Raw genomic sequence first — 144179 nt, 5'->3', positions numbered from 1 at the left:
TATCCATTGGCTGTTTTATCATGACTGCCTTACATGCTGTCCTTGAAAGGGAGATGCCTTTTTTTATTTTTATTTTTTTAATATACGAAATTTATTGTCAAATTGGTTTCCATACAACACCCAGTGCTCATCCCAAAAGATGCCCTCTTCAATACCCATCACCTACCCTACCCTCCCTCCCACCCCTCATCAACCCTCAGTTTGTTCTCAATTTTTTAGAGTCTCTTATGCTTTGCGGAGATGCCTTTTAGACTCAACCATATGTTAAGGTGCGGATTCTATTCACTGACATACATTTCAAATACTATAAGAAGAGCCCATGGCAGAAGCTAGAATATAAAACAGAGTTCCTAATTTGTTTTTTTAAAAAATGAAAAATCTGGGGTGCCTGGGTGGCGCAGTCGGTTAAGCGTCTGACTTCAGCCAGGTCACGATCTCACGGTCCGTGAGTTCGAGCCCCGCGTCAGGCTCTGGGCTGATGGCTCAGAGCCTGGAGCCTGTTTCCGATTCTGTGTCTCCCTCTCTCTCTGCCCCTCCCCGTTCATGCTCTGTCTCTCTCTGTCCCAAAAATAAATAAACGTTGAAAAAAAATTTAAAAAAATGAAAAATCTACCATAAGTGCTAAAATGGACAGGACACCACAACAGGCACACCATAGTGCTTGGTTATCCAACTTACAATCTTTTCCCACTAAAGCCAGAGTGATGTTTCTGAAATGCAAATTTGACCTAGTCTCTCCCCTTATGTCCTTCCTTTCAATGGCTCCTTATAAGACAATGTTCAAACATCTTGGGATAGCCCACAATGTTTTTCAGGGTATGCGTCTCCTTCATTCCTCACCATCACCATGTTACACGGAGTCCATCTGCTTGGAATAAGGAAAAAGGAAGAGGTACTCTATTTATTACTTCAATAAAGAACCCTGCCATGATTTCCTTGCAAGAACTAAGATCTCTCACCTATGGGCCTCACTGAGTCTTGCCCTTCCTTCAGGTAACAGTTTAAATATCACTTCCACAGGAAGACTTCCCCTTCTGAATCCTAAGTCTGGATAAGGAGTTCTTCCTGTCTGCTTTCATTGTGCACTGAGCTTCCCACATGTTACACTTTCTGCATCCTGTTATAACCACCTGTTTTCTCCTCGGATACCCCCCTTGAACTACAATGGCTAAGGAGATAGAACAGTAAAGAAGACCTGTGCCTTTCTCTAACATCAGATAGAATACACGGAGTTAGCTTTTAAAAATATTATTTAAATAAACATAACAAAATACAGTGTATAATCAGTGCCAAATTAGTAGTATAGAGTAACAATAACTTCCCAGAGTACAAAGGAGTAAGAGTACTCTTTAGATGCATTAGACATCACTAAAGATATATTTGCTCTAAGTCCCAAAGAACTCCAATAGGAAGAGTCAATGTCAGGATTAGAATCAAAGTTAGGGTTAGATTAACAACAGGATGGGGCTCAGAAATACATAATGATTGGAGAAGTTTCCCTGCACAGTGTATGTAAGGACTTGGAACAGAATTGAAAAGACTAGGGTGGGGACCATATTATAGGTCTTTGGTTCCAGTCTAGGGCATATTTACTTTATCCTGTAGGCACTGGGAAGCCATTAAAAAGTTTTAAGCCAGAGCATATGATAATACAGGTAACCAGCCAAGTAAGTTTTGTTAAAGAACAAACTCTGGGAATCCTTAAACTCAATATTTCCAACTTCTTTAATGTAGACTCAAAACTAGACTTGTCTTCCATAGCCACAATCACAAACCCACAGAATAAAAATAAGACAGACAATACATTTCTGGTACTTGTCCCAGATTGGGTTTATCCCAATTCAGAATTGAAGTATAACATCTAGGTCCCCCAAAATAAAATGCACCCAGTGTTAGCATTTCGGTAATTGGGAAGGGAATTACAATCATTCCCGTAATAATAGTTTAATCTACCTCATTTTTACAGTATCATTCAGGCTAGTTTTTCAAATATGAATTTGAGAACTCTTGTTATATAGGTGTACACAAGATATTCTCATCTATTTGTTCCTTATTCTTAAGGTTACCTTACTCTGTCAGAAACACCTCTTGCCAGTTGAATGGGAGCCACTGTAGAAATATAGTCAGTCTCATACTCCATCTACCCCCAACCCATCTCTACCTCCCTGTCTTCACCACCCCCCCAGCACACACACCCTAGAACCAACTGAGACTCAAAAAAGAATTATTGACTTACAACCAACCTGTCACCAGCTGTGTTATTAAATATAGTGCTCTCGTAATGACGGCCCCACTCCCTGTGTCTTTGTCCCACCCCCCACTGACCTAGCTGCCTTTCATTTTGAATTGAAGTACCCATTAAAGAAATCAAGAATGACTCTTTCTCCATTTATACAGGCAACATTTTATCATATACTATCTGGTTGGTTGCCCATATATATCTATCTTTCTAGCCATAACACAAAAGCACATGTGGCACATATGTCCTTGCTAAGTACCAATGCACATGACAATTTGGGTGGAGTTCATTTTGTCAATTCAAATGTCAAAGAGGATAAAAACGGTAAATTTCACAGTTCAGCAGTAAAATAATAGTAACCTGTTATTTAACTGACATGGCCAACGATTCTGTCTTGAAAATATGCATCTGACAATTTTCTCTTACTCCCAAGAACTTTCACCTTCCAGAGACGCAACCAATAATTTTGCTCATCCAGAGACAGAGCTGACAATTTTTTCTTCCATAGTTTAGATTGACAATTTGTTCTTGAAGAAACAAAGCTGACACAATTGTCCCCATCAGTCACCACCAAAACTCAACGCAGCTAAGATAATGTAAATTTTTTTCTACTTTTAAGATAGCAGCCTTTCCCCTTAGTGTGTGTGTGTGTGTGTGTGTGTGTGTGTGTGTGTGTGTGCGCTGTATTTCAATAAAAGAAAAATGAGTCTAGAAAGGTTTGCTTTCGACAACAGAGACAAATAATTTCTCATAGCTTACTTGTGCATACCACCTTGTTTTCATCAGCTTTCCTCTATTCCCACTGTCAGGAACTTGGATACTAGTTTATTTTAATGCAGAAGATGTGTTGACTGCATTACAGAAATTATTCCCATGCAGATTCACTAAGAAAGCCTAACTATTTCTTTTGAGTAGGACAAAAATATTTAGGACTCAGGCATTGAGAAGATCTCTTTCACCACAAAAACTCAAAATCTAGAGAATTAGCCAAAACTGGAAACATTTAATAAAAATCTAATCATAGACACTACTAGATTTTGTCTATCAAATTCCTAAGGTAACAGATCTACCCATCCACTGTACTTCAGGAGACTGAACCCATTGGCAGCCCATCTTGGACTCTGAGTCTCCTACTGTCCCTATCCAACCCCAACTTCTTGACATTATTGCCTATTGTTCTTCTCTTGCTATGTTTCATTCCAGACTAAGGAAGAAGATTGGGGAAATAAGAGAAAACTAAATCTTTTCTTGATAGAGTAACATGGTTCCCTTTTATCATATACCCATGGTACTTATACTTCATTCTCTATACATGGAGTCTCTCTATGTGAAACCAAAAAATAATAATAATCAAAATAACTCAATGTGTGGTAGGTAAGACACATATGAAACTGCCCAAAGAGCTCTGATAATTTTTTTTTTCTTTTTTGGCAGATGGCTTCAATTCTAACAGCCATAATGCCTATGTCCTAAGTAATTTATTTGATCCAGAGCACTTTATTAACCATTTTCAATTTTTGCATGCACAAGGAAGGTAGATGACCTTAAGAATATGGACTTCATAGGAAGTCTTCTGACAACTCCTCCTTTACACTCCTCCATACTCTCTGGCTCACTCTTTTACCCATGTCTTCCTGCTCTCCTCCTTCCTAGGGGAAAGTTCAGTTTTCAATAAACAAATCTGTTTATTATCAACGCAGGAAATGAAGGGTTTATAGCCCTTGCTTTTCTTTCTCAGAGCATCTTCAGGCAAGAACAGCTGCTCAGCATATGTAGGAAATGGTTTTATTAAAGGGATGGGGGAGAATTGATTTGACCTAGTGGACAGAGGAAATCAAAATTACAGAGAGCCATATTCGTTCTCTCGCTGTTCCAGACTGGAAAAGAATCATGAGGCTCCTCACTCAGAGGCTGCATGAAGGCAATAAAAGAAACCACAATTACTTCCCTAAAGATCCTCTTGCCAGGCCTGTAATTGGGCATCCCCACAATATTCAGTTTTAGCCACAATGATGAACAACCAGCTTCTGTCACTGCATGTACAGAATGCATCTTGGAGCTAAAGTTCTAGGTGACTTTTGAATTGATTTTTCATAATGTAATCAATAAAGTGCTTCATTGTGACCCACCAAATCCTGCACACATTACTAGGAGATATGAATGATGACTTGCATTAGGTTCCCAGATCTTTACAAAAGAGCAGATGGAATTCTATGATTTCACCACTTATCTAAATCTATGGATAAGAAAAAGAAGAAAATCCACCCTTATCCCCAATCTGCCCACTACAACCCAATTTTATTTAATCTCTCAAATTGATTTTTATTTTTGGTTGTGCCACCATATCAAACATGTATTTCTTTTTTTTTTTTTAATTTTTAAAAAAATTTTTTTCAACGTTTTTATTTATTTTTTGGGACAGAGAGAGACAGAGCATGAACGGGAGAGGGGCAGAGAGAGAGGGAGACACAGAATCGGAAGCAGGCTCCAGGCTCTGAGCCATCAGCCCAGAGCCTGACGCGGGGCTCGAACTCACGGACCGCGAGATCGTGACCTGGCTGAAGTCGGACGCCTAACCGACTGCGCCACCCAGGCGCCCTCAAACATGTATTTCTTTAAAAACCTACCCTGTTTTTGTTTTAAATTTAGGCCATGTGAAAGAATCAGGAACAGAGAGAAAACTGTACTCCATTGTAATTATTGACATTCACAGCTTAAGGAAACAAAGCGCCACATTTCCCATGCCTTTAACTTTTTCTTACCTTCCCTTATGAGATCTTAAATCCTAATTCAAAACTTCGTAAATGTTCTCTAAGAAAACTTGAATCTCAGACCAAAAGACCACTGAAAAATGTGTAATGAAAACTGCGATTTATTTGTTCTTCAAAACTATAAGCTTGAAAAAAATAATTTATATCACAGGGCCAAGCATATGGGCTTTCTCTAAAAACAGAAAACCATATTACCTTGCTGAAGAAAGGGGCGTTCATCACTCCTTAATCTCTATCCTTAGTTGAGTTGGCCAAAAGTGGACATTTTTCAGAAGAAAAACAAGATGTAAGCTGAGCACATTGAACTAGATTCTCTCTCAAGAATTTGAGCTATGAGCAGACACATCTTGCCCAATCCACTTGGCCCAGGGGCACCCCTTCAAAGCAGCTCCCACTGCACCATGCCCAGCAGGAAGTCTCAGCTCAGACCAGTACTCCCACCCAGAGCAGGCACACAGGGATAGCCCTGTTCACCAGTATGCCTGTAGCAGTCATGGCCTGGCCACAACAGGAGAGTTCACACAACTCGCACAGCTGACATCTGTGGAATGACTAGTTCTAGTGACTAGGGGTGGGAGATTAAGCCTTTCTACATAAGACCACTCCTTCAAGACCAGAAGATATAGCTGTTCTATTTAATACATAGAAACAAGCAAACAGACTCAGGTAAAATGAGAAGACAGAGGAATATGTTCCAAACCAAAGAAGACAAAATATAAGAAAAAAAAACTAAATGGAGATTATCAATCTACCTGCTCAAATTTTCACAAAAATGTCTAACAAACTTGGAAGAATGGACAACCAAAGTTAACATGTCACCAAAGAGAAAATATAAAAAAGAACCACTTAGGGCTGAATAATTCAATAACTGAAATAAAAAGTACACTAGAGGGAATTAGATTAGATGATGCAAAAGAATAGATCAGCAATCTGAAAGGGTAGTGGAAATCACCCAATCTGAGTAGCAAACAGAAAACAGAATTTTAAAAAATAAGGATAGTTTAAGGGACCTCTGGGACAACATCAAGCACACCAGTATTCATAGTGCAAGAGTTCCCAGAAGGAGGAGAGAGAGAGAGAGAGAGAGAGAGAGAGAGAAAGTGGCAAAAAAATTTGAAGAAATAATATAGCAGTAAACTTCCCTAACCTGAGAAAGGAAAGAGACATTAGGTCCAGGATGCAAAGAGAGCCCCAAACACGATGAACACAAAGATGTCCACACCAATACATGTAATAATTAAAATGTCAAAATTTAAGTATGATACAATCTTAAAACCAGCAAGAGAAAAGAAATTGGTTACATAAGGGAATACCCATAAGGCAATCAGCTGTTTTTTTCAGCAGAAACTGCAGGCCAAAAGGGAGAGCACAATATATTCAAAGCACTAAGAGGAAAAAAGTCTACAACCAAGAATACTCTACCCAGCAAGGGTATCATTCAGAAATGAAGAAGAGTAAAAATCCTATGGCACTATAGGCCTACCTCAAACAAACAAACAAACAAACAAACAAACAAAAAACCAAGAAAATCTCAATCTAATCTTATACCTAAAGGAAATTAAAAATAAATAAATAAATACATAAATAAACAAAGCCCCAAATTAGTAAAAAAGGAAATAATAAAAATCAGAGTGGAAATAAAATAAAGGTTAAAAAAGAAAAAAGAATAATATTAAGGATAAAAGAATAACATTAATAAAATGAATAGCTGTTTCTTCGAAAAGGTAAGCAAGAGTGCCTGTATGGCTCAGTTGTTAAGCATCTGACATTGGCTCAGGTCATGATCTCACAGTTCATGAGTTCAATTCCCACTTCTCTTTCTTTCTCTCTCTGCCCTTCCTGGAATTCTCTCTCTCTCTCTTTCTCTCTCTCTCTCTCTCTCTCTCTCTCTCTCTCTGCCTCTTGCTCACTTGTGCCCACTCTCTCTCTTTAAAAAAAAAAAAAAAAAGCAAAACTGATGCATCTTTAGCTAGACCCATCAAGAAGAGAGAAAACAAATAAAATCAGAAATGAAAGAGAAGTCACAACTGACACCACAGAAATACAAAGGATTACAAGAGATTACTATAATCAATTATATACCAATAAATGGCATAACTTAGAAGAAATGGATAATTTCCTGGAAACATACAATCTTCTAAGCGTAAATCAAGAAGAAACAGAAAATCTGCACAGACTGCTTACAGGTCATGAAATTGAATCTACAATAAAAATTCCCAACAAACAAAAGTCCGGGACCAGATGGCTTCACTGGATTCTACCAAACATTTAAAAAATAATTAATACCTATCCTTTTCAAACCATTTCAAAACATTGAAGAGGAAGAAATGGTTCCAAATTCATTCTATGAAGCCAGCATTATCCTGAACCCAAGCCAGCCAAAAACACTACAAAAATAAAATTACAGACTCATATCTGTGAGGAACATAGATACAAAAATCCTCAACAAAATAACAAACCAAATTCAAAAACACATTAAAAGGATCATACAACATGATCAAGTGGGATTTAATCAGATATGCAAAAATAGTTCAATATTTACTAGTCAATAATTTGATATAACAAATTAACAAAATGAAGGGTAAGAAATCATATGATCATCTCAATAGATTCAGAAAAAAACATTTGACAAAATGCCATCTCCATATTGTGAAAACTTTCAACAAAGTAGGTACAGAGTGAACAAAAGTGACTATAAGGTAAACATACCTCAATATAGTAAAGACCGTATGTGATAAATCCACAGCTAACATCATATTCAATGATGAAAACTTCAACTTTTCCTCTAAGATCTGGAACAAGACAAGAATGCCACTCTTACCACTTTTGTTCAACAGAGTACTGGAAGTCCTAGCCACAGCAATCAAAGAAAAATAAATAAAAAGCATCCAAATTGGTAACAAAGAAGTAAAACTGTCACTGTTTGCTAATGACATGATACTATATATAGAAAACCCTAAACACTCCACCAAAAAATTATTAAAACATTTAAATTAATTCAGTGAAGCTGAAGAATACAACATTAACATATAGAAATCAGTTGCATTTCTATATATTAATTACAAGCTATCTGAAAGAGAAATTAAGAAAACAGTCCCGTTTACAATTATATCAAAAAATACCTAGAAAAATATTTAACCAAGAAGGAAAAGAGCTGTACTCTAAAAACTGTAAGAAATTGATGAAAGAAATTGAGGAGGACACAAATAAACAGAAAGATATACAGTAAAACCTTGGTTTGTGAGCATAATTCATTCTGTAAACATGCTTATAATCAAAGTGAATTTCAAGAACCATTGGCTCAGTTGTGATCATGTGACATTTAGCATCACGTACGACTTGTAAGACATTTCTTGTTTATCATGTTAACATTTATTAGAAATGTTGGCTTGTCTTGCAGAACACTCACAGAGTAAGTTACTCATAATCCAAGGTTTCATGTATCGTGCTCATGAATCAGAAAAAATGATATTGTTAAAAATGGCCAAACTATTTAAAGCAATATACAGATTCAAGGCAATCTCTATCAAAATACCAATGGCATTTTTTTTCATAGAACTAGAACAAATAATCCTAAAATTTGTATGGAACCACAAAAGACCTAGAATAGCCAATAGGGAAAGAACAAAGCTAAATGTATCATGCTCCCAGATTTCAAACCACACTATGGCACCAGTACAAAACATACACATATATTAATATAACAGAATAGAGAGCCAGAAACAAACATATATACTATATATATAATATACTATATATATAATACTATATATATTATATATATAGTATATAAACATATATACCATATATATAATATATACTATATATATATTATATATATAGTCAATCTACAATAGAGGAGGCAAGAATAGACAATGGGGAAAAGACAGTCTCTTCAATAAAAAGTGTTGGGAAAACTGGACAACTACATACAAAAGAATGAAAAGGACCACTTTCTTACACTATACACAAAAAGAAACTCAAAACAGATTTAAGACCTAGATGTAAGACCTGAAGTTATAAAACTTCTAGAAGAAAATATAGGCAGTAATCTTTGGGGATCAGTCTTAATGATATTTTTATGGATCTGTCTCCCCAGACAAGGAAAATAAAAGCAGAAACAAACAACTGGGACTATATCAAATTAAAAAGTTTTTGCACCAGAGTGCCTAGGTGGCTCAGTCAGTTAAGTGTCCTACTCTTGATTTCACCCCATGGTTTGGGGGATTGAACTCCACCCTAGCAGTGAGGAGCCTGCCTGGGATATTCCCTCTCTCTCTCTCTCTCTCTGTCCCTCTCTCTGTCCCTCTCCCTCTCCTCTCCCACTCTTGTGCATGCTCTCTCTCAAAAATAAGCTTTATAAAAATAAATATAAGAAGTTTTTCACGGTGAAGAAAACCATCAACAAAACAAAAAAGCAATCTACTAAATGGGAAAAGATATTTGCAAATGATACATCCAATAGGGGTTAATATCCAAAATATATAAAGAAACTATATGGCTCAAAACAAACAAACAAACAAACTCTACAAACAATCCAATTTTCAAAAATGGGCAGAGGACCTGAATAGACATTTTTCACAAAAAGATACATAGATGCCATAACAGATACATGAAAAGATGCTCAACATCGCTAATCACCAGGGAAATGCAAATTAAAACCTCACAAAAAGGTTTTGAGATATCACAGTGAGATACAACCTCACAGTCAGAATACCTAGAATCAAAAAGGCAAGAAGCAACAAGTGTTGGTGAGGATGGAGAAGATGGAACCCTCATGCACCATTGATGGGGATATAAATTGGTGCAGTTACTTTGGAAAATGGTATAGATGTTCTTCAAAAAAATCAAAAATAGAAATGTCACTTCTGGGTATCTATCCAAATAGAAACACTTATCTAAAAAGATACATGCACCTCTACGTTCACTGCAAAACTATCTAGAATAGCCAAAATACAAAAGCAATTAAGTGTCCATCAATAGATAAATGGATAAAGAAATATGGTATATACACAGTGGAAAATTTAATTAGCCATAAAAAAGGAATGAAATCTGTCATTGATGACAACATAGATGGACCCAGAGGGTATTATAGTCAGTGAGATGAATCAGAGAAAGACAAATCCCACATTATCTCACTTATATTGGCATCTAAAAAAAAATGAACAAAACAGAAAGACATATAAATACAAAAATCAAACTAGTGGTAGGAGAGTAGGTGGGTGGGTGAAATAGGTGAAGGGGTTTAAGAGGCATAAACTTCTAGCTGTAAAATAAATAAGTCACAGGGATATAAAGTACAGCATAGGAAATATAGTCAGTAATATTGTAATAACTTTGAATGCTGACAGTTGGGACCTAGAGTTCTTGTGGTGAGCATTTTATAAGGTAAATAAGTGTCAAATCACTGTGTTGTACACCAGAAACTAGTATTGTATGTCAACTATACTTCAATAAAAAAATAAATTTGAGCTATGAAACACAAGTAATGATCAATGGATCATGGATACAAGAATGATCATATAGAATGATTAAGAATCATCAGGTAGAATTCAGCCAGGGAAATTGCATTGGGCCAGGTGTTGATAAAACCATGTAAGTATTCAAAGAGATGTTCAAAAGCAGGAATAAAAAGAAAATGCACACTTAAATGACAGAGGAAGCACCTTGCTTGTTGAATTTCCAGTTCTAGTTTCTGCATGGCCTTGCTCTACTTGGTTTTCTACTCTTAAATGTTTATGTTCTACTTAAATGTTATGTTCTACTCTACTGCTTATATATTTATGTTCTAGCGTAAGTGGGTGTTTAGTTTTGTACACAGTAAACTTTTAAAAATTAGGGTTATAACTGGCCCAGTTTACCAATTTACATGCAAGGTCAAAGTGTATACTGATTGAGAATGAAAATACTACACAACAGAGAGGTACAGGAAAAGCATTCCTTAGCATAATGGTGCTTCCCTTTTCAATGCACTTGGGAACCAACAAGTCTTCAGCAGTACTTTTAAAAAAATTTTTATTTATATTTGAGAGAGAGAGAAAGCGAGCACGAGTGGGGAAGGGGCAGCGAGAAAGAAAGACACAGAATCCGAAGCAGCCTCCAGGCTCTGAGCTGTCAGCATAGAGCCCGACACAGGGCTTGAACTCATCAGCTGTGAGATCATGACCTGAGCCGAAGTCGGATGCTCAACTGACTGAGCCACCCAAGCATGCCCAGCAGTATTTCTATCCTCTCCCTATCACCACTTGCAAGCAGTCTGGTGTTGTGTAGCTTCTGGACCATAGAAACCATGCATCTGTGTCTAAGGTTCTTCGGTTAACACAGTCGCGTTTAATTTTACTATTTGGAGCTATTCAGTCTACTTTAGTGATCCCAACAAATCTTTTGAGAAAGAGAAGAGTTTCTTTTCCTTTTTAAAACATCATTCAGTTTATTTTCTCAACCCTTGAGAATCCCACAAAGATGGACTGATTTTTCAAAAATTTACTAACTCCTACTCTGCCCACATAAAAAAAAGTGACATCAGAGGAAATTTTCGGTACAATCAGACAGTCTGAATAAATGATAGGAAATATCAGCAAGTTTCAGGAAGCACTGGTTTTACATTTCTCTCTTCTTTTCCTACCTACTAATGTATCTTAACCTACCTACTAATGTTTGTTTGTTTAAACATGTACCTATATTCATTCCTTTTTCTTTAAAGTTTATTTATGTGTTTTTAGAGTAAAGCATAAGTGGGGGAGGGGCAGAGAGAGAGGGAGAGAGACAGAATCCCAAGCAGGGTCTGGGGCTTGAACCCACTCCAATGTGGGGCTTGAACCCATGAGCCTGGAGATGATGACCTAAGCCAAAGTCACTCCCTTTTCAACACACCTCACTTTGCTGGTGAACCACTTCTATTCAAATGAGCCCAGTGCTACCTGTGGCTTGACATATCCTCTCTCACTTTTTCTCATCATGAGGCCCAGCTTGTGTCATTTCTTTTTTCCCTATACACCTCTTACATTTTCCCCCTTGGTGTTTCTCCAACACACCTCACCTATATATTCTCACTTGGTCAAAATCCCCCATAATCCAAGATGTCCAGGACAAAGAACTACACCAACAGACAGAAGACACAGCTACCAGTCCTAGTTTTGTCATCAACGAGTTACACACTCTTATTCCTTAGTTTTCCAACCTGTGTAAGGATATAGTTCAAACAGGTGACCACCAAGCACCTTCCTAGTTGTAAAGTTCCATAACTTTCTAATAAATTCCTGTTTATTGAATGAGGGTATCACCCCTGCCACTTATTTGTGATGTGTCAGCAACATTACATTTTCATGGCATCATTATAGTAAAATAGAAAAAATGAAATCTAATGAAATAAAAAAAGTGTACTTTCCATAATTCCAGGTGTCAGAGGTAGGCAGAATAAACTAAAGAGAATGTTCCCCATTAAAGAAGGAGTCAAACTGATAGGAATAGTTTATGTTTTTCAGAGATCTAAAAATCATGAGAAAGGTCTTTTGTCAGGGGCATGGACATTTAGAAGGAGGCAGAGCCTGACAAGTGAGGTAAGAAAACTGATCAGAGTATGTGATGTGATCTCTCCTAGTAGCCCTTCAAGTTTTCAATAGTGCTACTTAATCCACAAAATCATAACATATAGGATATTTTTCATGGACAATAAAATGAAATGATGAAGATCTTCCTATTGACTTGTGTAGGCTAGACTATTATGGCATACATATGCTAGGATTGGTGATAAATAGGAGTGACCATTAGAAATAAATATGGGAAGTAACAGAAATTTTGTGGAAAAGTCTGTATATAGAATAGCAGATATTGAGGGTTTGGATCAAACTTACCTAATTCTTCAGGAACCAGAGCCCTAACTGACATCTGGGTTATACATTAATTTCATTTTCCAAATGGGTACAAATGCATCGCTGGTTCTCTATTTAAAAATGTGATGACTTATAAGGAGCTAATATATCAAAAATATATACAAAAGGCATGATGTTGTAATTCTACCAACACCAATTACAATGGAAACATTTCTATTGAGTAAGGCAGAGTTCCTAATGACAAGCCTCCTCTATCCACTGACTAAAAAAGATGTTGCCTTACCTTGGTAAGTGAGACAGCATTTGCTTTTATACCTACCCCAAAATACTAACTAAAATTTTTTAAAAAATCAACTCTGGATCTCCGCCTTTTAAATTTTTATCATACCAATAACAACTGAACCAAAGCTGTCAATAAGAGGAAACCATAAAAGAACCGCTTACACAGGTCATCATTATTTTGAGGAGTGGAGAGATTGAAGCAAAAGATGTTCACCCGTCTAATTACTGGGCAGTTTCCAACTTGTACAAGTTCACATTCAAAAGGAGATCTAACATAATTCCCTTTGGTATTAGCCCTGTCTCATACTTCTAACCACTCTTTTTTATCAGGAGCCACTTATCAGAACATCTAAGATTGTCCATCTCAGGATGCACTTGACTTCTCAGTGAAATCACCACTTGAACAAAGGGTAAAATCATAGAAGTGGCTGGGAGGTGACAAGCCAGAATTTTTTTTTAACTGACTTATGAGGACATTAGCTTTTAAAACTTTTTTCCCCCTGGAATATAAAAGACAACACATTTACTGTAGAAAGCTAAGCAATGTAGAGGAATGAGTAAGAAGGCTTAAATGTCAACCCAAACATACCAGAGATAACCATTGTTGGTATCAGTAAGTGAATACCCTTTTAAGCATCTCTTTATGCAAAGACATAATTGTAAAATTATATATAAATAAGTTCAAATTCATGCGAGCTACTTTCTCCCTTTATTGGTCTGCTCAGGCTACTATGACAAAATATGGCAGACTGGGTGGCTCAAACAACAGAAATTTATTTTCTCACAGGCATGGAGGCTAGTAGAAGTCCAAGATCAAGGGGAGAGCAAGGCTGGCTTCAGGGGAGATCTCGCTTTCTGGATTGTAGCCTACTGCCTTCTCACTGTGCCCTCACATGGCTTTTCCTCTATGCATGCCAAGAGAGCTCTGGTGTGTGTTCCACTTCCTAAAGAACACTAGTCCTATCAGGTTAGGGACCAACCCTAATTACCTCGTTTAATTTTAATTATCCCCATAAAGGCCCTGTCTCCAAATACAGTCACATCAGGGGTTAAGGCTTCAACATATGAATTTTGGGAAGACACTATTCAGTCTATAACATCCCCATAGTAATTTTAAAAACATTTAAATTCACATCAATAAATATAGATTTATATGATCATTTTAATGGTTTCCTAATATTCCCTTTTTTGGATGCACTATCATTTAAACAATTACATATTTGTGTTTGTTCTTTTTGTCGATGTTGTAAAAACTGCTGCAATGAAAACACGTGTATGTGGATGTATGTTTGCACCCTTCCAACAATTATCTTACAATAAATTTCAGGTAAAAGTCCCATGGTGGAAATTGAGGCTTAGGAAATTGGTACCGAAGATGCTGCTATTCTGGCTATTGTCATTGGTGTGAATAATACAGTCTTCTGTTTCTGACCCAGGCATTTGTGAAATGTGACAGCCTAACTTGTTGGTTTTGCCAATAATATAAGATCTCAGATGCTTGCCCACTCTTGACCCATTGTTACCACAAGTTTTGAGAGCACCCATTATCCTTGCCAAGGTAGGGTGTTCTCTACCTCAAAAACCTCATATGGGTAATAGTTTTAAAACAATAGAATCTTGTTTTATTTCTAATTTTTATGGGTTTATTGGGCATTCCTATCACTTTTGGTAAATACTCATTTTTCTATTATGTGTCCTGTGTTTGTATAAAATTGAAAGAATTCCTCGCCCATGAGGAATATTGGCATTTTGTCTGAGAGGCTGAGAGAAACTAGTGTATACATATTTAAATGTGTGGTTTTTTTTTTCAACATTTATTTATTTTTGGGACAGAGAGAGACAGAGCATGAACGGGGGAGGGTCAGAGAGAGAGGGAGACACAGAATGGGAAACAGGCTCCAGGCTCTGAGCCATCAGCCCAGAGCCCGACGCGGGGCTCGAACTCACGGACCGTGAGATCGTGACCTGGCTGAAGTCGGACGCCCAACCGACTGCGCCACCCAGGCGCCCCTGTGTTTTATTTTTAAATCAAATCTAAACATCTTTTGTTTGGGGGGTTTTCATCTGTGTCACGTCCTCCCCTCTTCCAAATACGTGAACATTGACTTCTGCCTGTGTAGAAATTCAAGTGAGCCACAGATTAGCAAGGAGTGTGCCCGACACACACACAGACACACACACACTTCCTGATTTATTCATCAAATTTGGTGAAAGTGAGGTGGCTGTACAAAGCAGAAGCAAAGGTTTCATATCTCAATTATAGTTCGTTGGCCCACACCCCAATATGTTAATGATAGGGAGCCCAGTGACACTATTCTGTCTATGCTGGGGCTACCACGCTATGCCACAGTCCTTTTATACTTGGAACTTACATCCCGATTCAGGAAGACTTACTAAACAACTCCTGAACTTAATTAAATTTACCAAGACCCAGCTCTCTTGCACCAAAATTCAGTTTAGCCACATTTTCATTCATTCTAATCCTCTTTCACAGACTTAAACTAGCCTCATACTTTTACTTGTCCAGGAAATTTTAATTATTTTAAATGCTTATTTATTTTGAGAGTGAGAATGTGGGGTAGGAACAGAGAGAGAGAGGGAGAGAGAGAATCCCAAGCATACTTCACACAGCCAGAGCAGAGCCCAATGTGGGGCTTGAACTCACGAACTGTGAGATCATGACCTGAACCAAAATCAAGAGTCAGACACTTAACCAAAGGAGCCACCCAACCACTCACATCCAGAAAATTTTAGATTCATTTTTCAAACTTCTCCATTTCACTCCCAACCCCTAATGCCACGAAGGTTTTAATTATGATTGCATTAAATATACTATTTTAAGAAAAAAATAGCATCTGAATCAATTGTGTATGGCTATGCATATTTTTTCAAGAATCCTTTCATGCCCCTTACATTTTACAATTTTCTCCATATTATCCTATACATGTCTGGATAACTTTGATCTTTATTTATTTTTTTATTGTTGACTCCTAATTTAAGTGGTTCTGGGTCAAGATGGTAACATAGGAAGCTCCTGAACTTACCTCCTCCCATGAACACACCAAATCTACAGCTATATATAGAACAAATACCTGTAAAAGAAATCTAGAAACTAAATGAAAGACTCCTACATATTGGTAAATAAGCAAACACTCACATTAAAATAGGTTAGGAGAGTGACACACAATCTCTTCATAAACCTCACCTCTAGTGCAGCAACACACATCCAGGAGGAAGGTCACTACTCCCAGCTTCTCCCTGAGGAGTGAAGTGTTTGGACCTCACATCTGGTACCCAGTGTTTCAGACTTTGCATTGAGAGAAGGACCCCCAAAATATCTAGCTTTGAAAGTCAGTGGGACTTGAGTCAATGAGGTCCACAAGGTTACTGTAAAGTAGTCCTTAACAAGCTCACATGGACTCACTCTGGCTATCTCCCCAGGGCACAAGGCAGAGGCAAGAGTCTAAAGTGGGCCTAGTCATTCTATGAAAGAGGCCTATTTGCTTATCTCATAAGCTTTAGTCTGAGGGGCAGGCTTCCACTTTAGCACACATTAGGGGCAGCTTTAATAATCTCCACAGACCATGGAGGTTGGCAGTTGCCATTTTCATGCTCTCCCTCTACCTGGTTGCCAGTATCTCCTGAAAATGAACTTGTACACATGACTGGCACCCTGATTTTTGTGGCTGCCACCAAGAGGATGCATCCCTTGTTGCCTGGATCTGATGGCCAGCAGGGTTTAAGTTCAAAGTTTTAACAGGACAGTAGCAAATAAATAAACCAACAAAGTTTTTAACAGACTATCTCCCCCCCCCCCTCCCCAGGGCTCAGTGCAGAAGGAACAGATGGAAACACTCATTCTCCCAGTCTCCCCTGAAAGAGGTATACTTGCTTATTTTAAAAGTCCTGCCTGTGAGTCTGGCTTCCAATCAGCATGAATCTAGGCACTAATCGAGATCCCCCACCTTGGGACACTGACAGGTCTTGGCACACCCTCAGCTACTGGGAGCCACTAAAAACAAAGAAGCCTAGGGGCACCTGGGTGGCTCAGTCAGTTAAGCGTCCAGCTTCAGCAGTCATGATCTCACGGTTTGTGAGTTCAAGGCTTGCATTGGGCTCTGTGCTGGCAGCTCAGGCCTGGAGCCTGCTTCAGATTCTGTCTCCCTCTCGCTCTGCCCGTCCCCTGAGCATGCTCTCTCTCTGTCTCTCAAAGATAGATAAATATTAAAAAAAAAATTTTAAACAAAGAAGCCTGCTTGGACACTCAAAATATTTGAGGGACAACTAAGAGCTCGGGCTGGGTTGAACAGTAAGATTCATCTCCTACACAAAATAACTTTTTGAAGACTAGGAGAGGTGATTGCTTTATGAAATGCATAGAGACCAACACAAAGAGTCAAAGAACATGAAGAGATTAGAGAAGTATGTTCCAAATAAATGAGCAAGATAAAACTACAGAAAAAGACCTTAATAAAATGGAGAGGAGTGATTTTTCTAAAAAAGCGTTCAAAACAATGTTCACAATGAAGTCAAGAGAACAATGTGTGAACAAAGTGAGAGTTTCAACAAAGAAAACATGAGAAAGTACTAAACAAAAATCACAGATCTAAGAATGTAAAGACAACTGAAAAATTCAATAGAGGGGTTCAATAACAGACTAGATGAAGCAGAAGAAAAGACTGGTGAACTCAAAGAAAGGGTAGTGGAATTCATCCAATCAGAGAAGCAAAAAGGAAAAATAATGAAGAAACAAATGAAGATAGCTTAAGAGACTCATGGGATACCATCAAATCAGACCAATATTCACATTATAGAGCTCCCAGAAAAAGAAGAAAGAGTAAAAAACTCCTTTGAAGGAAAAATAGAAGAAAACTTCCCTAACCTGTAGGAGGCAGTGACCTCAGGTCTGGGAAACCTAGAGTTCCAAATAACCCAAACCTAAAGAGATCCACACCAAGACACATTTTAATTAAATTGTCAAAAGTTAAAGACAACAAGATAATCTTAAAAGTGGCAAGGGAAAATCAACTTGTTATGTACAAGGAAACCCTCATAGGACTATCAGCAGATTTTTCTAGCAGAAAAATTATTCAGCAGAACCAAAGTACGGAGAGAAAACAATTACCAACCAAGAATGGTCTACCTGGAAATTTGTTCAGTAGAATTGGATAAAGAGTTTTTCATACAAATAGAAGCTGAGAGAATTCATCACCAGTAGACCAGTCTTACAAGAAATATTAAAGGGATCTCTACAAGATGAAACGATAGGGTACCAATTAATAACAGGAAAATATCTGAAAGTATAAATCTTAACAATAGAGGTAAATATATACTTAAATTTAGAATACTCTAGGGGCACCTGGGTGGCGCAGTCGGTTAAGCATCCGACTTCAGCCAGGTCACGATCTCGCGGTCTGTGAGTTCAAGCCCTGCGTCAGGCTCTGGGCTGATGGCTCAGAGCCTGGAGCCTGTTTCCGATTCTGTGTCTCCCTCTCTCTCTGCCCCTCCCCCATTCATGTTCTGTCTCTCTCTGTCCCAAAAATAAATAAACGTTGAAAAAAAAAATTAAAAAAAAAAAAGAATACTCTAATGTAATGGTGGTGAGTTAATTACTTATAAATTTAGTATGAAGGGTAAAATACAGAAGTAGTAAGAATAACAATTTTTTTAATGCATAAACAAGATAAAAAGGTAATGGTAAAATCAAAAACATAAAAAGATGGGAAAGGAGAGAAAAATGTAGAAATTTAGAATGTATTCAAACTTAAGCTGTTATCAACTTCAAATAGACATATAAATATGTTTTATGTAAGCTTCATGATAACCACAAAGCAAAAACTTATGATAGATACACAAAAGATAACAAGTAAGGGATCTAAGCATACCACTAGAGAAAAATCATCAAATCACCAAGGAAGAGAGCGAGAGAAAAAAATGAATTACAAGAAACAAACTGGCAATACTTACATACTTATTAATAATTATGTTAAATGTACATACACTAAATTCCCCAATCAAAACAGAGTGAATGAATGGGTTAAAAAGCAGGACCCAACTATTTGCTGCCTACAAGAGACATTTCAGCTCAAAGGACACAGACTGGAAGTGAAAGGATGAAAAAACACTTTCCATGCAAATGGAAGCCAAAAGAAAGCAGGCAGGGGGTGGTTATGCCTATATCAGGCAATAGAGGCCTTAAACACTGTAATAAGAGAGAAAAAATAGTATTATATAATGATAAAGGGGTCAATCCCACAATAGAATCAATCCCAGGAGAGGATATAAAAATGTAAATATGTATTTGCCCACCAGAGGAGCACCTATATACATATAAAAAAAAATATCAACAGACCTAAAGGAAGAAATAGATAGTAATACAATAATATAGGGGACTTCAACACACCACTTTCATCAATGGATAGATCATCCAGACTGAAAAGCAATAAGGAAACATCAGACTTAAATGCTACATTAGACAGATGGACTTAACAGACATTTCCAGAACATTCCATCCAAAAGCAGATGAATATACATTCTTCTCAAGTGCACATGGAACATTCTCTAAGATTATATCTTCGGCTCAAAACAAGTCTCAATAAATAAGAATACTAAAACCATACCAACCATCTTTTCTAATCATGATGGTATAAAACTAGAAATCAATTACAAAGGGAAAAAAAAGGAAAATTCTCACAAATAAATGAACAATACAAAGCATGTTCCTGAACAACCAATGGAGCAAAGAAACCAAAAGAGAAATTAAAAATATATATATATCTTGAGATACTCGGAAATATACCAAAATTTGTGGGATTCAGCAAAAGCAGCTCTAAGAGGAAAGTTCATAATAATAAATACCTACACTAAGAAAGAAAAAAAAAAGATCTCAAATGAACAATCTAACTTTATACCACAAGGAGGTAGAAGCCCAAAGTTAATAGAAAGGAAATATCAAATAACAGATGGAAAATAAACAAAGTAGAGATTTAAAAGGACAATAGACAAGATGAAACTAAGAGCTGATTTTTGAAAAACTAAATAAAATGGACAAACCTTTAATTAGACTCACCAAGGAAAAATGACTCAAATACATATATTACAAAAGGAAAGAGATTACAACTGATACCACAACAAGGGATTGATTGTAAGAGACTACTATAAACAATTTTATGCCAAAAATTGGACAACCTAGAAGTAGATAAATTTCTAGAAACATACCCCTACAAAAACAGAATCATAAAGAAATAGAAAATCTGAACAGACCAATTACTAGTAAAGAGATTGAATACGTAATGAAAAAACCCAACAAATAAAAGTCCAAGAACAGATGCCTTCACAGGTGAATTCTACCAAACATGAAGAATTAACACCAATTGTTCCCAAAATCTTAAGGAAAAAAAAAAATAGAAAGTCATTTTACAAGGCATTATTCGGATTCCAAAAACAGACAAGGACACTACAAGAAAAGAAAACTGCAGGCCCAAACACTTGAGGCAAAAATCCTCAACAATGTATTAGCTAGCTGAATTCAATAATATATTGAAAAGATCACACAAGCATGACCACGTGGGATTTCTTCCAGGGATGCAAATTAATCAAGGTGTAGCACAATGTGTATTAACAAATGAAAGATGGTCTCTTCAACAAATGGTGCTGAGAAAACTAGAAAGCTACATATAAAATAATAAAATTGGACCCCTTTCTTACACTATACACCAAAATAAATTCAATATGGATTAAAGACATATATGTGAGACCTGAAATAATGAAATTCCTAGAAGAAAATATAGGCAACAATTTGATATTGGTTATAGAAACATTTTTATAGATGTCTCCTCAACTAGGGGAAACAAAAGCAAAATTAAACTATTGGGACTACACCAAAATGAAAAACTTTTGTATAGTTGAATCCTTCAACAAAACCAAAAGGCAACCCACTGAATAGAAGATATTTGCAAATAATATATCTGATAAGGGCTTAATATTCAAAATATATGTGGAATTGTACTACTTAACACACAAACATACACACACACAACCCCAAATAATCCAATTAAAAATGGGCAAAAGACCTTAATAGACATTTTCCCAAAGAAGATATACAATGGCAGACACATGAGAAGATTCTCAACATCATTAATCAACAAGGAAATGTAAATCAAAATCACAATGAGATATCACTTCACATCTGTCAGAATGGCTAAAATAAAAAAAGACAAGAGATAAGTGTTGGTGAAGATGTTAAAAAAAAAAAAGGAACACTCATGCACTGTTGGTGGGAATGCAAATTGGTACAGCCACTGTGGAAAACAGTATGGAGGTTCCTCAAAAAATTAAAGACATACCATATCATCCAGTAATTCCACTACTGGATATAAACCCAAAGAAAATGAACAAACTAATTTGAAAAGATATATGCCCCTCTATATTTATTGCATCATTACTTACAATAGCTAAGATATAGAAACAACCCAGTGTCCATTCATAAATGAATGGTTAAGGAAGGCATGGTAAATATATACAATGGAATATTACTCAGCCATAGAAAAGATTGAGATCTTGCCATTTGCAATAACATAGATAAACCTGGAGGGCATAATTCTAAGTGACATAAGTCAGACAAAGAAAAGCAAATAGCATATGATTTCACTTATATGTTGAATTTAAGAAAGAAAACAAAGAAAAACAGATTCTTAAATACAGAGAACAAACTGATGATTGCCAAAGGGAAGGTATGCTGGGGGGATGGATAAAATAGATAAAAGGGATTAAGAATACACTCATTGTGAGGTGCCTGGGTGGCTCAGTTGGTTGAGTGTCTGGCTTCGGATCAGGTCATGATCTCGGGGTTGGTGAGTTCGAGCCCTGCATCAGGCTCTGTGCTGGCAGCTCAGAGCCTGGAGCCTGCTTCGGATTCTGTGTCTGCCCCTTCCCACTCATGCTCTGTCTCTGTTTCTCAAAAGTAAATAAACATTAAATAAATAGTTTTTTTTAAAAAGAGTACATTCATTGTGATGAGCACTGAGTAACATATAGAATTACTGAATCATTATATTATATATCTGAAACTAATACACCATTGCATGTTAATTGTACTTTGATTAAAAAACTCAGGCAACTGTCAATCGATGCAGAAAAGGCCTTTGACAAAATCCAGCACCATTTCTTAATAAAAACCCTTGAGAAAGTCGGGATAGAAGGAACACACTTAAACATCATAAAAGCCATTTATGAAAAGCCCACAGCTAACATCATCCTCAATGGGGAAAAACTGACAGCTTTTTCCCTGAGATCAGGAACACGACAGGGATGCCCACTCTCACCGCTGCTGTTTAACATAGTGCTGGAAGTTCTAGCATCAGCAATCAGACAACAAAAGGAAATCAAAGGCATCCAAATTGGCAAAGATGAAGTCAAGCTTTCGCTTTTTGCAGATGACATGATATTATACATGGAAAATCCGATAGACTTCACCAAAAGTCTGCTAGAACTGATACATGAATTCAGCAAAGTTGCAGGATACAAAATCAATGTACAGAAATCAGTTGCATTCTTATACACTAACAATGAAGCAACAGAAAAACAAATAAAGAAACTGATCCCATTCACAATTGCACCAAGAAGCATAAAATACCTAGGAATAAATCTAACCAAAGATGTAAAAGATCTGTATGCTGAAAACAATAGAAAGCTTATGAAGGTAATTGAAGAAGATATAAAGAAATGGAAAGACATTCCCTGCTCATGGATTGGAAGAATAAATATTGTCAAAATGTCAACACTACCCAAAGCTATCTACACATTCAATGCAATCCCAATCAAAATTGCACCAGCATTCTTCTCGAAACTAGAACAAGCAATCCTAAAATTCATATGGAACCACAAAAGGCCCTGAATAGCCAAAGGAATTTTGAAGAAGAAGACCAAAGCAGGAGGCATTACAATCCCAGACTTCAGCCTCTACTACAAAGCTGTCATCATCAAGACAGCATGGTATTGGCACCAAAACAGACACATAGACCAATGGAATAGAAACCCCAGAACTAGACCCACAAACGTATGGCCAACTCATCTTTGACAAAACAGGAAAGAACATCCAATGGAAAAAAGACAGCCTCTTTAACAAATGGTGCTGGGAGAACTGGACAGCAACATGCAGAAGGTTGAAACTAGACCACTTTCTCACACCATTCACAAAAATAAACTCAAAATGGATAAAGGACCTGAATGTGAGACAGGAAACCATCCAAACCCTAGAGGAGAAAGCAGGAAAAGACCTCTCTGACCTCAGCCGTAGCAATCTCTTACTCGACACATCCCCAAAGGCAAGGGAATTAAAAGCAAAAATGAATTACTGGGACCTTATGAAGATTAAAAGCTTCTGCACAGCAAAGGAAACAACCAACAAAACTAAAAGGCAATCAACAGAATGGGAAAAGATATTTGCAAATGACATATCAGACAAAGGGCTAGTATCCAAAATCTATAAAGAACTCACCAAACTCCACACCCGAAAAACAAATAACCCAGTGAAGAAATGAGCAGAAAACATGAATAGACACTTCTCTAAAGAAGACATCTGGATGGCCAACAGGCACATGAAAAGATGCTCAACGTCGCTCCTTATCAGGGAAATACAAATCAAAACCACACTCAGGGGGTGCATGGGTGGTGCAGTCGGTTGAGCGTCCGACTTCAACCAGGTCACGATCTTGCGGTCCATGGGTTCGAGCCCCGCGTCGGGCTCTGGGCTGATGGCTCGGAGCCTGGAGCCTGTTTCCGATTCTGTGTCTCCCTCTCTCTCTGCCCCTCCCCCGTTCATGCTCTGTCTCTCTCTGTCCCAAAAATAAATAAACGTTGAAAAAAAAAAATAAAACAAAACAAAACAAAACAACAAAAAAAAAACAAAAAAAACACACTCAGATATCACCTCACGCCAGTCAGAGTGGCCAAAATGAACAAATCAGGAGACTATAGATGCTGGAGAGGATGTGGAGAAACGGGAACCCTCTTGCACTGTTGGTGGGAATGCAAACTGGTGCAGCCACTCTGGAAAACAGTGTGGAGGTTCCTCAGAAAATTAAAAATAGACCTACCCTATGACCCAGCAATAGCACTGCTAGGAATTTACCCAAGGGATACAGGAGTACTGATGCATAGGGGCACTTGTACCCCAATGTTTATAGCAGCACTCTCAACAATAGCCAAATTATGGAAAGAGCCTAAATGTCCATCAACTGATGAATGGATAAAGAAATTGTGGTTTATATACATAATGGAGTACTCCATGGCAATGAGAAAGAACAAAATATGGCCCTTTGTAGCAACGTGGATGGAACTGGAGAGTGTGATGCTAAGTGAAATAAGCCATACAGAGAAAGACAGATACCATATGTTTTCACTCTTATGTGGATCCTGAGAAACTTAACAGAAACCCATGGGGGAGGGGAAGGAAAAAAAAAAAAGAGGTTAGAGTGGGAGAGAGCCAAAGCATAAGAGACTCTTAAAAACTGAGAACAAACTGAGGGTTGCTGGGTGGTGGGAGGGAGGGGAAGGTGGGTGATGGGTATTGAGGAGGGCACCTTTTGGGATGAGCACTGGGTGCTGTATGGAAACCAATTTGACAATAAATTTCATATATTGGAAAAAAAAGTAAAAAAATACAAATAAAAAAATAAAAAAATAAATGTCATGGACAGAATGAAAAAAAAAAAAACTCAGGCAACAACAGATGTTGGCGAGGATGTGGAGAAAGAGGATCTCTTTTGCATTGTTGGTGGGAATGAGCCCTACATCAGGCTCTGTGCTGACAGCACGGAGCCTGGAGCCTGCTTCAGATTCTCTGTCTCCCTCTCTGTCTGCCCCTCCCCTGCTCATCCTCTATCTCACTCTCTCAAAAATAAATAAAACATTAAAAAATTAAAAGTTAAAAAAAAAAGTTGCCAAGAGAGTAGATCTTAAACGTTCTCATCACAAGAAAATAATTGTAACTATGTGTGGTGATGGATGTTAATTAAACTTATTATGGTAATCCTATCATAATATATACATACATCAAATCATTATGTTGTATACCTCAAACTAATACAGTGTAATGTGCCAATTATATCTCAATTTAACAAATAAGTTAAAAAACGATTATTCATTACATTTTCCAATTATGGTTGATGTAGACAAAAGCTGTTGACTTCTATATATTTTATAGCCAGTCTTTTAACTTATCTTCTATTGGTACTAATAGTTTTTCAGTTGATTAGTTTCAAATAATAGTCTTACATCTTTAGTCTTCTTACATAACTGCAGTTAGGGCAACCAGATAAAATAAAGGACTAAAAATCATTTGCTCAGTTAAACAACAGATAGCTCTCAATTATCTCCCATCCAATATTTTAGAAATATCAATACTAAAAAATTATCTTTGTTTTTCTAAAATTCACATTTAACTGGATACTCTTTACTTTCATTTGCTACATCTAACCAATATAGTTGCATTGCTAGCACAAGAATCATGCCAATCATAATGATTATAGCATTGATGCACTTTTTCTGATTTTCCCAGGAATACTCTATAGTATTTCTCTAAGTACTTTAATGATTGCTGATTTTATAAACTCAGCACGGGTAGGGACCACTCACAAATCTGTAAACTCAGTCCCAGGACAAAGCCTGCCATGTAGTAGCTGTTCAATAGATTCTCGCTCAATGAATGCTACGCCTTATTATGTTAGCAAAGTTTGATAAAGACAAAATTAAATAGCTTAAACTTTATTCCTTTGTAAAACTATGTAGGAATGCTTAACTTGAGTGGTAAACAAGATATAAATGCAAATCAGATGTGAAGAAATATAAGAAATCAATAACAATTAGGAGTTTAGGCTCCACAGTCAAACTGTCTATGTTTACATATCACCTCCATTTTTTACTGACTGCCTGATTCTGGGCAAGTTTCCTCTGAACCTCAATTGGCATGTCTATAAAATAAGAACAATGACAGCATCTACGTCATAGAGTTAATAGGAGGACAGGTCAGGCACATTCATAGTAAATAATTAGTACAATGCCTGGCAAAGAGCATTGTAGTAAACGCTACCTACTCACGTAAGCTGTTATCATAGCTACTCATTATTGAATACTCAGCAGGGGCTAACACTCTTCTAATTTTTTTACATGTTATTTCATTTTAAATAACAAAAATAGCAACTTTTCTTTAGTAATTCATTCTCCGAAAAAAAAAAGGGGGGGGGGGGGAATGTTTAAACTTTTTCAGAAGTCTGTAAGTTGGTAATAAGACTTACAAAAGAGAAGCCCAGTGATTTTCCAATTGTGTTTCTGGAACCAGCAGCATCAGTATTACCCTGTGTATCTATTTTCTACTCGATTGCCATTATAACAAATTATCACAAATTTAATGGTCAAAATAACAGAAATTTATTATCTCACAGTTTCTGAAGGTCTGATGTCGACATAGTGTGGCTCAGCTGGTTCTCTGTTTAGTCTCACAAGGCCAAAATCAAGGTGTCATCAGGACGGAACTTCTTTCTAGAAGTTCTGGGAATGAATCCACTTTCCAGCTCATTCAAGTCATTGCCAGAATTCAGTTCCATGTAAGATGGAAGTCTCTGTTTCCTTAGGTGTTTGGGGCTGTTCTCCGTTTCCAGAAGCCAACCACATCCTTGGCTTGCAGCCCCCTTCCTTCTTCCTCAAAGCAAGTAAGGATGGTGCGAATGTTTCTCATGCTTGAACTTTCTCTGACCTCCCCTTTCACTTTTAAGGGCTCATGTGATTACCTTGGGTCCGCCCAGATAAACCAAGATAATCTCCTATTTTACAGTCAGTTGATTAGCAACCTGGATCCCATTTGCAAAGACCATTCCCAGCAGTTCCCAGACTGGTATTTGATTGAATAACCAGGGGATGGGATTCCTGGTGGGACATCTTTAGAGTTGTGCCACCCCACCTGGGAACTTTTAGAAATTCAAATTCTCTGGCTCCAACCCAGCCTTACTGAATCAGGAACTCTCAGAGTGGGATCCACCAATCTGGGTTTTAACAAGCCCTTCAGCTGCTTCTGATTCATGCACACCAACATTTGAGAACTATTGAGATAAGTGGAAGGGTTAAAGCACATGGTTTGATTTCAAATCTTAAAGCCAAGAAAATCTGTTCTCAATTTTAAAGTGAATCTCTGGAACTTTAATAAATTATTTTAGAATACATGGCCATATTAATTATATCACCTACTACTGATTCCAGTTTTATTCAATAGTGGTGGATCTCAATTTAAGTTTTAATGGATACAAATGAAATTTTTATTTCCCCAAACAAAAAAAAATTGTTTGCGTATACCTGCTTATAAGAGTGTGATTTATGGAGGAAAGTCCTTAAGCATGAGGATAATACGTAATTAAGAACACATGAGGAACCCCATACAGGAGCCTAGCAACCCCTTTACTATTTCTTCTTAACTTCTTCTGAAATATCAGTTCCAATTCTCAGACGAAATGAGATTGATGCAGAAGAAATGGGGTGCAAGGGGCAACAGGAGGAAAAAACACAAAATGCCCTCTCTAGAAAAATGAGTCTCCAAGTTGGTTTCTCAATTGGCCAGATTGCACTTACAATTTGCAAATGTAGGCCAAAGAGGAATTACTTCCTAGAATATGCTAAACAAACCCTTTTATCCAATATAACTATATTAAAGTTATATGAAATGCTGTAAAGACATTTTTAAATGAAAGAAGAATGTGGCATAAAACATCTTTGCAAATGAAATGGCAAAAGATTGACTCGCTGCTCTAGCCTATAATATAATACACTTGCCTAAATTTTAATGACTCATCTTCACTTAAATTTGCTTATTGTCTATAATATTTGGGGTGTGCAGTCACAGTATGTATTAAACTTGACATATAAATCATTATAGAATGTTTCCTTGAACTTCTTTCTGTACACCTTGAAAAATCTACCAAAACTTCAGTGGACTCTAAACATAAAATTGTTTTCTTTTACCATATCTCACACCATAGGTCCAGGTTCTGAATCAAGGTCAAAAGCCACCACATTAGCCTTCTAAGTCCATGATTGTAGTTGAGCTACTCTGTTATACTTGCCGGAGACTGAAGGTTTGTTTAACCCCAAGATTTGTAATATTAATCCCTAATGCCCAATATCATGGTCTTAGAAGGTGGAGACTTTGGGAAGTACTAGGTCACAAGGGTAGAGCCCTCATGAATTGGATTTTTATCCTCATAAAAGAGACCCCCAAACGTGAAAGCACTGAGAAGACAGTCATCTACGAAACAGGACTCTGGCTCTCATCAGACACTGAATTTGCTGGTACCTTGATCTCAGCCTTCCCAGCCTCCAGGTCTCTGAAATAAATTTCTGTTGTTTACAGGCACCCCGTCTGTGGCATTCTGTTAGAACACCCTGAATGGACTAAGACAAAATGTTTTGTTTTGCTCATGTTTCAGTTTCTTAAATGCCCAAGACAATTCTCCACCACCAGCTCCCAAATCTCAAGAAAGCATTCATGTAAAACTCCCCGCAGAATCAACTCTGAGGGCATACATAGTGAGGGCTTTGGGAATGAGGGGTCAGAAATATTATGAAATTGTTTAAACACACAATGGAACTTTTAAAAATATCCCCACTAAAAGCAATCTTCCAGCTGAACTTGTCACTTGGAGGGGGAGATTAGTTAAAATTATATAAAATGGTCGTTCCTGCTAACCTTTTTCTCTCCCTTGTGTGTTTCTGAAGCAGAAACAGTTACAATTCTATTTCAAGCTTAAAAAACTAAAAAGGCTCAACCTCATCCTCCTGGCATTGGACCTGGTTTATCACGTCCCCCCGCAGGCGTTTACGCGGGAGTATTGCCGTTAATGTGGCATGTCAGTAAATTGAGACTCTCAGAGTTAAGGGTTAATCAAAATAATTGAGGTGATAGCAGTTAACTCTCAGGAGAATCTGAGTCCTCCTCAGGAACTGGCTGTACATGAGAGGGGAAGAAGAAAAAAAAAAATGTGAAAGCCACGGCTCTTTGAGTAGAAACCTCCAGGTCCCAGCTGGCGCACGGGCTCAATTATCGGCTTTTAGCTTAGTGGAAAGTCAAGCCTCCCCAAGCCCACTGGTGCTCCAGGCATTTTATTGGCTCATTAAATATAGGATTTTGCTTCTCAGCTCCAGCCGAATGCGATGTGCTATCCAAACAGAAAGTATGAAGACAACTGCAGTAGCTGCCATGTGCCCCTCCTTTTCACTTCCCTGCGCTTCTTTTTTTTCCACCCACCTCCCATACACATTATTTGATTTATTTTTTTGGTCATTACTTTTTTAAGTTTATTTATTTATTTATTTTGAGAGAGAGAGAGAGCCAGTGAGGAAGCCAGGGACAGGTAGAGAGAAAGGAGAGAATCCCAAGCAGACTCATTGCTGTCAGCACAGAGCCCCAGGCGGGGTTCCAACTCACGAACCTTGAGATAATGACCTGAGCTGGAAACCAAGAATCAGACATGTAAGGGACTGAGCCACCCAAGCGCCCCCGAATCACTTTATTACCGTCCCAGGATTCGTATACATGTAAACAGCAAGAGGGCTCCACTGCAGATTCTGTTCGTAAAGATGCAAACCTCATTCAGTCACTCAGTTGGTATGCTGTCAAGGTGCATGTGCGATTAAGTCACTCAAATATATTCCCTACCCCAAATGGTTCACAAAGTTGAAAAGGACAGTGAGGAAAATAGACACTGGGGACTTCAATGTTACTAAATAAATATCACTGAAGCAAACTCAAATGTCTAAAAGTCAGAAATCATCCATGAACATGAGAAAACTATGGAGAGCTGCTTCATGAGATTTGGAAAAGTCAAAAAAGAGGTTTGCCTCAATTACTCATCCTAATAAAGAATGACATATTCTCTAGATTAATCTCATATATAATGAAAGTTTGGCTCATTTTGGAGTGGTGACCTGTTCTACGCATGCCTAGGGTTGGACTTTTAACGCTCAAAATAAGTCAATATAATGGAAGTGGGGAACACTGAAGAAAGACGTACTGAAATTCCTGGAGACGATCCCAGCCGACCCTGGAGGGTCCTTCTTTGCACACTTCCAGATTCTTCCTTTCTCTTTTTGAAGTAAGCAGCTTAGAAAAACTGAAGAAATATATCTAAAAACAATCTGCCACACCATTTGCCACGCACATAATCCTCCCAGATTATTTTGAAAACTAATAAATATTAAAACCATCCAACGGATATAAATGAAGTTGTGGTAACATTGAATGCATTCATATGGTATGGCTGGCATCCTAAAGTAGTGAAACACTTAACTGATGACACCCCGAGAGCAATCTGGTAACATGTATTAAGAACCAAAAATATGTTTATACCTTTTGGCCGAGGGATCCCACCTCGAAGAATTTATGAAAATGAATAAATAAATAGAAGAAAGAGGCATATACTGAAATTTATGTAAAAAAACAAACTACCGAGCCCTGTCTGGCTCTGTGCGAAATACTTACCCCACAGAGATGAATGGGAAATTGCCTTCAGTTGCAAACATCAACCCCTTCAGGGTCTAGTGGGGGAAGACAGGGACATAAAAACTTGCAATATGATGGAAAAAATAACCTGAGATATGTTCTAGGTATAGTAGTTACACAGAGGAGGTAGGAGAAGAAATAAAGGGGCGTTTATTCCACACATATTGTGTTGTGCTAATTCTGAGAATAGGCAGTAAGTGAAACAGATAGTCCTTGCAGTTTTAAAGGTGATTTGGTCACTAGTGTGGAACATGAGTTGGGTCAGACCAGGTGTGGGCAGTGAGACCAAATGAGAGTTTACTGTAATAGCTCAGATGAGAAATAAAAACTTGAACCAGGTGAGTGTCAGAGGAGACAGAGAGAAGACCAATTCAAAAGGTCTAGTACAGGGGCGCTTGGGTGGCTCAGTCAGTTAAGTGTCCGACTTTGGCTCAGGTCATGATCTCGTGGTTAGTGAGTTCAAGCCCCCTGTTGGGCTCTATGCTGACAGCTCGGAGCCTGGAGCCTTTTTAGGATTCTGTGTCTCTCTCTCTCTCTGCCCTTCTCCAGCTCACACTCCCTACCTCTCTGTCAAAAATAAATGAACATTAAAAAAAATTTTTTTAAAGGTCTGGTACAGTAGGCCTTTGACATTCACAAGGGATTTGTCCTTATAAATCCCCGATCTGATGATCATGTCAGTGTCTATAGAAGTGCCTGGCTTTCTCCCAAATAACTTTCCATTTCCATTTAGAGCTTCCTATGCTGTACCTGTCTAAAGACCATAAATTTAATAATTTTAATTTTTCATTAAATCTTTCTTTTCCACTTGAGTAGTTTTGCACTTAAACTGGAAAGCCCATTGAAATTCTTTCACAATGATAAAGTTGGTTATGGTGCTGATCTGAACCACTGCCAAATATGACATGCCACTAATTAATCTATCCAAATGATTTTCTTACATTGTCTGTCTTCTCTTCATTTCTGTCATTAGCAATAAGTAGTTAAGTATTAAGTTCTACGTGGAATAATATTTCACTGGAAGTAAAGTTTTGTTTTTGTCACTGTAAATGCTGGGACAAATGACAACCACAAGCAAGAGGCAGGATGGTTTGGGGGAACAGCTCAGAGCAGTGGTTTGCTTCTACATTTTAGCCTGACATTAAATTCGGCTTCAGGATGTAAGGAAATAATGCTTGTGAAGCACTTGGTAGAGTATCTGGTATAGAGGAAGCATTCAGAAAGTGTCAGCAATATAATGTAATTCAAGTCATGCACTTGATTAATTTTTCAGCTAATGAATATGAACCCTCCACCTCAGGCCAAAAGGACTTTAAGTACAATTTCAGAATACATAGAAATCTACAAAATAAAGGGTTACTCAAGTATCAAAAAGCATATGCTAAAAACTACATATACCGGTACACTAGGATGCCAAGATCATCACTAAGTGAAAAAAAGTGCAAGCTGGAGATACATGTATGGCACGATCTTATCTATGTAACATAAATACATATTTATATATATAATATATATTGTATGTATATATATGTAATATAAATATATATATATATATTCAGGAAAATATCAAATTCTACAACTCTTAAAGTATTTCTTTTTATTTTCTTTTTTTTTTTTAATTTTTTTTTTTTCAACGTTTATTTATTTTTGGGACAGAGAGAGACAGAGCATGAACGGGGGAGGGGCAGAGAGAGAGGGAGACACAGAATCAGAAACAGGCTCCAGGCTCTGAGCCATCCGCCCAGAGCCCGACGCGGGGCTCGAACTCACGGACCGCGAGATCGTGACCTGGCTGAAGTCGGACGCTTAACCGACTGCGCCACCCAGGCGCCCCTCTTTTTATTTTCAAAATAAAGTGATGAAAAACTTCGCAATTGTTATAGGGAAAATACTCATGTGTTACTTCCAGGATAACATGGTTTATATTGCCTGACAACATTTTTGGAGTCTTTTGCTGGCAACAGAAGCTCTCACACTGAGAGTGGCTAAGGACGATGGAAAGTCTCAGTTGTTGAGGGGTTTTACGTTCATATGCCATGAATACATGTATTCTCAGTGTTGTTTTTCTTCTTTTTTAATCTTTTAAGAGTTTACATGTCTGTAAAATGTCATTTAATGCCACTGAGATTCATGCAAATTGAAGTTTTTACCTCCGGTGTAAAAAATAGAGGTTATCACCTACCATGAAAAAATCTGAATGGGTCATCTCTCTGAGGGACTTCTTCACCAGAGGGAAAGTATCAGCACAGCATCACCAATCTGTAACAGCCAAGTCTGACCCCCCCACCCCAGTAAGATGGAGATGATTTGGGGCAAGAATGCCTTGAAATGCAAGTGAATATAACTCAGCGTTGACAGACTAAGGTCCTGCTACTGTAAGTGGCTTCTAATCAGCAACACAAGCTTCACTGTGGAGCTCAGACTCAGGCTCTATCCCACCAACTAGATCAGAATCTACATTTCATCAAGATCACCGGAGGACTTTAAATGCATTAGAGTTTGAGGATAATGAAGCTTGATTTGGTGGCTTGTTGGGGCACTGTCATTAACATTTTTCATTAAAAAAATACTTGATACATTAATTTTTTATTATTTACATTACTACAATATGGCTAGTCTAACTACTTGAATATATACCTCTGATGCTCCTGATTTCCTGACAGAAAATTCATTTATTTGTATTTTTTAAAAATGACTCACTAACCATCACTTAATTGAGGGAAGAGATTACTCTAAATGATTTACTTAAAAAAGAGCCCAAGAATAGTGCAAACCACGAGATCACAGATTTCCTGGGAGGCAGAATCGATCTAATTGGGTGAAACTAGATATGGAGGCAAATGGAAGAGGAATTACTAGGAGTAACTCCTGGGTTTCTGGCTTAAGCATGTGGGTAGAGGCTGAAACCCAGTCACGAATGGAAGGTGTAAGTTTGGAAGGAAGAAACCATGAGTTCAATTTTGGGATATGCTGATGCCTGTGGATCTTCCAACTGGAGATGCCTACAAAGCAGCTAGATACACAGGTCAGGCTCAGGGAAGAAGTTGGAGTTGACAAGATAGTGGCCCACTGGTGCAAGGCCTAGGGCAGTCTTGTCCAGCATCAGGATTAAGGTCTGGTTCCTTCCCTCCATCTATTCTCAACCCTAGCCATTTAGTAACAAGGGCACCTCTGATGTTCTCTACAACGTCCATGCAATCCTGAACATGTCGGTGAGATGTGATGTACCCACCATGAAACCCTATGTCTTTACTCCCCAGCGGTGGGTGAGGGTCTTCTAAGTCCACCTGATCAAGGCCATTGAGGCAGGTTTCAGGAAGTCTGCACCAGAGGTGGCCTGGGTCCAAGAAGGACAAATATAGGTTCCCGATATTATCCAGACTGAAGACTGGACTCCTACCCCAAGTTCTCCAGCCTAAACCCAGAGGTAGCCATAGCCACTTCAGTGACATGCTCAAGATGTGCATTCCTTTTCATAACTTGTGGGCCATGGTTTTCTATGAGATGCCCCCTGACAACTGCACTGGCACCCTTGCTTCTAAAATAAATATTGACCTTAGTGGAACCTAAAGTGACCTAAAGTGGAACTTAGCCTCGTGGGGTCAAGTCTGGAAAGTTGCAAGTGAGAACAGACAGAAATGTATTAGGTAATGTCTCCTGCTATGTACTCATTAAAAAATCTTTCAGAGAAAAATTAACTTTTTGCCTTTACTTACATTTTTTTTTTTTTTTTTTTTTTTTTTTGGTTTTTAAAATCTGACAGTCCAGCAAGTGAAGGCATTTCTTTAATTTGGTACAACAATACACTCAAATCATCTCAAAGAGAAACTACCCAGAGTGTTTGGGTATTGAATTTTTCAAAAAGTTACCTGCTATAACAGTACCAATTATGGCCACAAGTTTGTTGGGATACTATTTCTTTTATAGACAGCACCACCTTGAAATAACCCAACTGCTGCATGTGCAGGAGAAAAAGTGCATTCATACCTATTTCATAATGTTTCTTTAATTAAGGGATATTTAAATTCTAAAAATAGACAGTCGATTTAAGCAGGAATGAAACAGCACATCTTGGGTCCTAGTTTGTGTTTGGTTCAGCTGAGCTTGGCTTTTTTTTTTTTTTTTTTTAATTTTTTTTTCTCCGTTTTTTATTTAATTTTGGGACAGAGAGAGACAGAGCATGAACGGGGGAGGGGCAGAGAGAGAGGGAGACACAGAATCGGAAACAGGCTCCAGGCTCTGAGCCATCAGCCCAGAGCCTGACTCCGGGCTCGAACTCACAGACCGTGAGATCGTGACCTGGCTGAAGTCGGACGCTTAACCGACTGCGCCACCCAGGCGCCCCATGAGCTTGGCTTTTTAGGGGACTGACTGCTTCTTTCTCCTTGGATGATACTTTCTCATAGCCCAAGAAGAGGGGCTTGTAAAGAGTAAATACTATTTCAATGTTAAAACAAGGCGCTTGCATTTGGACCCAATGTCTTCCTTCTGGTATTCTATAATCTCATCAAAATCAATGAAGAAAGAAAATGCTATTTAACAAAAAAACTTAGTCAAGAGTCACATGTCTTTAATATAAATGTGAGGAAAATGTCCATATAATTTAGTCATTCTGATTGGTAGCTTTTCAAATAGCTATCTACTATCAGTAAACATATATGGGAAGTTCAAGTGAGACACAGATGAACGGCAGGATGTGAGTGTTTGCTGGGTTGGCAGAACTTGATCGGAGAAACATCAGCTACTGAGGTAGCTCCTCCTCGTAGTGGCCACTTTGTTCAAGAAAGACATTTTTCATAGACATCACACGACAATGTTTCTGTGAGCTTCCTTCTCTGATGACAAGTACAGGAAAATATGATTTCAAAGATTAAGTGGATGAGATTTTACGGTGCTTGCCTGTCAGCAGTTATCTCATGGGCTCCATTTATTAAGCTATGTGCCAGGCACTATTTTTGATACTTCACTACATTATCTCATTGGATCCTTATATTGTCCCTAGAAAGTTAAGTTTCAGTTATAGAGAAGCCTATCATTTTCTCTTTGCTTCCACACCTTTATTATTATGTTCCAGGAAGGGGTTGACCTTCATATGACAAGATCCTGATCCACCAGGTCGCAATTGACTAGACCAGAGGTGGACACCTGACATCAGGTGATCTGTGCCAATCAAATGCATATTGGTAGGAATTTGCAGTTGTATATGGATAAAACCAGCTTAATCTCTGCTGAACATTAGAACCAATAAATGTCCTACCAGAGAGGCCATGTTGAGTACATTTGCAAGTCTTTGGGGGAAATGAAGAATGATACAAAGACCATTTGGTCTTAATTGACTCAGAAGTCACATTGGTGCCAGACTGCATTTAAGTTCCTAGATTCATTTGCTTAAGCCCGCCAACTTCCTATCCTTGGGGGTTCATAAGACACCCCATATCCTTACAATTATTTCTCCTTTCTTCTTAAATTACCTTGAGTAGATTTCATTCAACGCAACACAGTGGTCTCAAAGAGAGTATTCCTACCCCACTTTGATGATGAGGAAAAAGACTCAGAGAGTTTAAGCATATTGCCCACAATCGTGCAGATGGCAACAAGCAGAATTCAAGCCCAAGTCTGTAGGATTCTTAAGTCTGTGCTTTTCACCACTAGATTAATTCAGATCTCAAAATTTCAGCATACACTGAGGACTGTTAAAGCCGTCTAAATCTACTAAACTAGAGCCTTTGTGATTTTCAGAAGTTATTGCTGTGTCTTCTTGAAGTTTAATATGCAAAACAAATGTTCATTGGAAACAGACAGGCATAGAGTGTCCGTATTTTTATCTACATCATTAAGTCAAGGGAAGTGAAACTTCCTGCTTTCTAGCTGAGTTGGCGTTCTTTCAAGGACCCCAATTCTAATTGCTTTTGCAGAATGTGCATACCTCCAGTAAGTTAGACCCATCTTCTCCCATGAACAAATTTCATTTTCTTCTGGTCAATTTTCTATGCACAATTTATCATCACTAGACCATCCTTATTGTTTATCTTCATGGATTGTTTCCCTAAAGAAACTGGCATATATATTTTTTCTCTTTGTAACTAGCCATGAACCCAGTTACTCATATAACTTCTGAACAGCCCAGCTTCAGAATCTAGCTATTAGCTCTCCTTTATGGAGAAAGAAAGCTCACTTAAGTGATCCTATTACCCTTTCTGAGCTCTCTTGGCTCTTATCCTAGGATGTGAGGCCTCCCCAATCTATCACCCCATATAACTGCTTGACTCACAAGAATCTGGATGTGGGCCACTCTGATTCAGTGATTTTGTACATGGTTTAGGTTAAGATGTTTTTATTGTAGTTCAAGCAAAAAACCATCACTTGCTATAAATCCATCAACTTTCGTTACTTTAAATTTGTTACACTCATAATACTATAGCATCAACAAGAATTTTAAAAAAGTATCCAGATGCCCACCATGCTAATAAATCACCTTCCTCAGTTCGTCGACATTCTTTTGTGTTCTGTTTGCATAAATATACACTTTTTGCCCACTTTTAACCATAACAGATGCTTCTTTGTATTTATCTTCCCTTCACCCAACTTGTCAGGAAGCACTTTTCTGTACTGCTAATATTTAAAATTATCATTTGAATGGCCACATCCACCAATGTTAGATGTAAAACACTTCATGCTTCCAGTTACTTCTTTAAATAATTCTAAATCTGGTAACTACCTAACTTTTTAGGTGACAGGTTCACCGTCATTCTCCTTACCATGAGCATTGTCAGGCATTGACCATATGCAAACAGAAGCCAAAATGGCAACAGGGGAGTTGATCCCAGGATACTCAGTTAATCATTTGCCTGGAAGGGGGTAAATATAGGACTATCACTTTGTTGGCAGTAATCTTGGCAGAAGATTTTGAGAGTTTCCTTCATAATTAACTTAGAGTCCAAAAGCAACAGAAAAAGAAGCTGGGGGATCATGGCACTGATGCCTTTTGTCCTAAGGGCAACGCAGTTCAGGAGTGGGTATGCATTTCTAATTGAAATTCATATTTTCCATGAGCATTTAAAGTTGTGTGCCTCCACCTTCTGTCCAAATAGGTCCCAAATATGTTACAGAGAAATCTAGGAAGGTTTCTCCCTTCTGATCACAGCTAAGACTCAGAAGGACTTGAGGTGTCTCTAGTACTATTAGTGGACATTTTAATTTTTTTCATCTAGACCCTCAGTCAGTGCTTCTAGAAAGCCTGTGTGCCTCTTTTGGCTAGTAGAAAAGACACAGTGATTTAGGCCTAGAGAAATGTAAATCTAGGCAAGAAAAAAACCCTAGTGTTTATCCTAAAGTACACACACACACACACACACACACACACTTTTCAAAACAAATCAATTCATTTCCTTATCAAACACAAATACTTGGATCCACGCAATAATAACAAAAAGGGGTAGGGCAGGGAATAAGAAGTATCCTCTGTTTCTTAATGTGTGTTTGCTGATCATCACTCAGCTTTACCTCTATAAGGGGATTCACTCTTATTTTACATCAAGACTCAGTGTTTAAAAAGCTAAACAATTTGCTACTTTGTTAGTCTGTTGCTGCAAGCTGCAATGTGCTCAATTAACCTGTTCTGTCTTTCTTCATCTTCAGAGAGGCTTGTCTCTGATCAGCTCCAGTCTTCTGAGTCATACTTCTTTCTGACCTGGAGCCACTACATTCACTGAAGGTCTCCATTCTTGTCTTCCTGAAGCAGCCTGAAATGCCCCTCTTTCCCTGCCTTTTGGTAGTGGCCACGATGATGTCCCTTCCAGCTGTTTCTGAGCTGGTTCCTAAGCTCAAGACTAAGTGACTCAGCCTGGATCAGTAACCTTGCAATTAAAAGATCAGACTATTTGAGCCATAACCAATGTGGATTTAATGCAGTCAATCCCTTTACCCAACAATTCTAATTTAATATAGACACACAGAACATGTGTGCTAAGAAGTCATAAAGGAGGAGACACTATTTGCCAAGTTCCAAAAAGTTTTAGAAAGACATCTCATTACAAGTGATCTGTTGACAATGGTAGATATGTTTAAAGTTACCAGTGGCAACATCAAAAAGGTTAATTTTAATAAAGAGCTTTAATTAAAAGTAAAAACTAAGTTCAGTGGGCTCTCCCCCACCTCATTCTCCCTGACGACTCCGGCATTCACACGGCTGGCCACCTACCCCTCCAGCCTGGCCATGGGCCCCATGGCACCCACCACACTGGCTTAGTTTTGCTCTCATTCTCACACACGTCTTCTGTTCCCTTCCCGGTTTCTTCCCATTCCTTCAGGAGGTTCAACACTCCAAATACTTGCAATTATCACCTACACATGGCTTCTTGGTATTAGTTGGGAGTTGCAAGTAATCTAACCTGAACCAGCATAAAAATTTTAAAGATATTTAACTAAAGGATACAAACTGAGCGAACAAGAACGAACTGGGCCTTAGGAACACCTCGGATCAGGGACTTAAAACACCTAGCCTTTATTACCTATTTTGTCTTCTTTCTCTGTATGTCATTTTCATTTTCCACCATGCAGTCTGGATTTACATTTCTTTTGTTACACAGAACAGGAAGACTGGGCTGTAATGTCTTAGTCTCAATTCCAAATCTCTAAGGAAAGATAATGATTGGCTCAGCTTGAGGATAGGTCTTGAATAAATCTATTTTAGCAGGGATTCCATCATAGAAAGGCCTGGGTGCTTGCTTGGATGGGTCAACTATGACTGAGTGGTCATAAGAACATGGTATCTCTAACCGTCACCTCCGGACTTAAGCTCCTACCTGAACACATAAAGAATTGCTGGATATTGTCACGTGCTAACACTTCAGATTTCACAAGCCCGAAAGGGACCTCATCATTCCTCACCCAAACAATATGCCACCCTTGCCCCCACCCTCTCTCTTCATCAGTGAAGAGCACCAGTATTCTTCCCACGTCCATGGCCAAAACCTTGAATCATCCTGTCCCATCTCTGTCTCTTTCCTCTCTGGTACAGACATCTGTCCACATAATAGTAATAGCTAATATTGAGTGGACATTTACTGTGTGCATACATTATTGCATTTAATTCTCAAAGCAAACCCACAAGATAGATACTATTGATAAAACTATTTTACAAAGAAAGGAGACTGAGGCTCAAAAGAAAAAAAAATTAAACAACTTGCCCAAGATCAGACAGCTACTAAGTAATGGTGCTAACAAGCACATTTAAATTAGTTAGACTTCAGAACCAAAGCTTTTAACAACCATGCCATACTATCTCATTGCTTCTGAAACATGCTTGTTACTTAATATTTCTGATATCTCATACCCTACAGATCCCTCTCCAATCACCTTGTGCATCTACACAAATAGCCTTGGCACTTCCATTCCCCTACACCTGGGAGCATGGAGTCAAATATGAGATGCCCAGACCATCAGCAGTTACAGTGTTATGTTCCTTGACAGTTGCATGTTAAAATCTCTAATAGCTGTCCAAAGTTTGTTTTAATTTTTTTTAAGCAGTTAAATGTATTACTTGTTCTATCTTCCCTTTAAACCATTTATTCCTTGTATCCTCCGTGTTTTTCATGACTTACCAGGAACCTTACAAAAATCCCAAAGCATAAAATGCTTTAGTTGGACATTATTGATTGCTGACCTATGTGACAGATTTTACCTTTTCCTTGACTGGCTGTCCCTCACTTTGAGACTCCTACTACTATTTCTAAGAAAATCTTTTCCCACAATGTGCCTTAATTTTCGAGAATAATACTTTTCTGGAAATTCAACTCAGGCAAACCTCACAAATTCTTTGCCGGAGTCCATTGTCTCTTGGGACGTGGCGGTATTGAACTCCTGTCATGCACAACCTTCTGTGGGCCTATGTTGAACTTCCACTGGTTATGGTCAGTGGTTGTAGTGGTTATGGTAGGCAGACTTTAAAATGGTGCCCAATGATCCTTGCCTCCTAGTATCTACTCTCTTGTTTAATCCTCTTCCTCAAGTGTAGGCTGAACCCAGTGACTTGCTTCTAACCAATAGGATACGGCATGGTGATGTGACGTCACTTCCATGATTAGGTTACAAAAGACTGTGACAACCAGCTTGCTGGAGCACTATGTCCTTCCTGGTTTGTACATGGAAGAAGCAAGCTGCCATGTTGGAGAGGCCCCCATGGCAGGGGACTGAACGTGGCCTCCAAACAATAGCCAGCAAGCACCTCCTAACAATCACGTGAGCTTAGAAGCAAATCCTTCTCCAGTCAATCCTTAAGATGACCCTGAACTAGAGGGCCCAGTTAAGCCCTGCCTGTGTTCCTGACCCACAGAAGCTGTGAGATGCGTGTTGTTACAGTCTACTAAATGTTGTGATAGTTTATTATGCAGAAACAGATCAGTAAGGTAACAACAGGGCTATTTTTGTTCATTCTCAGAGTGTTTGCAGCCAACGGCTCTCAGTTTGCTTTGCCAGAAACAGAGGAAGAATCAAAATGCAAATCTGAGGCTGTTTTTCCCCTGTCATGCTCCACCATTCAGGAAATGGGAGAAGGCACACCCCGAACACAGTCACGGGACACCTCAATCTAAAAGTAATCTCATGATTGTTATCTCATGTGAGTCTTTCAATATGACTTCTTGCCATGGTCACTCAGCTAACATTCTTTCTCCACCAACTTTTTTTTTTTTTTAATTTTTTTTTTCAACGTTTATTTATTTTTGGGACAGAGAGACAGAGCATGAACGGGGGAGGGACAGAGAGAGAGGGAGACACAGAATCGGAAACAGGCTCCAGGCTCTGAGCCATCAGCCCAGAGCCCGACGCGGGGCTCGAACTCACGGACCGCGAGATTGTGACCTGGCTGAAGTCGGACGCTTAACCGACTGCGCCACCCAGGCGCCCCTCTCCACCAACTTTTTGATGTAATATTCTTTTGCCGAAGTCCCACACACTGACAATTTACATTTCAAAGTGTAAAAATAGAGCATTTACTTCAGAGGTCTTGAATAAGTAAGAGTAGCAGGAAAGATTCTTTTTAAAATATGAAATGATTCTAATAGTAAGCCCAGAGTTAGTGCAAATCAGGCTGCCACATCACCAAATTACCAGTTGCAGTGAAGAAATTAAAGTTATCAACCCCTTCTTATGATGTTGTCACAGCATTGGTGTTAACGACCATGTTCTCTGTGACAGTAAAGAGCAAAAAAGGGTAGCCCCTCCCTCAGGTAGGGGCTGAACGTGAAGTTATTGTACTCCTCTTTGCACCAAGTACAGGAAGATAATTGTTTTTGTGAATTATTTTCCTGAGAGCAGAATTTTTACGCTGATCCTGTCATCAAAGGTTTATGTCCTATTAAAGCAACAGTCAGATTTCTGTTTGTGGAGAAAATAAACACAGATTCATTGTTTCTCCCTTTTTTAGTCCAAGAGGTACCTACACCACACGTATGGGTACACACACCAAAACAGTCAAATACAAGTTGTAATAACATAATAATATGTTATAATAACATATAGTAATATATGTTATAATAATGTTTGCCCATTCAAGTGGAGGAAAGGGGGGGGGGGGTAAGAAGCCAAATTCCATTTGCATGTACAAAGTATCTCTTTTCTCAAAGAAATTGGTACTCATCTAAACTGAAATTGCATTCTAAGCCGGCCACTTTTATATGCATGTCAGTATCAGCAAATAATTTTTTGTCACAGCCCTCTAACTGTCCAACCCTGAGGCTAGCCCTTCACATTCCTCACATAATATGTTTCTTGTAATAAATTGCAAAGAGCTTTCATGGGATGGACAATTGGTTAGAAAGGATGAATCTGCACCAGAGAGTATTTGGCCAACATCAATTCCAGCTCCCACGCCACCTGTTTTCTCTGGAATTCTGTCTGTTTTAAATCTTTCATTCAACGCACACTGGAAAAAAGCAGGAAGGAGTGGCAAACCCGATTTGTTGCACTTTTTGTTTTATGCCATGGGAAAACATCCACCCAAACAGATGCTAATATAAAGACAGTATTTTTGGTGGCGCGGCCGGTTACTCTTCCTGCCATTTGCTCAAAGTACTGACACATTGTGAAAAACCGAAGATGGGCCCACAGTTTCATGGCCCAGTGTAAACGTTAAGGGGAAAATAGCCATAGATTTGCATTCACCTCTTTCCTGTTCCTAGTATGGGATACTGGGAGCCACTGGCCAGAAACATGCCAAAGATGAGCAAAGAGCTTATTGTCAGACTCCTACAGAAAAACTAAACATAATTTTGCCTGAAAAAGTGGCTGTGAGTCAATCACAAGTGCTATTTTCCAATTTTCAGTAACAATTTGGGCTGTGCTAAAAATCAAATTAGGGTTTGAGAGCCAACCAGGAAGTTCTTATTACAAAAAAGAAATCGCCATATGAAGAATAATGGTTTGTATTAAAACCACAAACATTTTAAATAACCATTAGCTGGGAACAGATTTACAGCCAAGAGTGGCAAAATGTTGCATATGTTCATTTCCACAGTCATGACGATTATTTTTAAACACATACCTCGTGAAGGGGTAAGTGAATACCTTTCTACTTTAAAGGTGGCAAAGTTCACCGGAAACTATGACAAATACTAAAAGCTAAATCAAAACACCAGCTTGGATGCAGAAGTCTAGTTTCGGGTCAGTCTCCCCACCTGGCCAGCTAGATGGCTGCAGGCAACTAACCCCTCTGGACTCTACTTACCTCATCTTACATGCAAGATTCTCTCCAGTTCCAAACTTTCCATGTTGTAAATCCTCCTTTGGATTCAGAAAAGCAACCTAGAGCCAATAGCTGTCATGCTTTTGGCAGATTGCCGAATTACATGAAATCTATTTGTGAGTCGTTAAGTATATTCTAGAGACAATACTAATACTACTGAAACCTCCATGCATAGTACTTGTTTTGAGGGCCAGGAGGATAGAGGCTGGGGTGGGTGTTGAGAAAATCAAATTGTAGTCTGAGAACCTACCAGGATCTTCTAAAATCTTCATGAATAAATTAGCAATTTTAAACTGCTTTAAAAAAGTAAAGGAGATATTAGAGGAGCAACATTTGATATCGGAGAAAGAAAAGGGAAAGCTAAATCTTCTGTGAGAAAATCACTCCCTGAAATACGGTTTAGGGTAAGTGGAGTTTTAAGTGTGACAGATGCCCTTTAAAACCATTTTTCATGAGAGTTCCTCAGTGAAACTATTTATATTAGACCCACATGGATTGCATTTTTCTAATTTCTCACTATATAGTTTTCTCATTTGTTCTATCCCTCTCAAGATTATTCAGATCTTCAACCACTGTATTCCTCATAACACTTCTATTTTGAAAATCAAAATGTGTTACTTCTACTTTCAAGTTTGGGATGTTTCAAACATGGATGCTATTATCAACAATTACACTGAAACCCATGTAGAAAGGAACAAGAAGTTTGGCCTTGGGGCCCTGAGCCTATTTTTATTTTTAAGTGTTTTATGTTTATTTTTGTCTACTCCACAAAAAGAGCAGCAGTAAACATGTGATGATCAGCCTTTAGTATTTCCACAATTAACGTATTGTTTTTATGTAAGTTAAACTTTTTTTCCCAGAGTATTAGAGGAATCTTATGTAAAAATTCTCAAAATGACTTAAAAAGTAATAATAGGTAAGATCCCTTTCAGAGAATCTTTCTTTCTGGATATCATTTATTCATTTGGGAGGGAAAAAAATAAGTAACACCAATCGTTGCTTCTGAAACCACAAAATATTCTAGGCTGCATTAAAAATGTATATAGCACCTCACATCAATCAGAATGGCTAAAATTAACAACTCAGGCAACAACAGACGTTGGCGAGGATGCAGAAAAAGAGGATTTCTTTTGCACTGCTGGTGGGAATGCAAACTGGTGCAGCCACTCTGGAAAACAGTATGGAGGTTCCTCAAAAATTTTAATACAGAGCTATCCTACAACCCAGCAATTGCACTACAAGGTTTTTATCCAATACAGGTGTGCTCTTTCAGAGGGGCACATGCAACCCAATGGTTATAGCAGCGCAATTGACAACAGCCAAAGTATGGAAAGAGTCCAAATGTCCATCGACTGATGAATGGATAAAGAAGATGTGGTATATATGTACAATGGATTATACTTGGCAATCAAAAAGAATGAAATCTTGCCATCTGCAACAACATGGATGGAACTAGAGGGTATTACGCTAAGCAAAATTAATCAGAGAAAGACAAATATCACATGACTTCACTCGTATGTGGAATTTAAGATACAAAACAGATGAACATAGGGGAAGGGAAGCAAAAATAATATAAAAACAGGGAGGGGTACAAAACATAAGAGACTTAAATATAGAGAACAAACCGCGGGTTGCTGGAGGGGTTGTGGGTTGGGGGATGGCTAAATGGGCAGGGGCATTGAGGAAAACACTTGGGATGAGCACTAGGTATTATACGTAGGGGATGAATCACTGGATTGTATTCCTGAAATCATTATTGCACTATATGCTAGCTAACTTGGATATAACTTTTTAAAAATTCAGTAAAAAAAAAAGTATATGGAATGCATAAAAAATGAAGGATCCATTTTTTTGTTTTTCTTTTCTTTTCTTTTTGTTTTTTACACTAGGCAGATGTTCACTATATTCATTTGGGGGCTCCACAGCCAAAAATAAAAAATAAAAAAATATATAATTTGGAAAGAATTTCGAGAAAACTCTCAATGAAGAGTACAAATTTAGGAACCAAGAATTGTACAACTTGGAAAAAAAGAAATTTAATACTTAACTTCATACCTGAGATTTATGAGGACTTCTCAAAGTACAGTGATCAGGATCATATCTATCAAAAGTAAAACAAGCTGGGGCACCTGGGTGACTCGGTTAAGCGTCCGACTTTGACTCAGGTCATGATTTTGCAGTTTTTGAATTCAAGCCCCAAATGGGTCCAGCTCAGAGCCTGGACCCAGTTTTGGATTCTGTGTGTCCCCCCTCCCTCCCCTCCTCTGCTCATTCTCTGTGTGTGTGTCTCTCTCTCAAAAATAAATAAACATTAAAAAAACCTTTTTTAATAAAAAAAATAAATCAAGCTAAATCAAAAGCACTGTTAGGGTAGATATGTTAAATCTCCTCTTTTGGAGATCCCTCAAAGGAATAGATTCTTATATTTCAAAGATATTACGTGGGGTTTCAGAACACAGCAGATATATCTCTCAAAATGCTTTCAACTGCAGTAATGGAACACTGAGTGCAGATGCTAAAGGCCTGTGATTTCCAGGCATCCACTTAACCTCTAAATTTACTTAGTGTAATAAGTATAATGGAAAGATGCTGTGTCAAAATAATACAACAGACATGAATTGTTAATGTGCAAAACAAAAATGCCAAAATTGTCATGATACAATCTCTGCCCTGAGTTTGTAATCCAGTAGTAGAGACAGTATGAACAATTCTGATAGAAGCTGGAATGACCCAAATACTGGGAAGGAGGAATAAATCAATAGTGCTAGTCTCCCCTCACAGAGGAGAAAATGATTGATTTCAACACGAGGGTTGGGGAAGGTTTCACAGGAAAGGCAGCATTTAAGCTGGGCTGAGAGGGTAAGAGTGGGCTCAAGAAGCATCGCAATATGACGGAAAGGACATCACGCTGTCTCAGAGCCAAGAGCCCAAGCCCTGTTGCACTTGCGCCTGCCCTGGCACCGGAAGCTTGCGGGAATCTCCCGCACAGATGGGGCCCTGAGCAGGTGCCTTTGCCCACGTCCCTGCTGGTGGGGACAGGAGGGAACAGCAAAGTCTACTTTCTGATTTAACTGTGGACTCTGTGATTTTTATCCACCCGTACATAGCAAGGCTCCTGATGTATGAGATTCTGCCCTGATTCCTAGTACTTACGTTCTCCTCCCCAGGTGGGGAGAACGCTTACCGAAGGATGGTAATCCCGATCTTGCCAACTGCTAAATTCTGGTGGAGGACCGCAGAGGCACGTCTGCCATCAGGTGTTAGCTGCTTTGAGTGGATGAGTCTCACTGGCACTTTTTCATGATTTCTTTTAAAACTGTACTGGTCCTACTAGATTTTATCCATTTTTAATGTAGAGTGTTAGTCTTAAAACATTTATTTTACCGGGGTGCCTGGGTGGTTCAGTTGGTTAAGCGGCGGGCTCTTTATTTTGGCTCAAGTCATGATCTCACGGGTTCATGGGTTTGAGCCTTGCATTGGGCTCTGCAGAGAGTGCGGAGCCTGCTTGGGATTCTCTCTCTCCCTGTCTGTGCCTCCCCCCACCCCCCGCCCCCGGTTGCTCACCTTCTCTCTCAAAATAAATAAGTAAGTTAAAAAAAAAACCAAATATTTATCTTACTTTTCATTTTTAACTTTGGGTAACAGAGATCAAGAAGCAATAACATAATGAAGATAGTCCGATAGTCCTATAGTTAGTCCTGCTTGAAACAATGAAAGTTAGATTTCACCCCTGCTTCCCCAGTTCACTCAGCATAAATATTTTTAGGGCCCAGGTTTAGATGTTTTTATCTCTTTAAACTTGGATGCAGTATTCAGGATCCAATTTTTGCGCCTAAGACTAAAGATATCATATAAGTTGATAAAAACATTAAGATCCAGTAGATAAAATAGGTAAAGAAAATAAACAGAACATCGATGACACTATTACTAGTAAATATGTAGGAAAAAATTTAAACCTATTTTGAATAACAACAAATACAACAACAACAAAATATCCTATCACAGGAAGGTAGGAAAAAAGAAATTAGAAATCTCATATATTGCCGGTGGTGATATAACGTGGAACAACACTTATGAAAATCTATCTGGTCCCAAAATGTTGTTATTCTGCGATTCTATCTTATGGAACTCATACGAAGAAAATGATCTCAAACAGGGACAATCTGCTTGCCAGTTTACTGGATTACTGTAGAAACCTAAGTGATCTTCCTGTTTCTATCCTTGCCCTGCACTGCCCCCGCCCCCTCACTTCCAGCACAGTCTACTTTCAACACAGTGAGTAGTGACCCACTTCTCTGGAGGACCCTTCATGGCTCCTGATTTTATCAGAGTATGAGGCCAAGTCCTTACATTGACGTACAAGAGCCTGTATACTCTGTCACCTCTGGGTCCTCATCTCTGCTACTCGTGCTGTCCCTCCTGCAAGCCTGCTGTGCACCTGCACAAGGGCTTTTGTTCTTGGTATTCCCTCTGCCTCAGTGCTCTTCCCCCAGACCCCACGTGGGCCCACTTCTGCTTCTCTTCAACCTTTTGCCAGGCTGCCACCTTCCCAGTGTGGCCTGCCCTGACCTACTCAATTTAATAGTTCAATTCACCCTCCTACCCCCGAACACAAGCTGGATTGCCAATTCCCCTTACCCTGTTCTTTCTCTTCTACATATGATATAAATTACTACAATGTTCCTGATCTGTCTTCCCCACATAAATGCAAGGCCCACAGGGGCAGGGATTTCTGTATTTATGTTTTGCACTGACATATCCTGAGAACTTGGGACAGTATCTGGCCCATATACAGGTAGTCAATAAATAATGGTTGAATTTTAAAATAGCAAAAAATGAGGAAGCATTTCTAGAAACAGAGGGTTGGCTAATTAAAAATCATTGTAGTGGGACGCGCTCAGGACTGGAGTAATTAACCCCCCTCTAATCTTTCTGTGCGATTCAACCCTTAGGAACCAGGTATTTTACAAGGGGAAAGAGCCCTTGGTGTATTGGGCATTCTGAAGAGAGAAGAGACGCTCTGACAGCTTTCCTCTCGGGGTGTACCAAGATACCTTTAGAGTCACGGCACTCAGGGTCTGACTGATGGATGCATTGTTGGTCCTGACACAAAGAGAGCTCAATAAATATTTTTTGACTGAAGGAAAGAACAGTTAAGCCTTCCTCTCTAGCTGCCCTGGGCTGCTAGCTCCTTTTAAGTTGGGGAATAACCTGAGAAGTGGAGTCTGTTCTCAACAGGTCATCCAAATATCAGGTCAGCTGCAGCAGCCCTGACCTCGGCTGGGGCTCACACGTTTTATAAAGCTCTTGTGTCTTGATGCCACCATGGTCTTCTGCTGCTCCTGTCAGAGCACAGCCACCTGTTGATGGTTTCAACTCCTCAGAGGCCGTCCCATCAGAAGCAGTGGCTCATCTCTCACTGTGCCTCAGGAAGACAGACGGCAGGTGTGGGGCTGGTGGGGTGTCCAAGTCTTAGGGCATTGGGCTCTCTGCTGTCAGCACAGAGGCTGCTTGGATCCTCTGTTCCCCCTTTTTCTGCCCCTCCCCTGTTCACACTCACTCTCACTAAAAAATAAACAAACATTAAAAAAAAAAAGTACAAAGATGATGAAAAAAGATTCTACTCAGAAATTATAGGTGTGATCCACTGTATAAGATGGTAATAAGTAATAAAGATAAATGAGCAGTCACAAGACATACCTTTATCAGGATGCCTGGGTAGCTCAGTCGGTTAAGCATCTGACTTCAGCTCAGGTCATGATCTCAGTTTGTGGGTTCAAGCCCCATGTTGGGCTCTGTTCTGACAGCTGAGAGCCTGGAGCCTGCTTCAGATTCTGTGTCTCCCTGTCTCTCTGCCCCTCTTCCACTTGCACTCTCTCTCTCTCAAAAATAAATAAACATTAAAAAAAGACATATCTTTACCTATGACAATGCAATGAGCCCTCTTCCGGGGGCTATTAATGAGTACACAAACTGCTAAAAATACATGTAGTTCTTGATGGAGAAATGGATTTTATGAAATTCAATGCACTCCTTCTGTAGAACAGTGGTGTGATATTAAATATACCATGTATAAAATAATTCTGTATTTAAAAAAAAACCTCATAAAAATTTCAATTTTAGGCATTTGTAATAACAGTAAGTTTGAGAACAATGAATCGATAGTCTACCCACTTTTTCATAGCCACGGGAACTGGTTGTGGGTGTTACCTAACCCATCCATGGATCACTTTTGGTTTCCTAATTAGTTTTAGGCAATTTTAACAATGATTCACTCTATTTTTTCCCAGGAGTTTTCCTTTGTAACTATACAGTATAACATCTATTCAATTTAGTTGTTCTCTGGGAAAGGGCTGGCGAAGATCAGATTAGCTCATTTGGGAGACACTATGAAATAGCCATTCAATTAAATATAACTGTCACCATTATAATGATGACCACGTAGCAATGCAGACATTTATAAGAAAAATTAAAATTTAACATTATGTATTTTTTTTTTAAGTTTTTTAACGTTTATTTATTTTTGAGTGAGAAAGAGAGAGAGAACATGAAGGAGGGGCAGAGAGAGGGAGACACAGAATCAGAAGCAGGCTCCAGGCTCTGAGCTATCAGCACAGAGCCCGACGCGGGGCTTGAACTCATGGATCGTGAGATCACGACCCGAGCCGAAGTCAGACGCCCAACTGACTGAGTCACCCAGACGCCCCTAACATTATGTATTTTTTAAGACCATAACTATGCAAAATCATACACTATGAAGACAATTTTGATCAACCATACTGCAGTGAGCCAGGCTCACTAGTCCGGCATCATCTAAGAGTCATGGACTTCCAGGAGGAGAGGAGTAAAGCAGGTGTGAGCTACCCCACCAGACATGGCCTCTCTCTTCCAACTCTTGGGAGATTAATATGCCGTATGCCAAGAGCCCAGTAATTTATCCTTTGATAATTTGGCTTATTGTTTACAACTACTGCAGTAATAGTTGCTCCTTATTTTCCCTTTTGGTGTTTTATTATTTCCACAACATAGAAAATCAATGTGTCAATAAATAAAATTAAAAACAACAGATTCCCTCACATTTTTTGATGTCCTTCGAAGGAGTTTACACAGTCCCAAAGATGTCTCAGGTGAACATTACTATGTCACCTGGGCTAATCACTTAAACTGCCCACACCTGTTTCCTCATCTGTGACAGGCGTACTCTGGGCTTCGCCTACATCCCACGGTGGCTGTATGTGAGAAGCAGCATGCACGCAGGGTGGGAAAACAGGATTTAATTTTTTAACGTTTATTTATTTTTGAGAAGAGAGAGAAGAAGAGAGAGCATGAGCAGGGGAGGAGAGAGAAAGAGGGAGCCACAGAATCCGAAGCAGGCTCCAGGCTCTGAGCTGTTAGCACAGAGCCCGACGTGGGGCTCGAACTCACGGACCCCGAGATCATGACCTGAGCCGAAGTCGGCCGCTTAACCGACTGAGCCACCCAGGTGCCCCGGGAAAACACAGGATTTAGAGCCATGTAGTCAAGAGTTCTAATTCTGGCTGTGAACCTTACTGTGTGACCTCAAGCAAGTTATAGAACTTCTCAGAGCCTCAGTATGAAGTGAGCACTCTCCACCGTACAAGGGCATACGCACACAGGGCCCCTAAAACAGCACCTGATACACAACAGACGCTCAAGAAATGGTAGCTATTAGAACAGTGCTTTGTAAACCTCAAAGCACATTGTGCAAATACAGCATGCTCATAATGATAACAGGAAGGGGGAGAAAAGATGTGACCAGGATCAGCAAGGGAAGTACAGAACAGGGAGTGTGTGAACACAGTAGATGTGCTTGGGGAGGAGTGAGTGGCATGGCGTGGTTGGAGGGTGGGACTCCTGAGGAAGTCAGTCTGGTTTTTATTCTCCAGAACATGGAGACCCCATTGAAGGCATTCCGAGAAAAATATAACTGGGCAAGACCTATGCTTTAGGAAAATAACTGGAAATGTGGAGGATGGTATGAAAAGGAGAAAAGCCAGAGGCAGAACAACATGTTGAGGAGACAACAGGGCATGAAGTGGAGCTAGGCCAGTGAGGCCGAGGCAGAGGGCTCGGTCTGGGATGCATGGAGAAGAGCCGGGAAGCTGGTAAATGGAGCCAAGTGACCTGATAGGAAATCCAGCACAGTGTGGGTACAAAGGAATGGAGAGGGAAAAGCAACATTTAGATGATCTTTATCAACAAAGACAGGAGAAGGGAGGTTCAATATGATTCCAAGGGTTTGAGTGGGGGGCTAGGAGAATGTTAATTCCACTGCTGAAGGCCCCGGGAAGATAAGAGTACAGTTCCGGACCAGAGGGGTTGAAGGAATTTGAGGAGACATCCAACAGAGACCCCAGACGACAGACCTGGGCTTCTTTTGTAGATTTGGGTGTCATCACCAGAGGGATGAGAATTGAAACTAAGGGGCCTGAGATTCAGAGAGTTTAGGCCCTCCAAAATATTAAGTTACAGGAAAGAGCTTTCATAAATGTAAACACGTACACAGGACTAGTAAGAGGACACAGGTTGGCTAAAGAAAGGTTCCACCAGCAACTTGCAAAAAGATAATATGGTGTGAAAATGAGAATAATATCTATACAAATCTATTAACTTACTAAATTTATAAATTCTACATTAACCCATAGAAATAAAGCTAATAAAATGGTTGGGTTCCTTTGGAACCCAGAAATTAGTATAGTCAAAACTCACTGCTTCTAAATTTCTGCTATGAAATTAAACAAAATCTTCTTTTCATACCAATAAATATCCCAAATAATTCAAAAATTTCAGTTTATTTACATATTGTATATCTCAAAAGAAGTTGAGGAAAAAAATGAAGTTTTAACAGGAAGTCAGTGAATTCTCATAGCTCTGCTGGTCTCTAGCATTTGGGGAGAGGGAGTCGTGGAGTCCTCGGAGATTGGAATCTTGATGACAGAACTTCAAATGTTCCAGTCACTTGCCAAGGAAGTGCCATACTTGCTCTGTGTCTGAAATGGTGGAAGGGGGTGTCAGGGAAGGGGTAAACAGCAAGGGAGAGAGGGAGAGATGGAGGGAAGAGAGATTTCAGTTACACCTTGAGGAAGTATTTAGGCAGATAAAAACAATCATGAGCTTGCTATGACACACTTCCCTATTTAAAGTTACTCCCCTTTAAATCCCAAGTTCTCTCATTTGGCTCAAGCCTTATATAAAACTGGGCTAAACACTCCGGAGCCTTCCCATTTTATTTCCTACATTTTCCTGGATCATTTTAGTCTCTACTGAATAACACAGAAGTTAGTGCCCTAGCGTCAGCATGAAAGGTCTAGGGAAAAAACCCTGTATGGTAAAATTTGACTGCTTGTCAAATATCCAAAAAATGGAATAGTATTGCAGAGAAACAATCTGTTAGTTTCCCATATAAGGAATATAGCTTGCTTTCCCATGAAATGTCTATGGACTTGTTCTTTTCTAAACACCATAGAACTTGACAGAGTAAACAGTTCTCATTTTTCCTCCAATTTTGCGAGCTGAATGCTCTTCTAATGTTTTATATTAAAACAAAGGGCCAAAAATTTTGCAAAGTTTCAAAGACAAATGATATGTGTCTATGCTTGTATTTTGAAATTTTTACTACAGAACATTTTTACTTGTTTCTCAAAACAGCTTCAGATAATGGCAAGAAAAAATAGTTATTTTCCATCCTACGATAAACTGTGATTTTAAGATATTTATTTAAAATGAATGATTCATGGGGCGCCTGGGTGGCGCAGTCGGTTAAGCATCCGACTTCAGCCAGGTCACGATCTCGCGGTCCGTGAGTTCGAGCCCCGCGTCGGGCTCTGGGCTGATGGCTCGGAGCCTGGAGCCTGTTTCCGATTCTGTGTCTCCCTCTCTCTCTGCCCCTCCCCCGTTCATGCTCTATCTCTCTCTGTCCCAAAAATAAATAAACGTTGAAAAAAAAAATTAAAAAAAAAAATAAATAAAATGAATGATTCATTAAGGTGACAAGATAATTAAAAGAATCTTCCAAATTCAGATTACCTGGAGTCTCATTAAATTTATCAGAATTACCTGAAAACTTTCAGTACTTCACCAAAAGTCGCTAACATAATCAAACTACTGTCTAGCCTAAAAGCAGTAAATGTGCTCCTTTTCATTTTTTTAAATTACAAAATAAATGATTTCATTTGAAAATTTTAGTGACTATTTAAAAAAGTTATTTTACTTGGCTTATATAACTTTAATTAATCTATTGTGCTTTTTTGTCTGGTTTCCACCACTATAAACACATCTAGCTCAAGAACCAAAATATACCATACCTTCTTCATTACTTTCCTTATTCAGTGACGAGGACACCTGAAAGATAAAGACAGAGATGAATCCCTGTTATGAATATTTAGATGTGGAAACTACGCCCAGAACGTTTGTTTTGTTTTGTATTTTTATGGAACTATACAACAAAGTTTACAAGCAACGGTTCTCTAACCTGAAAAAAGGCAGTACTTCTCTTTGCCTTTAATTATCACTGCTTCTTCTTTTGGATAAACAAACCACAAACTCAGAGTCAAACAGAAAAAGCATGCTCGAAAATATTTTTCTCATTAACCCATGGGAACTACTGAGAATGTGAAGAGAAGAGAGAGAGGTTTCCTTTCAGTTGTTTCTTTGGCCGAGGACTAGGGGACGCAAACCCAACACACACATTCATGGATACGTCAGGCACACAAACACACATTGTGGAATTTATTTAGCTGTCTTCCAGAGCATTTAAATTAATTTTTCTGTTCATTTCCATGACTGGGCCAAGATTTTTAGAACAGATGCAGTATAATCTGTGATAGACAAGTTTGAAAGAAAAGCTTTTCTGAGATACCAGATTTTTTTCATAATTAAGAACAATACATTTTTTAGTTTTTTTTTTTCTTTCATCTTGTTTTATTGAGAGATTCCCTCATCCACACAGAGGAATGCACAAAGCCCAAGGATAAACATCTATGCAGTCACCACCCAAGTCGAGAAATGGAATAGGCCAGGCCCTTCCCCAGTCATAACCTCTTTTCCCCTAGGGATAATCACTACCCAAATTTTGTAACACATTTCAGATTTCAAATTTAACAATCAACTTCTAATTCTAATTCTCTGAATTTGCTCATCCTAAGTAGGAAAGATCTGCCTCTAACACTTGAGGTCTGGGGCAAAGGTACGAATGGAAGACCACATACCACACATGGTAATACTTAAAAGTTCTAAATCAAGCTAACAAAATGATAAATTGAACATAAAGTATGTTCCATTCTATTATCTTGATAAATATACTTTTGTGATGACTTGGAAGCCTTGCTTGGCATTCTAGACACCTCAGAGACTGCCTGAACATAGCCGAGTAAGGAAGAGAGGCACAGGGCCCTCAGCCTACCCCACTTCTCTCTTTCCTCAGGCTCCAGTCTGTATTGAGGGCCTCATTTGTGCAAGGACAGAAACTCCAGGCCACAAACCTACACACTCCCTTCCTCCAAACAGCCACCCACTGGCCCCTGCAGAAATGATGCAAGCAAATGATTCACAAAGGAATGAGCACAGACCTGGGGAAATGCCCACAGAGGCTGTAGGAACAGGCTTGTAGCAACCTGGGCAAAGAATTCCAGGGTCTTGAGTAGCTAGAGGGTGGTACGGAACGGGGGCGCTTGGCTCCTGGTGAATGCACAACTATGGTCCCCTGGTCTTGTGGGGAGGGATGTAACTGGATGAAGGCCAAAGCAGGACCCTCTACAAAGCAGAATGCAAAGTAGGGCTCTCCTTGCTTAGGTATAAGGGTACTACTAAGATCAAGTCAGTAAGGAAGAAAAACTTAAATTTCAGCAATATTAAAATAGTCCCTGTAATGATTAATGTGTTACCTTGGAGGGTGTTTTTAGCTGAGATTAACATTTAAATTGGTAAACTCTCAGTGAAGCAGACTGCCCTCTGTAATGTGGGTGGGCCTCAACTAATCAGTTGAAGGTGTGAAGAGAACAAAAAGACCAGCCTCCCAAGCAAGAGGAAATTTTCCAGCGAACTGCCTTTGGACTTCCCCTGCATCACTGGCTCCCCTCTTGTCTCCAGCTTGCTGGCCTACTCAGATTTTGGACTTGTTAAGCCTCCATACTCACTTTTTACATGTATCTACATATCCTATTGTTTCTTTGGAGAACCTTAATATATTCTCCTGAATCATAAATGGTTTCAAGTTATTTTTCTCTCTACTCTTTACGAAAAAGGCCAATCAAATATGCTTTATTTTCGGTCACAGAAAAATCAGGTAACAATGTAAATAAAGAAAGAAGACCTCTGTATAATGTCATGTAAAACCTCCTTGAGATTCCCAAGTACTTCAAAAAAACAAAAATTCTATTCACCTTCCTAGCACAGAGAAAATGCTTAATCATGGTTGGTTTTGAGGATGATAGAACTTATGTAAAAACTTATGTAAAAACCACCACAGTATAAAAATTATACTGAGAGTAGGCCCTTGGGATTTGATGGCTCTGTTTTACTACACAGATTATAAAACAGAGTAACCTGTTTATTTCTTGGAAATTGGAATGCTCAATCAACAGTGCAGGACATCTATCACAAAGTTTGTTGGAAAGTTAGCTGTTTAGATTTCCTGTTTAGAATGGGCAGCTGTTTCTTGCTGGAGCTGCCAAACATTTCAGGGGAAGAAAACGTATGATATACATATGTACATCAGAGACATGGAGAGTTTGGTTCCAAACCACTGTAATAAAGCAAATACTGCAGTGAAGTGAGTCAAATGAATTTTCTGATTTCCTAGTACGTAAGAAAGTATGTTTGCACTATAGTCTATTAAAATACAGTGTGCAATAGCGTATCTAAAATAACAATGTACATACCTTAATTTAAAAATTACTGAGAAAAAATGCTAACTATCACCTAGGCTTTCAGCGAGTCAGTCTTTTTGTTGGTGGAAGGACCTGCCCTCACATTGCTGGCTGCTGACTGATCATGGTGGTGGTTGCTGCAGGTTTGGGTGGCTGTAGCAATTTTTAAAACTAAGACAACAACGAAGTTTGCCACATTGATTGACTCCTCCGTTCATGAATAAGTTCTCTGTAGCATGTGATGCTGTTTGGATAGCATATTACCTACAGTAGAACTTCTTTCAAAACAGGAGTCAGTATTCTCAAACCCTGCCCCTGGCTTTACCAACTGAATATATGTAATATTCTAAATCCTTTACTGTCATTTCAACCATCTTTAAAGCATCTTCAGCAGGAACAGATTCCATTTCAAGAAAACACTTTCTTGGCTCATCCATAAAAAGCAACTCATCCATTCAACTTTTATCATGAGATTGTAGCAATTCAGTCACATCTTCAAACTCCACTTATAATTCTAGCTCTCTTGCTATTTCTACCACATCTGTAGTTACTTCCTCCACTGAAGTCTTGAGCCCTCAAAGTCATCCATGAGGGTTGGAATCGACTTCTTCCAAATTATGACTTCTTCCTATGAATCATAATGTATTTAATGATGTCTAGAAGGGTGAATCCTTTCCAGGTTTTCAATTTACTTTGCCCAGATCCGTCAGAGGAACCACTTATCTATGGCAGCTACAGCCTTATGAAATTTTTTTTTTAAGTTTTATTTTTATTTTGAGAGAGAGACAGCCTGAGTGGAGGAGGGGCAGAAAGACAGAATCCCAAGCAGTTCCCGGGCTGCCAGTGCAGAGCCAGATGTGGGGCTCAAACTCATGAAACTGTGAAATCATGACCCAAGCCGAAACCAAGAGTCGGACACTTAACTGACTGAGCCACCCAGGTCCCGTGAAATGTACTTCTTAAATTTTAAGACTTGAAAGTCGAAATTACTCCTTTGATCCATGCACTGCAGAGTGCATGTTGTGTCAGCAGACACGAAAACAACATGAATCTCACTGTATAGCTGTTGGCACTCTTGGGGGACCAGGTGTATTGTCAATGAGTGATAATATTTTGAAAAGTCTTTTTCTAAACAGGTCTCAACAGTGGGCTTAAAATATTCAGCAAACCATATTGTACACAGACGTGCTGTCATTCAGGCTTTGTTGTCCCATTTACAGAACACAGACAGAGTAGATTTAGCCTAATTCTTAAGGGCCGAAAGATGTGGGGGATGGCAATAAAGTCACCAGCTCCATTAGCCTATTCTTTGAAACTCTGAAAGCCAGGCACTGACTTCTCCTCTTTGGCTATGACAGTTTTAGATGGCAGGACCTTCCAAAAGAAGGCTGTTTAATCCACACTGAAAATCCGTTGTTTAGTGTAGCCATTCTCATGTTTTAGCTAGACTTTCTGGGTAACATGTTGCAGCTGCCTTTACCTTTAACTTCTGTGTTATGGAGAGGCTTCTTTCCTAAAACCTCATGAAGCCACCTCTGCTAGCTTCCAACTTTTTTTCTGCAGCTTCCTCAGCTCTGAATTTACAAAATTCAGAAAAGTTAGGGCCTTGCCCTGGTTCACGCTTTAGCTTAAGGGAATGTTGTGGCTGGTTTGATCTTCTATCCAGACCCCTCAAACTTTCTGTTTCATCAATAAGGCTGTTTTGCTTTATCATTTGGTTGTTCACGGGAGTAGCCTTCAAGAACTTTTCCTTTGTGCTCGCAATTAGGTTAATTTTATGAAGCAAGAGGCCTACCTTTCGGCCTGTCTTGGCTTTCAACATGTGCATTCTCCATGAAGCTTTATCGTTTTTAACTTCTGATTTAAAATGGAAGATGTGAGACTCTTCCTTTCACTGGAACACTTGGAGGCCACTGTAGGGTTATTAATTGGCCTAATTTCAATATTGTGTTTCAGGCAATAGAAAAGCCTCTCTATGGGCCAGATGGGAACAGCCAGACAGTGGAACAGTCAGAACACATATAACATTTATCCATTAAGTTCACCATTTCATATGAGTGTGGTTTGTGGCACCCCAAAACAATTACAAGAGTAATATCAGAGTTCACTAATCACAGATCACCATAACAAATGTAATAATAAAAAAAAGTCTGAGATATTGTGAGAATTACCAAAATATGACACAGACACAAAGTGAGCAAATGCTTTTAGAAAAACGGCACCAATACACTTGCTCAACACAGTTACCACAAACCTCAATATGAGTATGATGTAGTATCTGTGAAGCACAATAAAGTGAACTGCAATAAAAGGAGGTATGCCTGTACAAAATAGAACACTTAGGTAACTCCTCATTAGACTCAGGAAAGAAATGGACAAACTACTCTAGCAGAAACATCATCCCATTTTATTTTAAAAATAATTTCTGGAATGTTCTTATAACTTCATTCTTTTCAAAAGATCATTTCTACTTTTAAGTAATCTCCACACCCAACATGGGGCTTGAAATCACAAACCCAAGATCAAGAGCCGCATGCTCTACCGACTGAGCCAGCCAGGTGCCCTCTTATTTCTTCATTCTTAAAATATATTTCTTGGTCCGTAAAAATATTCAGTATGCACAAAGCTTTGTATAAAAGAAAATGAACATCCCAAGTCTAGAACTCAGAGATAAGAACTATTATAGTTTCAAGGTCATTTTTTTAACCTTTTTCCATTGTTAACTCATGCCAAAAGAGAGATGGATATTTAAGTTTGAAAACAACAAGGGATGCATGACACACAGCCACTACTATTTAATTCTTCACCTAGTCAATGGCCTCCTGATTCATAAACATGACAACAAACTACACCTTCTTACAGGAAGTGGAGTAACTAAGAGAAGCACCTAAAACTGACCCAATCCCAATTCTGTCAGGTGTCCCCATCACTACATTTTCATGGTTAGAAACATACAAAGGATTTTCAGTTACTTACTGGAAAAATGTGGGCACCCTCTAATAATCCAGTACAAATTCTCCACAAAAGAGTATTATTTTATACTCTTATTTCAAAATACTATCTTCTCCCCTTTTCCCACTCCAAAAATACTTCCTCATGAATATTAGTATATTTGATTTCTTTCCAACTAATCTACAGTTTGCATTACCAAAGTATGTCTTTTTCTTTGACCCATCAAAGAAAGCTCACTCTAGCCTCTATCCCTATTCACGCATAAACTATATTTTGGGTTGATACGAACCATTAATAAAACTGCTCTGTACTTAGTGTTTCTCCTTCTAAAAAGCCCACTAGGTCCCTACGAGCATCTTTCATTCCAGGTTACATTTGTTCAAACTGACTAACACGATACACTGATTGAAACAATATAAAATTGTGCTTTTACTGTATGAGTTGATATTCTTTCACTTTATTATTATAAGGGTTCAAAATTAAAGGGAAAAAAAGTGCCTGGTTTTTCATTCAGGTAGAACAGGGTTTTTGGTTGAATTATGTTTCCAAAGTTCATAGGGCAGTTGCTCTACATTAATTTTACTTTTATATTCCTTTTGTGATTTTTGCTTTAGAAATCCAGCAAAATATGACCAATTCTTAGTTATCCAGAGACAAAATGTAGAAGTATTTTAAGTCGTGTAAGTTTAATCTACTGCCTCTCCCTTTCAATAATGTATGTAATTGGCTAGAATCTAACAAAATGGTTGATTTTATTTTAACTTCTCTTGTCCAGGAGCACCTAGGTGGCTCAGTCAGTTGAGCATCCAACCTTGGGATTATGACCTGAGCCGGAATCAAGAGCTGAACACTCAACTGACTGAGCCATCCAAGTGCCCCACTTTTATTTTTTAGAGAGAATATATTTTTAATTTTTTTTCAACGTTTTTTATTTATTTTGGGACAGAGAGAGACAGAGCATGAACGGGGGAGGGGCAGAGAGAGAGGGAGACACAGAATCGGAAACAGGCTCCAGGCTCTGAGCCATCAGCCCAGAGCCCGACGCGGGGCTCGAACTCACGGACCGCGAGATCGTGACCTGGCTGAAGTCGAATGCTTAACCGACTGCGCCACCCAGGCGCCCCTAGAGAGAATATATTTTTAAGTAAAATAGAAAAATCCCCTTTCTCCTTCTCCTTCCAAGTACTACTCATTGTGCATCCATGAACCATCACCACTGCCATCTCTAAGCTTTGTGTGCTCCAGCTTTACCTGAGACTGCTTTTAGGGGGAACCTGGCCATGTGAAAGCAAAAACAAACACTGCAGCTGCTAAGACTTCTCTGAGAGGCACTCTCTCGTCCCAGTTCCAGAAGTTTCTAGTGCTTTCCATCACTCCTATGAGCTAAAGATTCACAGTCTCATGAGACTGGGCCCCTGCAACTGAGCAGGAGTGTGCTTATTCTCCTTGCCCTGAATCCTAGATTCTAAGAATTTTAATCCCCATGGCTACCAGGGTGTAGAGGGTCTGAGGCAGGTCTAGGAATTTCTTTAACAATGAGTGTGGTTCTTTGTCGCCCTACATGTACTGAGTTTGCGTGTGCCACCTCACAAAGTTCTTTTATTCCCCCAGTAAAATGACTACTGTCACCAAATATTTAAAAACCTTACAAATTACCCAATTCAGACATTCCCCAATCCATTTCCTCAGAGAGCAGATTACAAGGAAAGTGCTTAAATAAAAGCATGTGGGAGAATTCTGGGTAAAAATTCCCAGATGGGAAAAGTAGTTAAGTATTAGAATAAGTTGTTATATTGTGGAAACTAATTTCTTCTCTTTCCCCCTCCTCTTCTTCCTGTTTAAGTCTCTGAATATAAGACTAATTCTCACTGAATAATTTATATTAGTCACAATGACCTTTACAATACCCAACAATGGAATGGGCTATCCCATGAGGGAGTATAACACTGGAAATACTCAAGAGGCTGGAATAGAAGGGATTTTTCTCTATGTGGTCAATTTAACTCAACAACATTAATGCCAAGTAACAGTGAAATCAACGTTTATTGAATACTTTCTGTTTCACATTTTACCCGGATTATCTCATTCAGTTCTCTACACTAACTCTTGTAAGAAAGATATTATTAGCAGCTCCATTTTATAAATAAAGAAACCAGGCATAAACAAGTTAAATAATTTGCTTTAAGTTATAAGTGAAAGACCTGGGATTTGGACCTAGACAGCCTGACTCCAGAACAAACCTTTTTTTTTTCCTGTTAAAAATTTCCTTGGACTAACTCTGACATGAAACAACCTGTGCATACTATATTTATAGCATGTAGTTCTGACACATGTACACACTCATAAAGTCATTATCACAATCAAGATAATAAATATATTCACCATCATCCCCAATTTCTTCCTGTCCCTGTAAGAGAAATTGTAACATCTTTCCTTCCTGGCTCTCTCCCAAACTCTCCAACCAATGATGTTTTGTGTCATCATACATTAGCATTTACATTTCCTAAAATTGTATATAAATGGTATGATATAATATATATATATATGTATGTCTGCCTTTTTTCACTCAACATTTTTTTTGAAACTCAGCCATGTTATAGCACAGATCAAATATTCATTTCTTTTTATTGCTGAGCAGTATTCCCATGCTTAACATACACTCTGAAAATACCACAATTCATCCATCCATTCATCTGTTGATGGACATTTGGGCTGTTTCCAGGAGTTTTTGTCTATTACAAATAAAGCTGATATAAACATTTGTGTATAAGTGTTTTTGTATGGACATACACTTCCATTTCTCTTGGGTAAATATCTAAAAGTGGAATGGCTAGATCATATGGTAGGTAGATATTTAACTTCTCAAGAAAATGCCAAACTGTTTTCCACAGTGGTTGTATCATTTTTCATTCCAACCAGCAGACTATGAAGTACCTCCACATTCATGCCAACAACTGGGATGGCCAATCTCTTAAATTTTTAGCTATTCTAAAAAGTGTGCATAAGCATGTCACTGTGGTTTTTAATTTGCATTTTCTTAATGATTAGTCAAGTTAAGCATCATCTCATGTGTTTTCAGTATGTCTTCTTTGGTAAAGTGACCATTTGCACATTTCCTTTGGAGGTGAAGGGATGGTTTATTTTCTTATTAATGAATTGTGAGAGTTCTTTATTCTAATACAAGTCCCTTTATCAGGTATATGATTTTCAAATATTTTCTTATAGTATGTGGCTTCTTTTCATTCTCTTAAGAGTATTTTTTACAGAACAGAAAACTTTAATTTTGGTGAAATCTAATTTACCATTTTAAAAAACAGGTTATGCTTTTAGTGCCATATCTAAAAAACTTTGCCTAACTACCCAAGATCAAAATAGGTTTATAGTTTTAGGTTTTAAATTTTGGACTAGGATATATTTTAGACAATTATCATATAAAGTGCAAGGTATGGACTGAAGTGAGGTTTCTTTGGTACCCTATGGAATAACCAACTGTTCAAATCCTACTTATTTAAAAGATTATCATTTTGAAAATCAGTTGTGCACATACATGTAGGTCTATTTCTGTATTTAATTCCATTCATTTCTTTGTCTAGTTTTACCCCATTACTCAGCTCTCTTGATTATTGTAGTTTTATAAAATATCTTGAAAAAAGGAAATTATTCCAACTCTCTTCTTCATAAGGTTGTTCATTCAAGGTCTCTGGTATTTATATATATATATATGAGTTTATTAATTTGTAAAAAAAAAGTGTATTAGAATTTGATTGATGTTGCACTGAATTTATAGATCAAAATTTGAGGAGAACTGACACAACAATGTTGCATCTTCCAACCTATAAATATATCTTTCCATTTATTTAGTTCTCCGATTTCTGTTGGCAATGCTTTATAGGTCACAGGTTCTTCACATATTTTTTCCAGTCATATTTTTGATGCCATTATAAATAATGTATTTATTTTGTTTCCAGTTGTGCATTGCTAGCATATACAAATATAATAGTTTGTTGTATAGTGATCTTGTATCCTGTAACAAACTTGCTAAAGTCACTTATTCTAGTAGCTTTCAGGTAGATTTTATTGAACATTCTACAGAGACATTCACCTCATCTTCCTTTACAAGTTGGATGCCTTTTTCTTCTTTTTAATGCACTGGCTAGAACCTATAATGCTGAATAAAAGTAGTGGGAGCTAACTAGGCCAAGCGTTATGTTTATGGAAAGGTTTCTTAAGTACCCATTTAATTTGTTTATGCCTATTTCTTCTTCAGGGAATTTTGGTAGTCAGTGTATTTTGAGGAATCTGTCCATTTCATCAAAGTTGTCAAATTTACTGGTGTAAAGTTTTTCACAGTATTTTCCTTTTATTCTCCTAATGACTGTCACAATCAGCAGTGATGTCACTTGGCTCATTCCTGACAATGAAGACTTGTCTTCTCTCTTTTCTTTCCTGATCATTCTGGCCAAAGATGTATCAATTTTACTGATCATTTAAAAAAATAGCTTTTAGTTTCATTAATTTTTTCTATTGTTTTCCTAGGCATACAAATTTTTAAAGCTATGAATACCTCAAACATGCAAAAAATGAAGACATAACACATACCTACTCCCTACACTTTTAAAATAGTAACATTATTTCAGAAACTTTACAACTGAAGTCTTTTTCTCCATACTCATCAGAAATAAAGATATTTATTTTCCTTCTCAGAAGTAACTTCTAACCACCATGCTAACATTGGTGTTTAGTATTCTTATTTATGGTTCTAAAATGTGAAGACCATATCTGTCTGTATTCATTAAAAACATATGGTACTGCCTTGGGTGTTTTGCATACTATGAACTATGTATGCCTTGCTGCAAAAGCTTCTCTGCCCAACACTGCACTTTCAGGTTTTATCCATGCAGTCACATGGTTCTAATTTACCTATTTCACCTATGGCATGGTATTGCACCACAGAAATAAACTATAGTTTATTTACCCAGCTTTTATCCATAGACATTTATTCAGTTTCCAATTTTCCCACATCTGATCATATTAGTGTCTCTAAAGAATGTGTACACAGAAGGGTAATTTCTGATGGGGATTATAAGTATCTTCAACTTTACTTACAATGACTTAATTGCTCTTCAAAGTAGCTGTACCAATTTATATTCCCATCAAACATATCAACAGGTATGAGAAGTCTCCTTTCCTCACTTGTTTAAAAACACTTGGAAAATAAGACTTCTAAACGTTTGCAAACCTGAGAACCATGAAATTGTATTGTGTCTTAGCGTCATCTCATTGACTATTGGTGAGATACAGCAAATTTTCACAGGTTTACTGGCCATTTAAGAAGCCTCTTTTGTGACCTGTCCATTAATATTGTTTGCCCATTTTTATCTGACTAGGTTTTTTCTTGTTGATCTGAACAAGTTGTTAAATCTTCTGTCATTTATATGCAAATATCTTCTCCCAATCAATGGCTTATGTTTTAACTTATTTTATGGTCTCTTATAACTGTTTACAGGTTTTTTGTTTTTTTTTTTAACTTCATTTAAATTTATCAATCCCTTCCACGTTATTGCTGGCCCTTTACTATTCCATATAAGTTTCAGTATCATCCTGTCAAATTCAATTAAAAACCCAATTAGGATTCTGACTGAAAATAAACTGACTTCATTAACTAATATGGGAGAAACTGCCATTTTCATAATTAACTATTCTTTATAACTGTTGTAAGTGTATTCGTTTTCTAGTTTTTAACTCGTTACATATACTTTTCTATTTGCACTTTTCCATTGAACCTTGATTTAATATCGGTAATTTATATCTTCAACAAAACTGTCAATTCATCTGTTTAGAAAGGTATTGCCAAAAGCATCTGACAGTATTCCCATCTGATTATTTACGTATCTCCTATGTCCATAATTCTGTCTGTAATTCTTGATATATTTATTTGTGCTTCTCTTTCATCATTCTTCCTATAATAGTTTTGTTTATATTATTATTCTTTTAAAAATGTTTATTTTTGAGAGAGTGCAAGCAAGGCAGGGGCTGAGGTAGGGGGGCAGAGGATCTGAAGCGGGCTCCTCGCCAACGGCAGCGAGCCAATGTGGGGCTTGAACTCATGAACCATGAAATCATGACATGAGCCAAAGTCAGATGCTCAACCAATTGAGCCACCCAGGTGCCCCTATATTATTATTCTTAAAGAAAGAAACCCAGCTTTTAACTGATCCTTGCCATTATCTGTTTTCTTTCATTAAATATTTGCTCTACTCTGTAATTTCCTTTCTTATAATATTAAAAGATAAGAAAAAGAACAGAGTAACTGTTGAGTTCAATGTTTAGTCTCTCAATTTTCTTCATTTCTGCTATATCATTTTACTGCTCTCAAAAACTATTTTTGCTGCATTGCACAAGCTTTGGCATATACTGACCCATTTGTCATTCAACTTTAAGTATTTTATAATTTCTTATAATTCATTTCTTTGAGGCATGACTTATTCAGAAGTGGTTTTAGTTTCCAAACATATGGATTTGGATTTCTTTTCTTTTAATATTTTCATAGCTGATTGGTAACTTTACTGTAGACAGAGAATGTTGTCATTTTTTGCAACTTGCTTTGTGGGCTAATACTCAATTTTTAAAAGTGTCCACATGTACTATATATATGGACTGAGTAATAACATATGTCTGTTAGGTTAAGCTTGTAAACTTTGTTTCAATCTTCTCAACATATTTTCAAAAAATATTTACATAAAGGATCCTAAAAACAGTATCTTAAATCCCAGTAGTCAAATAAGCTGTCATTAATAGCAACTAATATTAGATATGAAAGACAAATTACATCATGTATGCATATACATATACAAACACACATCTGTTCCCTATAAATGTTCTGCACCTTGCTCCTGGAAATGAAGCTCCAATTGCTAGTCACATGGTCCTCAAGAATTGGGAAGGAATCCCGTATTTTTTGGCTGTAAAGTCACATAAATGTTAAAAAACGCTTGACACAATATTCCAAAACACACAACTGGATGGTCTTGTGGTTGAACTGTGATAGGACGTTAGTCCTGTTGTCAGAGACCCACGTTGTGGCCTGGACACCCAGTAAGAGGGCAGTGCTCTCTGCCTCTGAAGATCCCCAGTGCACTGAGATCTGCACAACATCCTCATTCTGACACAGCTTGGCCTTTCATGATTATAATACATTCAAACATCTATATTCATAAACAACATCCCATAATTCTTTTGATCATTTCTATTCTCATCTTCCTCAGAGCCACTACCCTTAAGATCTCTGCCCTAAGCATGGCAAACGACTGCTGTAGATATTTTCCAATTTGTTTTTCAAATGCTCCCACATAATACTCATCAGGTTGTTGGCTTTTATTTTTCCTTGGTAATAATGACAATATTTTTTCTAACTGATCTGTACATATTGTCAGGTGACAACTTAATGGTCATTTTTTTTTTTTTTTGGTCTCAATGCTACTACATTAAATTGTGCTCAATACATATTCACAAGTATATACTTCCTGCAACAGTTCTGTTAATCACTCAAAAGTTTAATCCATTTTTTTCTTTTTTGTATTTTAAAACTATCCATTCACCAAAGCAGTTAATTTATCCTAAAATCTCACCTAATCAACTGATCCTGAATAGTCTATCAATATAGATCTTGTTGATTAAGCTTGTTAGAATGAGTTCATTCATTCTGAGCCCGCCAATAAACTCTGGAGTTACAATTTGATTCCACACAATTCCAGGACTGCTGTGGTCAGAATATGATGAAGTTTGATGGGTAACTCGAACATCTTAATTTTTTTGAGCAACCAAAGAAACACTTGGTTTGACATCAGTGCAATGTTCAGTATATAGCAAAATAGAGAGATCTTGGAATATATACCGGAATAATTATGATTCAAACATCTCAGTGTGGTTCTGAAGAGATGAAATGCCAAGTCAAAATGCTTTGACTACAAAGAATTTCATTATTACAAATTAATAAAATCTTCACAAGAAAGTACTATCTAATCTCCTGAATCACTAGATGCTGCTAATAGAGCAATTCTTTGACTTCCACATTAAAAAAAAAAAAATTTAATGTTTACTTATTTTTGACAGAGAGAGAGAGAGAGAGAGACAGAGCGTGAGCGGGGGAGGGGCAGAGAGAAATGAAGACACAGAATCCGAAGCAGGATCCAGGCTCTGAGCTGTCAGCACAGAGCCCGATGCGGGGCTTGAACTCATAGACCGCGAGATCATGACCTGAGCCGAAGTTGGACACTCAACCAACTGAGCCACCCAGGCGCCCCCTGACTTCCACGTTTTTAATGGTGAAATCCCATATATGATACGTTCCATTAGAGGTAGTGAAGAGAGACTGATTTCTTGCATTTTGGTTGTCTACTGTGGTGATCTCAGTGAAAAATCAGTATAGCACTCTCTTTCTTCATTATTATGAAGCACAACAAAGTTACCAGACCATGTAATTAAAGCTGGATGTTAATGTTTCTGAATTCTAATCTTGTTCCTCAGACCTAACTATCTAGATCACATCCATATCCTCCAATTTTTTTCCCCAAAAGGATTGTTTTCCTACTAATATAGGAAACAATTAAAAAACAGGATGTAAGATAGAAACTTTAATCTTGCAGCTAATTTTAAGATAAGAATCTGTTATATCTATTATTTATAAATCCCAAACTAAAATGCAATTGACTTTGTTTTAATGTTCATTTATTTATTTTGAGAGAGAGTGTGCACTTGAGTGTGAGCAGGACAGAGGCAAAGAGCAAGGGAGAGACAGAATCCCAAGCAGGCTCCTAATTGACCTCAGTTGGTCAAGACCTGATCCCAAATCAAGTCAGATGCTTCCGACTGAGCCACACAGGTGCCCTAAAATCTGAGATGAGTGAGGGAGACTCCATGGACAAAGATAAAAAGTTTCTTGTTTTCCTTTATTTTTCTCATTAAAGAAGTATACTGATGAGAACTAAGTTCAGAATGCAATCTGCTTATATACAAAATTGAAAACTTGGAGAAAATAAATTGATATTGTGTTCTGCATTACTACAACGGCTTCCCTCATCTTCCCTTCCCTCACTCCAATCTATTCTCACCCATGCAGCCCAAGTGATCTGGTCAAAAGCTAAGTCAGATCCCATTATTCCTCTGCTTAAAACTAGCTAGTGGTTCCGTATGTCATTCAGAATAAGAAACAAATTTCTTAAGATACTCTTTACAGACTATTTTACAGGGTCTTTCATAATAATTTACCACCACTTTCACCCCCAGATGTAAACATTTCTGATCTCACCTCCTATCTCCCCTGAACTCACTCTATTCCACTAGTCACTGTGGTTCCTTGAGTAGTTCTTAAACATATCAGGCATCCTCTTGTCTCATGACCTTTGGGCCTATGGACTGTGATGCTCTTCCTTCGGATGGTAACTCGGCACATTCTCTTACCTTCTACAAATCTTGACTCATGTCTGGCTTCTCCTAGTGAGGCTGTCCCTGTCTCTTTTTAATAACTCCAACTCCAATCTGCTCCTGGAACTTCATCCCCTCTGACCTGCTCATTTTCATAATAGCATTTACTACATTCAGACACACTACAGTTGATCCTTGAACAATTAGGGGTTTGAACTGCTCAAGTCCACTTACACACAGATGTTTTTTTTCAATAAATTCAGTACAATACTGTAAATGCATATGTATTTTCCTTATGATTTTCTTAGTAATATTTTCTTTTCTCTGGCTTACTTTATTCTAAGAATACGGTATACAATTCATGTAACATACAAAACGCGTTAACAGACTAATCATGTTATCAGTAAGGCTTCTGGTCAAAAGTAGGCTCTTAGTAGTTAACTTTTTGGGGAGTCGAAAGTTATACATGAATTCTCAAGTATGCAGGGGGGTCAGCACTCCCAATACTCCCATACTGTTCAGGATCATTGTTCAGGATCAATACACAAGTATTTTACTTGTGCATTTATCTATTATCCATTTCCTCAACTAGAATATTAGCTACACAAGGGCAGACGTTTTCACATCTTTTCTTTAATGCTGAATCCCCAGTACCTAGGATCTCACTGCACATAGCAGGTACTAATTAAATAGGATGAATTAGTGGGGAAAAAAATTCAAAGCAGCCACAGTAGGTAAACATTTTTTGATGTTCCTGAAGTAAAGATCTAAATTCACTAGTTTCTAGCTCATAAGTAGTTTAAGATTAAAAAAAGAAAAGCTTAGTTTATAAACCACTCCTGAACACACTTTATACAGCAATATTACTTAATTATCTGAGTATGAATTTTCTTATTTAGTGGTCTCTAAATCAAGCCGTTATTTTCCTAATAAATTCAGTTGCCTCCAGGCAGCCTTATCAATGAGACAGACATGTAAAAATCCAAGATATCACCTTAGCTAGAAGGAAAGCTTGTAAGATGGCCTAACTAAATGGAAATAAAGGAAAAACAGTCTTGTTTCATCTTTCTTGAGCCAAAATGCACCTGTACCAACAGCCAGTTGCAATTTAGACACTAGATGGTGGGTAACTCAAGGGAACAGAATGGTACAAGGAGAGCAAATACATATAAGCAATAAATTGGTGATATTAAGAAAAGTAGCATCATAGTAAATTGGCTAAGTGGTTAATGTACTTTAGAAAACAATTTAAAAACTAAGCTGAAAGATTTTCAGGTTTTTTATTTAAATTCCCTGGATTAAAAAAGATGGATTCTAATGTTATTTTTTAATTTCATATTTCCCAAAAGACTTGATACACTTCATTGCTAGAGTTTTCAGAATTTCTGCTAGACTTCCCCATGACATTTGTAAGATTAAAGGATGCTTTGCCCCTTACCAGTTCAACTATTGATCTCGCTTCCTCTTGAGTACAATGGAAAGGGCTGTCGCATACCTGCACGTTTGTGCTGGTGAGGAAAAGACAATGTTATTATCAATCAGGATAAAAAATGAGCATTACCAGACAAGAAAACCAACTCCAAATATCCCACACTGGCTGTGTAACTCCAGTTATTTATTTCCAGCCAGTGATAAAGGACCTGAATGAATATAAACTGAGATGTTTGTATATTCTTTCAGGCAGAGTTATAAATATAGTGCTCCCAGCACTGCATATTCCAGAATATGTTTTTAGTTAAATAGTACACAGATCTAAATAATCTCCTTGAATATAAAAGACTATACATCACAATTACACTTTACCTTTTGTGAGGAAAAGAAACACCAAACTTGACCCATGAAATGATGACTATAAGGAAGAATTTTCCTTTGAGGTGATAAACACTGTTACTGGCTACTGAACGATGCTATGGAATCTCTTTCTCAGAGAGGTGAGGAAGGCTAAGCTAAGAGTCGTGACAGGAAAGCACATGATATGAAAACTTGGTTTTCGTACAGGGAGGGAAGATCAGCAGGGCATAAGACAAGAGCCCCTTCCATGGTCAGGAAAGGCTCTATGAAATCAAAGCCTTCCCACACAACAGGGAATGCATGCTATCTCCACAAGCATGCTGCCCATTGTGTATTTCCTACTTCCTAGATGAAAGCAAAGGTATCATTCCTCTCAAACATATTAAGACTGATTGTTTAAAATTTTATCAAAGAAATCAGATTAAAATGGATATAGAAAGAAGCAGTAGAGAAGGGAGTTAAAGCCAAAGGAAAAAGTAATTAGCAGATCCCTAAAGAAGAGGAAACACATACACACATTTGTCCCCCAAGTGGACCTAAGAGATATATATTATCGGATACATTTTTATAATGGCTTTGTGAAAAATACATTGGGATATATATGATAAAAAGATCTGCCTAGTTATTTATTTATATAATGTCTGTAATCAGACATTGGGTATATAGCAATTACAGGTAAGTGGTTGTTCTCTTTTCTATCCAGACTCAAAATGTGGGATTCTCGGCATGAATAAAATTTAATGCAAGTTTGCATTATCTTTAAGGCTATTTTTTATTCTGTTCTCCACAGCCCATATTTAAGTAAGCTAAAAAATGAAAAAGGGAAGGTGTTATAAGTCAGATATTTCCCTAAAGAATGTCAAAACTAAATTTAAAAGAACAAGGCAAAAAATTAGACACTGTGAAGTCTTAAGTGCTAGTCCTCTGAAGGAAGCATGGTGTATTCTAAATATGCTATATACGATGTTTTTAACGTTAGCACTAAGCCAAAGTAAAACATACCTTTGGAAATTCTGAAAAATGATGGTAACAGAACAGGGGAGACTTCTCTAAATAGGGCTGCCAGATAAAATACAGAATCCCCAATTAAATTTGAATTTCAGATAACATCAAACTATTTTTTAGTATGTCTCAAATATTGCATGAGACATTTATATTACAAAGATGTATTGCTCTGAAATTTAGATTTAACTGGGTGTCTGGTATTTTATGTTAAATTTGATAACCTACTTCTAAAGAAACCCTCTAACTCTTAAATAAAGAGAACAAACTGAAGGCTGCTGGAGGGGTATTGAGTGGAGGGAAGGGCTAGATGGGTCATGGGCATTAAGGAGAGCACTTGCTGGGATGAGCACTGAGTGTTGTAAGTGATGAGTCACTAAATTCTACTGCTGAAATCATGATTACACTATATGTTAACTAACTTGGATTTAAATAAAACTGAATCTAGAAAAATACAAAAATAAATAAAGTAACCCTCCACTCAACAAAGCAAATCATCAACAGAAACGGCAAAAACAGACAATATTAAAGCCAACTCTGTAAGTTTTTAAAATTTTGAATAACTTTCTAAATATCTCTCATACAGTATCTTGACAAGTAACCAACGGAGCTGAGGAAAGCCAAGAGGCTCTGCCATTTTCGCCTTGGGCAAATGATTAGTATGACTGCTCAATAATGAAATGGGAGGTATACAAACAGACTTGAGAGATTCGTACAAGACAACATAAAGATGAGAGACCATAAAGCCTCTTGTTACTATTTCTCCAGCAGGCTCTTATAGTAGCATTTGGTTAGCTAAAAATAGTGCCAACTTCCTCACGGACACTCTCTTAGTTAAAAAAGTATATAATCTGGGTTGTAATAGATTTCCCCCAGGATTTAAAATACTTTGAATGTTTGAAGGCATGTTATCAAGAAACATTTTTATTTTTATTTCCTCTAAATTGGCCCCTCTATAAAAAGAGTTAACACTGATTCATATTTATTGATTGATTCAAAGAATTTTTTTTATACTATGTGTTAGGGACATTTCTAGATGCTGGGGATACAGTATTGAACCAACGAGCTCCCGTGGAGGTTAGAACATTAAGGGTTCTTTTTAGTCTTAAAACTATGAATGTGGCCTGCAAGAGAAGCAGTGTAATCACTTGAAGGATGACTAAGCTAGAGGTATCTATTATAAATGAGATTTAAAATAATGACTGAGAAAAATGTGCTGCTTTCCTTTTTACAGTAAGATACTAAGTATTTTGTTGTAAATTTACACAAATTGTATAGCCTATACGCAATCTTGCTGACCAAAACAAGCAGACATGACATTAGAAGAAAAGATCAGCAATACCAAAAATGCTGTGGATGACAAATCAAACTGCATTTAAAAATAATAAAAAGGTGTACTGATACATAATCGCGCAAAATAACTGATTACATAAAAAGATACAGAAACAGAAAATTACCTGCACATAAAGAGCAGACATATAAAGATGAAATTTACAAGGCCAGAGATATGGAACTTTTTAGTAAAGAGAAAATGATTTTCTTCAAGGCAGACAAAGGCACACACTCATGAGAATCCCCAAAGACAGTGTCCAGGATACAGATCTGTCAAGGCCTTTCATTTTCAAGCAAAGTAGTCAGGAAAAAAAAGAGAAAATTTAATTTAAAGAGATAAGAACGACAATGATTTTGAACCACAACCTCCAGAGTCTATAGAAGAAAACTGACATTGAAGTAAATCTATATACAAAGCTATATATATAGCTACCCATATATAGATCAGGTACACCTTCCTCTAGAAAAGTAAAATGAAACAATTTTAAGACCTAAACAATTTGGAAGAACAAATCTATATAAATATTATATATATATATATGTATATATATATAATATAGATTTATATATTATTTTTATATACTTATATATAATATATATTTATATAAATTATGTGTATATATATATATATATATTCATTCATTCAGTAAGCATGTTTAAACCACCAGTGGCAAGTCCTGACACTAAGTGCCATGATACAACCTCAATTCACAGCATAAAAAGATAATAACACACTCCAGGTTCTACACAGAGGTGTGTACAGCAGTGATGTGAGGGTACAGGTAATCTTGCCCAAAACAAATAACAACTCTTTGTAGAGGTAGCATCTAAACTGCTCCTTGAAGAATGAGCAGGCATTCATGGAGGAAAAACAGGAGACAGGAGGAAACAGAACATGAGGCTGGAAAAGTAGGTCTAGACATATTAATACATAGAAGAGTAGGATTGGATTCTATGATCAAAGGGAGCCACGAGAAGTTTTTAAGCAAACAATGACAATCACATTTGTATTTTTCAAATATAATTCTGACAGTACCACAAAGATTTATTAAACAAGAAAGGAGTTGCAATATAAAACAACTGAGTAAATAAAGGACAAGTAACTGAATCAAGTAAGTAAAACTGAATTAATTATTAAATTAAAAACTAAATTAAAGAAACCCAGATGCTCTAGAAGAGCATCTGAGAATCAGCCAAAATTTGAAAAATTTAGATGGGTCAGAATAGATAATGGTTAATGAAATAAAATAAACTGGCAAAATGAACAGTACATTTCTGATTTCTTAAAAATAAGGCAAATAAGCCACGGCTTAAGAAAGAGCAAGAGGGGCTGAAGAGTAAAACTCAAACGGCAAAAAACTTTATTTCTCCTGCAACACAGTGGAAAGTGACTTTAGGGAAGAACAGAAATAATGAACTTCTCTGTGTTAAAAGAATGTGTAGCTTTCAGAGTAAATATTAAGCAATGGGAAAAAAAAAAACCCAAAATAACAACCAAACCTCTTGTGAAGAAGAGGATTACTCAGAGTATCAATTACAGAATTTAATAAATGCAGGGATCTTGGAAGCAGAAGAGTAGCACTAGATTTGAAAAACAACAAACATCTGTTGGTTTTAAAATATTAGTCAACAATTTGCTCCAAGAGGTATTCACTGAGTGGCTAGCACATGTCAGGCATTAGGAAGAGAAAGATGAATAAGGTATCCTTCTTCGTGTGCTTTTGAGGAAGCTACGTGCTAGAGGAGGAGACAAATTCATAAACCACGCAGTTAAGAACTGGTAAGCGTAATAACAAAAGGACACAGGGAAGCAAGGAATGCACAGTATAATGGCAGCTTGGCTACGAGGGAAAGCTTCCTAGAGAAAGTGAAGTCAAAACTAAATCTTAAAAAGATGAGGAAGTTAGCTAGTTCAAGAAATGAGAAGATAATCATGGCAAAGGTAACAGCATGAGGAATGGCCTAGAGGTCAACCAGAGCATGGTGTCTGTGGAGTGACAAGTGGTTCTAAGTTGTTGGAACATGAAAATAAGAGGCAAGAAGTGATAGAAAATGAGGCCAGACAGAGAGCAGGGACCAAATCCTAGACTAGGCCTTGTTTGCTCTTCTATGAGAAGTTGAGACTTTATGGTTTTTAAGCAGAGAGGCTTATCAGAAGCACCTAGGTAGGAAGCTTTAAAACATTCAGATTCTTAGACACTACTCCTCAGAGACCCTAATTCACTAGGTTTAAAGGAGACGAATGCATCTGAATTTTCCAAGTTTTCCTAGGTAATTATTACGCACGATATAGTGACAGAAATGCTGGGGTAACAAAATGTGGGCCTACACTCAACTGAGTAGGGAAAATATACTGTAAATCAGTATATATGCTAATCAGTAACAGTGTACATTTTAAGGAATTAAGAGGAAGAAGCAACTCATTAAGACAGGACATAAAAGCTACTATGAATACATTTTTACAATCAAGTGGTGATAAAAATAAGAAAAAAATGGCCAAAATAAATTAAAATTTAAAGATTTTAACTTTAAATTACCTACATGAATAAAATTTATACCCAGAAATGTATACCCTGAAAATTTTTAAGCTAAAAAAAGATTTATTTTGTTGTATTCTCTGAAAAGACAGAAGTAGAATATAGCTGGCAAGAACATTAAGTCTGGTATCTGGCTTAAATGGTGGCTCTCCCACTCAGCGTGACCTTAGATCACTTAATCTCTATGTGGTTTCAATCTCGTCATGTATAAAATGGAAACAATGATACACATCTTACAGGATCGTTGTATTAGGTAACACATACTAAACACTTCGAACTTGCAAAATAGTACAAAGTTCAATAAATGTCGACTCCTGTTGTTAAGGTAATCCTTATCATCACCTAGGAGGCTACAGCAAAATGACTCCAGAGAGTAGAAATAAAATTACCCTCAGAGAAAAGGTAATTAGTCTCAGCACAGAAGGAATGACATCAAGCTACAGAAAAACTAACCAGAGGTAATCTCTACCTGTGTAGCTGAGGAACCTGGAAAACACACAGGCCCCTAAAGGACTGCAAAAACTTTTCCAAAAGTACCATGAGGAAGAAGATGAAAGTAAACAGTGAGCAAATACTTCTTCGGACAGTGAGAGACCCTTTTTACAGGAGCTCACCACATGAATGAATGACTTAGAATATCATAAAGAATAGCTCAGTCTACTAATTACTAGGATAGTCAGGACTAGAAGACATTCACTTATACCCAGTTTTGTTAATAAATTGTACTACTTAAATTAGAAATAATCACTTGATTTTAAGACTCTGCTAAAAAAAAAGGAGTGATCTGCCTAAGTGGTTAAGAAGAAAGAAAGGAGAAAATCAAGGAGTTGACAATGTTACTCGAGCTTACAAAGAAACACAACCTGAAGGTTAATGCCTAAGCATTCGTGTCATAGGCAAGATGAGTCTCTTGATGACATAGATAAAATATATCTTGAGACTAATTCTTTACTCCATGTGATTACTGTATTCTAATGATTTCTTTAATGTCTCTCTTGATTCCCAGACTTCATGCTCCAAAAGGGCAGAGACTCTATTTATTGTAGTCACAGTAATAGTCCTGGAACCAGCACACTCCCTGGTCGCAGATCTTCAAATCAGTGTTTGTTGAGTGAATGGCTTCCCAATTTCTCCTGATTCGGAGAAGGGGACAGTGGAGTTGGGTACTCTACAGGATTATACGTGTGTTTGCTTTCTGTAGTTAGGCTTGCCAAAAGTCAGTTGTTTTTGTCTCTAAACCTGTTTATAAGAGCTGTCTTTATTACTACTTCATAATTTAAGCAGTAATTATGCTTATTGAAAAAGAGGATGTGGAAAGAGAACTGATTCTATGAATACTATGCAGGCCCTAAAAACTAGTAAGGCTAAAAAGCCTCAATAAAGGTGACTCACTATAATAACTTGGTGTCAAAGTAGATGTGGGTAAGAAAACTGTAAAAAGGTTAGAAAAAAGACCCTTAAAAACCTATGAAGGTTTTTAACTGTAAGGAGTTTAAGAATTAGAGGATCTTATCTTGGTTTTCTATTCTATATTACACTAGATTATATATATAATCTATATGGAACTTATATAGAAAAGGTCTTAGCCCTATATCCAAAGATGAGTGAGTACACATTTAAATGTTTTAAAATAAAATGTTTGAGTTACATCTGTTACTGTTGTTTGATTCCCTGTAATCAATCAGCTAGTGACCCAGATCATGATGGATAAAAAGGCTTTGTACTATTTCATCAAGAAATGATGTGGTGTTTACACATAAACAACCATGTCTGCATATTGAAAAATCGCTATTTATTCCCTCTTTGCACATATCACAACGTATTATAATTAAATGCCTGTTTACTCAACAATATCCCCCACTAAACTATAAATCTTTTGGGAAAAGGGACCATGTCAGTTCCCAGTTTCATGCTGTCCACCCAGCACTTGGTAATGCTTTCATATTGGTGTTTCATGAGTATTCTTTAAATGAAAAAGAATTGTAATTCTCTTTTTAAAAAAATCAAATTGAATAGTATTATATGGCTGTTTAGTACCAATTAATAATAAAATAACATTACATAGAAGAGACAAATCCTTACCAATTTATAGCCCCTCCATCACACTTCTTCATAAGCAATGCTTTCCAACATTCATGAGTAGATTTAATAACTTCAAGAGCAAAGGCCTAATTCCAAACCAAAAACAGATATAAAGATCACATCACCATACTAACATGGAACTATTATCACTATGACAGCTAATTTCTAAGAACATGAGCTCTGGAGTCAAGCAAACCTGAATATAAATACTGGCATCCTTATTCACCAGCTGTGTGACTTTTGAGCAAGTTACATAATCTCACTAAGTCTTAACTTCATTTATAAATGGAAGGTAATAGAGATATTGTAATTTAGGGTTGGCAAACTAGGGCCTATGGGCCAAATTTAGCTCACCAAAACACCATTTTTATAAATGAAGGATTTTTTTGTTTTTTGTTTTTAATGTTTACTTCTGAGACAGAGAAGGAGGGAGGGAAGGAGGGAGGGAGAAAGAGAGAGAGAGAGAGAGAGCATGCACGAGTGAGCGAGTGTGGGGAGGGGCAGAAAGAGAGGAAGACACAGAATCCAAAGCAGGCTCCAGGTTCTGAGCTGTCTACACAGAGCCTGACATGGGACTTGAACTCATGAACAGCAAGATCATGACCCGAGCTGAAGTCGGAAGTTTAACCAACTGAGCCACCCAGGTGCCCTGTAAATGAAGTTTTATTGAACACAATCATTCATCTGTGCGTGGTTTAAGACTGCCTTAGCACCACAATGGCAGAGGTTAAGAACTTGTGACAAAGACCATATGGCCTACAAAGTCAAGATGCCACACCTAATCCAAAAGGCCTAGCTGTTGAAAGGATAAATAAGTTGTATGCAAAGTGCTTAGTCTAGTCCCTTGCTTATAAGGTAACCATACACCTATTAACTTCATCATCATCAAAACTATAGTCTAACTGCATAAACATGTTCTAAAGAACATCCACTGTCTAGAGGTGGTAAACCTCCTTAACATTTTCAATTATTTTTTTCTTAGTATAAACTTATATGGTGTCTGAAAATGCAAAACCAATGAAACACACACACCTCTTGCTAGGTATCTATCTAGCAAGACCATCTAAAGGAACACTTGTTCTGTTATTCCAAAGCAGCAAATTCTTTTGATTTTTTTCTCCTTGCTATTTTTTCTTAAGGAGAGTCCTTAGATATTAACTAATTTTACTAGCTCTTTTCTCCTTCAATTACAACTAAACATATTACAGTAAGAAATGAAGAAATTAAAGAATCTTTGGAACCAAGATGTAATAATAATGAGAAATCTTCTGAAAAAGAAAAAAAAAGTTTCCTCAGGTCTATTGTCATGTGACATGAAGGAGAATGGCTAAATGAGGTGATATGGGGAGTCCCCCTTAACATATGGTACAAAAAAGCCAATTTGTTGTCAGGATAACACAAGGAAAGATTTTTAACCAAATCATTTGGGTAATTATGATTATTTAGAATCACTTTTCCAGCACTTGCTTAAAGGAGTCAGCAGGAAAAATCTAGATAGCACAGGAGTCACCTTTTCAAACATGTTAAGGAGATACAACTTAATTTTCCTGAGTTAGGCACTACATTTTAAACAGAAGTGGTAAAAAGCAATGCCTAAAAATGATTATTTTCTGAAACCAGGTTTATAAATAATCTAGTCTTCATTCAGAAAAGAATTAACATTTATCAAAATCAAGCAAAAAATCAAAAACAAACAAAAAAAAAAAACACCCAAACCATACTCTGAGGCAATAAGGAGCCATAAAAAGTTCAAACATAAATTATAACATATTTTTAGAGGAAAAAGACAAAAATTAATTTATCTTATAAATCTTAAATATTTATTTTTAAGAGTATTTAATTGAAAATAATAGTTTTATATCTACATTTAATAAGTCTCAGACAAAGCCGTCAAGATGTTAAGGGTTCTTTCGATGTGCCCTTTTAAAAAATACTAGGTTAAGCAATAAATTCTTACATAACAAGATATTTATTATAATCTGTAAGTTTCCATTAACATGGCTTATCTTACTTACAAAACATGTTTTACTTATTAGTATCCACTTAACTGTTGGTGTGTACTGTGTGTAATTTATATGGTGGTAAAAACTTTATTTTTTAAAATTTTTTTTTAATGTTCTTTATTTATTTTTGAGACAGAGAGAGACAGAGCATGAGCAGCGGAGGGGCAGAGAGAGGGGGAGTCACAGAATCTGAAGCAGGCTCCAGGCTCTGAGCTGTCAGCACAAAGCCTGACATGGGGCTCAAACTCACGGAGTGTGAGATCATGACTGGAGCTGAAGTTGGACGCTCAACCGACTGAGCCACCCAGGCGCCCCAGTGGTGGTAAAAACTTAAAAAAATATATATTCCATGCCTTAGACTTAACATCCTTAGCCTATTTTCTCCATTTGTATCACATGAGAGACACTTCATGGTAACTTTGTGGTATTCCAACAGAAAAATTCTATTACAGTAGGATAATTTAAGTGCTTTCTTAACTGTTAAACAGCTTAAGTCAGTCATGGTAGAATGAACACTTAGAAGAGAAGCCTCTTGGGATTTACATTCATGGTAAGTTAACTTTCTCCTCTCCACAATAGTAAATGGAAGGTGGTTTGTCATACGTAATATGCAGACTGAGACTGATCATGGAAACCCTTCATTTTCTGAGATGAAGGAGATATCAACAGATAAAGAGATGAATCCAGATATTTATCAAGACTTACTGCTTCACTTAGAGACCTCCTGAAAAAAATCCTTTAAAATAAATTTGACAAAATAATGTCCTTAAGTATTCGAGTCAGTATAAAGCATTATCATGTTATATACAAATACTCACATAAGAAACCCCCAAAGGTGAAAGAAGTATTGTACAAGTATCACAAGGCATATTTTAAAATAAAGATTATCATCTTCACCTTGTTTTTGAATTCTCCATTAAAAGCAAACTGGTTTTCTGGTTTTCCTTCTGGCACCTTATAAAATCTGAGCCAATTAAGCGTAGCTTCCAAGTAACCTGGTTTGTACTTCTTAACATCATCAATATCTGCAAGTGAAGAAACAAAATACTTTGTTAAAAACTGAAATTCATTCCTATTAGTGGTAGAGCACTGGACTGAGGGAGTCCACCTTTGTTGCTAGCTAGCAGCATAATCATCATGTATCAAACCGCCTCTGGACTTGAGGGTTTCTTTCATATGTAAAACACTACTCCTTCATTCTACAAACATTTCTTAAGCACCTCCAGATGCTATGTTAGGTACAGGGTATAAGCAGATGAAGACAACAAAGTTATTTTCCTCAAGGAGCTCAGAGATTCCAATTAAAGGAAACAGACAACAAATAGCAATGAAGTGAGATTAAATGAGATATACTTAAGGACTGACGTCATTCTGTGAGCAATGGAGAGTTTAGAGTAAGGTAAGTTACATCAGGATCTGTGTTTTAGAAATATTAAGCTAAAGGAATACGGAAGATAAAGAGAGAGCAGTCCCCAGAAGAAAGCATACTAAAGTCACATGAAAAGGGTTTCACACACACACTCACACACACACACACACACACACACACACACACACACACACACACCCAAATACTGAGTTTTGTTTTGTTTTTTTTGAGAGAGCGCGAGCAGAGGAGAAGGGCAGAGGGAGGAGAGAATCTTAAATAGGTTCCACACTTAGAGTGGAGCCCAACGTGGGGCTCATTCTCACAAAAGTGAGATCATAACCTGAGCCAAAATAAAGAGGCAGACCCTTAACCAACTGAGCCCCAGATGCTCCAGTAAGTTTCCCATTATGTGTCAGGCATTGTTCTAAGCAGTGAAATATAACAGTAAACAGAAATAAGCCCCTTCTCTCAGTTTATACAATAGGAAGAAACAGACAACAAATAAAGAATATACAAAGGTAAGTGATGAAAAGTCTGATGAAAAAGTAGAATATGAAAGAGAATGCAAACAGGGCAATTTTAAACAAAGTGATATCTAGATGGTTCAGTTTTTACATTCATTTTCTATAATGATTTTCAGAATTTATTTTTAGTTCTACTGAAAACAGCTTAAAAATTGGAATGATAAGAAAAGATTAACATGGGCCCTGCACAAGGATGTGACACAAATTCGTGAAGCATTCTATATTTAAAAAACAAACAAACAAACAAACTTAACCATCACATTCTGAGCATATTTAGTATATTCATTTAAATATAACTGGAAACAGTACCATATTAATAACAGACTCCTCCCCAAAACAGGTCTTCAAGAAATGTATCCGTTCCAATAAATACCAATTCAAAAAATATGGGAAATAACTAAATGAAAGAAGTCTTTACTCACCACCAGACTGTGACTTACGGGAAACAATATAAAATGACATGGTAGCACTCGAGAAATTAGAAAGGTATAACTAAAAGTAGAAGATGACACCATGCATTCGGATAATTTAAAGATCACTTGGTTTCAGACTAGCTCATCCAACCTTGTGGGAATCCCCAAGCACTAGGCATGATAGGGAAAAGTAAGCATTTTGCAGGCATGAGGTAGACAGGACGCCTGCCTTTTGCCTGTTCTGAAAAGGTTTGGTAAGAGTTACATATGCCTCCAGAAGCCAGATGTTTTGCTTAAGTGACGTAAGTGTGGTAAGGCATGTAAAAATGGCAGAAACCATGGCAAACAAAAGACTGCGTATATTGCCTAAGGCATTCAAATTTAAAATTTTATAATACGTCAATGGGCCACACATCTATCTAGGGTAATTCTGGGACAAACAGCAGAAATATTGTAACTAAGGGAACAAATAATCACTTGAAACTGAACACAGGGCACACCTGCTCTATTAATCACAGTAAATACATATTTATTAAGTGGTGTAAGATGTTTAGGATAACGAAGTCTAAAGATTAAGATATTTTTAGTAGTATACATTGTATCCTGAGTCATACAGTTCTCTGTCATGCCCAAAATAGAACACTTGATACTTATTTCACCTAATGCACATTGATTCCTCTTTAAATTCTGACTTTCTACTTATCTAATTAAAAGTGCTTCTTTCTAAAGTGAGCTTTCTATTAACCATTTTCCTACATTCTATATTTTTGCAAAATCTCTCCTAAATTAACTACTACTACTGAGTTCTTCCAATGCATTGTCTTCTTAAAGGGAAAGGAAATCTTCTAGTTCACTGAAGGTGAACAACCAGAAATGTAATTTAATCAACGTAATGTCCAAAATAAATCATTTTCTATTACTTAAATTTGATTTATGACTTTATCATTGTACCTTACCAAATCTACCGTTCTCTGTCCCAATGCATAGACTTTTTTGTGTGTTTTTTTTTTAAGGTAAATGTTTTTAACTCAGTGACTTTAAAGGAAAAGCTTAAGGAGAAGCCAGTATCTATCTTGGCTTAGGTGGCTTTCTCTTCAGATATTATGAAGCGAACTTGGTAAAGACACCAATAACAAAAACCCCAATAATTTAATAATGCCCAATAAAACTCTGCAGACATAAGCGAAATGTTTCTATTCTCAATTAGAACCTGGAATAAAAGCTGTATTCTCTCTCTCTCTTTCTCTCTCTCTCTCTCTCTCTCTCACATACACACACACACACACACACACACACACACAAATCAAAATAAGCAACATTCAGAAAATCTATCAACAGCAAATACCTCAAGCCAAAAATCTTATATCAATACCAATAGTCAATTCAATTACTCTTCTGAAAATATGAAAAATTACACCTATAATCTAGAAACTGATTTACAGTCTATAAAAAACTCAGTTGTTCTTTATAAAACTAAGAAGAGTAAGTATATTCATATTAAACATAAAGAAACTACAACTAAGAAAATGTACAAGATTTGCCAAAATTTATCCAACACATTCATGGTAGAATTAGTATTATAAATATAAGTCTTCCATGAATTCTTTTCTTCTATACTGTACAGCTATATTGTCACTGGTTTTATTTATATTAAAAGAAAAGGAAGCAAACCCTGAGAAACTTAACAACAGAAAACAAACAGGGTTGTTGGAGGGGAGATGAGTGGGAGATGGGCTAAATGGGTGATGGATATTTTTTTTTTAATTTTTTAACATTTATTCATTTTTGAGAGACAAAGTGCAAACAGAAGAGGGTCGGAGAGAGAGGGAGACACAGAATCTGAAGCAGGCTCCAGGCTGTCAGCACAGAGCCCGATGCGGGGCTCGAACGCACAAACCACGAGATCATGACCTGAGCGGTAGTCGGAAGCCTAACCGACTGAGCCACCCAGGCACCCCTGGGTGATGGATATTAAGGGGGACACTTGTGATGAGTACTTCGTGTTCTATGTAAGTGATGAATCACTAAATTCAATTCCTGAAACCAATTTTACCATATATGTTAACTAGAATCTAAATAAAAATTTGAAATGTATTAAATAAGTAAATGAATGAATGAATGAATGAAAGTGTAGATGTATTTTTTAGTTTTCTTTTTTTTAAATTTTTTTAATGTTTATTTATTTTTGAGAGAGAGACGGCGGGGAGGGGGAGGGAAGGACAGAGAGAGATGGAGACACAGAATTGGAAGCGAGCTCCAGGCTCTGAGCTGTTGCACAGAGCCCTATGCAGGTCTCCAACCCACAAACCGTGAGATCATGACCTGAGCCAAAGTCGGAGGCTCAACTGACTGAGCCACCCAGGTGCCCCTTTAGTTTTCCTTTATTGTGGTAAAATATACATAAGGTAAAACTTGCTGTTTAATGTACAATTCAGTGGCATTAAGTACATCCACAATATTGTATAACCATTACTATTCTCCATTTCCAGATTCCATTTTCATTAGATATATTTTTTTAGAATATATATTAAGAAAAGGAATTCTCTAGTAATGATTTATACCCATTCTTGGAATTAACTTCTTATGGAAGTTTCTACTATAATTATACAATGCATTTTCTCTTAATATTTATTTATTTGAGCGAGAGAGCACATGCACGCAGGTGCACGTGAGTGGGGGAGGGGCAGAGAGCGAGAATCCCTGATAGCGAGAAGCCCTACACCAGGCCTGAAGTCAGGAACCTGAGTTCATGACGTAAGTCAAAACCAAGAAGAGTCAAACACTTAACCAACAGAGCCACCCAGGTGCCCCACAGTGTATTTTCAAGATGAACTAACCCAACAATAAAATCAGAATAATCTAAAAGAGTTCTATTATATAGTCAATCCATTTATTTCAGTTTGTTTTTAACTACAAATCAAGCTCTTTCAAAAAACTGAGATCTACCGTATCAACTCCCTGAATGATTAACAAAGACTTCCCACTTCCGTAAAATATTTTAACTGCTGTCCACAGTGGTCTGTATGTTGAGTCTGGCAGAAAACTCTGGAAAGAAGTCCACACTTTGCTTCTACCAGTTAAGTTTTAGCTTTATCATGCATCAGGTATGTTTATTCCCAAAGCACTTATGCCAACCGTATCAGTGGTTGTAATTATGAGATTTATAAAATATTATATAAGGAAATGATTTTACCAGTATAAAAAATTATTTCTATAAAATTGACTTCAATGTTTTGAAAGAATTCAATAAAACAGTTTGCTAAAAATATCTGCGGTCAAATTAGGCCTGAGTAAAAAAATAGTTAAAGATGAGGAAAAAAAACATACAAATCTACAATTATGCATGTAGATTGCTCTGAATAGTGAGGAAAGAGGATTTTAGATATGAAAGGTCAGGGACAGCCTCTGATAAAACTTTAGTAAATTGTTATTTTTTTAATGTTTGTTTACTTATTTTGAGAGAGAGAGAGAGAGAACACAAGCAGGGACAGAGGTAGAGAGAAAGGGAGAGAAAATCCCAACCAGGCTCCATGCTCATTGTGGAGCCCAATGCAGGGCTCGATCTCACAACTGTGAGATCATGACCTGAGTGCAAATCAAGAGAAGGATGCTTAACCGACTGAGCCACCCAGGCACCCCAAGTTTTAGTAAATTCTGGGATGAAGTGTGGGAGCAACTCATTCAAATATCTAGAAGAGGAGAAGTCCTGGGAAGAAGATAGGAAATGCCAATATTCTGAGGTATGATTGTGCTTAAAATGGTTAAGGAAGACAGTAAGAAAGCCCTGTGTTTAGAGCAGAGTGAAGAAAGAATGTTAGGAGATGAGATTAGAGAAGCAAGCAGCCACAGGCCAGTCACAAGGGATTCTAAGGGCCATCCTTTTACTTTGAGATAAGAAGCCATTAGAGGGTTCTGGGCCAAACAGTACAGATTAGGAAGATTGCTCCTTCTGCTGTGTAGGGAAAAGATCATAAAGGAAGAAGTGGAGTCAGGAAATCCAGTCTCTGTAGATGAAATACAATGAGGGCCGAGATAAATGGTAGCTGTATGGAGGTAGTGACAAATGGTCAATTTTGGATATTTTTAGAAAGCAGAACTAAAAGGAATTACCAAAGAAAAAAAGTTAAAAACAAAACCCAGTAAAGATCAGACCTATATAAAATTTAAAGTATCAAAGAATGAAAAAGGAATAGCTGGCAACATTAAGTAACAATTTAAATTATAGTACAATCAATTAAGCAGTCACCTAAATATTTATCACTGTAGTTTTTTTTAAGTTTCATAAAAAGGTGTCAAATGGCCGACAAACAGTGTACAGCCATTATTTACTTTATAACAAAGTGGTTTCCAAACTTGAAAATTTAATTAGAAGAGATTAAATGGAGTTTACTTAAGAGACTTTTTATGTTAAAACTGGAGATTTAAAATTTATAAACAATCATAGTTCTATATAAATTCACTAGAAAATTTATAATTTATTTATTAAATATTAGCTTTAAGGAAAAACAGAGAATAGTGATAAAATATAATGACAAATTTTAAAGTTCAATTTGGCTTCTCCAAATCTAGTACTCTCCAGTTTAATTTAGTTTTCCTTGACTAATTTTGATTTAGGAATTTACAAAAGCAAAGAAATTAATCTAAAAATATCTTAGTCAAAGCCTATCATTCCATCTCTGTAAACATTAGAGGATCATAATAACACTTTACATTTTTTAAAAGCAATCTTTGTGACTTCGCTTTTCCTTCATCGGAGACAGTGGTATACCTTCCATGTAATTAGGTTTCTTCTCCATATAAACCAATTCATTTGTTTTTAAAACCTAAAAGAATGTCACAAATTGTGATCTATTAAGCAAAAAAGAAAAAGAAAGTGGTTTGTGAATTAAAGTTTCTCCTGTTCTTTTTTAATTAAAGATACACTCTTACAGCAGGGGGAGATTCTAGTCACTTCTATTTTACCCAGACTTCAGAAATAAATGATATAAAAGAGGCGAAAACTCAAACTGGTAAGGTTCATTTTATACATACCGCCCATCAAGAATGAAAAAGAAATACCTAAGGTATGAGATCTTTTTAATCTAGAGATACATTAAAGCACTAATGGGCCTAAAACATGATTGTGAATTAAAAACAAACAAAACATCAAGAAATTTTAAGCATGAGAAAATTATGACAACACACTTGGTAAGCAAATACAATAAATCTACAGATTAACAATAAAACATTTTAAATAACTCTCTTGCCTTCCAAGAAACAACCATACCCAGTCCCTTCAACTTTTTGTATAATTAAAAATAGAATATTGAAAAAAAAAAAAGAAAAATATACTCTTTTGTTATTTATTTAACAAAAAACTTTTTGGTCCAAAAGAAAATAAAAACTCTAAGAATATTCAGAGAACAATGAAAATAAGAACACTCAAAATTTATAAGAAGAAATTAGGTAAATTAGGAAAAACATCCCATTTGGAATCAGCACTAAGTTCAAATTCCAGTTTTGGAATTCATATACTGCCTCACCTTGGGAAAGGACATTATTTTGTATATTTTCTTCCATAAAATGTAGAAAATCTAAGCTGTTGTAAGGATTAAATAAAGCAATATATTAAAAATCATTTAATAAAAATAAGGGATCATTCTTAAGAAATATTGTCATCCCTCCAATCCCTTAAAACCTTTTCCATGGAATGTAGACAAAGTTATATTCACAGGCAAACCTAGGGCCTTACATGCTTTCATCTCTCAAAAATAAATAAATAAACATGAATTAATAATTTAGAAAATTACTGAACATTCTTACATTAATACTGACAGTTATTTTATGTTTAATGTGTATGACTCTACTGAGAAATCAATGCAGCCAGGCACAGATATACACAATATAAATATGCACTAAAAATAACATGAAAGGGATGTGGATATACATGCACACACATACACATGCATACTTAATCCTAACAGTTTTCTATAAACACATCTATTCTTACGGTAAAGATGGGGCCTCAAATGCATTTGTAATTAATTTCTTATGACAAATGCATTTACCTTTCTTTCTAGTTCTCATAAAGTGTTTTCATTTCTATTGTGTTTAAATTAAACTTAACCACTTTTTAAAAACATTTCGAACAGAAAGGAAGCAAATACATAAATAAAATTCCTTTATTTCTGAAATGAGACTCACTCAATTCAAGTATATTAACCAAATTATCAATAATTAAAAACAATACCCAACTTTATGAAGCATTTCTCTTCACAGAAAACAGAAACCTCTGTCAAAGATAAGCACTGATTTCGTGTTTCCACATACAGGTTAACCAACACCAAGATAAAGAACATAAAAAGAGAAAACCAAAAATACTCAAAAACAAGATAAGCACCCTGTAGACTCAATATGGGACAAAAATGCCTGTTAGGCAAAAGCAAGATGGCCATATGATTTATTGCACATACTAGAATATTTCTGAGACTCCTAATCAAGAGGAAAAACAGCCAACAGAAATCAATCCTGAGACAACCCATGCAAATGAGGATTTTAAAGCAGTTGTTACAAATATGTTCAAGGACTTTTAAAAAATATGGTTATGATTCATTAACATGTGGAAATCTCAGTTAAGGAAGAAAAAAAAAGCCTACAAAAACTATCAGAAAGAAAGAACCAAATGAGGAAGTAAATGAAAAGTCAGATGGGTTTAAGAGCAGCATTTGGATATGGCAAAAAAAAAAAAAAAAAAAAAATCACAGAAGTAGAAAATAAAACAACAGAAATTATCCTGTCTGAAGAACAGTAAGGAATAAAGACTGAAAAGACATAAAGAGAGCTTCAGTGAACTGTGGGACAATAAAAAGTGGTTAAAAATATGTATTAGGAGTCTCAGAATGAAGGTGAGAGAGAATGGGATGAAAAAAATAATGGCAAATAATTACGCAAATGTGTAAAAACATGAACGTACAGGTCTACAAAGTTCAGTATATTCTAAGCAGGATAAATATAAAAGAAAGGATACTACTTAGTATATCAGAGAAAAATTGCTGAAAATCAAAAATGAGAAAATCTTTAAGAGTCTCAGAAAAACAACATATACTCTGGGTAACAACACATTAACTGCTGACTTCTCTTCAGAAACAGTGGAGACCAAAAGAAAATGGAACATCTTTGTAAAGATCCCTTCAACTCAAAATTCTATATCCAGTGAAACTACACTTCCAAAAAACAGGTCAGAAAAGACAATATCGGATCAATGAAATGGAGAGAATTCATCACCAGCAGAACTACACTACAAAAAATGCTGAAGTCGGGGAGCCTGGGTGGCTTAGCTGGTTGAGAGCCCAACTCTTGATTTTGGCACAGGTCATGATCCCAGGGTTGTGGGACTGAGCCCTGCGTTGGGGGTCAGCACAGAGCCTCCTTAAAATTCTCTCCCTCTGTCTCTCTCTCTAAAAATTTTTAAAAAATAATAAGCTATAAAAAAATGCTAAAGCATTCAAGTTGAAGGTAAAGGACACCAAATGGCAACTACAGATCTTCTGTTTCTGTTTTCTGTAATAAAATCTATGGGTATGGACAAGGCAAATATGTGGGTAAATGTAAATGAATACGTGTGTGTGCGCGCACGCCTCTCCTGATTTCTTTAAAAAAATTTTTTTTAAATGTTTTTATTTATTTTTGACAGAGAGAGAGAGAGAGAGAGAGAGAGAGAGAGAAAGAGAGCATGAGCGGGGGAGGAGCAGAGAGAGAGGGAAACACAGAATCCCAAGCAGGCTCCAGGCTCTGAGCTGTGAGCACAGAGCCCCACGCGGGACTCGAACTCATGGACTGTGAGATCATGACCTGAGCTGAAGTCGGATGCTTAACCAACTGAGCCACCCAGGTGCCCCACTTCTAGTAATTTCTTTAGAAGACATTTTATTATTTAAGACAATATGAAACAAAAGCACAAAGAATGGATGGAGGTTCTGGGAGCAACTGGCTCTCTCCTACAACTGCCGGTGGAAGCACAAAGTGACACAGCCACTTTGGTAAACAGTGTCACAGGTTCTCATGATATTAAGCATACAATTATCATCTGACCCAGTAACCCTATTCCTAGATATATTCCTAAGAGAAATGAAAACCTATGTTCACACAAGAACTTGTATATAACTGTTCACAGCAACTTTATTTGTATCAGCCCGACTGGAAGGAAACCCAAATTTTCATTCAGTACATCAATAAACTGTGGTGTTATCTATACAACTGAACACTATTCAGCAATCAAATGAAACAAAGCATACTGATTACACACAATATGCAGGAATCTCCAAAGCATTATGCAAAGAATAGATATGTACACATAACAGAAATGTACACACGACTCTAAAGAAACAGAATAGCAGTTGTTGAAAAACTCCAGAATTTTAAGTATAAATATTTTCTCCCTCTAAAATAAGCTATTGTAATGGAAAAATTAGTATTAAAAACTTAGACACGAACCTAACATAGAATATAACAAGATCTTCTTAGTAATCTGTAGAAAAAAATTAAAATGCTGTTGTTATCTGGATTATTTCCACCAAACTACAACACAAAGGGAGGGAAGCATATCATCAGCGTGGATTTTTTGTTTTTATTTTTAGATAAAAACCAGTAACATAAATGTAATGCCGTATCTCTTTGTTCATATTATTTAAAGGGAAGAAGATACTAGAAAATGGCCACACGCGTGAAATTTTGTCCAAAGGCGGCAAAAAGAAAAAGGAAAAGGTAAAAAAAAAAGAGTTTCCAATTCTATGGGATTTAACCAAAGGAAATAATGCACAAAGCTCTCACTCCAGCACTACAGCTGCTGCTCTCACAGAGCTAAATATGTGCACAACAGGCCTCAAACAAAATCTGTGGGAAGCAAGAACATAACGTTTTTAACGATACCTTACAAGCATTCACAAGAAACAACAGCTCCATTCCACAACACTCATTATATTTTCTGCATCACAAATAGAGGCTCTAGCTCAGAATTAATAGTTTGAATACTTTCGGTTTACTCAGATCTCTAAAAGATTTTGTTTTCCACACTGGTCTGCACATCCATGCTTCATAGTACAGTCTGATGAACTTAGTAACCCTCATTTTATTGACCTTTCCTTCTCCATTACCCTTTTCTACTAATTCTACTCTTATCAACACCTGTACTAAAAATATACATTAATATCATGAAAAATAATGGAAATTAACACACAACAAAATAAGAAATACCAAACAAGGTAATTCTACACAGAGGCCTATTTGTATTGTATCAGAAAAACCTCCTGGAAAAGACCTTGTTGATTTTCTTCCCCCAAAAGACAAATATTCATTGCCATTTCACAAGAAACTTTATGATCAGTAAAGTGAAAATCATTCGGGTGCCTTAAACACAGCAGAAATTCAAATAATTTTTCTAACCTGATTTTAACTGGAAGCATTTAACAGAATGGCTAAAAACTCAGGTTTGGGGTCAGACAGAAAGACCTCCAATGAAGTTCCAGCTCCATCATCTAAGAGCTACCCTAGAAAACTTAAAAATGTGCCATGTCTCCAAGAAATCTACTTCGTAATCCTTTAATTTAAACTGTGTTTCCTTCAGCACTATCTTTGAAGACAATTTATTTAGGTCTTTCCACTTTAAAGGAAAGCTGAAAATAATGAACTAAAAATATTTCCGGGGCACCTGGGTGGCTCCGTCGGTTAAGAGTCTGACTAGGTTTCTGCTCAGGACGTGATCACACAACATGATCTCAGATTTGTAAGGTTAAACCCCGCATCAGGCTCTGCACTGACAGTGTGGAGCCTGCTTGGAATTCTCTCTCCCTCTCTCTCTTTGCTCCTTCCTCTCATTCTCTCTCAAAATAAATAAACATTTAAAGCAAAAATAAAAATATTTCCTAGAACAAATATTTTTTGTTCCTAGAACAAAATTTACGAGATGGGAAAAATGCTAGGGATCATTTACCGATTAGAGGATAAATTCTGCACCTTTAGAGTTGGGGACAGTAAAGCTTCCAGAGCTTATAAGACTTTCCCAAGGTCAGCAAACTAACAAACACAAGAGAGGATTTTAGAATTTAGACCTCCCCTCCCCTCCACCATACCACAAGAGTATGACTGAAACCTAAAAGACACTGGAAGAGGTCAAGGTTTAAAAAAGAAGCAAAATATTCCCAGTGATGTAATTCTATTCTTAATTGTAGTACATTTTACTCAATTTGTCCCTGTTCCTCAAACTACCTCTTCCCACACCCCATCCCTACACACCCGTGCCTATTGAAGTACCTATTAGTGAAATCAAAGGAATGAAGATCAAAAAAACCATCCTTTTACTGGGACCTCTAATCATAATTAACTCACTGATGCCTACATTATTTAAGAGCAAAGGGTCAGCACTCCCAGAAAGTAACACTGTCCAAGGCCACAGATACATTCAACTACCCCAGTATTTTTCAGAGGAGTGGTGGGATGCAGTGAACGGCACAGGCTCTGGAGACCAACTGGATTCCAGTGGCTCCATGTATGACTTTAGACAAGTTACTAACCAAGAATCCACCCCCCCCCCCCCAGTGCCTCAGTTCCTTAATCTGAAAAAGAGGTAGGGGAGACACTATCACATTTTGCCTGAGCTTATGTAAATAAGCTAAACAGATATTCCAGAAGAAACACTCAGCATAATTACTAAACATGCAGTAGTTGTTACAGAAATGTGAGAGCATTTAGGATGACAGTGGTGATATACCAGCCCCCTTCCGGGCCAACGAGTCCATGCACAGAAAAGCAAACTGAACTCTATTCTTGCTGGTTCTAAAGGATAACACAAATATTTTCCTTTAAGATTTCTATGCTATTCTCTATTTTTTTCTCCCTAAATAACAGTATTAAATTGTGTTTTAAAAAGTAAGGAAATCAAACACCATGTAAATTTCCTTATTCTTCAGATCATAATTGCATGGACACTAGGTGTTCATTCAGCTAATGAAAATTTGAGTCAAAGAGCGTTGGTTTTCACAGGTTTATAACTGCCTTGAAAGACACTGAAGAACTATACAGTTTTACATGACTTTTAAATTTCTCTAAAAGTAAGCTGAAATTCTACATATATGAAATACAGATAAATTCTGATACTTCTAAGATCAGTACAGTGCTGGCCTTTGAAAAAGTCCCCAAAAGTCCTCATTTTCAATAATTCCCTTTTTACTCATGTAATTTATTCATCCCAGAATGTATCTAAACCAATATAATTGTTCTGATTTCAATTTTTGTTTTCTAATTTTTTGTTTTTAAAAACTGCAAAATCACTGCACAAGCAATAGAACAGACAATTGTTTTCATTTATTTAAAGATCAAACAAAAAAATCTTTAACAGTCTGCAAGTTGAAGTAGCTTGTAGGCCTAAATTACCTCCTATGAGGTTACTTCACCTGACATAAGGTCCTCAGGCATCACTGGCATTCTGAAGAGGTTCAAACATCTGTCTGGTGAGTATGTGAAGCTCTACATTATAGAAGGTGGTTAATTTAACCCAAGGAGAAATTACACATGCCCTCGCATTTCAATTTTCTTAAAAAGCTCTGAACTTGGTTATTTCATAACCAAGCACTATTATCCCTAATGGCCAAGGCATTCTCTAGTAACAATTTAGGAGCCCTGGGAGTCTTATTAACTCTTTCAGGCCATTAAGGTACCATTAAGAGCATTAGAGCCTGGAACCTAATTACAGGGTATTAAAAGGTCTTAGTGCTCTCCAGGTGTTAATGAGCCAGCCAAAGTGACTGATTTTCTACCAGGGAACACAAGAAATTTGTTTTTAAATGTTATTTAGACTTTTCTTTTTGGAGTTTCACCATGGCTATTTCTGCTTCAGAAGAAAAACCTGGAAGATTTAAATAATAAGATTAAAATTACAGAAATACAGCCAGCAATCACAGTTTCTAACTGAAATACGTTCTCTGATGCAATGGCTAGTTTTAGTTCAGTCATGTCAAAGTTAAAAACTACAAATATTAGAACAGGTCATTACAGCCTACCACAGTCTGCACATATGTTCATCTGGATCAAAGAAGTGATTTCATAATACAACAACCCTAAAACTTCCTTGTAGAATTGTAATAATTCTCCAAAAAATTTTAAAAATATGTATGGAAATAAAGAAGGACATACTGTCAGTAAATTAAAACAGACTTCTTTTTTTCAAAAAAGAAAACATGGGTACTTATCATGTCAAAAAACAGCTTCTTTTTTTCTTAAGATAGTGGAAATTAATGAGGGATTTATTTTTTAAATGTCTAAACAACAATGAAAATGAACAAAAATTTCTTTATAAATTTCTGTATTACACACATGCTCAGAAAACTACCGAATTAAAAAAAAATTATAGATAGCTATCCCTTCCCCTACATGATTTTAACCTTTCTTCCTATTGATCTAATAAAAATTCCAAGAAGTAAAGACAACAAATATTTACACTGTTATAAAATCACTCCTTTGTGATAAAAATCCCAAATTATACACAGCAATTTTTTTAAGTTATTGCATTAGGTATTTTAAAGCTATTTAAGTAGAAAGTGACCCTGAAAAAGACATTTCTGACATGTATGGACTCAGAATCAATCTCCCAACCACGTCATGTAAAAATTTTTGGAAAATGTACACCAGCCAACAATGAAAATGAAAAAGAGGACATGAAAGAATCTAAGAAAAAACAGAACTATTAACCCAGGGCAATGAAAAGAAACCCCGTGATGATCGCTGTGCAGCAAGCTATTCTCTTGTGTCCATAATTAATATGATAAAGGAGGTGAATAATAGTATTATTCACATAAACACTATAAATGTTATTTGTTATTTTTCAATTTTCAGACTCAAGAGACAAAATATGAAAAACAGTTAAAGAACAGAATTTAAATATGATAAAATTAGCCACTATGGAGCTACTGTACAGGTCAGAGAAACTGGTCTGAAAAGGACAGAGAAGTAGTGCAGAAACCTCCATGCCCTGGTTTTGTACTGGGCAACCACAATTTATTGTTCAAAAGTAATGAAGTGATAAATAATGCCCAAAGTATAATAATTAGAGTTATTAACATAATCGAGAAGAAATACAGTAACATAATTTAAAAATGTATAAGAAATTAAATTCCTAAGTTTTTGGAGCAGCAACTTGAGTCAAAAGGAAAGACATAAATTAAGAAATACAATGCTTGAGTAGAGAAGCAACTGTGCAGGGGAACTAAAAACATACAAGGAAGAAGATACAGACTGGAGAAGTCAGACTGGCGTGAGAAGTGGGAAGGAGAATTGTACTTTTTATTTTGTATTTTTACACTTCTGAGTTTTTATTTCCAAGCATATGATTATTTTTATAATTAAAAATGCCATCCAAAACACTGTGTTTGTGATTCTGGAAGGTTAGATGTGGAATGGACACATAATAAAATGTTTAAATGTTGCTTAATTTATGATTAAATATTGTTAATTTTCAAAGATGTAGAGAGAATAGCAACAAACTTGATTATCTGTTAGCTAATATTTATTTAATCATATGGGTCCAAATATACATTTTTATCTTACTGCAATAAAATCACAAGTTGTTATAATAGGTATTTCATCTAATCTAGAAATCAAGAAATTGATTCCTTTATTTGTTTGTAAGGTCTCCTCTCTCCTGCCAAAGGTCAATTTTTAATCTGGAACATATAAAATAAGCCACATGGTTACAATACTTAGGCTCTTACTGAACTACACGGTAGGTACCTTGAGAAGATAAGTTATTATAATAGAAGACTATTAAATATCATAATCAAATCATATGAACTGTTTTTTTTTTTTTTTTTTTTTTTAATTTCTTCACAAATTTAGGTAGCTTTCCACCCCTGCAATTACGGAGCATCTCTCAGTTCTCATCCCCTCTAATGCCCCACTTTAGTAGGTGGTAATGAAAACACAAACAACACACCAGGCTAAATAATGAAGAAAAAAAAGTAAAATTAAGAATGACTTCTGTCAGGGGCACCTGAGTGGCTCAGTTGGTTCAGCATCCAACTCTTGGTTTTGGATCAGGTCATGATCTCTAGCTCATGGGTTCAAGCACCACATTGGGCTCCATGCTGACCATGTGGAGCCTACTTGGGATTCTCTATGTCCCTTCCCCCCACTTCTCTTTCTCTCTAATAAATAAATAAAACTTAAAAAAAAAAAAAAAGAATGATTTCTGTCAATTAACATTTGCTCAAGCAGCAGGACAACAAAATCTGTCTTTTGTCTGAAATAGTTGAGAGAACAGCTGGATCATGTTTGAGAGATACAACAAGTATAAATAAAAACTTGAGCTTAAATTAAAAATAATTAATAATTATTATGACTCTGCCACATAGAGTCATCTAGTATTCCATGATTTATAATTTAAAAAATTTCTACTATGATTTCTTCAGCCTTTGTGCCTGTATCTATTTTTTTCTTGGGTCACTATAAAAAGAAGAGAGAAAAAAATCAATACAGATACGTAGAATATATCACAATAAGGTGAAGGCAAAAGGAATTAAGAATAAAACATTTCAAACTCTTAAAACTATAGAATAACTTACTCTACAAAATCTACATATATGATTACTTAAGGTACTACCCAGAGTGAACAATAGGCAAATATCCTTAAAGTAAATAATATCCATTTCCCCCCATATTCCTTACTCATTCAGGAAATAAATACAAAACACAATGTCAGCACATCATTTCAGAGCAAAATATGTCAATAGTACTCAACAAGTTCTTGTAATTATTCTGGTCTGATGTCACCTCAACCTAAATAAGCTTCAGTATTCCTTCCGGTGTGTCTTTTTGTACAAACATACACAAAAAGAATTTAGAAGATGCCAAAGTGCAAAGTCATCTCCATTCAGGAAACAAATAGAATTAAAGTAAAGAAAGAGAACTTTTCATTCTAACCCTTAGCAAACTCAAGAGAAACATGAGGTAGTTATTAGCCTTATGTAATCTTGTTTCAATAATACTGCTAGTTACAAAAACCACGAATTACTACAATCAAGTATTAACTGCTTAGTACAATATTATAGATAGACAGTGGACTTTATAATCAGACAGAAATGAGTTCAAATCATAGTTCTACTATGTAATGGATGTGCAAACTTGAGCCAATTATTTAAATCCTTAGAGCACCTTTTAAATTAAGAATAATAATATGTACTAGAACAGGTACAAGTGCTTGGCATATGATGAGAGTTCACAAAGTTAAATCACATGTGGAACAGAACTGGGCTAAAGAATAGTTTATTCCACCTAACACATAGTTTCATTCAGGCACTCAGCCTCTCCAGTGTAGAGGGGGCATCCCTTAGCAGAGTTTCATAACTTCAGTGTGTCATATCACCAGTCAGTTAGTTACGTGATTTGTTTTGACTGGCTGTTGCACCATTATTTTATCAGTTCTCATTTGAGGAGCAGTTAATGCATTAAAGAATGTTTAACAGTGTATTTTGCTTCTCTTACATACATATATATGAGAAATATACTAAAGAAACCCAGGATAAAATAAAAGACAGACAAGAAATATATATGGTTATGAACTAAAGCCTCATATTTTAATTGTAGTTTTATGTTTTAGTTTTGCCCCTGAGGTTATTTGTACTTCACCTTATCAGATCCTTTCCTTTCTCAATTACACTCAAGAATGGCGTAAAATCTCTTGCTGTTCCATGTGCAAGAAAAGGTTTTAAATGCACATAAAATAAGAGAGGTTAACACTTAAGTGTTAATGAGTTCCCATCCATTCAGAAATGGCATATTTTCTAACTGAGGCCTAGAAGAAACCAGGAACGCGAAAAGAATGAAACTGAAAGAAAAAAGGCTAGAAAAATAGGGGGGAAAAATAGAGAATAATAACAGTGGCCATATATTCAACACTTGATATGACAGCCAGATGCTTTAAGTGAATCATCTCTTACTGTGGACAAGCTCATAAGTAGATATAATTATCTCCCTTAATGGGTGACCAAACTGAAATTCACAAATGTTAGATGATCTACCCAAAATCACTCAGAAAGTAGCACAGCCAGAACTCAAACTGAGGTGTGTGTGACTCCAAAGAAAGTCCACTCTTTATCATACCAAGCTATTTCTAGAACTTAAATTTCTAGGACATCAAAATTTTGTCAAAGGACAGTTATCTTTCCCTCCATTTTTGCAACACAGGACAAAAACTAGATACAGAAACAGTGTATGTCCTTGATGAACATGCCTTCCTTAGTTTTCTACTTACTCAGATGAACAAGAGAAATTTAAGCAAAAAAAAGGAAGGAAGGAGGGAGGGAACCTACAGACTGTATTTTCTTAGTCTGAGGTACCACCTGTCTATCTAGCCTTTTCTCTTTCTTGTTCTTCCTAGCAATATGACACAACTCAGATACAATCATAATAGATTCTCCTTTATAATCTGTGGATGAAGAGAATAAAAAAATCAAATATACATATTCTGTTTTACATGAGCCCCCTTTAGATGCTAAGAATTCGAATGACATACTGATTTACTTCTGTTTCTGGGAAGTTACAGACTTACCATGAAACTTTGAGGCTTCAGGGTCATTCACATTGATAGCAATTATTTTCCAGTCTGTTTCACCCTGGTCAATAAGAGCCAAAATTCCAAGGATCTTCACACGAATAACCTCTCCACAAGAAAGAACCTTTAAAGAGAAAAGAAATTCAGCATTTTCAAGGCTTTGGAGAAATTTACTCATCTATCAGAAAATACATATGAAAGGTTAAAAGCATTACAGAATGAAATTTAATAAAGCTTTAATAATTAAAGATAATGTAAAAATAGTCTATAAAGCCTATTATTATATCCCTTTTAAAATTAAGTATCTTGATTCCTTTTTAGAAACTAAAGTTATGTATAGATCTTGAAATTTAATGTACTAGGCCTAGAAACTCCTACTAAACAGAAAATAAACCCATGCATATCATTACATAGTATAAACCTGGATTTTGCTGTTTGGGGATAAAATAGAGAGCTGAGAATCCTCTTAAAATGCTGTTTTGCAAACCACATTTATCAGTTACAAGTGAAAAGTAAATTTTTAACATATTAGAATACAGCCTTAAGACAATGAATGACACTGGAAGAATTAATATGTTAAAAATACAGATAAAACAGGTTTCATAAAATGCCTTAACAAGATTTTAAAGGAAACCAAGAAATTGCATGATGCTGAAGCAGATGTTCCATGCATTAAAGAAAGTTATTTCAGTGGTTCCTTCAAAGTTGCCAATGCCAAGTTTATATGCATGCATCCTTCCTATATCCTGTTGGCCCTACAGAATTTCACTGCAAGCTAAAATTTGAACACATGCTTCAGAACAAATTCCTTCATGACTCAAAATGCAGCTTTAGAGAAGGAAAAAAACCCAGATCTGAAACCATAAAGTCAAATAAGTCCTTTCAGAACATTTGCAAAATGAATCTAAAATCTTAATATAAATCTACAGGAATTTATAATTAGTTACAACCTAATTACACACAACAGATTAGCACGATTTTATAAAGTAAACTGAAATCTCACTTGTAGGGCAATATGCACAATTATATTAACCAGACTCTCATATGTCTAAGCTCTGTTAAGTACCCATCACTATGTTAAACACTATGTATCTAACAAAATCCCTGTTCTCAAAGGTTTCCGATCTTGCTGGGGAGACTTACACACCTCATGCCAGGAGATCTTTATAAAACAAAAATGTTCAAATTTGAAGTTATCACATAATTACTAGTGTAAGGCTGGCCACACTGGTTAGCTCAGTTATAAATTAGATTATTGATTCTCAACCAGAGGTAATTTTGCCCTCTCGAGACTATCTGACATTGTCTGGAGACAATTTTCGTTGTCAAAAACAGGGAGGTATTACTAGCATCTAATGGGAAGAAGCCAGGGATACTGAACAGGACAGTCCACTGTAACAGAATTATCCATCCAAAATGTCAATGGTGCCAATAGAGGACCCTGCAGAAGCCGTTGGTGGCAGGGGGAATTCCGAAGAATCATATAGTTTTAAAAAGCACCTTGTAGGGGAGGAGTCAAGATGGTGGAGGAGTAGGGATACCAGAATTTCCCTCATCCCTCAAAGGCAGTAGTATTGAGGTCAGAATACTTGGAATTCCAGGAATCCAGGCTACAAACTGACAGAGGCATGTCCAGGGGTATATGGAGACAGCTTGGTGGGACAGAGCCTTATAGTTTCTGATTTGATTTTTGGTCAATTCTTAATTATATATATATATTCTTTTTCTTTTTTTCTCTGTTCTGGTTGTTTGTTTAATCAGGCATTTTTACTCTGTTCTTTTTACACCTTTTCTGTATCTCCTTCTTCTTTATTTTCCTCTTTCTCTTTGTGGATTAAACCCTATAGTTTCTTTGATTCTCTGCCTGGTTTTTTTCTCCACTCCTATCATCTCTCTCTGGGATATGGTTTCTCTTCCCCCCATTCTTCTCATTTCGAAGTTTACTTCAACAAACCAATCAAAGCACACCTGGTGGATGATCCAATCCACCACTACAAGGAGTGAGACAAAGCAGCCAAGACACAGGAACAGAGTGCACGTAACACACTCCAAAAACCCCTTCTGAACTGCCAGGCCCTGAACAGTGTATGACCCCTTTTTAATACAGTAGTACTCACAGGTACAGGACACATTACAAGCTATTAAAACATGTAAAGGACAGAAAACTAGCTAAAATGACAAAATGAAAGAATTCTCAAAAGAAATTCCAGGAAAAACTGACAGCCAGAGAATTGCTCAAAACAGATACAATATATCTGATCAAGAATTTATAATAATAGTCATAAAACTAATAGCTGGGTGTGAAAAAAGCACAAGAGACAGCAGAGAATCTATTGCTGCAGGGATCAAGGACCTAAGAAATAGTCACGATTAATTAAGAAATGCTGTAAATGAGGTGCGAAATAAACTAGACACAGGCACAGCAAGGATGGGACAAGCAGAGGAAGGAATAGGTGAAATAGAAGATAAAATTATGGAAAATGGGGAAGCTGACAAAAGGAAAGGAAGGAAATTACTAGACCACAAGAAGAAAATTAGAGACCTAAGAGATTCAATGCAATGAAATAATATCCATATTACAGGAGTTCCAGAAGAAGAAGAAGAAGAAAGAGAAAGGGACAGAAGGTGTATTTGAACAAATTATAGCTGATGGGGCGCCTGGGTGGCTCGGTCGGTTAAGCGTCTGACTTTAACTCAGGTCACGATCTCGCGGTCCGTGAGTTCGAGCCCTGCGTTGGGCTCTGGGCTGATGGCTCAGAGCCCGGAGACTGCTTCAGATTCTGTGTCTCCCTCTCTCTCTGCCCCTCCCCCGTTCATGCTCTGTCTCTCTCTGTCTCCAAAATAAATAAACGTTAAAAAATTAAAAAAAAAAAAAAATGAACAAATTATAGCTGAGAACTTCCCTAATCTGGGGAAGGAAACAGGCATCCAAGTCCAGGAGGCACAGAGAACTCCCTTTAAAAACAATAAAAACAGGTCAACACCATGACATATCATAGTGAAACTGGCAAAACAAGGATAAAGAGAGAATTCTGAAAGCAGTTAAGGACAAATGGGCCTTAACCTACAAGCATAGACACATAAGGGTAGTAGCAGATCTGTCCAATGAAACTTGACAGGCCAGAAAGGAAAGGCAGGGAATGTTCAATGAGCTGAACAGGAAAAATATGCAGCCAAGAATCCTTCATCCAGGGGCGCCTGGGTGGCTCACTCGGTTAAGCATCTGACCTCAGCTTAGGTCATGATCTCACAGCTCATGGTTCAAGCCCCGCATCGGGCTCTGTGCTGACAGCTCAGAGCCTGGAGCTTGCTTCGGACTCTGTGTCTCCCTCTCTCTCTTTCTGCTCTTCCCCACTCACACAGTCTCATTTTCCCTCAAAAATAAATAAAAACATTTTTAAAAATGTTTAAAAAAAGAATCCTTGGGGCGCCTGGGTGGCGCAGTCGGTTAAGCGTCTGACTTCAGCTCAGGTCACGATCTCACGGTCCGTGAGTTCGAGCCCCGCGTCGGGCTCTGGGCTGATGGCTCGGAGCCTGGAGCCTGTTTCCGATTCTGTGTCTCCCTCTCTCTCTCTGCCCCTCCCCCGTTCATGCTCTGTCTCTCTCTGTCTCAAAAATAAATAAACGTTGAAAAAAAATTAAAAAAAAAAAAAAAAAAAAGAATCCTTTATCAAGCAAGGCTGTCATTCAGAATAGAAGGAGAGATAAAGGCTTTCCCATACTAACAAAAACTAAAGGAGTTCATGACCACTAAGCCAGCCCTGAAAGTGATCTGAAGGGGTGCTCTGCGAGTGGAAAGCAGCAAAGCAACAAAGACTACAAAGCAGCAGAAACATAATCACAAGCATGAAACCTACAAATAGAATAATGACACTAAATCCATATCTTTCAATAATCACTCTGAATGTAAATGGACTAAATACTAAATCAAAAGACATAGGGATCAGAATGGATAAAAAACCAAGATCCATCTATATGCTGCCTATAAAAGACTCATTTTAGACCTGAGGACACCTGCAGATTGAAAGTGAAGGGATGGAAAACCATCTATCATGTTACGGGATGTCAAAAGAAAGCCAGAGTAGCCATACTTATATTAGACAAACTAGATTTCAACACAAAGACTGTAACAAGAGATGAAGAATTATATTAATTATATTTAATTATATATTAAATATATAATTATATTATATCATAATTAAGGTGTCTATCCATAAAGAAGAGGATCAATTATAAATGTTTATGCCCCCAATGTGAAAGCACCCAAATATATGAATCCACTAATCACAAACATAAATAAATTTACAGATAACAATACTGTGATTACTGGGGACTATTTACTATATTTGCTCTATTTACGTCAACGGATAGATCATCCAGGCAGAAAATGTTAAAAAACAATGGCTCTGAATGACACACTGGAACAGATAGACTTAGCAGATATATTCAGATCTTTTCATCCAAAAGCAGCAGAATACACATTCTTCTCAAGTGCACATGGAACATTCTCCAAAACAGATCACATACTGGGTCACAGAACAGCCCTCAACAAATATAAAAGGACTGAGATCATACTATGCATATTTTCCAATCACAATGCTATGAAACTTGAAATCAACAAAACACAAAATTTGGAAAGCCTCAAAATACACAGAGGTTAAAGAGCATCCTACTAAATAATGAATGGGTCAACCAGGAATTTAAGAAGAACTTAAAAAATATATGGAAGCAAATGAAAATGAAAACACAACAGTCCAAACCCTTTGGGATGCAGCAAAAGAGGTCCTAAGAGGAAAATACATCGCAATCCAGGCCCATCTCAAGAAGCAAGAAAAATCCCCAATACAGAATCTAACCTCACACCTAAAGGAACTAGAAACAGAGCAGCAAAGAAACCCCAAAGCCAGCAGAAGAAGAGAAATAATGATTAGAGCAGAAATAAACAACACAGAATCCAAAAAAACAGTACAACACATCAATGAATCTAAAAGCTGGTTTTCTGAAAGAATAAACAAAACTGATAAACCCCTGGCCAGACTTCTCAAAAAGAAAAGAGAGAGGACCCAAATAGATAAACTCACAAATGAAAGAGGAGAGATCACAACCAATACCACAGAGAAACAAACAATTATTAGAGAATACTATGAAAAATTATATGCCAACAAACTGGACAATCTGGAAGAAATGGACAAACTCCTAGATACCCACACACTACCACAACTTAAATGGGAAGAAACAGAAAACTTGAACAGACCCATAACCGGTGAAGAAATCGAATCCATTATCAAAAATTTCCCAACCAAATAAGGGTCCTGCACCAGATGGCTTTCCAGGGGAATTCTACCAGACATTTAAAGCAGAGTTAAGTTCTCACAAGCTGTTCCAAAAATAGAAACAGAAGGAACACTTCCAGACTCATTCTACAAAGCCAGCATTACCCTGATTCCCAAACTGCACAAAGACCCCACTAAAAAGGAGAATTACAGGCCAATATCTCTGATGAACATGAATATGAAAATTCTCAACAAGATACTAGAAAATCAAATTCAACACTATATTAAAAGAATTATTCACTATGATCAAGTGGGATTCATTCCTGGGCTGCATGGCTGGTTCAATATTCACAAATCAATCAATGTGATACATCACATTAACAGAAGAAAGGATAAGAACCATATGATCCTGTCAACAGATGCAGAAAAGCATTTGACAAAATACAGCATCCTTTCTTAATAAAACCCTCAAGAAATTTGAGATAGAAGGAACATACCTTACTACCATAAAAGCCATATATGAAAAGGCCCACAGCGAATATCATCCTCAATGGGGAAAAACTGAGAGCTTTCCCTCTGAGATCAGGAACACAACAGGGATATCCACTCTCACCACTGTTGTTTAACATAGTGTTGGAAGTTCTAGCATCAGCAATCAGACAACAAAATGAAATAAAAGGCATCCAAACTGGCAAAGAAGTCAAACTTTCACTTTTCATAGATGACATAATACCCTATATGGAAAACCCAAAAGGCTCCACCAAAAACTGCTAGAACTGATACCTGAATTCAGCAAAGTCACATATACAATTGCACAAAGAACCATAAAATACTTAGGAATAAACCTAACCAAAGAGATAAAAGATCTGGCATGCTGAAAACTATAGACAGCCTAGTGAAGAAATTGAAGATGACACAAAGAAATGGAAAAGCATTCCATGCTCATGGACTAGAATAACAAATACTGTTAAAATGTCGATACCACCCAAAGCAATCTATACATTCAATGCAATCCCAATCAGAAGAGCACCAGCATTCTTCTCAGAGCTAAAACAAACAATCCTAAAATTTGTATGGAACCAAAAAGACCACATGAATAGCTAAAGTAATGTTGAAAAACAAAACCAAAGCTGGAGGCATCACAATCCAAGACTTTAGCCTCTACTACAAAGCTGTAATCATCAAGACAGTGTGGTATCAAGACAGACACATAGAGCACCGTAATAGAATAGAGAACCCAGAATTGGACCCATAAATGTATGGATAACTAATCTTCGACAAAGTAGGAAAGAGTATCCAATGGAAAAAAGACAGTCTCTTTAGTAAATGGTGCTGAGATAGCTGGACAGCAACATGCAGAAGAATGAACCTAAACCACTTTCTTACGCCATACACAAAAACAAACTCAAAATGGATGAAAGACCTAAATGTGAGACAGGAAACCATCAAAATCCTGGAAGAGAAAAAAGGCAACAACGTCTTTGACCTCACCTGCAGCAACTTCTTACTTGACATGTCTCCAAAGGCAAAGGAAATAAAAGCAAAACAAACTATTAGGACCTCATCAAGATAAAAACCTTCTGCACTGCAAAGGAAACAATCAACAAAACTAAAAGGTAACCAATGGAATAGGAAAAGATATTTACAAATGACATATCAGATAAAGGGTTAGTATCCAAAATCTATAAAGAATTTACCAAACTCAACACGGGAAAAACCAATAATCTAGTAAAGAAATGGGCAGAAGACCTGAATAGACGCTTTTCCAAAGAAGACATCCAGATGGCCAACAGACACATGAAAAAATGCTCAACATCACTCATCATCAGGGAAATACAAATCAAAACCATACTGAGATACCACCCCACACAGGTCAGAATGGTTAAAAGTAACAACTCAGGAAACAACAGATGTTGGCGAGGATGTGGAGAAATGGGAACCCTCTTGCATTGTTGGTGGGAATGGAAACTGGTACAGCCACTTTGGAAAAGTGTGCATGTTCCTCAAAAAATAAAAAATAGAATTACCCTACGACCCAGTAACAGCACTACTTCGAATTTACCCAAAGGATACAGGAATGCTGATTCATAGGGGCACATGTACCCCAAATGTTTATAGCAGTGCTATCAACAATAGCCAAATTATGGAAAGAACCCAAATGTCCATCGGCTGATGAATGGATAATGAAGATGTGGTTTTATACATACAATGGAATACTACTCGGCAATGAGAAAGAATGAAATCTTGCCATTCACAACAATGTGGATGGAACTGGAGGGTATTATGTTAAGTGAAATAAGTCAATCAGAGAAAAGACAGATAGCATATGTTTTCACTCTTATGTGGGATTTGAGAAACTTAACAGAAAACCATGGGGGAAGGGAAGGGGAAAAAATAATTTCAAACAGAGAGGAAGGCAAACCATAAATGACTCTTAAATACAGAGAACAAACTGAGGGCTGATGGGGGGTGTGTAAGGGGGAAGGGGAAAATGGGTGATGGACATTGAGAAGGGCACTTCTTGGGATGAGCACTGGGTGTTGTATATAAATGATGAATCACAGGAATCTACCCCCAAAACCAAGAGCACAGTGTATACACTGTATGTTAGCTAACTTGCCAATAAATTCTCTTGAAAGAAAGAAAGAAAGAAAGAAAGAAAGAAAGAAAGAAAGAAAGAAAGAAAGAAAATAAGCTTGATTGATTAGGAAAAAAATTTAAAGATAGCACATTGTAAACTGTTTTATTTTTATTCACAAAAATTAATCTACTTTGAAATTTCATATAATGTAAGAGCAGATCTGAGATGTTTCTGATTACACCAGCAAACAGGAAACATGTCTTGGGATTATCAAGTTTCATCAGAAAGACACATGCTCTCTAATCTCATAAGCAACAGAAAGGGATTGGACAAACCACTGCCTTGCTATAATACCTTTAAAGACTAGAAAGGAAACTGTCAATCAAACCAAAAACTGAGAATAAGATATTTAAGAACAAATGGTAAAACTCTTATGAATCCTCCATAACTCAATTCATTCTAAATCAATTCAACAAATTTATGCAGTAGTGTTAGACACCAAATGAATCATACATGATCTCTCAAGGAACTGCAACAGCCTTAAAATGTTCTGTATCCTGTGGCTCTAACTCTATTATCAACTTCCAGGACTCTGCTCCCTTCCCTTTTGTCCATTTACAGTGTGGTGTTCAAAGATGCTTTCCACTATGATGTTCCTTACAGATGATTTAAGGACTCTTTGCATACCCAGACACAAAAGAAAGGAGCACCATACCAACATAGACTTAGTCTTCATTTTTTGTAAGTGTTTATTTATTTATTTTGAGAGAGGGAGAAACAGCATGGGTGGGGAGGGGCAGAAAGAGAGGGATAGAGAGAGTTCTAAGCAGGCTGCATGCTGTCAGTGCAGAGCCTGATGCAGGGTTTGAACTCACAAACCATGAGATCAGGACCTGAGCCAAAATCAAGAGTCAGATGTCTAACTGACTGAGCCACCCAGATGCCCCAAGACCTATTCTTTAGATGGTGATTAACACTTACTTCATATTTACTATTGTTTCAGGTCTCATTAATTAAAGGAATACACTGCACTGGCTGTAAGATAAAACCTATTTTCCCAGTTCCATTATAAAACTATCAGTCTACCCTTCCAAGGAAATCAATGGCTCCAGAAGAGCCTGTTACTAATTCTTGCAGTTCTTGTAGTTCATTCTTGAAAAATGAGTTGAGATTCTCAAACAATGTAGGTGTGCCACAAAGCTTTTAGGAAGAATCAGATGGGAATTATTATCAACCTTTCTAGCTCTTATGGAAAGATTTCAAAACATAGGATTTTTAAGTCATAAATACTATGAAGCTGAACTCCTTCTCCATCATTCGTAAAGGTGTTTTTAAGTCATAAATACTATGAAGCTGAACTCCTTCTCCATCATTCGTAAAGCTGAACTCCTTCTCCATCATTACTTCACATAATGTTTTAGGACTTGGTTTCTCAACAGTGAAATGGAGATCCTATCACTTATTCCTTGAAGTAAAGAGCAAAAGATATAACACATTCATGAACTAGAATGTAAGAGTCTTCTACAGATAATATTTTTTTCTCTCTGGGCTCTACCTGTATTTATCAGCTCACACTTGTCAACTGCTAACTTCTCAAGGGCCTGGTATGAGCAGGATATAACAGTGGTCTACCACAAAAGTTCTGTGCTGATTCCAAATTTGAAGGAGGTAAAACTTCAGCTGGACCCAATCAATACAAGAAAACCATGGCAAGTAAAACGGCTTAAAGCCTGTTATCCTGTGTTTCTACTGTAGTATAATGAATTATGACAAACCTAAAGGTTTAAAACAGTTTAAATTTATTATCTCACAGTATTCATGAGTTAGAAGTCCAAGCACAACATGGCTAGATTCTCTGCTTACTGCCTGACAAAGACGAAATCAAGGTGCTGCACAGGCTGAGCTCCGATCTGAAGGTTCTAAAACTGAATCCACATAAAGTTGGTTCCTTGTAGTTGTACAAATGAGGACCCCATTAACTTGTTGGATGTCAACTAGGGACCACTCACTGCAACTAGAAGCCAACTGCATTCTTTTTCATGTGCCCCCTTCTCCATGTTCAAACCAGCAATGGCACATCAGTACTTCTCACACTTTGAACCTCTGAGTTCTTCTCCCACCAGTAAGAGAAAGCTCCTTACTTTTAAGGGCTCATTTAATTACACTGGGTCTGCACGGGAAATCCAGGATAATCCTACTTGAAAGTAAACTGTGCTATATAAAATAATATTATCAAGGGAGTGCTATATTACCATATTCACAGATTCTAGGGATTAGGGCAGACAGCGTTGAGAGGCCAGTCTAAAAACCCGGTCCCCCATATCCAGTTGTCCCAAAAGAAATGAAAAAAGGAAAAGCTATATTCAGGAAAGCCTTTAACTTTATTAACTGTGTAACAGAAAATAAACTGGAAAAAATGTCTAACAAAATCAAAATGTTTATATGTTTATCCCAAGAGGAAGAAAACATGGAAAAGATAAAAAACAAAATGAATTATTGGGACAGCAGGATTGTGAGGGAAGGTTTATGCTTGATTTCATTTCCATTAACATAACTACAATTTTCTTGAACAATAAATATTACCAAAGGAAAAACAAAGTCCTAAATGTTGAAGGAATTTGGGTCAAAGATAAAAACAAAACCAGGCAAAAACAAAGATTCTGTTCCCTTGGAAGGAAAATAAAGGTAGATCCAATTAAAGGAAAAGAGCTGGACAAAGGCATGACCCTCAGGCCAACCAATACCTAAGAATTAAGGAGCTTGAAAAAGAAATCAAGAAGAAAACAGAATTAGAGCACAACCAAGATATTATGACACAAAGTCCAGTGAGGAGGCTGTTTCAAGAAGAAAGACAAAGTTAACAGTATAAAATGCTAAGGGAAATTCAAGATAGACAAAACCTATGAAACAGGCCTGCTAGATTTGGCTAAAAGAAAGTTAGCAGGGACCTTTGTGAGAGTAGTTTCACAGAAATAATGGGGGATGGAAACAATTCTGAAGCAGGCTAAAGATTAAGTGGAAAGTAGCAGATGAAGATGAGTGTTGAAAACTCTTTTTATGAGTCTTCATGTGAGGGGGAAGAAGCCAATAAAGAAAGAGAAGTTGTGAATACAGAACAGAGAAGGGATAAGAAAACTGTTACTCAAGAGGCAGGAAGGGGCAGGATCTAGAGCACAGGTAGAAGCCCAGGTCTCACATAAGAAAGACAGTTCTCACAGTAAGAGAAGAAAGGGAAGAAATAATGTGTGTGGACCCAGGTAGTTTGGCTGTCTAAGAAGGGTAAGGGAGCTCTTATCTGCTGGTTTCTAGGGGCTCTACAAAATTTAAAGACAAAATGTTCTGCCTTTAAGTGAGAACCTTTAAGTGCTAGCCGTTGAATGTCTGCAGAGAACAACAAATATTAGCAAGAAATGCGATAGAAGAATAGACCCAAAACACACAGAATTCTAGAAGTAGCAGCAACCGATGAAACTGTAGGTTTTATTCTCCTTCAGTAGGTCTTGGCAACCTGGAAGCAGACACAAAAACAAGAGTACCAGCTGGCTTTACTCAGTATTACATTTCCTGTCTGGATAATGGTAAGGAAACTAAAGACAAGACTCAGCAAACATTTTCTGTAAAAACTCAGATAGTCGTTATTTTTAGACTTTGTGGATGGCACGATCTCTGCTACCACTCCCCAACTTTGGTGCAAAAGCAGCCATACACAATACGTAAGTGAATGGGCATAATGTGTTACTAATAAAAACAGGTGGTGCCCTATATTTGACTTGCCATGGCTGCAGTTGACCAACCCCTAGTGTAAGAGAAAGAAATAAAGATACAAAAAGGGACTCGTATCAGAGGGATCAATAGGCTAGAACTTAGAAGAGCTGACGAACTAAAGAGAACTGAAATTCTACAGCATGAATAAACTAGAACATATATTAGAACAGCATTGTCTAGAAAACAAACCTTTGAGCCTATTTCACAAACATCAATAGGGTCATTATCTCCACAGCAGTCTGTACTATTATCCTTTCGACAGGGATCTTCCCAAGTCTAAAAAAAAAGGGAGAAGTGAGGCAAAAATACAGGTTAATACTCATTAAAATGTATCTCAGTTTTTCCACATGATCACAGTTTTGCAGTCGTAATCCAAAGGAAACATTTTCAGAAACTACACAAGCTCCATGCCAACATGCCAGTAAAACCTTAAACATCATAATAATTAAGACAAATTTACAGTATTTCCTCCCTCCTGCCTCTCATTTTTCTGTGTAATCACATCTGAAAATACAAACATACTCTTCTTCCAAGTTGAGTCAGCATGTAAATTCATGCTCACTTTTCAAGTTTCAGTTCAGAGATTTCCACTGTCTATGCCATTTCCACTGGCTGCCTAAACTGTTGCTTCCATCATTCACTGCTTCCTTTGACATGGTAACAGCACTGAGTCTAGCTTTCCGTGTTTGAAAATACACTTCCTATTCTTTAAATGACTTCTACTAGGAAAAAAACAAAAAACAAAAAACAGCTTTGTCTTCATAAACTAAAGAACAAGATAGTATCTACACCAAATAAAAGAAAAATCTATTTTTGTCTCATTTCATTTCAGTTAAAAAAAAATCCTCTATTTTGCCATCAAATCTCAAGACCTTGACAAAAACACAAAAAATTGTCAACTCTATAGTTTACTTAAAAGATATACCTTGTTGGTTACAAAATATACACATGGGCATTTTTATAAATGCACACCACTAACAGAAATGTTACCAAATTTAAGTATCTCCTAGGTACAATCCTTCCCAAAAAGCCTCATAATTACCTAATTCTAAATGGAAATGTGGAAGCTCCCCAAAATTATTTTCCTCAGATTTACATTACAAGATACGCAGAGACTGTGTTACCTCAGGACTGTTATCTAGAGGTAATTTCAGATTATCCAAGCTTGGTTCTTCTAATTTTATAAAGATAATTTTAAAAATATACCCTTATTTATAGCTAAACCCTATAGATAAACTCCAATATTTTCCTTCTGGTGCTAATTATATTTAGGAATAAAATGAACCCACCCTTACCAAAAAAAAAAAAAAAAAAAAAATCAGTAAACCAAGATGTCACTACCCCAAATACTAATATTACTAGCAAAATATAAGAACTGACATAAACACATTGGTTCTAGGTGAGAGGCACTTTCTGCATGATACACACAACCACCCCCCACACACACACACACACGTTAACTTCATTTTACAGATAAGTAAACTGAAGCATAAAGAATTTAAGTTTCCCAAGCTCACATTTTCTAAATGGTGGCAATGGGATGAGACTCAAGGTATTAATTATTAGGCTATGATGCCCAAGTTTCAATGGCAACTGATCGGCAATTACTTTCAGATAAAACCTTATTCTATTTCATGGTTCTCTTCTTTTAAATACCTGTTCTTACTCTCAGAATCTCCCAAGTAGGCATCCATTCACACAGTCAATATTTACTGAGTACCTACTCTGGGCCAGGAGTTAGGAACAGAGATGAATAGGACATAGTCAATACCCTGAAGAATGTCATGTTAATAAATGGTACAGCATTTGTCATAAATGCTATAAAATTAATCTTAATGTGCTGGAGAAACCAAGATGGGACTGAACTATAACTGAAATCAGAAAAGCCAGAAGCAGAAGCAGAAAAATATCTGAAAGGTTCTTCCTTCCTAATGCAGGAATCCTCTCTTGAACCTCCTTTAACTTCACTTCCACTCTCAGGCAACAAATGTGATAAGCTAAAGTCACTCTGACCTAGATTCTAGTCCTACTTCAGTCACAAACTACCTTGGCCAGAACATCCAGACCTGTTTCCTCACCTATTAAAAAAATGGCTAGAGACAACTGCTAGATACATCTCAGTCCTGAGTTCTATGATTGTTAGTTTAGTGGTCATTCATAATCTACATGAATACTACCAGTGAATAGGAAGTTCACAAATTCATGAGATAACTTAGCTCATTTTGATCAGCTTTAATTTTAAGAAATTCTCTCCGTGAACTGAGACAAAAATAGTCGTCACATAAGTTTGTACTCTATATGGTTTTAGTAAGTCTTTCCATTTGTTAATTGGTTGGTCTATATTCCTCTCAGAACTCAACTTTCCATATTATCTATCAATTTATTCCTCCTGTTGAGGAAATAAGTACGTAAGTGCAAGCTCTACAATTTTGCCACTTCTAAGGCAAGTTTTTCGTGATTTCCTTTACAGCAGAACACTAGACTGGTTCATTCTATTTCCAGTCCTGTCTTTAATGCTTTATATGCACAGGCCTCAGTTTTTATTACAAAAAGAGATTCACACTAAATGGTTTCTAACTTAACTTTAATATATAGTATAATTTTAAGTAATCACCAGGAGAAGAAATCTTGACAAATTTAAAACTTTGATGACGCCCTCTTGTGGAGTCCTAACTGTATAACTAGGCAGAGAAACAACTAAAAAAACCCTCAATATCCACAAGAGGAAATTCCAAATCTTAGTATTTGCTTCCCAAAAGTTAAGATTAGCATTCAGAACGTAGAAATAACTTCCACAACTAAATAAGAAAAAGGGCAACTCAATACAAAATGGGCTAAAGACAAGAATAGGTAATTTAAAGAGAAAACATGAATGACTTATAAATATATGAAAAGATACCTAGTCTGATCAGAAAAATAAAAATTAAAACCATTAACATGACACTGTGTCAAAAACCTAAAAATCTAATAATGCAAAATATAGTTGACCCTTGAACAACGTAGGGGTTAGGGATGCTAAACCCCTGCACAGCTGGAAATCTGACTGTAACCTTTGTCTTCCCCAAAACTTAACTACTAACAATCTACTGTTGATCAGAAACCTTACCAATTACATAAACAATTAATACATTTTATATTTTATATGAATTATATACCATATTCTTAAAGTAAGCTAGAGAAAAGAAAGTGTTATCAAGAAAATCATAATAAAGAGAAAATACATTTATAATAATGTACTATAAAAACTCTGTATATAAGTGGATTCAAACCCATGCAGTTCAAACTCATGTTGTTTAAGGGTCAACTGTACTGGTAAGAATGTAAGGCACCTGGAACCCCATCTACTGCTAACGGGTGTGTACACTGTAACAATGTCTTTTGTAAACAGTTGACAATACCTAGTAAAATAAGTGTGCAACGCATAGTAGGCAATCTGACTTATAGGTATATACCTACCAGTACATACGTATGTATACCACCTATATAGAAAAATTTTAGCATGGACCCAAGAAAAACATTAAAAAAATGAGAAACTATCATCAGAAATATAAATAATGTTAATCTCATAAAAAAGATGACTATAAGCTATGAAAATAAATAAATCAAAATACAAAGATTATTGATCTAGCCTAAAATAAATCTTTCTCAACCTTGTGCAGGTGTTTGGTATCATTACTTACAATCTATAAATATTAATCAATACATCTGTAGTCACCATGCTCTGGGCCTTAGGTCAAAACATAACTGACTTGTACAGAGCTGTATATACAGGTGCTTCTTGAGAGCTACTTCCTGATTAATCAGGATTCCTATAACCAGATCAAAGGAAGTAAGATCTACCTAGCCACTATCTATTTTAATAGATTCGATCTGAAGCAAAAGCCTCTATGTTTTACTATTAGCAGCTACTATCAGCAGCAACAGTGTCAACATTGAAATAATATTCTTGAAAACTAACTATGGAATTAAAACATTTGCTTTGATTATCCCATTCGATATTGACAATAACCTTCTGGGGTGGGTGGTATGATGACAGAGATGTACAAATAGGCCTAAAGAGATTGAGTCACTGGTTCCAGGTTATAAAACTAATAGATGGTACTAATCGATACTTGGGGTCAATAAACCACATTCATAATGAAATATGAATAATAAACACAACAGCATTACATTAATACTGAAGAAATCTTGGGGATGAGGGAAGGGGTGGGCAAAACGGTGAAGGGGAATGGGAGGTACAGGCTTCCAGTTATGCAATGAGTAAGTCACAGAGATGAAAGGTAGAGCATAGGGATAGATCAGTGGTATTGTAACTGCATTATATGGTGACAGACGGTAGCTGCACTTGTGGTGAGCACACCGTAACTTAGAGCTGTCCAATCACTGTGCTGTACAGCGGAAAGTAACGTAATAGTGTGTATCAACTATACTTCAACTAAAAAATATTGTTGTTTATTAAAAAAAATTACAGAAAGCTAAAATTTCATGATTCTAGTCCTTTAACACTACCCAGTCCACTAACATTAACAGGTCTTCTAAATATTCACTCAGAAGATATAACATTGGAATAATCCATTATACATGGAAATATAACTGGGAGAAAACAAAGCAAGCTTCTGCTCAGGCCAAACTCAACCTCTGGGGACGGCACTACTGCCAGCGAGGGAGAAGTTATCAAGGTTCAACAGATCTGAACTAAACACAGCACACTGATGAATCACCAGTAAGTGAGAGAGACTCCTACTTAAACAATACTCTACAGCTTAATGTTCTTCCAAGCACGGTTGGCTTGGTAACTGCTCTTAACACGTATCCTGCTGTTACAAGACAAAGCATAAGAAAACGGCAAAATCCAATACCATACAAGCTTATGAAACAAATGCAACACACACAATGAATTCATTACCCTTTCTCAAATATTTATTAATCACCTACTCTGTGCCAGGCACTAAGCTAAGCAGTTAGTTGGAAAATGTCAATGTACAACACAGAAAGAATCCCTATCCTCCTGGAGTCTGCATTCTAGCTGGAAGAAATTAACAACAAATATAATAAATAACTAAATTATGGAACGTGTTAGAAGTTGGTAGGTTCTATAGAAAGCGGAAAAAATAAAGTATGAAGCAGAACAAAAATTCAGGAGGCAGGGTTAAAATTCTAGAGGATCATCAGGGCAGACATCATGAAGGTCATTTATGAGCAAACGTTTAAGGAGGTAAGCCATGTGGGGTGCCTGGGTGGCTCAGTCAGTTGAGCATCTGACTTCAGCTCAGGTCATGATCTCACGGTTCATGGGTTCAAGCCCCACGTCGGGCTCTGTGCCGACAGCTTGGAGCCTGGAGCCTGGAGCCTGCTTCAGATTCTGTGTCTTCCTCTCTCTCTGTCTCTGCCTCTCCCCTGCTCACACTGTCAATCTCTCTCTCAAAAAAATAAACATTAAAAAAAAAAAAAAAAAAAAAGGAGGTAAGCCATGTGTGTACCTGAGAAAGAGTGTTCCAAGCCGGAGGACACAACAAATGTGAAGGCCTGAGGCACAAGTGTGCCTGGGGAACAAGAGGAATTGTGCAAAGGCCAGTGTAAGAGTGAGGGAGCTGGAGGAGAAGGATGGGAAGCTGGAGATGAAATAAAAAACGTAAATGGGATGAGGGGCTGGCTATCATTTTAAAAGATTAATTCTGTCTTGACACTGACAATGAAGCAAAAAGATATTAGATACAATTATCCCGTCCCATCAACACTTGGTCTAATTTCAATTTTCTATAAACAATAATCAATTTAGGGGTGCCTGCGTGGCTCAGTCAATTAAGTGTCTCACTCTTCATTTCAGCTCAGGTCAAGATCCCACAGTTAGTGAGTTCAAGCCCTCCAATGGTCTCTGTGCTGACAATGTGGAGCCTGCTTCGGATTCTCTCTCTCTCTCCCCTGCCTCTGTCTGCCCCTCTCCCGCTCACACTCTCTCTGAAAAATAAACTTAAAAAAAACAAACATTAATCAACTTAGTTATTTTTGTTTGGTAAGTAACTTCAATGCGATAGACAGTATATTCTTTTGCTAAAGACTAACACACTCTTTTGGATTTGGGTTTAAAAAGATAGTAAAAATTTCCGGTTAAAAATGGCAGAGAGTGTAATACAGGTCTATTCTTCCTCACTTCCATTCTAGCCACACTGGCCTTTTTTCCTGTTATTCAACACAGTAGGCCTACTCCTACCTTGGGACCTTTACAACTTGCTGCTTCTTGCTGGATTCCCCTAGGGGTCCATGCTACTTGTCCCCTTACTTCCTTGAGGTCTTCACTCAACACCTACTCACTGAGGCCTTCCCCCTATCTAACACTGCAACAATCCCAATATATTATAGCCCCATTCCCTGCTTTATCGTTCTCCAACACACTTATCACCATCTGTCACACTGTACATTTTATTATTTTTTTGCCTTGTCACTCTGTCCAGAATAAAAGACCCAGAAGGATCTCTGTCATTCTGATTACTACTTTAACTCCAGTACTGACAACCCTGCCTCGCAACATCAGGCGCTCAAAAAACATGTACTGAATGAATGAACAGCTCTGTGAAGGCTTGGTGTAGAAACAAGAGAAATTGGAAACACTGAAGGAATCACTGTGGTAAAATGGAAGCAAGAAAAGACAACTGTTGCAAAACGAGGCTGGAGCACAAAGCAGAGGCTAGACTGATTAGGCAGGGTGGAAGAGCCATGTTAAGAATATCACGTTTTATCCTTTTGGCAATATGAAACCACCAAAAAGGTTCTTAGAGGAGGAAAACATTAGCAGATTTAAGTTTTAAAATGTTATCTTGGATGCTGGATGGAGTATTAAATTTCAGTAGGCAATAGTTCAGGATGCATTAAGAGACTGCCACAGTCTAATTCTGTTATAATTAAAGTAGAGCTACTGTACCTAACAGACTAACATAATCGAAGGTAGGAGCATCTTGAAAATTCAAACATATCTGGAGGAGTAAAAAAATTTGTCAGGACTTTAGATAAACTACAAAAGCTCATAATTAGTAGATGATTAGTAGCAGTTATTATGCTCTATGGGAACCAGTGGTTCAGTTGCTGATTACCCCCATGAGACTGAATTCCTTTAGAAGAAAGATCATATAATAAAAGTACCAGTAGATGTAATAATGTGATCCCTATCCATCTGGCACTCTTCTAAGATGAATGTGCGATAACTCACTTAACCTCAACATGACCATATGCAATAGGTATTTTATCATCTCTATTTAACAGGCAAAGAAAGTGAGGCACAGAACGACACAGTAAGTTACCCAAAATCACATTACTATTACATGGCAGTATGGCTCCAAAACCCACATTCTCAGTCACGTATTTTGCTGCCTTCATTAATAGATATTTGCTGCCTTATATTAATATATCATTTTTCTTTGTATACCCAACACCCATACACTGCCTAGCACATGAATACTTAATAAATGTTTAATGAAATAAACAAATACATCAACTTTAGTTTATCCCCTGCCTACTTTGTCTCTGTTTTTGTCTTTCTCTAATTCAAATGCTTCTTTGGCCTTCCCCTCATCCATACATCCTCTCCTACAGACAGTATCCCCTAAGCTTAACAAATTTTTTTTTTTTTTTACCCTTTTACTGCTAGGTCAAACCGAATGTCTACTTAGGCACCTGGGGAGTCAGAACACCTGCCTTCATGGTTTCAACAGGCCAGACGTTCTTTTTCTTAGTACATCATTTTAGAAAGGCTTGTTTTAACCAAGAACATATCCATGTGGGTGGTCTAAATGCATCAAAGGCAGGCTGACTCTTTAGAAAACAATTTTCTTTTTTCTTCCCCTGTAAATATTTATTCTACAAGGGCAGCTGGTTTTTTGAGTTGGATAAAGCAAGTCTCCCTTTTTTCAGATATTTCTCCAAAATAATTTTGGAATTTCATGTAAAATATTAAAATTAATAGATAAAATAAAAATAGAAAGCTTAAATATCCAGATAGATGGTCTAATATAGATGGCTCTTATAATCATACAAATACTTCTCTATATCCACTAAGCCTAGACAAAATTTTCATTCTATATACTCTGAGTTTCACTCACTAAATAATTTGGAAGGAGATATCATTTTCCAGGAGTGAGGAAACATGAAAAGAAAACAAAATGGGATAAGAAAGGATGCTATCACATATGAAGGTATATAAAAGCATAATTTGTCACATTCAAAGAAATGACTGAAGATAAAGCAGATAAAACATTTTTCACTGAAATATGTTCAAAATGCCAAATATGAGTGTTCTATATCCCTAACTCCAAGAACTTGAGTACAGACATATATATAGTTTGAAAAAAATTTATAGATACAATGAAACTCCCCATTAAAAATTTTTAAATTTACAAATCTGTCAAACTGACACATCCTCAGAACCAATTTAACTTCAAGTAGTCCGCAGGATTTACAAGAAAATTTTTTCAGAAGACAGAGAAGTTTTACCATTATTACAAGAACGTTACCTGAGGGAGGGCACCATAATTCCATATATAACCCTTGTGAGGGAAGACATTCGCCACATAGCGTAGCTTGCCATCCTTTGTATCTTGTTTAATGGGATTCAATGGCTCCTTCGTGGCAATCTACACAGATCATGGAAAAAAGGGGGAAGGAGAATGAGAAATGATTAATCCTATATTCAAATTGTATGTTTTAAATCTGGTATTATCAGGTTAAATATTTATATTCTAACTTACTGGTCAAAGACACTGTAAAATAAGCTAAGCCAGCTCTTATTTCTAATTTACAGTGTTGTGTAGAAAAAAACATCTGGAAAGGAAACATCCCATTATAGATTTAGGTATTCTATTATTTATGCATTCATTTCTAATACAAATAACAGAATGACTGAAATGGCAAGAGGATAAAGATTAACCTACTTGCTGTTTCGTTTTTGTTTTTTTAATTAGTAAAAATTAGTGAAAATACTAATTTTGGGCATCTTATCATCAATCTTATGATAAAAAGGTTAACTTAATTTTCACCAAGTAATTTCATTTGTTTTCTTTCTATCAAACATACTCAAACTGCCTTGTAAAAAAAAAAAAAATCTATCCTATAAAGAATAACTGAAGCCATTTTTTAGTGAATAAACACTGCTTAAATTAGGTAGATTCTCAGATTCTTGATCCTATACCTGAAGTAGAAAGTAGCCAGAATTCGGAAACATTCTGAAGGAAGACCAAAAAAAGAACCTATTATTTTTACTTTTCCCTATCAAAATATTAACCAAAGCAATGCTAGTAATTAGTGACAATTCTCTAAATATAAATTCTGAAAAATACATACCTACATAATAATCTTTAATTAAAATACTTTATAGTATTTGCCATTGCATCCAAAGCTATAGGAAAAGACTTAAATAATGAAAGAAACTAAGTGCCACAAATTAAATTTCACTCAGAACTTTAAGGGATCTTACCTAACTGAAGATGGAACAATAAAATTCTGAAAAGCAAAAGGGAAGTTCTTGATAGGTTCATGCCTCATGAAAAGATAGAAAAGAAAAAAAAAAAAAAAAAAAAGGTAACCAGGGGAATTAGCAGACACTCTTAGTGTTCATTGATCAAGAGTTGGCCAATAAAATGTTTTCGTTCCTGGTAGAGTAAAATCTAAAGGACAATTAAGTCCTTACAAACTAAACTTGCCATGATTCCCAAATAAGTATATTTCAACTGTATCTATGAACAAAAATATATCTCAGAATCTGTTTAAATAAACCTTGAAAAGATTTGTTATTTTCAAAGACAGAAGAGTCAAAGAAAATTAAATAAATATGTGTATAACAAACTAGAACGGCAAAAATAGAAAACACGTGCTTCAAAGTAAAAATTCAGCTCTATTTTGCTTTTAGAAATGAGATTCAAAGTTCACAAAAGTGTTTTCAATTGTTTGTATCATGAAGTAGTTTGTCAACCATGCGAAATTCAAAAATATTATGCCAAACGACTTGAAACAAAGTTTTTATATCATTATTACTTATAATTTCCATTTGATATTAATAGAAAATATTCATACCTCCATTTTAGCATTTGTCCACCGAGGTACTTCTACAACCATATTAAACAAAGTCTGCAGTTAAAAAAAAACAACAACAAAAAACAAAGAGATCGTTTTTTAAATTTTACCTATCCTTTATCACTCACCTCTTGTGTGACAATGCTTTAGTTTCTTTCCCTACAAAAATGTGTGCAGACTGTATCATACATCTGCATATGCCTTAAATTTCTTCTGAAAAATTAGAGAAGCTGTCTAAAACACAGCAGAATTTAAGCCATCATGTCACTTGAACAGTGCTGCAGTGTCAGAAGTTGCTATATTTCTGGAAATACCTTCACAGTATAGTGACACAACTAGAATGGGGTCAGGAAACCAGTTTCAAGTTTTATTTTCCCACTAAAACAGGAGTGATAGACAGGGTCCATCCTGTGAGCTGAATGTCTCACTTTTCCAATCTGCAAAGTAAGTGTAAATACTCTGTCCTACTCACCACCTACGTAAGGTTGTTATAAAGATCAATTATGTAATTTAAATGAAAATACAAAAAAAATTATAAAATATTTTGAAAATCACAAAGCACTATTTAAATTCAAGTTACTATGATCATAATGTGAAATTAAGGATATCTGCGTAGGTAGGTATCAAGTTTACAAAGAGACAGACTAACGCCTTTCTACACTTAATTTGCTTATCTAGTGATCTCTGGTTCCCTAAAGTTACAAAAGGACTACTACTTCTTTTTATCATGTTTGAATTTTGCACTGTTTAAAGCAAAGCAGATTATAGGTCAATGGTTAGCAAAAATAATTTCCCACAATACTTAGGAATACAAGGCTATAATTTCCTGCAGTTTGGGCCTTATAAAGAGAAAGTCTCAAGGGTAAGGTTGCCTTGCATGCCATTTTGATATCTGTAACTAACAGCTTACCATAGCACAGTAATGGTTTAAAACAGTGTTACACCAACTGTGGCCAAGAACCAGAGCTAACTGCAAGCTGACTGTTATAGGTTCACTTAGAAACATTTACAGCAATCTGATGCAGTAATTTTTAGGTCTGTTGAACCCTGAATTACACTTTTCTTTAATTACACTTTTCTAATAATAATTGTATTTTTTAGAAGTATCAGTTCACAACAGATTAGAAATAAACCAAAAAACTAACCCTTTAGTATAGATCATTTGAGAAAGCAGTGATTAAATATACTTACTCTCAATTGTGCCACACGTCAAAATCACCAGGAGAGATTTTATCAATTAAAAAAAAAAAGCTTCCTAGAGCCCCACCCCCCACATACCCACTTATTTGAATTCAATGGTTTTGAGGCAGGGCACTGCTTATTTTTCAAAGCTCTCCAAGCAATTTTAATACGTAGTCAGAGTGGAGAACTTCTGGTTTGCAGCATTGCTGAACAATATCTGAGGGCTTTCCAAGTGAAACACAAATGCTATTATTAATTCAAAGGATGCCATTTACACAACTAAGTATAAATTTAAATTGAGCCGCAAAAAATAATGATGGTTGTTCAATTTTTCTAGGTAAGACTAAAGTTTACCAATGACAGAACTGCATATCCATAATGAGATGAAGAACAAAGCCAAGAATGAATTCTCAACAATTGCTCCTTAGAAGTATGTCTCATACCTATCTTAGCAACCTCATACACAGTCTTGCTGTTATGTTTCATTTTCTATGCTCTTTCATGAGGTATCCCAGCACCTGTTTAAATATGTCTCAAGTAGCTGTTAAAAAGAAAAACCTAAGTAAATGGCAGATGTTCACATAATTTATTCATCCTTGAAAGCCTGGCTATAAGAGGACAAAGGCATACAGATGAATACTCAGAGGTGATAGAGAAGACCAGGCTAGTGGCAATTGTTTTACACAATGACACCTACCAAAACCACTCAGAGACTTGAATTAGGCCAAAAGAACAAAAGATAAGGTTTGAATCTTAAGCCGGCAAACCATCTCCCCTCATCATTTGTTCTGATCTCTAAAGAACAAATTTCCAGTCTGCTTTTCTTCTTTCCAGATAAAATGCATATAATCTATAATTTTTCAAAGCCAGTGTTAGTTGGGTTATCCTAAGACTACTGTTAATTATAAACCAGTAACAGTCTACTGACATCTAGTACAAAATCACAAAGACACAAGGGGACACATTTCCGAGAAAGTTGGGTATGAGCTAGGACCATTTACCTCCTTCAGTTATCTCCTCCATTTTTCCCTGCTATTTTTGTTGCAAAAACCAAAAAGATAACTAATAAGATACGAAAAAAAAGTCAGTAAATTTTATATGCCTTCGGGAAAAATGGGAGGAAATCACCCTTCTTTTCTCTTTCCAACTCTTAAAAGATCAAATAAATTTTCGTTTTGATACTAAAAGCAAAGGCAAAAAAGCAAAAATAAACAAGTGATACCATCAGACTAATAAACTTCTTCATAGCAAAGAAAGCCATTAACAACATAAAAAGACAATCTAGAAATGGGAAAATACGTATTTGTAAACCATGTATCTGATAAGGATTAATATCTGAAACAAAGAACTCCTGCAACACAACAGGAAAAGACCAATCTGATTAAAAGATGCGCAGAGGAATTGGACAGTTTTCCAAGAGACACACAGTCAACAGGGACATGAAAAGGTGCTCAACATCACAATTATCAGAGAATGAGATATCACCTCACACCTGCTGGAATGGCTGTCACCAAAAAGGTAAGAAATAACAAGTGTGGGCGAGAATGTGGAAAAAGGGGAACACACTGCACTGTTGGTGGGATGTAAATTGCTGCAGCCACTACAGAAAACAGTATGGCAGTTTTCCAAAAAATTAAAACAGAGCTATTGTATGATCCAGCAATCCCACTTCTGGGTATTTATCTGAGAGAAAAAAAAGAAAAAAGGATATTAGAAAGATACCTGCACCCCCATATTCACTGCAGCATTACTTACAATAGCCAAGATAAGGAAACAACCTAAGTGTCCATCAATGAATGAACAGATAAAGAAGATGTGCTTAATATATACAGTGGAATATTATTCAGCCATGGGAAAGAAGGAAACCTGCCATTTGCGACAACAATGGGTAGACTGTTAGGGCATTATGCTCATTGACATAAGCCAGACAGAGAAAGACAAATACTGCATTTTACCACTTATATGGAATTCTTATATATGGAAACTTATATATGGAATTCTTTAAAAAAAAAGGGGGGGGCAGCCTAATTCATAGAAACAGAGAGTAGAAAAGTGGCTGCCAAGGGCTTGGGGTTGGGAAAAATCGTTCAGAATTATAAATAAATAAACACACAAACCACAAACAGGCTCAAATCAGGCAGTCTCTGACAAATGAACCATGTTCTAAGAATTAAATTTTAAGTTGGCTATATGCTCTCAGAATACATTTTCCCCAATGAGAAAACTATTTCCAGGTTGATACATAAAGTCTCTAGGAAACCATAAAGCCTCGAACCGCTCAATGCCCATTCACCCAACATCTAGGGCAGTAGTTCTCAAACTTCAGTACGTGTAAAATGCCCTGAAACACTCGTTAAATATGTGGACTAACTAGTCTCCATCAAGCAGAGATTCTGGTGTAGTAGATAGGTAATTAAGGCCTGGATCTGAAATTTTAACGAGTGTTCTACATTATTCCAATGTATGTGGTTTAAGGACCATTTTAACAAACACCAGTTTAAGAGAATACAAGATGGATGGCAGGCAATGGTGGTGGGGACTGAACAACACCCAGAGCTATTTGTGGAAGTAGATTCAAAGGCTGGGGTCATGAGTTTCAGTTGAAATAGAGAAAAAAAAAAGATGGAAATAAAGGTGAAGGGAAAAGAAGGCTGAGGAAGGTGATAGGAAATGCTGTCTGGCATCAGTAAGATAAAAAGGCATCAACAACATGAGATGAGATGACAGACATCAGTCAGACGTTCTGGGCCTAAGTCAACAACTATTGAAGGTTTGACAGTCACATATTTAAAAGATATATTTAGAACATGTTTATTCTAGTATATAGGTGGTCTTTTTTCCTCCTCTATCCCCAAAAAGATTTGTCCCTGCATTCTAATTTTTTTTTTTTTTCAACGTTTATTTATTTTTGGGACAGAGAGAGACAGAGCATGAACGGGGGAGCGGCAGAGAGAGAGGGAGACACAGAATCGGAAACAGGCCCCAGGCTCTGAGCCATCAGCCCAGAGCCCGACGCGGGGCTCGAACTCACGGACCGCGAGATCATGACCTGGCTGAAGTCGGACGCTTAACCGACTGCGCCACCCAGGCGCCCCTGTCCCTGCATTCTAAAACAGCCTCTCAAACCACCTTTTTCCTTATAATAAAAAAATGACAAAGTGACCAATTTTCATAAATTACCTTTACTTTAGACTATCTACCATGATAAGTAACTTGCTACTAAAACCTGGGTTCTGTTCCTGACTCTCTCTGGTTTTTCACTTATAAGATGAAATGTTAAGGGGATTCCTAGAATAGTCAGATTCATAAATAGAAAATGGAATAGTAGTTACCAGGGGCTGGGTGAAGGAGGGAACGGAGAGTCACTGTTCAGTGGGCAGAGTTTCAGTTTGAGAAGAAATTCTGGAGATGAACGGTGGTGATGGCTGCACATGCGGAAGTATCTGATTACACTCAACTGTACACTTTAAAAAGTGTGCAATGAAGAAAACGGTAAATTTGATTTTATAAACAAGAAAAAGAAATGAAATGGTAAGATCATCCCTAGCTGCCATACACACATATTGGAAGAATAAAAACATCAGAACGCACACAAAAATCTTCATAGAGGGGAAAACTTTAGAAGCACTTTACAAATGCAAACAATCATCGAGGTCTTTAACGGACAACAGAAGTGATTCACAAAAATAAAAACCTTTAGATATACCTCATATTCATCATTTCGTGCTCTCTTTGTAGGAATGCCATTTTCCTATAAAAGAAAAGATGGTATTTGTGATTGTAATATCTCATCAAAGAATACAACTGCACTGCAAAGCAATCCAAGTAAGCCTACTGCAGAAATATTCCACTACAGAAGCTGTCCAGACACCGGGTTCAACAGAGAACTACCGAATGCCCAGTTTCTTTTCTCTCAGCATTTGCATCCCCAGTGCATGAGCATCAAGGTGTTTCATAAAATAAATTATTAGAAAAGCTAAATCTCTTTCAAGTATATTTTCCTAGTTTTTACAAAAATAAGCAAAGGCTCTGTTCGGTCTTAAAGGAAAGACTGTCAGTCTCCCGTGATTACACTTAAAACAGTCATTTCATTATTGAAATGAAACTCTAGGGAGCATGACTAACAAGCCATGAAAGTACTCAGCTACACCTCCTGCCTGTAAATTCCACAGAGGTGTGATTACTACGCCTCCATCAAGCACTTTTAAATTAAAAAAGACTATATGATGGGTTGGGAAGAAAAATTACTCCATTCACAAATGCTCACACTTACATGTAACCTTTACACACCAAAAAAACAAAAACAAAAAACACCAAAGAAGGAAACAAAACAGAAAAATGACTATCCCAAGTAGGCCCTGAAACATTATTTCTGTTCCTAAAATAACCACCTTCCAAAGTACAAGGTGCAACGGTTCTAATCATTATAGTTGAGGATGGGAGAAACTTATGTACACAACCACTGTGTGTACCAATCCCCACGTGCCCAGAATTCACAGGCATATCCTGTTCTATGTTAGTCCTGCCCTATTCTCAACTTTCTCATATTCCCCAAAACCCATTCTCCTTAGGCACAATATCATGCCCACTGGAATGTTTCTAGTCCACTCTTTGTTCCACCGCCACCCCTACCTACTACCTGATTCCACAAAATATTTTTTGTTAGGTGAACAGATTTTGTCATGGTACACCCACACATGAAGCAGCACCCACCAATCACTCCTTTCATTATCCTGTTCTAGTTTTACAGCACTTAACATTCTCTGATTGACTTGTTTCCTGGTTGTCCACCTCCTTCCATCCAGTGGGAATTATATCTCCTATCTATCTTACTCACTGCTGCAACCCTAGTGCCTGGAATGCCGTCTAGCTCATAATAAGCCTGCAAGAACTGTTTACTGAAAGAAGAAATTAGTAAGTGAATAAATAAATGCATGCACTTTTGGCCAAAAGCAAGCAGTGGTGTTGGGAGACAGGAGATATTTGGGTTGGACTGTTCACCGGCCAAAACAAAACACATGGACACACATACAGTAAAATGGAGTTCTTTCTGCCCTCTCTTTGCCTTCTTTCTCTCTCCAGATTATATGACCTCCTGTCCTGCAGCTGAATACTACTTAGAAGTAATGAGCTGGAATGATTGCACAAGAGCAATTAAGAATACAACCTTTGGAGTTAGAGCACCTAAATTCATATCCCACTTCCCACAACAGATGATAGATTTGTGACCAGGGGCAAGGTTCTGAACCTCATTAGCAAAATAAAGGTAATAACAGTAGCCCTAGCTGTACTCAGATGCAACTGAAGCTCTGAGCACAGTGCTTGGATAAGCACTATGAGCATTCAATAAATCTTCACTATTATTCTCCCTGCAGCCATCTTATTGACAGTCCAGGCCTCTGAAGGGCTGGAAGGCAGCACCAATCCCACATCAGTGTTCCATAACCTTCCTCCTGGAATGATCCTATTCTCACACTAATTCTAATTCATGAGGGAGGTTTACAATCCTGTTGTGATAACTCTGTTATCCTTCTTGACTTCCAACCCACATTCTTTCCTTTCAGAATGCTTCCAAAAAGTATTTTGTGGTGATACTAGAAGTACATGTTGTCACCCCCAAAACAAGTTAAGAACTATACCTCTGTAGAGTCCACCCTCAGAGGAATATCATGAAAGGGGGAAATGTAGTCACCGGCTACATTCTCTGCAAAGGAAAAACAAAAAAAACAAAAATAAAAATACAGAATTAAAGCAATGGACTATCCTGTTCTTCAGAGCAATTATATCCTTATCCACTTTTAAACCTAAAAGGAGTTTTTAAAGTTTTTTTGAAATTAACTTTAACTCCCAATTTAAAGTTTAATTCAACTTTTAAAACTTGCCCCAATATGATGACCACAGAGAATACATACCAAATAATCCACATTTGGTTTACTGAAATAATTTACAGTTGACCCTTGAACAACGTAAGTTTGAACTGCTTAGGTACAGATTTTTTTTTATATAATACTGTAAATATATTTTCTCTCCTTTATGATTTTCTTAGTAACATTTTCTTTTCTCTAGCTTACTTTATTGTAAGAATACAGTATATGATACATGTAACATACAAAATGTGTGTTAATCTACTACTTATGTAATGAGTAAGGCTACCAGTCAATATAAGCTATTAGAAGTTAAGTTTTTGAGGGGTGCCTGGCTGGTTCAGTCGGTTAAGCGTACGACTTCGGCTCAGGTCATGATCTCGCGGTCCGTGGGCCCAAGCCCCGCGTCGGGCTCTGGGCTGATGGCTCAGAGTCTGGAGCCTGCTACCGATTCTGTGTCTCCCTCTCTCTCTGCCCCTCCCCCATTCATGCTCTGGTCTCTGTCTCAAAAATAAATCAACGTTAAAAAAAAAAAAAGAAGTTAAGTTTTTGAAGAGTCAAAAGTTATACATGGATTTTCTTTTTTTTTTTTTTTAATTTTTTTTTTTTTCAATGTTTATTTATTTTTGGGACAGAGAGAGACAGAGCATGAACAGGGGAGGGGCAGAGAGAGAGGGAGACACAGAATGGGAAACAGGCTCCAGGCTCTGAGCCATCAGCCCAGAGCCTGACGCGGGGCTCGAACTCACGGACCGCGAGATCGTGACCTGGCTGAAGTCGGACGCTTAACCGACTGCGCCACCCAGGCGCCCCTGGATTTTCAACTGTGAAGTGGGCAGGTGCCCCTAACCCTGCATTGTTCAAGGATCAACTGTACTTCTCTCTCTAGCTTAACACATCCAAAGCAGAAAATGTCTAAAATTGACTAAAGCCCCAAATATGAAATATCTCACTTGTGAACAGATACTCATTAATAAGTGACTGGATTAAAACTGATGTCACTTTTCCAAGGAGTAATCTAACAACAGAATTCCCAATTTCTGTCTACTATCCTATGAACAGGATGTAAAGATCCTACCCAATTAAAAGAAAAGAACAAATCATTTGTTTCCATTCAGTGATAAGAATGTTTATATTAAGGTAAACTTAAAACAAAAACAAACTTTAATAATAAAAACTGTCTTATCTTCACTGCATATAAAAATGCATATTTTAAAAGCTGGGCTTAATACAGCCATAAAAATTTTTCAGTTTATAATTACCTAAGTCAGGGTATGTTTTATTTCTGGCCTGCTACCTCTTTGGCATAATTTTCAAATTTAGACTTTAAAAAAAAAAATTTAACAAAATAAAACATGAACTGGCTGACAGCCTAATACTCAGCTCCCAAATCTTGGGTTTCCAAATACCATTCTCCAGTAAAAAGAACTAGGACTTCTTAAAGAAGAGGCGGATTCTAAGGCTGGGACAAAAAGTATACAAGATGAACCCAATGGATCCTGTAGGACCAGAAACCAACCAAGTGCTCAAAGAAACAAAAGGTTGGCGGTATGTCGAAAGGAAATGGAGCCAATCTACAAAAGCTCCCAAAGGTCAAAGGTGGAACAAACTGAGGAACAAATAACAGAGTATTCGATCACAAACCAAATTATTAAATAAATAATACAAGAGACCCACTAATGCAAATAAATGATTGTTTAAATAAATAAATGAGGGAGAAGAGACAAACATTTCTTACAAAAAATTTCAAGAAATATATACATATAGATGTCGCCCCTCCAAGAAGGAAAGCTTACCCTGCTCTCCCAGAGTGCAGACTAAACTTAATGACTGACTCACTTCAACATAGAAAGGGAAAAACAATAACATTACAGTAGAGAACTCTGGCAAGAAGTACCCTTAACCAAGTGATCAAAGTTGACATCACCAGTGAAAAGTCATGTTAATAACATGTACCTCCTGATATGCTGTGATGAGAAGGGTATGTACTTCACTTGTATTTTTCCCCCAAACCCATAACCCCACTCTCATCACAAGAATGACAGCAGATACATCCAAACTGAGGGACGTTTTACACAATATTAACCAATACTGTTTAAGAGTCTCAAACTCATAAAACAAATAAGGAAATACTGAGAAACTGTTAGATTGGGGGGAATGTAAGGAAATACAATAACTAAGTATAATGTGGTACCCTGAACTGGATTCTGTAAGAAAAAAATGACATTAGTGGGAAAACTAGTCATATCCAAATAAAATCTGGAGTTCACAGTTGGTACCAATGTTGGTTTCTTAGTTTTAAAAAATGTACACTGTTAATGAAAGATATTAACACTTGGGGAAAGTTGGTAAGAGATTTACTGGAATTCTGTACTATCTTTGCAACTCTGCCAAATCTGAAATTATTTCACAATAAAATTTAAATAAACAAAAACAAGCTGTGGCGTCAGCCCACTAAAGTGAGAAGCATAGAATTTAACAATGGCCCTCACTCCACCAAAACTGCATTTCTTCTTCTTATGCTTCACAGGCTTTCCTTAGCACTGATTACTAAAGTTCTTGCAGGAAGGAGTTTCTTTTGTTTGTTTTCATTTGTTCTGTTATGCTCTCTCCTCAGTCCCCAGCATCCAGAAAGTACCCAGCACTTAGTAGGCATTCAATAAATACATCTCTATTACAATTTCATTTTTCCGTCCAAAAAGTTCATGTAATTTTTCTTTTCCCACTCTAGGAACAAGGGAGTTGTGCATGAAAGATCATGTACAAGGTAGGATAAAGATGACTAAGAGTACATAAGTGACAAAATATATAAAAATCTTGCCATGACCTATAAAGCTCTTTTCATTAGTTAAAAAAGATGCATCTTAAAAAAATGCTTTTCCATACCAGATCAAACGTCAAATTCTCTGCCTGAATTTAAAATCCTCTATGAGTAACACAAGAAACGAAATTATCAGTTTGCTGCATGATTATTTACTTTTCTATAAGTAACACAGATACTTAAATGGGTCACCTTTATTTTCCATTAAAATAAATTATGGCAGTGAAAACTGAAAATGATACAGACACTTTGGAAAACAGTGTGGCAATTTCTTATAAAGTTAAATATTTGACCCAGAAATCCTACTGTTAAGCACTTGACCGAGAGAAATGAAAACTTATGTTCACATGAAAACCTATAAGTGAATGTTTATAGGTGGCTTTATTCAAAATCAAAACTGGAAGCAAACTAAATGTACAAATAGTAAACAGATAAACTCTGCTACACCCATCTAATGGGTGTTTTACTCAATGATATATTAGTCCCAAATAAAAAAGAATGAACTATTGCCAAGTGAAAGAAGCTAGACTCAAACCATTCCATTTACATGACATTCTGGAAAAGGCAAAACTATATAGGGATAAAGAGCAGATCAGTGACTGCCAGGGCTTGAGGGTGCAGGGTAAGGGGGCTAAAGAGAGACCACAAGGAAACTATTTCGGGGTAATGAACTGTTCTATGCCTTGACTATGACAGTATTTAAATGAATCTATATTTTATCAAAACTCAGAACTGTTCACACAAAAAAAGTGAACTAATGTATGCAATTTAAAAAATAAATATGGAGCAAAAAAAAATCAGTTAAAGAAAGTATGTATTAAAGTATAAATAAAAGGCGCGCCTGGGTGGCTCAGTCAGTTAAGCATCCAACTTCAGCTCAGGTCTGATCCCACCATTCGTGAGTTTGAGCCCCGCATCTGTGCTGACAGCTCAGAGCCTGGAGCCTGCTTCAGATTCTGTGTCTCCCTCTCTCTCTGCCCCTCTCCTGCTCATGTGCGCGCTGTCTCTCTCTCTCAAAAATAAACAAGTATTAAAAAAATTATTTTTTTTAATTTAAAAAAAGTATAAATGGAAGCTCTTGTTCCAATGAGCAATCAGTCTGTAATTCTTCACTTTAAGTCACAAAGGTAAGGCAGTTTTGAGAAAAATGCAATCCTTTAGCAGATTATATCAATAATTACATTTGAGACCTATCACTGTGATGGGAATTAACAATAATCCCAGCTCTAAGAATTCAGGATGTTGCACAGACCAGGGAACTTCATTATTAAAATTAAGGAAGTATAGGAAACTTGACAAAATAGCTGGGCTGCCTTTGTAATTAAGAGTGAAAAATACCTCTAGTACACTGATTTGGTGTTAAATTTCTCTAGAGCTCCAATGCTCTTGTTAACTGGGGACAAGCCCCAACAAACTAAGATTTAAGATGAATGCATGTTACTCAAGTCTGAGCGAAAAATGGGACTAGCCTAAGCTGTGATTGCTAAAAGCTAAAGATTTGTGAAGTGTGCTTAGGTTCCTATCTCTTTAAATTGCAATCTAAATGTTATATTCGGGGGTGCCTGAGTGGCTCAGTCGGTTAAGCATCCAACTCTGGATTCCGCTCAGGTCATGCATGATCTCACAGTTCGAGAGATCAAGTCCTGCACTATGAGCACAGAGCCTGGTTGGGATTTTCTCTCTCCTTCTCTCTCTGTCCCTCTCCTGCACAAGCACACGTGTGTGCTGTCAAAAAATTAAAAAATACGGATGCCTGGATGGGTCAGTTGGTTAAGCGTCCGACTTCAGCTCAGGTCATGATCTCACAGCTTGTGAGTTCAAGCCTCGCATCAGGCTCTGTGCTGACAGCTCAGAGCCTAGAGCCTGCTTTGGATTCTATCTCCCTCTCTCTTTACCCCTCTCCCACTCATTCTCTGTCTCTGTCTCTCTCTGTCTCTCTCTCTCCCTCTCTCTCTCTCTCTCTCTCTCTCTCTCAAAAATAAGCATTAAAAATTTAAAAAAAAATAAACTTTTAAAAACAAACATCATATTCAAACACTATGGTAATGCCAACACATATGTTTAAATGGTTTCTAATTGACATCTTGGAAGGTAAAAAGCGTTATTAGTGAATGAGTGGTCTCAGATAACCATACCTACTGGAAGCCATCTGGATCACGAAACAGTATAAATAAAAATGTACTAATGAAGAAAAAAGAATAAAAGAATTACACATACTAAAATAAAAATAAAATATGGCTTTAAATGTCAGATAATGATAATGCTTTGATGAGCAATACACCAGTAAATTCACACAGAGCAATGAATACAGAGATCAAGAGCCTGACTTCTAGTTACTGAGCTTGATAAAGCCACTCAATTTCTCTGAAACTTAATTTTCTCAATTTTTTCAATTGAGCAATGTACAATTTGTACATAAAAGGTAATGTACTAGATGCTGGAATACAAACGTGCTAAAAGTGAGCTATATCCACAGCCAAGAAAGGGAATGCACTAAATCATCTACATAAGCATTATCCAGTAAGTGCAAAGACAAAGGTACTCTTGGCATCATTATCAGAAAGCTAATCACTGACCTAATGCACAAAGGAAGGAACGAGAACCCATTAAAAGTTTTCTAAGGTCAGTGCTATGAGTATGTTAGTATGCTCCATATAAAGAGTATGAAGAATCTCTAAAGGTAGATTTATTTTTTTTTAAGTTTATTTATTTATTTTTGAGAGGGCAAGAGAGCAAAGTGGAGAAGAGGCAGAGAGAGAGAGGGAGACACCTAAAGCAGGTTCCAGGTTCTGAGCTGTCAGCACAGAGCCCGATGCAAGGCTCAAAGCCATGAACCATGAGACAACGACCTGAGCCGAAGTCAGAAGCTCAACTGACTGAGCCACCCAGGAGCCCCTAAAAGTAGACTTAAACATAGGTAGAATCTATCCTGATCCTCTCTATACAACAAAAAGGGTAATCTATATTATACATACGAGCCATAGACAGAGAGATGTGGTATATGCAGCAAGCACTGTGGCAATGTATGGCACTTTGTAAAGGTAACAGAACTGAGGCACAGTACAGACAGCCCTTTCTCAGTGTCTCAGAATAATAAATTAGTTAATAAATCTTGAGTGAGAACTTCATTATATGAAGTTCAGACTGGTTGTTTCTTTAGATTTAAAACCAAGTTGTTGCTATCAGTTTGCTTTTTAAATACCTATTTTGTTGTTTAAACAAAGCAATGCATGTACATGGTTAAAAAAATGACATCAGGGGGCGCCAGGCGGCTCAGTCGGTTGAGCATCGGACTTCAGCTCGGGTCATGATCTCGCGGTTCGTGAGTTTGAGCCCCGCGTCAGGCTCTGTGCTGACAGCTCAGAACCTGGAGCCTGCTTCCGATTCTGTGTCCCCCTCTCTCTCCACCCCACCCCTGCTTGTGCTCTGTCTCTGTCTTTCAAAAAATGAATAATCATAAAAAAATTAAAATTAAAAAAAAATGACATCAGTACCCACCTCTCTCTAATTCAGATCCACTTTTAGAACAACCTACTTTCACCTCTTAAACTTACCTTAGGTCTAGTGATTATCTACATCTCCCTAAATAATATATTTGTATGATAATTTTTTACTTTACCAATTTTAGAGATTATCTACTGTTTCCAATGCTAAGATACAATTTTGTTTCATTTGACCCCAACGTATTCCTCTTAAATTCTCTACTGACCAATCTTAACACACTATAGCTTGATTCCAATGTTCCACCAAACACAGTATTTCTTGACCCTACTAACTGGCTTTTTATCTCATTCTCCTCATTCTTCTTTCTCTCTCCTAATTTCTATCTTCTGCATTTTCATTTTTTTTTTCATTTCAAGGTTGATAAATGTTCTACAATCACACTGAATTTTTCTGTGCTTTTCCTATTAGTGTATTTCCAAAATTTTTCTAATCATAGGAAAAACTTGGGAGTGCTTGTCAAAAAAAAAAAGAAAAGTCTTTAGACCCCCCCCATACCTAGGGAACCAGAATCTTTTTTCAAAAAAATTTTTTAATGTTTTATTTATTTCTTTTGAGAGAGAGAAAGACAGAGAGCAAGCAAGGGGGGACAGAGAGAGAGGGAGACACAGAATCCAAAGCAGGCTCCAGGCTCTGAGCCGTCAACACAGTGCCACATGCGGAGCAGCTTGAATCCACATACTGTGAGATCATGACCGGAGCTGAAGACAGAGGCTTAACTGACTGAGCCACCCAGGAGACCCGGGAATCAGAATCTTTTTTTTTTTTTTAACGTTTATTCATATTTTGAGAGACAGCGCGTGAGTGGGGGAGGGGCAGAGAGAGAGAGAGGGAGACAAAATCTAAAGAAGGCTCCAGGCTCTGAACTGACAGCACAGAGCCCGACGCGGGGATGGAACTCACAGACTGTTAGATCATGACCTGAGCTGAAGTTGAACGCTTAACCGACTGAGCCAACCAGGTGGCCCCGGGGAATCAGAATCTTAAGAAGAGATCTGGATATCTAGATTTTTAGCAAGCACCCGCAAATAATTCTTACACTGAAGTAAGTTTGAGAAGCATTGTCTATGAGCTGATTTTTGGCCTAGTGTTACAGTTAAATTTCCTTTCCTGTTTGGCTTCTATTTTGACTTGTGCTTCTAATTATGTTTCTTCCATTGTCAGTCACAATCATATCTATAAATTATTCAAATGCCTCACAGATTCTACAGAGACTATGGAATTCTCTCTTTATACAGTTCCCTTTGAAATCGCTATCCTCTTGGTGCAACACGGACTGAATGCTTTTTTGGCACCCTAACATTTTGCTTCTTTGGTCTCCAGCTCAGCTCTGTTTTCTGGACCCCATGCACTCATCCATCTTTTTTGGTTTACTTACTTGTTTTGCTGGAGCATATCCCTAATTTGTGTCCTGTAAGAAAGGATGCATACAAGGTAAATTTCCCACGTCCTTAAATGTCTGAAATATCTTTATTTGGTCTTCAGTCTAGATTAATATTGTCTGGATAAATTGTAGGGGGGAAATTCTTTTCTCTCAGAATTTTTAAGGCACTACTCCAGTCTTTAAGCATTCATTTATGCTGGTAAGTCACATACCAGTTTGATTATCATTCCTTTGCAGGTGACCTGTTCTCCCTCCCTCTTCTGTCCCCAGCCCCAGGACTTGCAGAATCTTCTTTATAAAAGCCTCGGTTTTCTGAGATTTTATAATGCGTCTGGGACTAGGAATGCTTAGGTCCTTAAATTCTTAGATCTCTTCTGTTATCTATCCCTTTGTAATTACCTCTCCATTCCTTCTGCCACTTGTATTAGTCAAATGTTGGGACTTCCTAGATTAAATCTCTATGTCTCCTCTTTCTACCTCATTTTTCTGTCTGACATTTTGTTCTACTTTCTCATAGATTTCTTTACCTTATATTCTAACTTTTCTGTATTAGTTTTCCAGGACTGCCATAACAAATGATCACAAAGTTGGTGGCTTAAAACAACAGAACACCATTTGTCCCACTACACCTTCTACAGAGTCCTTTGTTTCTACAATCACAGCATTTTAATACATCCGTGATTATCTTTTCTTCATAGCTTCCTCTTCCTTTTTAAAGGAGGTAGGTTTCTAAAATCTCACGGGATACCCGTTGGACTACTTAAAATTCGAATTCTCTTCTTTCTACTTTCTCTTTTTCCTATTTAATTCATAAGATTTCCTTAAATGCATTCATTGGATATTTACCAAACACATATACTATACCATGCAGTTTTAGGTCGTAGGTGTACAAATTCCTTGTTCTTATTAAATTTATATTCAAGTAGGGGTGTAGGTATGGAAGCAATGAAAAGGTATGTTCTAACTATACGGGGTACAATAAGTATCACAAAGGAAAACAAACAAGGGCAAGAAAGGAGTAAGGGAAGGGATAAAATCTAAACTGAAAGAATGGAGATCTCACCGGTAGGTAACATTTCAGCACAGACAGAAATAAAGTAAGGAAGCAGGTCAAACAGACATCCATGGAGGAATGCTACGGGAACAGCAAGGAGGCCAAAATGGCCAGAGCAGAATGATCTAAAGGAAGAGTGGTAAATGACAAATTCAGAGAGGAGCCCCAGTAGGTCATACGGGACCTTGTAGACTGTGGTGAATATTTAAAATTTATTTAGAGTGAAATGAAAAGTCACTGGGGTTTTGAGCAGAGCCTGGACATGAGGTGACTTCCACTTCAAAAGGATCAAGGGGACTTCTGTATGGAAAGCAGCTACAGGAGGACACAGGGGACAGCAGGGGAAGAATCAGGTGACTGCAGTCGGTCAAGGGAAAGATGGATAGAGTGGCAAGGGTGCAAGTGGAGAGAAGTAAACATCACCTGGATATATCTCAAAAGCACAGATGAAGGGAGAAACTACTGACCTAGAAGGGAGGTAAGAGTAAGAAAGGCAACAAGAATGGTTCCTAAATTGCTGGTTACACATATGAGGACAGACACAACCGAGTGGAGACTGGGATCAGGAGTCCTGTACACATGAACCTTGAGATGTCTCTGAGACAATGAAATGGAAATACAGACTGCACTTACTGGATGTGTAAAAATGTTTCAAGATACAGAGTGTGCTTACTGGATGTGTAAAAATGAGTTCAAGAGAAATTCAGGCTGTTACACATCTGGGAAACACAGGTGGTATCTAAAGCTAAGGGACCAAAAGGGATCACAGAGAGCAATGGTTATAGTCAGCAAACTTTGGCCCATGGCCTGTTTCAGTCTGTATAAATAAAGGTTCGTTGGAACACAAAGCCATGTTCAGACTTTTACTGTCTCTGGCTGCTCCTGTGCTACAGGCAGGGTTAAGTAGTTGTGGCAGAGACCTTATGGCCTGCATAGGCTACTATTTACTATCACAGCCCTTTACAGAATATTTGCCAACCCTTGCCCTAGAGAGAGAGATGTGAGCTAAGTACTGAATCCTGAAGCATTTCAAAAGTTAGAGTTCAGAAATATGAGGATCCAGAAAAGAAGACTGCTGGAGAAGCCATCAAAATAAAAGAGAATGTTATCCTAGAGATAAAAGAAAAAAAAATGTTTCACGGAAGACAAAGCAATCAACTGAAAAGTTCTATTGATAATTCATGTGAGATGAGAACTTAAAACAACATTATAAGAGCACCTGGGTGGCTCAGTCAGTTCAGCATCCAACTCAGTTTTAGCTCAGGTCATGATCTCGTGGTTTGTGAGATCGAGTCCTGAGCTGGGCTCTGCACTGACAATATGGAACCTGCTTGGGATTCTCTCTCCCTCTCTCTCGGCCCCTCCCTAGCTTGTACTCACTCACTCTCTCAAAAATAAATAAACATTAAAAAAAAAAAAAACCCTGGTCATTATATTTGCCACATGGAAGTCACATTTTGACAAAAGCAGTTTGGTAGAATAGTAGTGATGAAAGCCTGCCTGAGGGTGACCCTTAACAATTTCGTTGACATTTAAGAGTAAGAGACTAGGGGCGCCTGGGTGGCGTAGTCGGTTGGGCGTCCGACTTCAGCCAGGTCACGATCTCGCGGTCCGTGAGTTCGAGCCCCGCGTCAGGCTCTGGGCTGATGGCTCGGAGCCTGGAGCCTGTTTCCGATTCTGTGTCTCCCTCTCTCTCTGCCCCTCCCCCGTTCATGCTCTGTCTCTCTCTGTCCCAAAAATAAAATAAACACTGAAAAAAAAAACTAAAAAAAAAAAAAAAAAAAGAGTAAGAGACTAGAGGGGTGCCTAGGTGGCTCAGTTGGCTAAGTGTCCAACTTTGGCTCAGGTCATGACTCACGGTTGATGAGTTCGGGCCCTATCTGGGGCTCTGTGCTGACAGCTCAGAGCCTGGAGCCTGCTTTAGATTCTGTGTCTCCCTCTCTCCCTGCCCCTCCCCCACTCATGCTCTGTCTCTGTCAAAAATGAATAAACGTTAAAAAATTTTTTTTTGAAAAAATAAGAGATTAGAAAAACGGATGTGTAACCAGGAGAGGCACCTAATGCCTAAGATGCTGGCTATTGCACTGGGTGGGGGTTGGGGTCGGTAGGAGCCTAAGTGCTAGAATGTAGAAGGCTCTGCTGGGGCAATACCATCAGGTTGTTCTACTTCCCTCCAAACACTTTCTTCAATTTCTGTAGAGGAAGCCAGCCAATCCCACAAGTCCTAAACATGCATGGTAAGCATCTGTGTGCTATTCCATAATAAAACTTATATCGACCCCTCGATAAGTGCCACATCCCACCCACAACCACTCTGAGGTTCTGCAAGGAGTCTGGCTTCTTAAACTACAGACCCTTGACACATATACAAGCTGGGATTTCATACATGCTGTTTCATCAATAACCACAGTTACATCTATTTTTCATGTTCCATAAATATTTTGAAATCTCCCACTCTGATGAGTCCTTCTTATTTGTTGTTTTAGGGTTATCCTTTTTTATTCACTTACTATCAATTCAATAGGAAATTTATTAGAGGGAAAATCCAACAAACAACTGTAGTCACCCTACCATCCTGTCTTGATATTTCACTTTGTCAAAAATCAGACTGCATCCCTGAGCATAAACTAATGAATTCTTTCAGGCCCATCAATATACATACACTTGACATGGCCAATGTCAAAACTTTCCCTTCAACTAGACTGAACTGAAATTTTATTCTATTATTTTGTAAATTACCTATGTTTTTCTCTCATAACACCAAGTTGTATCAGGATCAAAGTTTATTAATGGTATTAGTAAGTTTATTAATGGTATAAGTAAGTGAGAAAATGGAATGGAATGCAAAACCGGTATTTGGTTATATGTATATATACAAAATAGCTACATGGATGCCAAGTACCAACAAACTATTACATATTATTACTAAAAGCATTTCTAGAGACTTACTGGAAGCTTTAACAATGAAGAATACCAAGTACAAATAATTCTTCAATATTCACACAATAACCATAATGTTCTATATGTTCTACACAGAGTTCAAATTCCATGGTATGAGCCAACTTTAAAAAAAAGGTTACAAAACTTATATATTTAAGACTCAAACACACATTGTGTGGATTATTCACAGAAAATTTTAGTAAGTTCAAATGTATGGTACATTCAACTGCAGATTCTATCACCTACCACTCAAATGATGTACTTAAAAGAAAACCAATAGTAATTTTAACTTAAGCACATAGTTACTATAAATGATAAAACAAATTCATTGTTAAAGAACTGCATGATTCATTCTCATGCTAAATAAAAGCAATATGAATTACCTACAGCATTGTTTTTCTAAATAAACCAGTCATTTGCTCCCTACTATCCCATAGTAACAAAAGTGCAAACTATGAAAAGCATAACTTCTACTCATCTTTTGAGAAAATGTAAAAAACCTGAAATAATGAATTTTCAAGTTATTAGCAAAACAAAAACATACAGACTATCAAAGGAACATTGACATGCAGTGCTTATCTTTGGTCCCATATAAACAAGTCTAACTTCATCATGATTTCACAATTAATTCAAAAGACTGCAGGGCAGTATCCATTAAAACTGAGGCCTAGGAATTAATACATCGAGACATATTCAAAAGATTCAATTTTATCCGCATCCTGTTGTTTTCACCCTTCACAGACTATGACAAGAATTTTGTTCTTATATCTTGAACTCAAAAAAAAAAAAAAAAAAGGAAATAACATAAGTTAAATATTTACCATATGCCATGTGTGCGACACTGATCATATTTACACATTTAACTACCACAGCAGTTCTATAATATTATTAGCATTATCCCCATTTTGCTGATGGAGAAATTGAGCTGAGACCCAAGACCGTTAAGACATGCCTATTAGTGTAGAATTGTTTCTTTGATACACACATGCTTTGGGAAGTTTCAGAAATCATCTCACCCAGTGCTTCCCCAACTTAATTCCAAAAACTCTGGAGTCACTACAATATTAACAAATGTGATGAGAAATAAGGGCTCTAGGAGTCAAAATTTTAGGACAAGTTACTTCACATCAGAATTTCCCAGAACTTTAATACACACACTGTGACTCTCCAAGATGGTGATAAAATGGGAAGTGTTCTGCTCATTTATTAAACCATGAAGCCCTCTGTTTAAAGAAACCTAATAATAAACTATGGTACATCTGTGCTCAACTCGGCACAGTTTGGGAAATGATCATCTAGTCCAATTTCCTCTTTCTATGGTTTAAAAAAATGAGTTACAGATAAGTTAAATGACTCACTCAAGGCCACACAGAAAGTTAATAAAGGGACAGGGCTGGCACCAAAGGGGCCTGGTGATTCCCTGCAAGATCCCTTTTCCTCTACATCATTCTGTCTCACTTCACTACTGTTTCTAAAAAGTCCACACTAATTAAAAAGGAAAAATAAAGAAAGTATTAAAGTTATCATTTATTCTGATTCTGCTGAATAGCAGTAAAGAGAAAGCATTTGCAGATATGAAGCTCAAAAATGGTCTACCTCCCAATGAAGTAGTATTTCAGGGAACTGGGATATATTTGGAAATGTGAGAAATGATTCCACTCTAATAATGCTGAATAACACTATTCAGCCAAGTGGTGCTACACTCGTATATATTTTTTAATGCTTGTTTATTTTTTTTTGAGAGAGAGAGACAGAGCATGAGTTGGGGAGGCGCAGAGAGAGAGCGGGAGACACAGAATCCCAAGCAGGCTCCAGGTTCTGAGCTGTCAGCACATAGTCTGACACGGGGCTTGAACCCACGAACCACGAGATCATGACCTGAGCCGAAGTCAGACGCTTAACAGAATGAGCCACCCAGGCGCCCCTCATATTTTTCTTTGAAGTCACGTACAACTACACTCTACTACTGCATGTAGACACTGCCAGAGTTCAAAATACCCAATCTGAGACCATCTTTAAAAGGAGCAATGTGTTCACTGTTTTCCTCGCACTCCCTCACACTGAAGGGGCTTCCTTTCACTTTGTCCTACCCCTGCCAGCAAGCAGTACACAGTCCTGGGCCAAGGATGCCATCTGGTGTTTTGGTTCAGGAACTGTTTAACCCCACATAACCTTCCAATTACAACCTCACCACCTGGCCCCTCCCCCAAACCACCCTTCCTTCCAATTCTTGCACATTTACCTCAGGAAACCTTTTTTTTCTTGTTTTCTGTCATTTATCCTAACTGGGTAAAAAAGATATCTCTGACATTCTAGTTAAGGACAACTCATGAGTCTGAAATACACTTGTAGCTAGAGAAACCAACCATGGTGAGTGGCCAATTCCGCCCTGGAGATGGCCTAATAGAGGCCCTGTCCAAGAGAGAATGTCAGAATATCTAATATTGATCCAACACCTTCAATCAATGAATGGCAGCACCAACAAGGACCTTGAAGATCAAATGCTAGGTCAACTGCATTATTTTACAACTAAAGACACTGGCCCTGTATGAAATGAAGCAATCACCTGCCCAAATAACAGGAAGTGAGAGCTCATACCGCAAAGTCAGGATTAAGGACTGACTCTCCATTCCAAAGCCAGTGCTCAGTCAACTATGTCATATGCTCTAGGCTCCTCAAGATATTGTTTCTCAGCCAACATGCAAGTAAAATATTTTTCAGTGTCTTTATATTTTCCTTAATTACTATATAATAATATAATATATTGGTATTATGACTCTCTTGAGAGCAGGGCCCATAATGAAAATCTCCCCAGTGCCATGTCTAACAGCGTCCAGCACACTTCATAAATACGTACTGACGTTTTTGGTCTACTATTAACTGTACTTCTTGCAAATCTAGAATAATTTTACCATGCCATGTATGTTAGACAAGCTTTTATCTACTCAAAAACCTAAATGCCATTTCATAACACTCTTTCAATAGAAAATGGTGCCCAAAGTCATCACATCATACATAACCTTTGGTAACACATCCATTCAGAAACTTGGGACTTCTTTTTTTTTTTTTTTTTAATTTTTTTTTCAACGTTTTTTATTTATTTTTGGGACAGAGAGAGACAGAGCATGAACGGGGGAGGGGCAGAGAGAGAGGGAGACACAGAATCGGAAACAGGCTCCAGGCTCCGAGCCATCAGCCCAGAGCCTGACGCGGGGCTTGAACTCACGGACCGCGAGATCGTGACCTGGCTGAAGTCGGACGCTTAACCGACTGCGCCACCCAGGCGCCCCCTTGGGACTTCTTGTTAAGGGTTCCTCTCCACCTGATCAGTCTTGACTAAACAAGGATGTAAAAAAAAAATATGTACCAAAGAGGAAAAAAGCAATCAATTTTGAAGAATATGGGTATTTCACTATCAGTTGCATCATAATCCTAAGAGTATACAAATTCAGTTTCCTCTTCCATAAAATACCCTTCGACGCTAAGTTCAGTTAAGGATACGTGTAAACATTTTATAAATTACAGGTATCAATAATGAGACAGGTATTATTAATAATAATTTATATTCTATACACTCCGACTAATCACTACATACACTTCACCTTGTAATCTTTACAGACCTGTTTCACAGATAAGACAAAAAACAAGGCGTAGCAAAGTCAGAAACTCATCAGAGGTCACAGAGCGAAGAGCTGAAAAATCCAGGATTCGGGCTTAAATCTGAAAGCCTCCAAAGCTGGTGCTCCTACGAGATGGGCGATCAGGCAAGGCCGACTTCACAGAAAGAGTACTCCTCCCCTTAGGGCTCTGAAATCAATGAGGCATGAAAGCAACTCGACCAACCTCGCTATTTTCACGTTATTGCTAACCTACACGGTGCAACATGGGGCTGCAAAGAAAAATGAGAATAACGGGAACCCGGGTCATTTTCCGACTCGGCCGGCCAGCTCAGCGCCCTGCAATTCGTGTCGCTCTCTGGGGCTTGTTCAATGTGAGGAGGACACTGGCTACCCTGAGGCCCGCTAGGCTCTTGACGCAGCACAGCATTCAAAGTGCCAACCTCTGAGTATAAATTCATGCTTCTGAGACAAGATCCTTGGCCAGAGTCGCCCCAGAAAAAGACCCACGGGACGAGGAACCTCCAAAGTTCTGCCTGCCTCTCCAACTGCAGGCGGCCCTCCCCGGGAGGAGGAGCTTGATTACGCGCCCGAGGAAGCCGTCCAGAGGGCGGATTCTGCGCTTCCCTCCCACGACTAAATTACGTTGAGCCCGGAATGGCGGCAGGGACTCGCCTAAGGCTGCGCGGCCGCAGCGGGGTACCGCGGGCGCCCCTGCGCGCTCCGCGCCCGGCTCGGAGAGGGCGGTTGGCAGCGCCCAGGGCGACTCGGCGCGGCGCCGCCGGCTGCCCTGCGTCTCTGCGCTCCGCATTTGGGGGTTGGGTTCACCGTCCCCTTCGCTGGCTGCTCCGTGGCTCTGCGCGGGCCCCCGCGTGCGGGCAGGCGGCCTGGGCCGCTCGGCCACCCGAAGGAAGGAGGGAGGAGGCCGCGCGGACCATACAGGCTCCAGCCCGAGCCTCCTCTAGGCGCGCCGTCCGCGGGAGTCCCCGCGAGCTACTTACTGAAGAAAAGGCGGTAATCGGGGGTGTAGGGCTGGCCGCGCTCCTCCGTGCGGTAGAGGGCCATGGCGCGGTGCGGCCCGGGCCCTGTACTCGTTCCCGGGGGCAAGCGGGCAGCAGCTGGGGCCCACGCGCGCCAGCCCCAACCCGTGCGCAGGAGCGGCAGCAGCACGCGCATGGCGTAGACGGCGGTCCGGCTCTGCGCTGGGCGGTGCTGGGGTCCTGGCAGAGCCTCGCGCCGGCGTCCCCTACTGGCCGGAGTCAACACTCTGGCCCCGGGTCTGGATCTGGATCCCCCACCCCAGCCAATCTCTGGTTGGAGAAACGGGAGAAATGGGAGTGCCCAGCAAATTGCAGTAAGGTACACTGTTATATGAGCAGTGAGGTCAGGGTTCAAAGGTAAACAAGACAACATCCATCACCCCTGAGGAGCTCATGGTCACTTATTAATGTGTATATGCGTTCGTGCCTTCACCAATCCAGTCAATATTTACTGTCATAATATTATCTTTATTATAATGATATATTGAATGATAATTATGTGCCAGGCGCTGCTCTAGATCCTGTCCAATGTAGGAGACAAGCATCACACACACAAAAACATCGTAAGAATGATCAGACCTCCTTGTGAAGATTTGACCTTGACACTGACTTCTGGAGCAAAAAACAACATTAACTTCTGTGCAAAGATGTTTGTATCATCAATGGTATCTCCTCCATGAAGCCTTTCCTATTTAACCAAACTAAAGGTGATTTAGCCTTTCTTTTTCGTATATTTTCACTTCTACAGTGGCACTTGGTACTGTACCCAGGTCTTTGTAAACATATCTCACCCTGA

General features: G+C 37.5%; 1 protein-coding gene and 1 non-coding gene across 3 annotated transcripts; one reads left to right on the top strand and one right to left on the bottom strand.

Moving 5' to 3' along the window:
* Window positions 1–52205: 52205 nt before the first annotated feature.
* Window positions 52206–143692, bottom strand: PPA2 (inorganic pyrophosphatase 2). 2 transcript variants are annotated; one of them, XM_047856229.1, is made up of 13 exons: window positions 143345–143692; window positions 134727–134759; window positions 126802–126866; window positions 124869–124913; window positions 119981–120034; window positions 118426–118545; window positions 110111–110197; window positions 98300–98426; window positions 80318–80445; window positions 77418–77503; window positions 70112–70181; window positions 53737–53773; window positions 52206–52422 (listed from the first exon to the last, which is right to left on the bottom strand). In XM_047856229.1, the coding sequence occupies exons 1-13, from the start codon at window positions 143517–143519 to the stop codon at window positions 52388–52390; spliced, it is 1062 nt and encodes a 353-aa protein (XP_047712185.1). In that variant the 5' UTR covers window positions 143520–143692; the 3' UTR covers window positions 52206–52387. The 2 variants fall into 2 exon arrangements, with proteins under 2 accessions (XP_047712185.1, XP_047712186.1); XM_047856230.1 differs by lacking the exon at window positions 134727–134759 and having other exon boundaries at window positions 143345–143602.
* Window positions 81438–81541, top strand: LOC125165042 (U6 spliceosomal RNA). Its single transcript, XR_007151946.1, has one exon. It is a non-coding gene; the product is annotated as a U6 spliceosomal RNA (small nuclear RNA).
* Window positions 143693–144179: the final 487 nt, after the last annotated feature.

The sequence above is a fragment of the Prionailurus viverrinus genome, chromosome B1 (genome assembly GCF_022837055.1).
Source record: "Prionailurus viverrinus isolate Anna chromosome B1, UM_Priviv_1.0, whole genome shotgun sequence".
Taxonomy (NCBI): Eukaryota; Metazoa; Chordata; class Mammalia; order Carnivora; family Felidae; genus Prionailurus; species Prionailurus viverrinus.
This window is presented reverse-complemented; position numbering and strand designations above follow the sequence as displayed.

Coding starts and splice junctions, on each gene's coding strand:
- PPA2 (XM_047856229.1), bottom strand. CDS start 143,519: ATGCGCGTGCTGCTGCCGCTCCTGCGCACGGGTTGGGGCTGGCGCGCG. Junction 98,427..110,110: donor TTTGTGAAATAGGCTCAAAG/GTTTGTTTTCTA, acceptor TTCTCTTTAAAG/GTTCTTTCTTGTGGAGAGGT. Junction 77,504..80,317: donor ATGGAGAATTCAAAAACAAG/GTGAAGATGATA, acceptor GTTTGGAATTAG/GCCTTTGCTCTTGAAGTTAT.